General features: G+C 38.5%; 1 protein-coding gene across 3 annotated transcripts; it reads right to left on the reverse strand.

Annotated features, from left to right (window-relative positions):
• Nucleotides 1–816: 816 nt before the first annotated feature.
• Nucleotides 817–91,818, reverse strand: TRPC6 (transient receptor potential cation channel subfamily C member 6). Of its 3 annotated transcripts, XM_036427091.2 has the most exons (13): nucleotides 91,164–91,817; nucleotides 41,265–42,039; nucleotides 30,968–31,153; nucleotides 29,124–29,288; nucleotides 23,541–23,757; nucleotides 19,572–19,805; nucleotides 16,867–17,131; nucleotides 15,041–15,236; nucleotides 13,881–14,084; nucleotides 11,998–12,072; nucleotides 4,725–4,808; nucleotides 3,050–3,125; nucleotides 817–2,301 (listed from the first exon to the last, which is right to left on the reverse strand). In XM_036427091.2, the coding sequence occupies exons 1-13, from the start codon at nucleotides 91,328–91,330 to the stop codon at nucleotides 2,150–2,152; spliced, it is 2,796 nt and encodes a 931-aa protein (XP_036282984.1). In that variant the 5' UTR covers nucleotides 91,331–91,817; the 3' UTR covers nucleotides 817–2,149. The 3 variants fall into 3 exon arrangements, with proteins under 3 accessions (XP_036282984.1, XP_045433618.1, XP_045433617.1); XM_045577662.1 differs by lacking the exon at nucleotides 19,572–19,805 and having other exon boundaries at nucleotides 91,164–91,818; XM_045577661.1 differs by lacking the exon at nucleotides 11,998–12,072 and having other exon boundaries at nucleotides 91,164–91,818.
• Between the last annotated feature and the right edge of the window lie 52,361 nt (nucleotides 91,819–144,179).

Here is a 144,179-nt window from a genome sequence, read left to right on the forward strand (position 1 = left end):
GCCTTGGGTGGCCCTGGGTGGCTAGGCAGCCACCATCCAAGATTTGCCTGTGCCTCAGGCTGGCCCTAGGTGGCTGGGGGGCTGAGAGGACTGGGGGACTCTGGAGGCGGATGTGCAGAGCAGCCAGACCTGCCTGGGTGCAGGCCCAGCTATGGCACGCGCCTGCTGCCCCAGTGGGGCTTAGGGGACTGGGCGCCGCCATATTTGTGAGGATGTGATGGTCAATTAGCATATTCCATCTTTATTAGATAGAAATACTTTTTGAGTAGATATAATACCCCTTACCATTGAATAATGTGGCAACTCAATGCATCATTTTCATGAAGTTTGAAAACCATGAATCAGTATCACTATAATTCACTTACATTGCATAAATTGATTATCCATCAAAAGATACTCATATGAGAACAAAACCATCCCACAGCTGGTCAGTTTCTCTAGCTATTTACTCGGTTGTATAAACATTCCTGCAATGAAAGCTTTTTGTGACTTGTGAATAGGTGTTATCATCAAATTCCTCTGGGAAAATGTTTTACATCTCCACTTTCTACTCACTTTATTTCTAAAGGTTAATCTGACTGCCATGTGAAAACAGGACTTAAAACCAGGGGTCTTGACACGTATGAGGGTCAGTCATGTTCATGAAGATCCATTGACACTGTGCCTTCAGTTAATCTCTCTAGAACATTTTTGAGAAGATGGTGGGGTGCTCTACTCATCTTCCAATGAAAAAGACTTAAGAAGAGGTGCCAATCCAGCTGCCCTCTGAAGAAAATCTGCTGACTCTGGGCACACGCATGCATAACACAAGCTTTGTGGATGTTGGATTATTTTAATTAGCCGATAATGCATTTGGTATGAGGTTGATTTTTTGCAACTTCTGATTCCAATATTGTCACGAAACATTTGAAAACAGACCTTTTCTGTGTCAGGAAATAACTTAATAAATAATCCCCACAAATACAAAACCACTGAATACAAAATGGAAGCTGTATTTTCTGCTGGTTACATAAAAGTCCTTTGATTAAAGTCCCGTCAAATTTGGGGCGGAATAGATTTTCTGTGACATTTTCGTTTGAAAATTAAGTTGCATTTTTGCATTTGAAGCCCTTCCACATTGAGTTTGAGTGCCCAGCATCCTCTAAATATTGGCAGCCTCTTCCAAATTGAATGGATGACCCTTCAGTTCTCTTCTCCTTGTTTTAGCTGCTGCCTCACATCCTCCGTCAGTAAGAACCTTCTGGTGAATACTCAGAATGCAACCTTCTGTGTGATATATTTTGAGAGGAGAGTAGCACATAACGACAATAAGAGATACGTATTTGCAAGTTCCTTCAGCACTTTTTTGTTTCTTTCTATTTGATGCCCAATCTGGGAATTCACCTGCAAAGGCCCTCAGAAATGGCCCAAAATGGTGCTATCACTGGACTGAATGACCACGATTGTTTAGTCACAACCAAAAATTATAATGTAAAGAGCTTTAGAGGGTATCTATCAATTGCGAAAGAAAATAGGGTGAGCATTTCCTACACACACACACACACACACACACACACACACACACACTCACACCTGAGGCATGTTTCCAGGGTTCAGTGGAGGAAGTACTTTTTCACCGGTAAATATAATGTTTTCAAAGAGATGAGTCAAAAAGTACAGGAAAGATTTAACCCCCTTTCGCACAGACATTATCAATCGTATTCGGTAGGGGCTAAGCAGGATCGGTGATTAAACAGCATTCCCTAATGGTCACAGATGGCTTTTCCTTTAGATTACAGGGGATCTGCAGAGCAAGCCAGGAGATGCCTGAAATCACCGTCAGGGGACATGGCCCTGCCAGCTGATCTCCGGGCAGACGCTATGCAGCAATCACACCATCGCAAGTTACACCTAAGAAAGCAGTTTATAAAACAAGCACCAAACGACTGGCAGAAATTCCACTGTAATCTGCACTCTTCAGCCCGAATGGTGACATTTACCCATGAAAAATATCAAATGTTAGGGAACTAGATGACAGCATGACCCAAGTTATCTTTGAACATTTTCTCATTTAAAAGGTGGTCACATTGGCTTTTAAAAAACTACATCAGAGAATAATATGGTTTCAAGTGGACAAATAAATATGGATTTTTTTAGGGAAGTCTTTGCATTATCTCTTGCTGTCCTCTTGCTTTGGTCCCAATGATAATTTCTCCCCGAGTTTTCTAATCAGTTCTGCTAGATCTTCTGAATTCTGAGTTTTTTCTTCCAGGAGTTCATAGCGGAGACTTGAGATGTCCTGTTTAATTTCCTTCAGTTCCCCTTTGAAAAAACAAAAACAAAAAAACACAAGAGTGACAAGTGTCCCGTCACTACGTAATGCAGAGTAATAGCCATTCTGGGGTGGAGTGAAATCAGTCTCAACTCCATGCATATCTGTATGTTGAATCCTTCCGAAGGAAGTAACCAGCAGGTTTCTATTTGTCAGCTACATATTTCAGGTAATGAAAAAATTATAGAAAAAAATTATAGCCGAAAACGGTTTGGCTCAGTGAATAGAACGTCAGCCTGAGGACTGAAGGGTCCTGGGTTCGATTCTGGTCAAGGGCATGTTGTGGGCACATCCCCAATAGGGGGTGTGCAAGAGGCAGCTGATGGATGACTCTCTCTCATCGATGTTTCTAACTCTCTATCCTCTCTCTTCCTCTCTGTAAGAAAATAAATAAAATATATATTTTTTAAATTATAGCCAATTTATAATTTACTGTACTCTGAGAATAAATTAAAGGAAAATACTGGTTGCAAGTGTATTGGGGTTTGGGAGGAACAGCCCCTTACCTTTCCTAACCACTTCCTCCTCCCTCCAAGCCCCCATAAAAACAATCCTTATTTACCTAACTAGCGGCATCTGCCCTGAACTGTGCAGAAACATCCTGCTGCCTGAGACCTTACTGGTATGGATAAGTGGTGAGAACCCATAGTCTGTTATTGAAGCTCACTCTTCCCAAGCCCTTCCCTCCTACCCCTCCCCCACCCCCCGGCTCTGCATCCAGCCCATACCCTGGCTCACCTTCATTTACTTCGTCACTTTCCTTATCGATCTGGGCTTTCAGAACATATCTTTTAATGAGCCTCTTCATTATTTTCTAGAAAGAGAAAAGAAATCCATCTAAGCTTTATGTTGATGACAAATCTCTCATTTGGAATAAACTTGAGTCATTGTCTCTTTACCAAGCACATTAAAGGTGATCACTATCAAAGATGAAGATGATTTACCTGCCAGAGAATGCATATATCACCTGAATTAATGAGTCAAAAATTAATTCTGCAAAAAAGAGCAAGTTCTGAACAAACATCTAATTCTTGATTCATTGCTTGTATTTTATTTGAGAAGTATTAGGGCAAGACACCGCCTTTCAATGGATAGATTAAAAGTATGCAGCATTGCAGGTGGAAATGGAAAATTAAGCAAATGAGGGAAAACTCATGTTTTCCCCCCTTCCCTTACTAAAAGATTTAACCAGCTTTGATTTTGTGCTTTCTAATTCATGAATGGCCAGTTTCAATGTAATCATTCCTTCAGTACCAGGGCTTCTTCCATAAGAATGTGTGTTTACTACATACTTTTCATGAAAAGTAGGAGGCTCAGCACATGTGTAGGAAGTCCTGAGTGAAGATATTACTAAATTACCTGACTCCAAAAGGAAATGGTAGACAGGAAAATTCCACTTTCAAGAACTTATTCCAATGGTGTAATTGGGTCCATGGATAAATATATTCATGTTAATGTTACATAATAGTAGAAAAATAAACCCTTACATGTATATCAGTAAGGGATTATTCTAAATTTCTTTATTTAAAAAATATAATATATTTATTGATATTTTAGAGAGAAAGAAAGAGGGAGAGAGAGAAACATTGATGTGAGAGTGAAACATCACAGGATACTGGAGCTCAGAACTCGGGCATGTGCCCTGACCAGGTACTAAAGCAGCAACCTTTTGCTATATGGGACAGTGCCCAACCCACTGACCCATACCAGCCAGGGTTTTGTTTTTTTAAATTGATTTGAGAGAAGGGGGGCGGGAAATGATGTGAAAAAGAAACAACAATGGGTTATCTTCCACATGCACCCCAACCAGGGATTGAACTCATCACCTTTTGGTGTTTGGGACAATTTTCCAACCAAGCGAATCACACAGGCCAGGGTAGGGATTATTTTAATAAATTATCATATATTTGTATAAGTGAATATTATATATCCATTAAAATAATTATGAATATGTTTTATGAAATTAAAAACTATTGCTCAACATATAAGTATTATTAATTCATTTATATATTATACATACATTTATATAATAATATTAATCAATGTAAAATTATGCTCATGTATATAATCATCTGGCAAAATATTCAGTAAAAGTAAGTAATCTTTATTCCTCAATGATAGGGTTGGAGGTGGATTTTACTCTCCTCTTCATGATTTTAATAAAGATAGACTTTTTACAATGAGCATGAAGACTCTAAGCTCCATGATGCTATGGCTTCATCTATTTTGTTTACCCTTGTATTTCCAGTACTTAGTAAGTACCTGGCACAGGGTAGTTACTCAGTAAATACTTGTTGAATGAATGCATTATTTTGATATTGAGAAAAATATAATTTTCACTTAAAGAATTGCATAGTTTGAGATTCTATATTTCATCAATTAATAATCTCATTCCTTAAAAATTCATGTTTACCTGATACTGCCTTGGAGGATTACTGAAATTATTTAACTGGAAATCTTCTGAACTTCTTAAACTTGATTCTTTACTATGCTCAAGCTGCAATTTGAAAAAAAAAAAAAAAAGAAATTGATTCTTATCTACGTTTTTAAAAATGTGATTAGATTTATTAGTCATATAAATGAACTAAAGTTTTATATGTTACACACATATCGTACCATTGTAACTTCACTTGCTTATTGTTCTATCTGCCAAGACAAACACAGACACATAAGGTGTGTTCAGTCTCTCAGTGGCTATTAGAGGTCACCCGAGGAGTTGTTTAGCCTTTGTGCATCAATCATGTTGCCATGAGAACCACGTTTTAACCTTCCCACAGATACATCTGTGACAGCGGAAGAGGCAAACGAGTTGGAGAAATAATGGTGATGACCCTCAGAAATCCTGACTGAGTAAAACACCCACGCTGCAGTGGGATGTGCTGGGCTCCTGAGAAATGCCAGGATGAGACTGCTGTGGGATAGAATTTACTAATTAATCTACTTAAATTTTAGGATCTGGATAGTATCCAACTTGGGAAGCACTTTTCAAGTAATATACTTGCTTGAATGGGCAAATAACAAAGAAAGCAATCTCCAATAAAGATTTTAACAAACCATGTTAACATGCTAAGAGGAAGATTAAAAAACTTTTCAACTCACTTTCTAAAGAGAAAAAAAAAATGATTTTACAAAATGCAAGGAAACCCAAGTTGAACAGAGTAGCTCCAAATTTGTATGTTTACAGGGGATGAGAAACTTTAAGATTGTCTTCAAAGATATTTCTCAATGACATCTAAGTTGCTATATATACAGCTCAATATGACTCGATTAAAATCCTTGACTTCAATACTTTAATCGTTATTTTTATTTTTAAACATCCATCCTTATTGCTGAAAGTATTACAGCTTTGATCTTTAAATGCCTGCACACTGAATTAAAACAGCTATGTACACATTCATCCATAGAACAAGCATGTATTAAATGTCTTCTATATGTAAGGCCCTGTGCTACATGATGGGTTCTAACGAAGAATGTAACCAATTATGGTCTAGCTGAATTACAGTAATAAGAAAATATCACAAGGCTGACAAAATCCATGAAAAACAATTTGTAATTTTGATAGTAGAGATAGCATTCCCCCCCCCCACAAAGCTATTTTCTTTTTTCTTCACCCCCTCTAAAAATATCAGCAAAGTGTATCCTTATGTTATATTTACTTTGAAGAACATTAGGATAAAATTATACAATCGACCAAATTGGCCAAAGAGAGGCAGCTTAAATTCTTAAGAGCACTTGATAGAGACCTCGAGATGCAAATCTGGTTCTGCTAAGAGTTAGCTGTGGGACTTAGGCAAGGTGCTGAAACTCTTCTCACAATGAAGGGGTGATCTGGTAACCTCTGTAGTCCTTCAAGGTCTTCTAATGAATGAACGTGTAAAATGTATGCAAGCTTAAGCCAATTTTAATAATATAATTTTAATATATAGTTTATTTTTCAGTAATATAATTATTCATTTTTCATAATGCCATAATTATTTCTGGCTTTCAAAGTGTAATTTATACCTTACAAACATCATTAAATGCGGTGGCTAGGTTCAAGCTCACTTTTCTGTTTTTATGATGAAACATTGAGAGTAAGGACAGGTGTCATAACTGGAGGGAAAAGACCCATACAAATGGAATCTTTGCACATCCTTTCCCACCTATTCATGAATTCACAACCTCTGAAAATCATTAATTTAATGCTCATTAAAAAAACACACACCACTTTTCTAATCAGAATAAGCAGGCATTTTTTAAAATATATTTTATTGATTTTTTAGAGAGAGGAAGGGAGAAGGAGAGTTAGAAACATCAATCAGCTGCTTCCTGCACTGGGGATGTGCCCCAAACCAAGATACATGCCCTTGACCAGAATCAAACCTGGGACCCTTTAGTTAGCAGGTCGACACTGTCCACTGAGCCAAACCCGTTAAGGCTGATGCTCATTTTTTAATTAGAGACTACCAGTACATCCATAGGTGTTAATGGAAATTAAAAAAAAAATTGCTTCCTATAGATTTTTTTAAGGTAAATGTGTGGTCCTTGATACTTGATATGCCAAATCATCCCCAATTAAGGCAGCCCCATGATACACCATGCCCTTGAAGATAATCCTTTTTTAAAAAAAAAAAAAAAAAAAAAAAAAGCAAAAAAAAACCCTTATTATAATAATGTCAGACAAGACTTCTTTCATTTGCTGTTTTATAATTTACAGCTTTTGTGTTTGCTGTCTCCAAATCCTAAAACCCTCTTCCTGGATCTTTACCTTGATGACTAGCTCTCTCTCACCTTTGAATTTTTTAAAAATATTTTTACTGATATTTAGAGAAAGAGGAAGGGAAGGGAGAGAGAAAGAAAATCATCAATGTGAGAGCAAAACATTTACCAGCTGCCTCTTGCATGCCCCTTACTGGGATGGAGCCTGCAACCTGAGCATATGCCATGGTCAGTAACTGAACCAGAAACCCAATGGTACACAGGACAATACCCAACCACCTGAGCCACACTAGCCATGGCTCACCTATTGGATTTTTGCTTAAAACATAGGCTTATCAGAAAGCTTCTCTTGCCCACCCCATGAAAAATAGTTCTCGGTTGTTTCCTTCAAAACACACTTCACGACTTACAATTATTATTTCTCTGGCTTAGTTCCATGTGTATTGTCTGCATTCTCTAGGCTGTATAGAAGGATGGACTTTTTAGTTCATCCCAACGTCCCTCGTGCCAGCACTGTCCAGCAGATGGCAAGTGCTCAACATTGCTGGTTGGTGAAATAAGTGAAAGAAGATGTGTTACAGGGTCCCTACTGGACCCCACATGGTTTTCTGGACACCTTGCTACACACAGCACATACAAAACTATCTGGGTTTGTGAACCATTAGGCTGCAGTTCAACTCCATGATAAAGATACGTCTAAAACACAGTGAATTAATTTTAAGCCATAGACAGATGCTTTGCTAAGTAACACACTGGGTGATACAGAGGAAGGAGCAATACCAGGAGAACAGAAAACAGTACACTCTGTTCACTTAAGAATGGGTATGATTGTGGATTCCCCAGAGGGAAGATCTTGAAGAGCCAATGACTGGAGCTACAGTGTGTTCATACAGTTTCGGCCTAACAGCTCTCCCAGGTGTGAGGGCAGTGGACTGAGTTCCAGGTTTCTCAATGGAGATGTTTTTGATGCTTTGGCTAGAAGGTTCTTTATTGTGGGGGCTTTCTGTGTACTGCAGAATGTTTAGCAGCATCCATACCCTCTAACCCACTCTAGGCCAGGAACAGTCACCCTCTCTGGTTGTGACAGCCAAAAATGTCTCTATTACAAATGCACCCTGGGGATACCAGAGGGGGTTGGGGCGGGCAAAACCACCCCTGATTGGGAACCACGGATATGGTGAAGTGGTATATGACTAAACATTTATAAAGTTATTTAGAACATTTTTATGTGACTCGTTCTGCTCTAAATCTGAGACATGAATTTGGATACAAATAAACGGTTTTAAGAAAAAAATTCTAATCCATTTCTAAATACATAGCAGATATGCAATCAACACATGTTAAAATGGAATGATACAAAAAATAATATGTAAGGAGGAACTTACCCAATGTGCAAAGAAGCATTATTACCACTTGGTGGCAGAAAATTCTAACTTATAATTGTTTCTATGTACACTAATGAAATAAACTGGAAAGTCAAGAGAGTTCAATTTTTAATATGAATAACATTCAAGCCTTAGGGATCTGGATGAGTATAGATCATATTAATAAATACGATGTGATGGGAGTGGGAGGGGAAGCTGGTGGACACTGCACACTCCAATTCTTTTTTTAAATTATATTTTTTGTCGATTACAGAGAGGAAAAGAGAAGGAGCGGTAGAAACATCAGTTATGAAAGAGAAAGAATCATTGATCTGCTGCCTCCCTCACATGCCACTCTGAGTCTGCAACCTGGGCATGTGCCCTGACAGGGCATGGAACTGTGTGTGATCGCCTGGTTCGATGCTCAACCACTAAGCCACACTTTAATTCTGAATGACTCATTGCCTCTCTTTTTAAAAACACCTTCTACCACATTTCCTATATTCTTTATGTTTTCTCTCTGTTTGATTTTCTAAGAATTCATTTATTAACATTTCTCAACTCTTTGTGCTATCAGAGTGAGGAACACTCAATACCTTGTTTATAATTTATTAAGAGGAACAAGTAAGCTTCATCCAGTCATTGGAAATTATGATGTAGTCGGACATAGCAACAGTTCTGAGGGTCTTCCGTCCCCCACAGCTGAAATGCCCGAGGCCAGGAGCAAAACCATGAACTTAAAGGTACAGGCAGTATATGAGTTAGCAGCAGGAAATGCAGATGTGAAATGAAGCCACGGGTACAGAGCCTGGAAGCCTCCTGCTTTGGAATCAAGTAGATGTGAGTTTGCATTCTGGCTTTGCCACTTGTCTGAAATGGGACTTTGGGCAAGTCAGTTCACCTCCACTAACCCTCACATTCTTCATGTATAAACTAGGGGAAATAGTATCACCAACCTCCTATAATCAACCTAACGTGATGATTATAGAGATAAGGCACATAGACTAAGTAGCTTGGCATACAGTAGGTGTTCTACAAGTGTCAGTAGCTGTTATTATTATACAAAAGTCATAACTATCTGCCCCATGGCTTTAAGCCTATTTCACGGTTAGCTTTAATCCAGTTAATTTATTTTGGAGATACTTTACAAATACCACTTTTTACTGACATGTCCAAGCTCACGACTAAGTTATTCAAGGGAATGAAAGACTCAGTGATTCCCACACCCTGAGGAGCATCCCAAGCTCCTGGGGTCTTACTAAAATACCAGTTTCCAGGCCTCAGGCCCAGAGACTGTAACTCCCAGGCCTGCAGCGAGCTGGGAACCTGTACACACTCACCCAGAGAGGTGGCCCTGGGGAAAGTGACAAATCGAAACCACTCCTTTCAGTGATTGTTTTGCCACAGGATTAGAAAGACAGCCTCTGCCCTGGCCGGTGGCTTTTCGGTAGTTGGTGTCGGCCCCTCACACCCAAGGGTCATGAGTTCAATTCCTGGTCGAGGCCACATACCTGGCTTGCAGGTTGGACCACCAGTCCCAGTGCAGCAATCAATTAATGTGTCTCTCTAGCATTGATCTCTCTCTTTCTCTCTTCCTCCCTTCCACTCTCTCTAAAAGTCAATGGGGGGGAATTCCTCAGCTGAAGATTAAAAGAAAAAAAAATGACAGCCTCTGACTTGATTAAAAGTTCAAGGATTAGAGTTCCTGGATATGCAACTGATTTTTTTAAAATATATTTTATTGATTTTTTACAGAGAGGAAGTGAGAGGGATAGAAAGCTAGAAACATCAGTGAGAGAGAAACATCGACCAGCTGCCTCCTGCACACCCCCTACTGGGGATGTGCCCGCAACCAAGGTACATGCCCTTGACCGGAATCGAACCTGGGACCCTTCAGTCCACAGACCGACGCTCTATCCACTGAGCCAAACCAGTTTCGGCATGTAACTGATTTTTTTTTTTTTAATTGCCACGTCTGACTCCAAATAGCATGAACAGATCTATGATGCTAAAATAACATGTCTGTACTGCATGTAGACTGATGCACACGGTATACACACCTGCAGGTCTGCTCCATGTTGCTGACCTGGTTTTGCAAAATTTTTATTGAATTACCTATACCCAAATAACCAAAAGAGCCACTTCTCCATGACAAGTACTTTACACTTGCATAGTGTTTGTAATTTATGAAGTACCATTGTAATCCTCCTAACAGTCTTGTGTGATGGGTTTGTGTAACTTGATCATCCCTATTTTATTGATGAGGAAACGGAAGTGCATAGAAGTTAAGGAATTGCTAAAAAGGCAGAGATGTGATGAGATCCCAATCTGTTATATACTTAGTTCCATGTTCTTACTATATCAATACCAATGAATATTCTTACTGTGTTGGTGGAGGAAACCTAGTATAAAAACAAAACAAAAGAAGCCTCCTCTTTGACATTTGTATCCCCTGGAGACACACTGTAACATAGTTTTGGCAAGTGAGATATAACAGGAGTCACTGGGAGCACCTCTGAGAGTGGTGGCAGTCAGCTGGCATGCTCCCCTTTTCCTTTGCCTTTATTCCTTCTTCCTATCTAAAAGTGGGTGTGGTGGCTGAAAGTGAAACTGTCATCTTGCATCTCACTACCACAAAAAAAATCCAAGAAAATCAATGAGACCCTCCAGGGCAACAGCCCTGTAATGCTCACCTCTGGAGGGTTAAGTAGTAGGAGGAAAACAACTATCTTGTAAAAATACCGTGATTTGGTTTTTTACGTCCAACTGCATGCAAATCCTTCTGATACATTGGCCTTCCCCCAATTAACCCATGTATAATTTCCCAGTATCAATAAGCATTTCTTTTTTATTTTCTTTTTTTTAAACTATATTTTATTGCTTTTTTACAGAGAGGAAGGGAGAGGGATAAAGAGCTAGACACATTGACCAGCTGCCTCCTGCACACCCCCTACCGGGAATGTGTCTGCAACCAATGGACATGCCCTTGACCGGAATGGAACCTGGGACCTTTCAGTCCACAGACCGATGCTCTATCCACTTAGCCAAACTGGTTTTGGCTCAATAAGCATTTCTTGCACCTCTATGTGCACGAGACAAGAAGGTAGCAAATGTCCCTATCATTGGGGGTTCTGCCACTCCAAATGAGAGAGCACGTATCTGAAGCACATTGCTCATTGTGAACTGGGCCAAGAACAACAGCCACCATTGAATTCCCTTGGTACCTTTTCCGACAGCTTCTTGATTACTGACAAATGAGGAGGCTATTCTGGCTGGGCATCCTCTCCACCTCAGCTGCCTGCCGCTAGTTTAATCCTGTCTCCAACAGTCCCTGTTGGCTTCCTTTTAAGTTTCTCCTTTCTCCTTTACATCATCCTTATATCCCATCCTCCATAAGAAATATGTGTCTAATATATCTTAAGTAAGCACATAATTCTTTTTGTTGATTATGTGAACATAGTTTTATTTCGAGCTCTCGGTGACAGATTCTCTGGGCATTGTTAAAAATAGTTAAATTCTTTAATGTGTCTAATTTCTGTTTCTTAAAATTGCTTCTGAACATGTATGTTTTTCCCTGAAAAGATAAGCCTATGCATGACTTCATATTTTTAAAGATGATCTTACCTGTTTTCTGTCAAGTGATAATTTTGGAAGGTCTTCATGACTTCCCAAAATCTCAAATTTCTTTTCTTCGTTTCTCTTTTAAAGATAAGATAATAAAGTGAGCATAATTGCTAATTTCAGATTTGGGATTACAAAGCCAGTTTTACTTTTTCTTTATTCCATATTTTAAAGGCCATTTGGTCTAACCCTCTAGCAAATTTCAGTAGGAGAAAAATACTCTTATTGGAGTCTTCCTTTTGGTAAGTGCTTAGACATTTCCTTTGCACATTGTATTCTCTCAGATTGCAATTCTAATCATAATGTTATAAAGTAAAGAAAATTTTTGCTGCTCAATCCACTATGCTCTATGTTATACATCTGGAAAAATGGCATAAATGGTGTATTTTTTCCAAAATTCTAACACAAAATAATTTGGCATTCTCAAAGCACTTTTGCATATTGATTTGTTTTGATCTTCGTAATGTAGATATAACCTTTATTATATCAGTTGAGAAAATTAGCACTCAGAGAGTTTATTATTCACTTGAGAACCTCAAGTAGCAAATGGAGCAGGGATTAGAATTTCTTTTTATTCAATGATAAAATATAATTGCCAGGAACTTTTACACACTTGGCTTAACTGACCACCCAGTGTCAGTTAAGCCAAGAAGATCTCCTATATGTACTATAATGTTGGTTGTCCGGCATATGAATTACTTTCAGTGATAGGAGGCTTATTACTTCATAAGACAGGCCACAACCCTGCTGGGCAGATTTTGTTACAAGTTTGTTTTTACATAGGCCTAAAATTGAAGTATTTGCAACTTTCATCTATTGCCTCTCTTCCCATTTTTGAAGGGACAGAAACAAAACAATTGTACTTCCTAGTCAAAAGTGAGAATTTAAAAGATATTCATGCTCCCCTCCAGACCTCCTTCTTCCAGTGAAATAGACAGTTCCTGAATTCGCCATCATCTGACACCCTATTCAAACCTGACCCCATGTAGGTACTCCTCCTCTGGATGCCTCTAGTCCTCCCAGTGGTAGAGGTTTTTGTGTAGAGTAAGAACTCCTACCCCCGACACACACAATTATATACAACATTCCACATGTTCTCTAAAGATTTCTGAGCACACTGTGATCTTCCTAGCCCTTCATCTAAGTAATATACCTCTTTTATGGTCTCCTGAGATTGCATTGCCTCACAGGATCATTGTTTCCAATGAGTACCCTCACATCTTTCTTTCCTGAACTGCTTACTGCAAGCCTAGCCTCCCACAGTGCAGGTGAGCAGCTGCTTTCTCAACTTTCCAATGAAGTTACTTAAGAGTCAAATTCCCCCAAGTCATAACCAGCTCCTGTTGCTTTGCCTAGCTATATAAATTGAAGGTGAGTAAGAGAAATATGGCCACAAGTGCAAAAATGGGCCCCAGAAAAGCTCTCCCTTTCAGTATCTGCTCCAAATAATGTATTACATTATTTTAGTTACATTTCATGAACTTGTTTTATATTCCTTTTAAGCAGGACATGTCCAATGTGCTCCTGTGAAACAGACATTAGCCAAAGGAACATGATTGGCTAACTGACTACATAAGGAATAAATGGACATGTTATAATGGACTGTTTCTTTTTTCAGTAGTTATAACAGCCATAGTATTTGTCCGGGCCATTGTGGCTCAGTTGGTTGATCATCAACCCATGCACCAGGCAGTCACTGGTTTGATTCCCAGTCAGGAAACATGCCCATGTTGTGGGCTTGATCCCCTGTAGGAGGCGTGAAGGAAGCAGCCATCAATGTTTCTCTCTGTCTCCCTTCCTCTCTTTCTAAAAAAATAAAACATATTTCAAAAAAAAAATAGCAACAGCATTTTAAAATATAATAAACAATTATCAAGTCCAATTACCTTGTTCATCTCAGTATCCTCCTGGAAACCCTTTTTATGACATCGGAACAGCTTGGAAATCCATTTCTTAAGCTTCAGTAAGAGATAAAACAGGGACTTCGGACTTGGCACCAGGTTGAAGGGAACAGGAAGAGTCCTTCCCTCCTCAAAGTAGGAAAACCAAAGCTTGGCCCTTGCAAATTTCCATTCCACATCGGCATCATCCTATACAAGCACACATGACAGTTCAGCAAGAAGATACATAAACAAATTTACTGGGATATTTCCAACACTGTGTGCCTTGCTAAGGCAATAACGCCTGCACACCTCCCAGACCCCAAAGACTGCTCCAAGACTTTTTCAAAGGTTGGTTCTACTCACACACTCTCCTAACTATCTCTAACATTTTATCAGGCTAAAAGAACTACAGGTTTCAAAACTTGCATGTGTTTACAAATACATTGAAATGTATAAATGTATTTTCTAAAAAGTATTATAAAAATTAGTTACTCTTTTATTCTATAACAAAAGACTTATTTGATTAACTCACAGGCTGTGGTTTCTGAAATAAAAAATTATAATCACTCTAAATTTGAGAAAAGGTCAATTATGAACCTCACTCAAAAAGATTTGGAGACCCTTGTTTGTGCATACCTGTGGTTAGAGCACCAATCCATACACTGAAGGGTCCCGGGTTTGATTCTCAGTCAAGATCACTTACTGGTCAGGGCAGGAGGCAACCAATTTGTGTCGCTCTCTCACACACATTGATGTTTCTCTCTCTCTTCCCTCCTTTTCACTCTCTCTAAAATCAATGGAAAAGTGTACTTGAGTGAGGATTTAAAAAAACATACAAGAAGATTTGGATAGCAGTGGTATTCAGAGCAATATATTTTTGAATAAAATATAACTTAAAACTGATATAGCAGTTCTAAATTTTTTAACAATGAAGAATCAGACAGTGTTTCTCCTCCTCATGTCTTACTGCCCCAACACACCCACTGATGTTACACTTGGAAGAAAGAGTTAAAAGTCTCTAGCTTACCGGCCAAACAATTATATAAAATAGGGAAAGAACAAAGGAGGGAAAGAAGTCTGGATTTTCATCACCAATGCTGAGTGGATCCCCAGAATAGTTAAAACATGTAGGCACAGAATACACAAAGGTGTACAGATTATACCTCAATCTCCTGGAATGAACTGTTGATCATTGCAATTAACATGTTTAGCAAAACAATGACCATTGTAACGTTATAGACGCCATAAAGAACATAACCGATGTTTTCAATGAATTTGTGATTATAGTTGATGACTACTGATTTCACTTCAGAAAGTCCAAATATAGCCCAGAACAGTGTCTTAAAACTCTCCTCGACTCTGGTAGGGGGAAAAATAGGGAAAGGAAATAATAAAGTATATAAATAACTGACAGTGGTACCATAATAAAAGTGAGTTAACTTAATGTTTTTGCAAATTATCAATATTAGGTATTCATGAAAAAATATTTCCCTAAACCTGTTTTTTTTTTCTCCATAAAATGGGAACAATAACTTTTATTTCCAGGATTGTTACAAGAATAAGATAATATTGTGCATACAAAGCATATAGCACAATATCTGGCACATAATAAATACTCAATAAATGGTATTAACACAACTTCATAACATTAACAAATGTTAACATTTAAATAGTCCATAGCTTTGGCAATGGAAGTATCAAATGTATTACTTAATAATAACCGTTCAATTTGTTAGAGCCCCTTTAAGTTTCCTGTTCATCTATACTTCCACTTATGTGCAATAAATAGTATATAACAATATGTGTCTTAAGGAAAATATGACAATATAAACATACACTATTATATTGATATATATACTAGAGGCCTGGTGCATGAAATTCATGTACTCAGGAATGTCCTTCAGCCCGGCCTGTGCCCTCTCACAGTCCTAAGTCAGCAGACAACCTTAGCACTGCTGTGAAGGCAAGGAGTGGCTCTTACCACCATCACTGCCCTCACCACCTGTGAGCCCAGATTCTGGCTGAGCAACACCCCCCTTGTTGGGAGCACACTGACCACCAGGGGGCAGTTCCTGCATTGAGTGTCTGCTCTCTGGTGGTCAGTGCGCATCAAAGCAACTGGTCATTCTGCAGTTTGGTCAATTGGCATAGCAGCCTTTTATTACCAAAATCACTAACATGTCTTGGCAGGTATTTCATTGCTTTCGGTCTAATTATTGAGCAAAGCTAAGCCCATTTGTTTAACCAAGGTGGTTTCATTTCTCTGATAAACTGCACTTCACAAAAATATGGGTAACAATAGGTGATGTTGCAGGTGATGCTTCCAATTGTGACACCGAGAACCTAATATTTGTGTAATCAATTCCAAACCTTCTTTATTAAAAAACTTAACAAAAACATGCGTCTATGGTGAACATAAGCCAAAAACACTCTTGTCCCTGTTGGTAACTCAGATCTCAATATGATCTGAGAAATTAAATTAGGAAAGCAGCAGTGCTCACGGTCAGCACCCCAGCAGTTAAGAGCACAGATGCTGAAGTCAGTGGACAAAGGGTTACGTCCCAGCTTTTCCAAATGCTGGCAGCGGTGCAACAACATACAGCAAGGTATTTAGCTTTTCTGAACCTCAGTTTCCTCTTTTTGTGAAATGGAGATAACAAAATCCTATTACAGCACCTAGCTCTAAACATGTTAGCTATTATTCCTTTATATTAGGAAGGTGCTTATATTTTTTAGTTCTTTCAACTCATTTACAAATCTCTTTTCACTGAAGAGGAAGATCAAAGTACTATTTATGCCATAAACATGTACAAACTCTGTTAAGCCAACATTAATTTACTCTGCAATCTTCACCATCAAAACATTTGAGAACATATACATTGTGAGGGTCTCGTTTTGTTTTACACACCATTTATTTAATCTGTAATCATTTAAGCTCATACTTATCTAATCTATAATCACCATCATCAAAACATCTGGGATCACATACGTGGTAAAGGCTTCATTTTGTTTTGCACCAATGTAGTAGGAGTAGAGGTTGAACATTCCAATCATGAAGGCCACAAACACCATGATGAAGATGACCATGAACTTGAAGATGTCTTTTACTGTCCTTCCAAGTGATATCTGCAGAGGCCCAAAGCTTTCATTTGCTGGTAAGATATAAGCTATTCTGGAGAAACTTAAAACCACAGCAATTGCATAAAGACCTTCAGATATAATTTGAGGATCAGAGGGGTCCCACTTTATCCTGGCTAGGAAAAAAAGAAGATATGAGTTATGGTGAGTTTCTTTAAGTTGTTTACTTAAGTTCCCAATGGAATTATCTTAGAGGGCTTCTTTAAGCATCAGGTATATTTGAGCTTGTGAATTTATTGAGAAAATGACCCTCCTAGTTGGTTTATTGGCAATTTTCCATAAGAGAATATCATAATGGTTAAGAGCTCAAACTACAGTCACAGTATGTATAATATAAAAATTCCAATAGATAGACTAGAAAGGCTAGGACAAATTATTTAACTTCTCTTAGTCTTTATTTTCCCATCCTTGAAAATGAGATAATACCACTTCTATCACTTTCATCTGTTGTGAGAATTCAATACATCAACCTACATTCCCTTTTTAGAAAGTAGTTGATATTAAATAAATGGTAGCATTTATTATTTAATATTAAACTATAATAACATGAACTATAATAACGATGCATGAAAATTCGTGCACTACGGGGGGGGGGGGGAGGGAGGGTGTCCCCTCAGCCCAGCTTGACACTTCTCAGAGGGAGCCCTCCAGATATGTCCTACTGATGGCTTAGGCTCTGCTGCAGTCATGCCTCCCTCTGTGGAAGGCGACCAGGCTGATCAGGGGAAGGTGCTGCCCCCATCACCCCACTGCTGCTGCCACTTCTGGCTGCGGTGGCTGCCTGAGCCCATGGCTGCCTGAGACCTGGGCCTCACAGCTGCTGGGGCTTTGTCCTGATGAACATCCATCCTAATTAGCATATTATCCTTTTATTATATAGACTATTATGTGATTTGGAGCTAGTGAAATACTTGTAGTTATTTAAACTTACTGAAGTAATTTTATGGGTCACTCAAGTCTATTTTTATCATAAAAAAGAGCAATTATTCATTTATTAAATTTTGATGACCTGATATAATTACTATATATTACTATGTTAGGTTATCAAAAACCCAATTAAGAAAGCATCATAAGAAAAATGCAAAAAAACAATGTGTAATAAAAAGGAAAAATGTTATTATAAATGTGTCTTTGTTTACTTGCTGCGAACATATACATAGTGCTTTGAATATAAGTACTACATATAAACAGACAGATCACTTTAACTTTATAAAATTCTATATATTAAAAACTATAATTAAATGGTAAAAGAGATACACAAGTTAATTAAAAAAAAATCCTTATGTGATATAGCCACTAACTGGTAGAGATGACAATGAACGTGTTAACTGATTACTTATCAGAGGGTTTAAAGTAAGTATACAGAGAAAGTCTATTTTTCCAACTTCATGTTTCTACAAGAAGGGATTTCCCCTAGGCAAATCACTGGACCTATTTCCATCCTTAGTCGCTTTCTTCCTGGGGCAATGGAATGACTTATCAGATTGTTGACTTGGGATGGATTACTGAGCATACCTAGCTCAGCTCTGTCCTCCTTTCCTTGTGAATTCTCCTCTGAATTCACATGGAGAAATATCACATGGTCAGGCACATGCTGCCATACCCCTCTTAGGGGAGGACTGTCCTGACCATTATTGTTTGGAAATTTGAAGATATGTCTGCCTAATTCTAGGAGTTCAATATTGCTGAGCCCATTGGTTAATGACTTAAAATCATGTCATCAACCCTGAACCCTATCAGTCTTAGAGGTGATGACCCGACCTCCATATTAACTTTTTGTTTTTATATCTCTCCCAGTTCAAAGCCTGGGTGGGAAACAATAGTGTTATTTATTGAGGGTCCTTTCAGAGATTCCAACAATTCCCTTGCTTTCAAATAATCTATATGTCTTAAATGGAAATGGTACTCAAATGTATACTGGGGTTTATTTGTGTGTGTTTTTATGCATTCCCATTGTTTATTATAGCATTGTTCACAACAACCAAGATATGAAGACAATCTAAGTGCCACCAATGGATGAATGGATAAAAGAAGATGTGATATACACACAATGAAATATTATCAATCATGAGAAAGAAGGAAATCCTGTCATATGTAAGACAAGGATGGACTTTGAGGACATTATGCTGAGGTGAGACAGAGAAAGACAAAAACACTGTATGATATCCCTTGTATGTGGAATCTGAAAACAAAACAAAAACAAACCAAAAACAAACAAACCAGAGCTGAAAAACAAGGAGTAGTGTTTTTAGTAGAGATGAGAAAAGAAATAAATCCAAGACACAAGCAAGCCTTCTCAATGGAGTCTGATAGTTAGCCACCTGATCCAAAAGATCAGTGAGATAATTCCTGTGACTAAGATATTTCCAAGCAGAAGAAAAATAGAAGAAAGAAGCAAAAAAACATGCTTCTTCAGATACAGATACTCTGGATAAGCTGGAAACTAACCAATAATTCAATGAGAATGGGTGATAACCAAACTACTATTGTCATATACTTTTATAGGAAAATTCTACATTTTTATTAACTTATATTGACTGTATACTGTAAACTCACCCAAATTGTAGTATTTCACATTGTCTCCCAATGTGACTTTTGTTAAGTCTTTCAAAGTATCATTTGCATCAATGATGCTCTGAGCTTTGGAAGCGTGCCAAAATGCCATGAATCTTGCAATGAATGATGCTGCAAAAATCGCTAACATACCAAAATCAAGCATATTCCACAACTCAAACAAATATTCCTTGGGGCCTTGAGTCCAAATTTCTTTACATTCAGCCCATATCATGCCTGCATTGGAAAGGGGTTAAATTATCAATTCAATTTCATTCCAGCCTAAGCTCTTCAATAAAACAAAAATTTGAAAGACCTCAACCTGATATTCAAAACCCATCAGCATTTGGCCTCAAACCAACCATTCATCCATAATTCCCATGTCTCCCCAAATCGCACAGTCCAGCAATATCAGAGCCTTATCTGAAAGCAATTTGACAAAGTTCATCAAGATGCTTTAAAAAAAAAAAAAAAAAAAAAAAAAAAAAAAAAAAAGATTCTTTGACCCATACATAAAAATATATTAAAAGTTCTTCACTGTAGGATTCTTTATAACCAAAACACAGGCATGGCCATTTGATATGATGTTTTCATGGCCATGGAGTAGTGACCATGAGAATGTACCTCATAGACCTCACAGACCAATACTTTAATTAGCCCTGGGCCTCAGCGACTGCATTCTGAAGTTTACTGCTATTTTTGTCCCACAACAATGCTTCCCATGGGCTGCTCCCAGCCGAAGAGTGAGAGCATCCATTCTTGGGAGACATGCATGGGAATACTCTGATGGCTGATTTTGGCTTAAGTATTTCCTGAAAGCCTTACTGAACTTCCCTTAGACTGCATGGAGATCTAGGATGCTTCTTTCCAACTTCTTCCCTTTCTCTCTCTCTCCCTTCCTCAGAATCAGGCTCACATCCCTGTCTGACACCCCAATCTTTCCTCAGCTCCCTCCCCATTTTCTCCCACATGAAATTTCCCTTAATAGAATTTCAATCTCCCTTAATATAACTGTAATCCTATCTTTGCACATCCTTCTTGGAAGACCTGGACTAACATGGTGGAAAATGTTTATCATAAGCATTTAAACATGTTAAGTAAAATATGCGATATATTCCATGACTTTATGTTTAAAGCAAGCACAACAAAAGACTAGAAGGAATTCAGGGTCTTATTCATAGCAGTGGTCTCTTGCTGGTGGAATTATTAATAATATTGCACTTTCTCTCTAAAATTTAATGTAGTACTTAAGAACATAGTTTTTGGGATCAAATCTCCAGGGGTTTGACCTTGTCCCTCCACTTATTAGCCCTGTACTCTTTGGCAACTTACTTAAACTTTATAAAACTCAATCTGTAAAATGGGTATGATAGTAGTTTGCACCTAATTCATAGAATTGCTGTGAGACAAACAACTCATATAAACTGCATGTCACTGTATCTAGCACTTGGGGAAAATAAGTAAAATTTATTGAGCACTTACTATTTTTAAATTTCTATGATTGGCACATATTTTCTTCCTTAACTTGAAGAATCTTGCTTTATTAAAAAGGAGGGACTTTCCCCCTCTTACCTTTAAGATACCCTGCTCTATGACATCCTGCTTCCTCCTAGAGCCCTGTGGAGGAATGTAATCTTTGGATTCCAACAATCAGTCAAACCTGCCTCCATCAAGAAGTCTTTCAGCCCAAACCGGCTTGGCTCAGTGGTAGAGCGTCGGTCTGCGGACTAAAAGGTCCCAGGTTCAATTCTGGTCAAGGGCATGTACATTGGTTGTGGGCACATCCCCAGTGGGGGGTGTGCAAGAGGCAGCTGGTCGATGTTTCTCTCTCATCGACGTTTCTGGCTCTCTATCTCTCTCCCTTCCTCTCTGTAAAAAATCAATAAAATATATTTTTTTAAAAAAAGAAGTCTTTTAGAGTCCCCTAGTTGAAATTAATATCCTCTTCCTCCCAGCAACCACTTGCTCCATATTCTCCCATTTGTAATGAGTCTCTAACCAAGAACCTGCCGTGTGTGTGGTCTCTGCCTGCAAACAATTACTATGCGCTTTTCTCAAAACTAGAATTCAGTGCATCACAGAGTATGTGCTTTGATGAGAAGATAACTTCATTACTTTATTTTGAATGTTTCCACAGTAAGGGGTGACTAGGATCAAGTTCATACATATTTTAGTGGATCAAATTTAAAATAGGATATACTGCGTGTATACACTTAACCACACACACACCTCCCCCTCCCCCCCCTCCTATGAGCAGGGATGAGAGAAATCCGAAGGCAGCTTTCCTTTTGTGGTCCCTGGGTTCTTGCCAACCTCCTTAATGGGAGATGCGGGAGAACTGAAATATAGGGATTAATGGCACATTTAAACCCATGTGGTCTAGTTTTTTTCAAAGCTTCCTCTCCTTCCTCCCATTTTTCCATCTTATTTTTCTTCCTCTCCCCTCCACCCCCAATCTCAGAAGTATAATAATTGGTAAAAAATATCTTACCAAAGCTTAAAAAACAAAACAAACACAGTGAACTAATCCACCTGAAGAAAGATTTCCTGTCTTATTTGCCCTGAGAGGCTGCAGAGCTGCCAAGCATAATTTGAAACCCACTGCTCCGCGGGGACCAAGCCTTGCTCGAACTTGTCTGGAGCTGAGGTGCTTACTATTCTGAAAGCTGCTCATCGCCCTGTTGAATGTGCAGGAAGTATCCCCTCCATGCAGACTGGCTGGTGCTCATTCTGCCTTCAGGGCAGTGAGAAAAAGCCTGCTCCCTCGCTTTACATTTCTTAGAATAAAATAAAACAGAAGCACCCATGTGCTCATTCAATCTTCTCCGCAGAGGCAGGTTTACTTATTGACCTGCCCCCAGACTTTAGTGGAAGGACCGTGTCTCATTCGCCTCAGTATCCTCACTGCCTAACAAAGGCACTTAATAGCTACTGAATTTATTCATTCATAAATAGCCAATTGAAATATCTTTCCTATTTGCATTATATTAGGGACAAGTTATGTGTATGATTGATTGGCAAATGGTGTGGCAGTGAACACTGCATACCCTCTGTTCCCTTAGCACCCGGGAGCTCCACAGGTCACAGAATGCTGTAAGGTAGATGTTTTATGATGCAACAGACTAGAAAACGGAGGCAGAAAGGTTGTATAACTTGATATATGTAAAGGGCTTTGAAACATGTCTGGGTGGCTCAGTTAATTAGAGCAGTGGTCAGAAAACTGCGGCTCGAGAGCCACATGTGGCTCTTTGGCCCCTTGAGTGGGGCTCTTCCACAAAATACCACGTGTGGGCGTGCACATACAGTGCGATTGAAACTGCGGCCCAGGCGCAGAAGTTGGTTTTCAGCTCTCAAAAGAAATTTCAATCGTTGTACTGTTGATATTTGACTCTGTTGACTAATGAGTTTGCCGACCACTGGGTTTGAGCATCATCACCAATGTTGGGGGTTTGATACCCAGTCAGGGCACAGACAAGAAGCAACCAATGAATGCAACCATAAGTGGAACGACACATCGATCTCTCTCAAAAAAACAAAAAATAAAAAATAAAAAAATAAAGTATCTGAATAGTCTCTGATATGTAATGTTCCAAAAATGCAAAAATAAGTGGATATTAGCTCCAGTTCCTATTAAATCTCAATGTAAAATCATGTGATTGTTTTTCAGCTTTATATCACAGCTCTCCCAAAATATGAAATAACATCAGAGAAGTGATTTTTTTCATCTCAGATGGGGTTTGATTGATATAAACCTATTTATTTTCTTCCTGGGAGTCTGTGAGAAAACTATGACACTGATAATGAACCCAAACTAACTTTGCTTTAAAAACACAAAGAAAATCATGGTGTGGGGTGCATTATGTCATGTTGTGTACATGTACTAGTACATAACAGATGTGTGAAGGAATCAGTGGCATTCAGTCCAGCTGCTAAGGCTGCAAAAATAAATGATGACGGAAACTTGGTCCTTACCTATTACCCAGGATATGATGAGCATCTCCATCCATGAGAAGCAGGATGTTTTCATCCTGAACAGCTGCTTTGCATTATCTGTGCTGGTTTCATTAGGGCGCAGTTTGGTGCCTTCAAATCTGTCAGCTGCATTCATGACTAGCAGTCCCAGAAAAATGGTGAATGAGGCTGCGTGTGCTACAAACTTCATGAATGGTCCACGCATGATCTTCCCCATCTGCCACGACACACACCAAAAGAAAATCTTAGCTTCGTTTTGTACGCTTTGCAAAACACACATGCATATACACAGGAATAACCAACTACCTGTGTAATCCCATGTTCCCCTAAAGTGATGATGTATACTTATAAAACAAATGATGGAGTAATTCTTTATGCTGCTATAAAATTCTGGTCACATTCCTCATCTACATCTGTTGATGATCTGGGTGGATAATTAAATAAGTGAACTTTTCTATTACATGATATGCAAATTCTTAAAACATTATATAGCATTGATAAAATAATATTGTTAATATAATAATGACAGAAACAGAGCATAGTATCATTATTATTCATAAAAAGCAAATCAATTTAGTGGGCATGAAGTATTAAGGAGGCAGCAATAAAAATATCAAACTGAGTCTACTGTGCAATGTTGTCCTCATACATATTTCACTGATGTGGGTGCTTGCGTACAGTCAGGCCTCACGTGACGTCGCTATTTTGGTGATGTTGTAAATGGAGTAGGAGTCACGAGAACCAGGAAAAGAACTTCCAACGGAGGAGAGGACAGGAGGGCAGTTCCCATAATGTGCCAGGACACTGTGTTTAAAGCCCCATATTTTAGGTTCAAGTTCCAGTTTCATTCCCTCATTAGCTAAGTGGCAATAAGTGGATTTCCTAAATTATGTGAAAATCAAATTCTTCCTAGGAGCTATGGAGACAAGAAAAGCTCTCGTGCCTCTACAGCACAGGATGCATTTCCATCTGAGAGGCACAAACTCTAGCTGGGGTGGAGGGTGGAACGTGGCTAGGATGAGTCTCAGGGGCTCTCTGCATCCCCTGACGTGGTCAGCAAAGCTCAGTGTGTGTGTGCAGTTGTTTTCTTAGAGAGAGCACATAGCTTCCAGCAGCCTTTTAGTAAGTTTATTACTACAGAAAATTCCCAAGATAATAATACCAACAACACAGCCAGTATCTGTTATGTGCCAAGTACTGTTTTAAGCACTTTACTCTGTTAACTCATATAATCAGTACAATCCAAAGAGGTAGGTGATACCAAAATGCCTATTTTACAGATAAAAAACGACTGAGGAAGTGAGGTCCAGAAATGTGCTTAAATGCTTAAAGGTCACACAACTCCTAAATGGCAGAGCTGGAATTTGAACATAGGCATTCTTGTGTCCAAGTTAATTTTGTTTGCAAAGTAATTTCTTATTTTATCATTAAATATATATATATAGCTAGATATATTTGTAGAGCCAATACAAAGTCACTTTGTGAAAATCTGCTATGAAAATCATCTCTGAAAACCATACTTCCATAAAAATGCTCATTATTTGACTCAGAGTATTTTTTAATTTTTTTAAAAATAGAACTCTCAAATAATCAAATGAAGGCAGGTTAAACCACATGGGAAACAAAGTGGACTTCATTTTCTGTTGCATGTTGTCCTTAGCTGTGTTTTTTAAAAATATAGATTGTTAACAAATGACCATAAATGTGTCTTTAATTTCTTTTTCCATGGTGTACCATGTGCTTCATGTTAATTCTACAATGTTTTACATGTGATTTATTTTAATCATGTATTATAGCAAATAAAAATGTAGCACACAATTTAATAAATTCCTCATGAAAAAAACTACTATAAATCTTAAACCAATTTAAAATTTTTTTCAGTTTATTTCTCTGCTGTGGAAAACTGGGATGAGACAATGACTGTTAGTAGTGAAATCTATGGAATATGTATTTATATTCTGCCTTGTTCCAGGAAGAATCAGAGGCAGCCTTCAAAATATAAAGTTACCCCAACACAAGAGAGCGCACATTAAAATAGGGGGAAGAGGAGGAGGAGGAGGAGGAGGAGGAGGAGGAGGAGGAGGAGGAGGAGGAGGAGGAGGAGAGGAGAGCCTGCAGTACAGAACAGGGCTGAGAATAAAGCTGTCTATGTTAAAGTGGGCCACCGTCTGAAAACCTGGAACCTGGGTTTTGCTGTCCTGGGCACACCCAGAGTCAGTGTTTGCTTATTCAGGACAGGGTGTCTGGTCTGTGCCTCACCCTGACCTGGCTGGCCTACCTTCTTCATGGAGTTCTTAGCCTTTATGTAACATTACACCTTTATTTTATTCGGAAGGGAGAGAGGAGAATCAAACCAGGTGTTTTTGCTGCTTATTCAGCGTTCTAGTTCAAAGAAAACAAATTAAAAAAAAAAACTAAAAATTGATTGGCAGGAAATGAAAATGGTGTGTTTGGATATTCATATCCTCCATTTCCTATTACAAACTGTAGCAGGCAGTTAGGTAGCATGAGCGGGCAGGAAGGATGGGCCAGGTGCAGAAGGTCACCGGGCCAGAGCGCTCCAGGTGCCTAGTAACAGGGCCTGCAGGCCCACTTCCCTGCACACTGACCCCTGGAGAGGACATCTAGGCCTCAGTTATCTTTCAGCTCCAGGGCAGAAACGCAGCAAAAGCAGGGGGAGTGGCCCTGAGGCAGAGATCAGGACCAGCTGCAGGGACTAATGCATCAGCATGGCCCTGAGGAGATGCACCAGGAAAGCTGATGTGTGTTCCATTGAGCTCTTCCCCTGAGACCTCAGACAAATTCTCTCAGGACGGAGGACCAGGGAGGCTCTCTCTATGGAGCATGCTTGTGCTTTCCCCACCCTCTTCTTTCGCCAGGGTGTCTCTCTCTCTCTCTCTCTCTCTCTCTCTCTCTCTCTCTCTCTCTCTCTCTCTCTCTCTCTCTCTCATCCTATTTAGTTTTCTGAGCCCATTTCTTTCTAAATAAACCTTTTTGTTATAATCTGTCTTGGTTCTGAATTCTTTCTCAGCCAGAACTCAAGAACTAAGGTTGCCGATTAACATCTGGTGCTGTTTTCCCACAGCCAACAAAATCACTGAGAGTTGTGTTTTTCTTTAAACTTAGGCAGATTTTGGTACCATTTCATGGACTTTAGGAGTTTAAGTGATTTTCCATTTTAGTAAAATTTGTCATTTGTATCTCCTGAGATGTAAACAAATTTCTGGGGGAAAAACCAAAACTGTAAAGTGAGGGACTCATCAATGAATGAGGTAAATACTTGAGGTACCTGGAAAATTATTAAGTGGAAGCACTGAGAGAAATACTAGCTTTTAAATATTATGGATCATACGCTTTTCAAGTATTTATTGATGACCAAATACCTAACTCCGAAATACCAATAGCAATAGAAAAGGTTGACACCAACTTAAACTGAAATAGGTTGAAATCACAGCATGACCTATTTTTATGGTAATGAACATAAAGCCACTGATATTTAGATTATAGTGGAAAAACAGAATATGTAAGGACCAAGAAGTTTCTGGAAGGAGAAGAGAGCCAATCTGAAAAAAAATAAAATAAAAACAACTTCAAACAGAAATGGGACTCTGTCAAGGTGCACCGGCCTACAGTACAATCTGGCTTAACTTGTGTGGACGTATTGGGAAATATTATAGTACTTTCAATAAAAGCATCAGTGTAGCTTAAGCAATCTTCCCACATAAAAAATCAACTCTGTAACCTGCAAATAGTGTTTATGTCCATTGCTAAATGGAAAAATTGTAAAATGGACTTCACCATCATGCTTCAAAGGCTAAATAACAGTCAGTAAAAGAGGTTTTAATATGAGAAGAAAATACCTTGACAGTGTCCTTTTAATTTGATTATTTGCCTCAGTGTTCATAAACGAGGATGGAAAACAGATGCCAGACAGAAACATGGTCAGGGAAGAAGAAATAGTGAAGGAAATAAGGTTAATTAGGATTCAATCAAAATTTAGGTAATGTGTAACTCTAAGGACTGCCAAAAATATTCACTGTCAAAACACCAAACTCTCTGGAACACATTATGCTTTTGAACTCACTGGGTAGGGGGAAGGGCAATTATTCAGCTTAGGAAAGTTATTATATTTTAACTGATCACAGGATATATAATTCAAAAACTCCTCCCCTTTAAATTCATCTTAACTCTCTGAAGACTCAGGAAATGTGAGTAGAAGCAGAACAGAGACTATATACATTGATATGACCTTTGTTCTACTAAGAACAATTCCAATTTTTTTTTTCGAAGTGCAATCTGTATTTCTACGAAAGAGGGAAGACAAAGAAAAAATACTTCCTAGAAGAAAATTTGCTATAAATTTCTAATTCTTGTCAGTCTCATTCTTTTCAACCTTTATAGTTTAGAGATAAATTTGGGGCTGTAAGTATTGTAAGGGTGATAGGTTTTGTACATAAGAAAGTGCCTCATTTCCAGCAGATGCTATTATCATCCCCAAAAGTAATTATGAAGTTCACATCATATTTGAAAAGGAAAAGACTTTGCATCAGGTTTCTACCAAAAGCTGCTGAGAAAAGTCCCTATTAGGCCAGAACACCACACATGCGACTAAGGAATAAAACAATACGTTGGTAGTGGTGGTATTGGGGCACACCCCCGCATTTACAAATGTTTGAAAATGAGTCATGCCGCTGTTTAAGACCAGCCAGTGATTCAGCTGGCATTTCTGCAGAGCACATAAATAGATGCCCTGCAGACATGTTGCCATGTAGCAGTAGAATTATTTCAGTCTGTCAGAGTTGTAACTTAAACAGTTCCAGAAATGCGGCTTCCAAAGCATGAAAAATAAGATAGCTGGCAACGCAGGACAGACAAATGTCTGTGCCTGTTAACAGAATTCAAACATCTGAATATTTTTTAGGCTTGTTCTGTCACCAATGAAAGGCTAGGTCCATCTGAATATATTTTCAGCAAAGCCTGGGCAGATAGATTTGGCTTTAAAAAAACAAACGCAATAGGTTATCCATGCTATTCTTAAAATAAATATTCTTCACTAAATCTACATTATATTAGTATATGTGGGGTTTTTCTGGTTTTTTTTTTTTAAATATGATTACCCTTTATTTAAATGAAGATTTATCGGGCCATATCAGCTAAAATAAATTTTTAAAAATTTCACGTCAAATTTGCCAGAGGAAAAATAAAGAGAGGACACACATTTATCTCTTACAATGTTATTTGAGATACCTTGTCAAGGCATGCTATGCAACCTTATTTAAAACTATAAAAAGATATGCATAGACATGACTATAGATTGCCATAGTAACTGAGGCTCTTCTTTGGCATATTAGCAGTGATGACATCATTGCAGGTGAATGTTTCCTTCATTGCATTTCTTTTTCTATTTCCCAGCTAATCTATGTTATTTTTGCAACGTTAAAAATAATAAGATTATTTAAGCCCAACTATGACCTTCCTAAAATGTTCATTTGGGAGGTGAATTTTCTATGCATACCCGCCTCTGATCTATTCAATGAGACATGCTTCTAGGAGGCGAGAGGGGTCCAGGTCCCACAGACATACCTTGCTGCACGGAGCAAACCAGTAGATGAGAGCCAGGAAGGGCAGTCCCACGGCGACAGCAAGGACCACGAGGAACTTGACCGCCATCGTCTGCTGCCGCAGGCCCGAGAGGTTCTCATACCATATGGAGAGGAGCTGCTGCTGGCAGTTTGGATGGGCTACAAACTAGCAGGAAATCGACAAAACGTGGAACAGCCCGATTAAAGAAAAGTTCAGCATAGACTATCTTCTTTTGTACTAATACCTTGTTCTGTTCTTTCCCACAGAAAAACATTGTGAGAATGAAGGGATAAACCTAAAGCATCTAGTTGACGGCACGCAAGATGGCAGGATGTTCTAGTATGTATTAGACAAGTTAGGAGATTCTAATTTATCAAACATTCCCTTCATAACAAATGGGCTTTCTTTCAAAGCATACATTTAAAAAAAAAATTTAATATTGTGAAAAGATCAATCAGTGTTTTACACAAGGATGTTTATAATTATACTAGAGGCCCAGTGCACAGATTTGTGTACAGGTGGGGTGCCTCAGCCTGGCCTGTAGGGATCAGGCTGAAACTGGCTCCCCGACATCCCCCAAAGGGTCTCAGATTGTGAGAGGGTGGTTCTCGGGTGATGCACCCCAAAATAGGGCTCCCTACTCTTTGATTCTGGGTGCATCATCCAAGAACCACAGCTGCCAAGTCACTGCAGCTCAGCAGTTCCTACATTGAGTGTCTGCCCCCTCATGGTCAGTGCATGTCACAGCTACTGGTCAGAGTGTCTTCCCCCTTAGTGGTCATTGCGCATCATAGCTACTGGTTGGCTGGGGGGGGAGGGGAGGGTTGCTTAGGTTTTTATATATATAGATGGTTTTTTCAACTAGAAGGGACAACGGAAAAACCCTGCTAGTCCAGATATTTAAATACTTTTTTTTTTTTAAGTATACCATCTTTCCTATATTGGCCTAAAACACTAAACTTATTTTATACTAAATTCTCATTTACATATAAGGGTCAATTTACAGACTGCCTATTCTATTTCTGTGTCATAAACTCTTTCAATTAAAAAAGCTGATTTTTCAGAATTTTTTATTCTCACATTAAATTTAGTAAATCAAATTTATTGAGGTAGCATTAGTTAATAACACTATATAAGTTTCAGTTGTAAATTCTCTAATACATAATCTGTATACTGCATTTGACCTCCTCTATCCTCTTCATCCTCTCCCCTCCCCTTCCCTCCTGCAAGGACAGAAACAGAATGTCAACTCACTCCTTTCTATACAAATTGGGAAGATAGAAAGGGGATACATCTGTGCTTTTTGAAAACTTACCATAAGCATGTATTATACAACATTTGTTATACAACTTAGCTTTAAAAAAATTTTTTAAAAGATATCACACATAACCTAAGAAAGCAGCCAAGAATTCAGGGGAGGGGCTGGAGAGAGGGTAAACCACATAAAAACAGAGAGTCAACATATTCCACAGATAAAGGCACAGTTGGAGGAGATTCAAATGCACTCAAGAAGGAAATGGAACAAAACAACAAACGGGACCTGGAGTTGGGTCAAACAATGAGGCCTTGTGATTTCGGCACACAAAAGTCATGGCTCTGTCATTAGTGAAGTACAGGAAAGCAGAATCACCCACAAGGAAGCCTAGATTGTTAAAGAATGTCGTTCAGGGTACGTTAGATGCCTCATAAGCAGGCTCTCGGCATTCATGAGAGAATCTGCCTAAAGCAATTGTTCCTTAGGAAACCCCAGCTCAACTGAACAATGCCAACCAACCATCCCTTCATCCTGGTTCAGCACCCATACAAATGGAAGTAACGGAAACAGGCTTCATGCCTGACCTTACTTTTTTTACTTCGTATTTAATGGCAAGCTTTAAACGGCTGAGATTTGGACGACTGTGGTCTCTGCCACTGTGGTGTATTTCAACATCCCCGTTCAGAATGGCCTCCACTTCTTCAGTGTTTCTGCACAGATCAAGGAGCCCAACAACAAAATCTTTGCACTGCATCGACAGTTTTTTATAGTCATTCTAAGAGAGACAAAACAGACAACAGCAGAAAATAATAATGTAGATGTAACACCTTTCACTATGATATTCAGTGGAATCCAATCAGTCACTTGGTTTGTGGAGAAAACCATTTTCAGTTTGCTGTTCTGCTGAGTGGTCTCTGAAACATCTTAGCACCATAAAGACTTTCTTCAGGTCATAAGAAAGGAAATGTGGCTAAAGCATAATCCAAGTTATCAAGCTCACCGGATGATTCAGGAGAAATACAATATAAGCAACTTTTCCCACTACTCCGCATACATCATATCTCTTATGTTCACAATTTCATCAGCCAGGCACATAACAGGCACTTGACGGGTCTTTGGAAGACTTTGTAAACTAAGTTGTTTCACTTGAGGAACAGGACTTTGAAGAGATTCCGGAGAAAAGCAAACACATGTCACTTACATATTTAATAAATGGTTACTGAGGAAGTTTAGGTGCCAAACACAGGGTCAAAGGCAAGTCTAATATAATATAAAGTCTGCAAACTGTGGTTCTATTCTGTGGAGAAAAGGAAGTTTAATGAAAAAGCTTTCATTGTCATTTTTCACTGATGACCTCGTATTATGCTGGCAAGGTTTAGAGAATGCAGATCTTATTTAAACGCCAAAACTCCTGTCCAACCTTCACAGCATGAATTCGTATGTTCATTCGGGTCTTTTCTAATATTTCCTTCCTCTCTGTTGTGTTACATTGAAATAAGACCATTCATAACCCAATGTTAATCAAGAAATCTACTAGCTAGAGCTTGTTGCATTGTGAGAGAATTATATTATCTCAATCTTCAGTCTCCTGCTCTGTTAAGTTAAATAATGTGTCCAACTACCCTGCAGCCAATAAGTGTCAAACTGAATGCTATTTGGCCTCCAGTTCTTTGCCTTTAAGAATTAGGTTACTTTGCCAAAGCCGGTTTGGCTCAGTGGTAGAGCGTCGGTCTGTGGACTGAAGGGTCCCGGGTTGGATTCCGGTCAAGGGCATGTACATTGGTTGCCGGCACATCCCCAGTAGGGGGTGCGCAAGAGGCAGCTGGTCGATGTTTCTCTCATCAACGTTTCTAGCTCTCTATCCCTCTCCTTTTCTCTCTGTAAAAAAATCAATAAAATATATTAAAAAAAAAAAAGAATTAGGTTACTTTATCCCTTCTTTGCATGTTGCTTTCTATTTTCATCCTTAAGAACTGGGAGACGGCCAGGACAAATACTACTCCCATTTTGCACATGAAAAACTAAGGTCCCTTGAGGTGACACAGCTTCAGTGGCAGAGTGACCCCCTTAACGCCAGCTTTGCAGATTCAAAGGTAACTGACTCCCCCATCCTGAAGCCACCAATATGCTTTGGAATGAAAAGATTCAGAGAAAAATATGTTGGAAAATATGATTGCCTCTGGGTGTCAGGCAGTAAGTAATATTTGGGGGAAGTCTGTAGAAAAAGAGCCAATACTGGGAATATGGGAAACACCTACTAAGGCACCTCTCTGCAAAGCATGCCAAGTGACCTTTCAGTTTAGTAACTCATAAACAGACTGCACATCGCTAACTGCATGTGACAAGCTGGCAATGGCCATGGCATACTCAACCCCACATTGGGCGCCTTATGTGCCACACCAGCTCAGCCAGGTTCGGTGACTCTGAGAGGGAGTGAAGAACTGAGAAAAGACAGACAAGAGAATGAAAGCTGGGTCTCGGTGGGACGCTGTCCTCTCTGATGGAGAGCTAGCGACAGCACCATGGACTACAAGCCATGTCTTTATTTTATAGCCAGATTCCAAGAGGCAAAGCAAGAGAATGTTTAAAACATTCTCGTGGGTTTCAATCCTATTCAATGACACGCACCTGAACTCTATCAAGCCCACATCACTCAGGCACGTGGGGCCACGTGTTTGGACCACAGGTTCAACCTTGCAGCTATAGCTGGGACTGGCACATGGCAATTAGAGGACTGTGCTCTCTCATCAGTCCAAGGCTTGAACCTGTCCAAACACTATAGCTGCTTTCCACAATTGCAGGTGCAGGCAGTTTATATAAAAGCAAATTGATGAAACAAATTATATCTTAGCTGAGAATGGTTTAAACCAGTTCTAAAAAGGAATCTCGTCAAATAGTATAAAACAGAGGTACAAGGAAACAGCTTTACCCTTTCCATGAAGTAGTCAGTGAGGGTGGTGGGGCCAGACACTTAGGGGTGGACATGCAAATGTTGTACATTCCCGTTCACTGTACTCTAATTAGAAACTTGGACTTTCAGGGATAAATATTCCTTTAATCACATCCCAGGTCTTCTGTGTTTTAACCACACGATCTTAAAACCACCCAATGAGGCAGGTGCTATGATTGCTCTCATTTTACAATTGAGAATACTGAGGTTTAATGAAATTAAGTAAATGTTAAAGAGATCACACGTGCAAAGTTCATCACAGGGTGATGAGCGTGTAGCAAGCATCCCATAAAACAAAATTATCTTACTTCATGTCATCAGAGGCAAGATCTGAAAGCAGGCCGTTTCCTGACATTTGTTAGGAGCCCATGGAGCTCTGACAAAATCTAATGCACCTAATCTCTCCTCCCTGCAGCACTCAGTGTGGGTGTAGCCATAGTTATTTCAAAGGCAAACGTCTAGTCGTCAAAATCAGTACTCTTTAAAACACTAAGAAGGCTCATGGTGAAATTAGACATTTAAAAAGAGAGTATGAGCCCTGGCCAGTTTGGCTCAGTGGATAGAGCGTTAGTCTGTGGACTGAATGGTCCCGGGTTCTATTCTGGACAAGGGCATGTACCTTGGTTGCAGGCTCGATCCCCAGTAGGGGGGATGCAGGAAGCAGTTGATGGGTGTTTCTCATCAAAGTTTCTAACTCTCTATCCCTCTCTGTCCTCTCTGTAAAATCAATAAAATAAGTAAAGTAAAGTAAAGTAAAGTAAAGTAAAGTAAAGTAAAGTAAAGTAAAAAAGAGTATGACCCATCAACTGTGATTTACGCTTTTGAGGAGAATCCATATGGACAAAAAGTAAAGCACAGGAGCTTTGTGCTGTTTCGCACCTTGTTTCCAACTTGCTGAAGATTCTCAACACATATTCTCAAGGTGAGGGGGGCGGGGGACAAAATCCCATTTAAAAAAATAAAATAAAAAATAAGACTCTGCTTTTAGAAATCTATGCTCTTTCTTTCACCTTGGGGATTCATTTACAAATGTTTTCATATTTCAAGGTCTCACAAATTGACATGAAAACTCAGAAGGAAATGCTGACAGCAGCTCATTAGCAAATGCAGCAGGGAATTTGGTTCCTTGAAAAGAAAAAGAAAGCTGGCGGGTTGATTTAATTCTGGGTCAGGTCTTTGGGTCACACCCGCACCACACACTATGAATCAGAAGTGGGTGCTTGCCTATTAACCTTTGAGTTGAAAAGAGATGACTGATAATGGGTTCACAGAACAGAGCCTAAGAGATTATAAGACATAAAAATGTCCCTGTTGCAGAAACCGGTTTGGCTCAGTGGGTAGAGCGTCAGCCTGCGGACTGAAGGGTCCTGGGTTCGATTCCGGTCTGGGGCATGTACCTTGGTTGTGGGCACATCCCCAATGGGGGGTGTGCAAGAGGCAACTGATCAATGATTCTCTCTCATCGATGTTTCTAACTCTCTATCCCTCTCTCTTCCTCTCTGTAAAAAATCAATAAAATATATATTTTTTTAAATGTCTCTGTTAAAATTATCATTTTCAAAGGGTCATCTTAGTTGCATATGACACAGTAGAAGAGATGTTAAGGTCTGTAATTTTAATGTCTGGCTTTCCTTTCTGTATAAAGATTGAAGTTTGCTTGACAGACATTAACCGGGAAAGGGCATACCTCAATTCTCACCAGACTTTGGAGAAGGGCAGACCTGGATTTGAAACTAGCTGCATGGCTTTGGGCAAATGAATTAATCCTTTAAAGCCTCAAAATTCTCGAGTGTAAAATGAGGATAACACAGTACCCACTTGCAGGGTTGCTAGGAAGATTATATCAAATATGAATCCAACTTCCTGGTAATTATTAGGATTACTAGAGGCCCGGTGCATGAATTCCTGCACCGGTTGGGTCCCTCAGGAAAACCGGTCCCAGTCCTGCAGGATTGGGCTGGGACCGGTTTTCCCATATCCCCTGAGGGGTCCCGAATTGCAAGAGGCCACAGGCCAGGTCCAGGGACCCCACCTGTGCACGATCAGAGCCGGGAAAAGATGGAGGAGATTGGCCAGCCAGGGAAAGACCCCAGAAGGGCTCCAGGGTATATCCTGCCTGTCTTGCTAAGTCCCGATTGGCTGGACCCCAGCAGCAAGACAGGTGTTTTGTAAAATGACACTATGTACTTGAACATGAAGATAAGTACAGAATATTATTATCTATTAGCCAGCCATGCTTCTTGGGGCCACATGCAATGTCAGATCTTCCCTGTTCTTCAGAATGACTGTCACTGAATGTCACATTGATCATTGAGCTCTGTAAAGCAGGTGTAGGATTAGCAAGCATGTATTATGGGATCTACTGGGTGGTATTGTGAGGGGTATGGAAGTTACACTACTCTAAAGAAAATAGAAAGCCCTAGCCAGTTTGGCTCAGTGGTTGGACCATGGGCCTGCAGACTGAGATTTGTGGATTTGATTCTGAGTCAAGGGCATGTGATTCACTTGCCGGCTCCAACACTGGCCAGATAGGAGCCCAGGCAGAAGGCAACCAATCATGTGTCTTTCATATCTCTCTCTCTCTCTCTCTCTCTCTCTCTCTCTCTCTCTCTCTCTCTCTCTCTCTCTCTCTCTCTCTCTCCTCTACACTCTCTCTAAAACAATCGATAAAAAATATCCTCGGGGGAGGATTAAAAAAAGAAAGAAAAGGGAAAGAGATGAGATACAATTTTAAAAGTGAATTAAGGATTTTTGTCAGATATAGCAGATGTTACAGATTTTCACGTTGATGGTTGCCATCATGAGCGGCTCCATATTTAACTTAACTTGGTGTCTGATAACCAGTCTTTCTTGTTCCCTTCATGTAGAAATCCTCAGGTCCCTTGCAGCTGGGGAGCCGGAGGGAAGCGAATCTATGGCTGTGGGCGCTGCAGCCTCTTCCCATGCAAACTGCACTCACTTCCCTCCTCATGGCTGACTTGCCTTAGATCTAAAATTCTGCCCAAATAAACTTCTCTCTCCACCTACTTCAGATTAGGGCAGGAAAGGCAAAGGCAATAACATACACACTCGTGCATTAGTGCGTCTATGTGGTTTATGTATCTGCCTCTCTCAAGTAGGTTCAAGCATCCTTCAGCACAATGACTATTATAGATCTTACTCATGTTTGAGTCCTCACATCTGAGTGCCGCATATAGCACACAGGAGGTAATCAAAGTGATGTAAAGAAAGGAACATGGCTGGGTACAAAACATACCTGGGTTTTTATTCTTGCTCTACTACTTAATAGCTATATAATCTTAGGTTACTTTATTTTCTGGCCCTCTGTGGATTTCCCCTAATTACGGAGAATGCAATTGCTGCTATATCATAAAGTTATAGTATAAATCACTTAGAATAACTCATAAAGCTCAAATAAAGGTACTTTGCCTCCTTCCTTTTTGGCCAGGATCCCAGTCCCATGCTTCTGATGCTGTGATTCTGCATTGTAAGCTACTGAGTACTTTAGCTATACTCTTTGTCACTCTGCTAAGGTCTGATAACAGTTACACTGCCTTTCTGCTAACAAAAACTACTTTTCATCCCTGTCAAATAATGTGAGACATTTGGAACATCTGCACACCAGAACATAGCAATGGTTTAAAAACAGACGAAGCAGGAGTTTATCTATCTTCCCAGTTCTCAAAGTCAACAGCAAGGGCAGCTGGAGGGCCGTGTGCATGTGTGGGCACAGAGCCCTAGGGAGACATGAAGGAGCTGCAAAAGCTGCAGAAAGCTACTTATCCAGAATGACAGGGATGGTAACAATCCCTGGAGCATGAAGAGGTGATAATAGGTAACACTGTCTGTTACCACCAATGACCTAACATATCAATTAGTTCAAAAAGGGTGTAAACCAGATCTGAAATATCAAGGCTGACATGTACGCATAAGGAACTGTTTGACATTGAAATTGGGACTCAAAAGAACTGTTGGTCCAGAAAAGAACTCACTACAGACTGATCCATTTGCCTCTCAGCATGACTGTTATGGCTTGTCTCAGTTTTGGTTTTTACAAGGCTATTTCTTGGATCACATGATCTCACGCACCTAGAGGAAATAATGAACAACATATACTGATGAACAAAAACAGACCCAGAGAAATAGAAGCAGCGATCAGACTCTCAAACCTCAGAGGAAAAGTAGGGGAGGGTGGGGGTAAGGGAGAGAGATTAACCAAAGGACTTGTGTGCATGCATATGGGCCTAGCCAGTGGCCATGGACAACAAGGGGGTGGGGGCATATGTGGGGAGGGGATTGGGATGGGAATGGGGGGTGAGGACAATTATGTTATACCATAATCAATAAAATTAAAAAAAGGTGTAAAGACATAAGTCATAGGTACATATTGAAATGCTAAAAGAAAATTAGAAATTTAGGAGAATGAATTTGCTGACAAAACCATCCTTGGTATTGGTTTCCTTGTCTGTAAGATGATTCTACCTTATCTGAGCTTAGTCTTGAGTCAAGAAGAAAAGCCAGGAGTCATGCTCTCTTTGATATCAAAAAGGTAAGTTGTGAGTATTCCTTTTTATTATTATTACTAGAGGCCTGGTGCATGAAAATTCATGCACTAGATGGGGGTCCGTCAGCCTGGCCTGCCCCCTCTCACAGTCCAAGAGCCCTCAAGGGAGGGAGGCAACCTGGCGATCAGGGGAAGGTGATGACCTCATCACACCTTTACTGCTACCACTCCAGCAGCACAAGATTCGTGTGGCCCTGGGTGGCTGGGGGGCTGAGGGGACTTGAGGACTCTGGAGGCAGGCACATGGAGCAGCTGGACCCTCCTAGGGGCCAGCCCGGCCGCACTGCGTGCCTGCCACCCCAGGGGACGGGGTTGCCATTTTGTGGCCATAAGTGCCGCCATCTTTGAGAGCATGGAAGTGAATTAGCATATTCCCTCCTTAATGACTGTGGGTGTTGCCATCTTTGTGAGGGTGTGATGGTCAATTTGCATATCCCCTATCTTTTGTAGATAGGATTGATTTGGTATTTGCTACAAAATTTAGACTTAGCCCAAATTTAAGGTGGCTCAGGTCTCATGTGTCCAAAGCAAAAATGTATTCTTAAAAATTTAATATAAAAGTTGAATTTGAATGGGTAAAAATCTTTTGAATTTCATTTCTCTCCATTCTCTTTAAAGACATGAAATTCCTCAGGCCTATTAGTTTTCTTCTTATTCCCGTGGCTTCATCTAGTTGTTAGATTTCTGTATTGTGGCATGGTTGTACCTCTGCGTGGAGCCAGCTACAGACGTGATGATATGGGTAATTAATGCAATTTGTTCAGTTTAGGAGATTCAAGGTGCAAGACTAAAATTTTCCGTGAAACTCAATAGCAACTCCTCTGGCCTCTTTTGTTAATGGACTATAGCAAGCATGTCAAATTCTTGGCCTGTGGGCCACATGCAGCCAAAAATGAATATTTTTGTGGCCCAGTCAATATAACAGTATGTAAAAAATGTTTTAATAAAAATTTCATAACTTTTTACAATGTCCTGTTTTGCATAATTATTAATAATAAATGACAACATTCGTTAATGACTGATTACTATAATCATGTTGCATTCATTTCCTTTAGGCGGCCTTATAAGCAGACACACCATTTCTTGCCACTAATACTAGCAGCAAATATTTTAGCAACCCATTGCCACGTCATTAGTCTTAGACTGACTTGTTTGGTGTGAGCAACAGGAAATATGTTGCTTTCAGAGAACAAGAAAAATAGGTTTATTTGTGTTACACTTACTAATTTGTGGTTATTCAGTGTGTGGTAAGTTAATGTTCAGGAAAGAATATTAATTTTTATTGAAATGGTCTAGTATTTTAGGTTAACAATTACTCATTTCTTTCAGCTCTTTGTACTCAGCATCTCTATAGAAATAAACCTATGTTTCTATGAAAACTGAAGCATTTGTTTTTTTGTAACCCACGTAAACTTAAACCTTGTTTATTCGGCCCATGTTAATCTTTGAGTTTGACATGCTTGGACTGCAAGCTATTATGGAGGGGAGAGTCCAGGAGAAGCTTAGGAAGTTGTATATTCGAGTTTACAAAAATCTTTGTGAAAGATCATATACTCTGACTCACAAAATAGATTAGTTGCCTTCAAACTTGGAAGACTTTCTAGGACCATAAAACAGTGGTCGGCAAACTGCAGCTCGAGAACCACATGCGGCTCTTTGGCCCCTTGAGTGTGCCTCTTCCACAAAATACCACATGCAGGCACACACGTACAGAAACTTCATGGTCCATGCGCAGAAGTTGGTTTTCAGCTCACAAAAGAAATTTCAATCTTTGTACTGTTGACATTTGGCTCTGTTGACTAATGAGTTTGCCGACCACTGCCCTAGAACATTGATAGCTTTAAGAGAATCAATTTCCAGGTCCTCAACTTTCCTCAAACAAATTTCCTTAAAAATATATACTTTGCCCTTTTACAAGAGAATTCTCCACTCTTACCCACCCATGTAGCCAGTAATGAGGAGTCTCCCTTAAATGATTTATCCAGATCCCATAGACCCTGAAGGGTCCCTGAATTTCCCTGTCTTAATACACATCTCTGTTGAACTTCATGCTTAGTGATAAAAACACAATGTGCTGGTTCATGTTAGGATGTTCTGAATTTAGAAGCATGATACTGTGCGATTTCAGGGACAATGATAACTTTTAATATATTTGTCCCTTCATTCTCCAACAATTGTCCAAAAAACACATCCCTCTTGAATGAAAGTCTAGGGAGAAAATGACAGAGAAGGCTTCAGCAGGGAATACTGAATATAAAAATAAATGTTTCATGTACTTAAAAATAAGTGTGATTCTTTTAAACGAGTATGAATACTCATCTTCAGGATTGTATCATCAGCTAGTATGACGGCATCTCAAATGGCCAAGGTAGAAAAACATTAGTGATGCTGACTCTTTTTAACATGACTCGGAATGGTTTCCAGAACTCAGAATTTTCCTAGGACATGGGCTAACACATATGGATAAAACTGTTATGTGATTTCTTCCTGATCCATTGTGTGTAATTTAGAAAGGTAGTTACTGAGCCGTATCGAGAAATATTTATTCTACCTACAGTCAATGTTTTAAAAAAAATTATTTCAAAAAACCTTTAATAATTTATATAGCTTATTAACAAAAACTAAAGTAACATGCTAGCTGCCTCACCAAGATACTCTTAGCAGGATACACCGTTTAATCTCATTAAATATATAACAAAAGTGTGAACACAATTAATCCCACTAAAAATTCATTTCTGATGAGTTGTGCCATATATTCAAAATTACTTTTCAAATTTTGTATATATTTGTTATATTAAACAATGATGTTTAATGTATATAGTTTTGTTCAAACACACAAATAACAGATGTAAAGTTAATTCTTTCTGGGATATTTTTAATACCCAGAGCCTTATGTCTCTCAAGTTAAACTGTGTCTTCCTGCAGCTAGTTCATCTTCCCAACCTCCGCAGCACTGATCACCATGCTCTGAACACAGAAACAGAGTTTTATAGAGAAGGAACCTAGGTTTTAGAGAACAGCACAGCTGGATTCCGATCCAGCTGTCATTTGCCAGTTGGGGATCTTGGGCCTTACTTAACCTTTCCATACCTCCATTTATCCACCTAAAAAGGAAGTAATGATTCTCAAGGTTGTGGTAAAGATTAGACATCATAACTGGAAAATCTCTAGTGTATAGCAGAATATCTCTAAATGCTTGCCATCACCACTTTGACTACATATAATTATAACAAAGAGCTTGTCGGAAAAAATATATAAAATTGCCTACTGTCCACAGTAACTAGCACAATGCTGAGCCCACAGTGGAAGCTCGTAAATATATCCTGACTTTGACCTGTGGAGAGTGAAGTCCTCATTGTTATAAAGACCCACCTTGAACTCTTTCTCAATGTTGGCCAGCACTGCCAGCTCATTGCTAAGCTCTAAAGCCGTCATGACCGGGTCTTCACTGGACAAAGACAGGTAAGCTGGACTCGCCAGGCCTTTGTAGGCATTAATCCTAGACCTGGAGTGGCTAAAGGAGTCATGTTTCTGTTTCTGGTTGCATTCGCCGCACTTGCAGAAATAGTCATGAGGCCGTTCAATCCGGGCACCCTTCCGCAGGAGGGTATGCACAATTTCATATTCCTGGCAGTGGGCGGCCAGGATGATTGGAGTCACGTCATGGGAGAAGCGGGTCCCGTCCTCATCGTAGGCATAAAAGTCATCTTGCTGGAGTTCAGACTGGCTGGGGCTGGTTGCTAACCTCTTTCCTTCAGCAAAAGCGGGATGACTGAGGATGGCTTCCACGATCCGAACATAACCTTTGCTGATAGCCAGAAGCAAGGCGTCCCCCACTCGAGAGAGATTTTCTTTCTTGAGTAGAAGTTCTGTGATTTCCAGATGCTCGTTGGCCACGGCCAACTGCAGGGCATTCTGGCCCATGTAATCCACACAGTTGACATTGAGGGAGAGGCATTCTTCTAGCATCTTTCTCACCACTGGGATGTTGCCATATTCAGCTGCATCCAGAAAGCGCTCCTCCTCCACAGACAGGCTTGTGGAGCGATCATTAAACATGTACGCTGGTCCTCGGTTAGCTAACCTTCTCCCCTTCTCCCGGAGAATTGTCTGCCGCCGGTGGGCCAGTCTGTTGTCGGTGCCTCGGCTGTAATAAAATAGAAAAATTGTGAACAAATCATATTAAGAGCAATTTAGTGTGCCAGATGACTTGCCATCTAATGCAGTCCTCAAGTATATTAGATGTTGTCTCATTGTCTCTGGACCGACTAGCATATAAAATGAAGATGCATTTGCTGGGGCCGACCCACAGACCCTGAACGAAGGATGAACGATCACTCTGACACAGGTTTCTGTGCATCCCCACAGGCATTTCTTTGTTAATAGATTCCAAGAACTTCTCCTTTAAGAAAGCCAAGCACTTTGCATGTTTTAACATTCCAATTTAGGGTGAAGACTGATGATTCCCATAATCTCTCTGTGCCATTCACATACATGTTTTTTAATTGCAGACAGTATAGGCATTAAAGACCCATAAGCAGTCACCATTATGATATAGAGTATGAAAATATTTTTTTTTAAAGTAGAAAAATATTCCTAGAAGTGGGGGTCACTGGGTCAAATGGGAGTTCCATTTTTAGTTTTTTTAGGAAACTCCATACTGTTCTCCACAGTGGCTGTACTACTCTGCATTCCCACCAGCAGTGCATGAGGGTTCCTTTTTCTCCACATCCTCACCACCACTTGTCATTTGTTGATTTGTTGATGATTGCCATTCTGACAGGTGTGAGATGGCACCTCATTGTCATTTTGATTTGCATCTCTCTGATGATCAGTGGCTTTGAGCATGTTTTCATATGTCTCTTGGCCTTCCTATGTCCTCTTCCAAAAAGTATCTATTGGTCCATTGCCCATTTTTTTATTTGGTTGTTTATTTTCCTTTTGTTAAGTTGTATGAGTTCCCTGTAAATGTTGGCGATTAAACCCTTATTGGAGATAACATTGACAAATATGTTCTCCCATGCAGTGGGCTCTCTTGTTGTTTTGTTGATGGTTTCTTTTGCTGAGCAGAAGTTTTTTTATTTTGATGTAGTCCCATTGTGATCCCATTTATAGGAATATATCCCAAGAAACTAGAAACACCAATCAGAAAGGATATATGCACTCCTATGTTCATAGAAGCACAATTTACAATAGCTAAGATCTGAAAACAGCCTAAGTGCACAGCAGCTGATGAGTGGATTAGAAAACTGTGGTACATCTACACAGTGGAATATTACACTGCTGTAAAAAGGAAGGAACTCCTACCTTTTGCAACAGCATGGATGGAACTGGAGAGCATTATGCTAAGTGAAATAAGTCAGTCAGAGAAAGAAAAATATCACATGATCTCACTCATTTGTGGAATATAATGAGCAACATAAACTGATGAACAAAAAACAGATTCAGAGACAGAGAAGCATCAATCAGGTGCTCAAACCTCAGAGGGAAGGTAGGAGAGAGTGGGGGTAAAAGGGAGAGATCAACCAAAATACTTGTATGCATGCATATAAGCCTAACCAATGGACAGGGACAGCAGGAGGATGAGGGCATATATGGGAGTAGGGTGTGTGTGGGGGGCAATGAGGGATATAGACACATATGTAATACCTTAATCAATAAAATAATTGGGGGAAAATAATGAAGATACAAGCTACAGAATGGGAGAAAATAGTTGTAAATCACATATCTTATAAATACTTGAATCCACACTATTACAAAGTATTCTCAAAACTCAATAATAAGAAAATAAACAATCTGAATTATTTAAAAAGTAGAAAAAAGAGCAAATCCATTCAAATCAACATATCCTATTGAGTCCCTCCTATGCCAGAGCCCAACATTGTATAAGGCCCAGACAAACCAATGTGGAAAAAGAAAAAGGGAAACATTTCTGCCCTTATAACTCTTGTATTCTAATGGGAAAATGGGCACTTAGCACAATACCTTGTTATCAGTTGTTTAATTTTCATGATAAACCTAATTAGCAGGGTTATCTAACCAGGCTTATAGGAGAAAGTAAGTTGCAAAAATTAGGGGAATGAGTAGGAGTCAGGTGACAGTGCGTTTGGGACAGTGAGACGGGGGTCAGGTTCTGGTGAAGAGTTTTCTCCAGGAGAGGGACCACTCTTATGTTGATTTAGCACAAGGTGATCCTTGGAGGTGAGTTTCTAGGACAGCAGCATTATTTCCGGGTTAACAGATGGATGTGGTCACCAAAGAATTGTTGTATGAGCAACCATCCATCATCTGTCTTCTGCAGTTCTGAGCTCTCTTCCTTTCTCTCTGACATTTTCCTAGCTTCTAATAACCTCTTTAGCCTTCCATTTCCCCTCTTGTCTTTTTTATGTACTACATTCTATAATTTCTGTTGTATATATATAAGAGTAAGTTCAATAATTAGGGGGAGGAGAGGTGTCTGCTGAACATAGATAATGCTTTAGTGAAAAAAAACTATTTAAAAAATAAGGGGAAAAAGAGAAAGGATTGTGAGATTTATAAAAGTGAAAGTATTGAAATTAGAGAAGAAAAGGTCTCATGTAACTAAATAAAAAAAAAAAGACATAACATTGACACAAAATAGTACCAAGTACCAAAATATCAAGAACCAAGCCTCTTTGCTCTCTTCCTAAAAATGGGAGAAATAATTATTCTAACCTATATTACAGGATTATTTCCAGGGTCAACTGAAAATATAATTGGGAAAGTAAGCTTAAATTGGGATTTCATTGTTTTTCATGGCTATGGAAATGTGCATTTATATGAACAAGAAGAGTCTGACATTGTCATTTTTCAGCTGTTATTCAATTAAAATATCCACCAAAAGGCAAGAACTGCAAGGGTAATTGATGTGAGTAATTTTTGTCTTTTTATAGTAAGAACAAATATAATCAGTAGCCTTACTCATATCTCAATTTTTAATATGGTTTCCAAAGTTTTATTTGTTCCTATAACACCTAAATTTACATTAAGGTGGAATATGCCTGAGTTGTCTTTAACTCTAAAATCTTAAAATAATTATTTATGATTTAAATGCCTATTTACTTGAATAATAGCAAGTTCTATTTTAAGAAACCACTAATCTTAAACCTACTTCTTATTTTTTTCTAAACTGTCATGGCTTTAACACCTATATAACTTCCATCTTTCCAAAAGAACAGCAAAAACATTTCCACACAAAGCGTTATCTTCGATTTTAAAGCATCTCCTATATCTTTCATTGGGACCACAAATATTAAGCATATGAAGTGACATCATGGTTTTTTGTTTTTTTTTAAAAAAAGACCCAGATTATTGTTATCCCTTTAAGATTCTGTCAACAGAAAAGCCAGCTGTAGCATGTTTGTGGAGGCATGTACAATTGTGTTAGGAGGATGACTACTTGCACAAGGTAGACAGTACTCCTTGCCTGGGTTGTGAGAGAACGGGAGAGCTGCTTGCACGTTGACTGAACAAAATGTATGCTCTGCTGCCTCCATATCCTCCCTAAGAAGAGCAAAAGGCTCTGTGTATATTGTTTTGCCACAAATTATGTTGCTTAATCCCTGACTTTCTAATACAAAAGCAAAAGTAAAATCAAACCTAGAGGAGCTAGGTTATAGCACCTGTCTGAGAATGGATGTTTAAAAGCTATACAGTATAGAATTCTACATTAATTGCGTATGTAACCTAGAAAAAAAATCTGCTAGGAAAAGAAACAGCCTTTTCTATGCCAAAGCACTATGTCAACAAAAGAGATCGTTTCATTCCAGGTAAAGGGCACACTTTGCAAAGTTGGCTCTTCTGTTTAAGGAAAACATTTATTAAGAATGTTTCTTCCTCCCTTTAGCATAGATGAATTTTTAGTTTTCTACATTTTCATTCTGTATTTTTAAAATCTGTTTGATCCCACACAATATACATGTAAATGTCAGTTCTAGAACACAGCGTAGCTAGATACTGCCCCATGGTACTCAAATATTGATGCAATCATGAAAATCAACAATTTTTGCATACCTCATTGTCCTGAATCTCTCTGCTGGTGAAATAGTGTCCGTTGCCCTGGACAGTGAGAGATGGAATAATCCATCTCTATTGAAAATGCCAGCAACACAAATTAGCCTCTGAGTCGAATGGACTGTGTGCTTGAGTCCAGAGCATGTGCAGTAATTTCCTGTTCAAATCTGATGCACTTGAACCAGATGGAACGCCTACAGACCAAGCACTATAGGAAGTATCTAGCTTAACATTTATTCTTTGCTTCAAGGATACTTTAAAATATTTGAATTAAAGTACAATTCCACTAAAGCAGAAATGTTAGAGATGTAAATGATACCTAACTATTCCAGGCAGCATGGAAGAGCCAGAAGAGTGGATTTTATTATTATTTTTTCTTTCTTTCTTTCTTTCTTTTTAAACATATTTTATTGACTTTTTGCAGAGAGGAAGAGAGAGGAATAGAGAGTCAGAAACATGGATCAGCTGCCTCTTGCACACCCCCTACCGGGGATGTGCCCCCAACCAAGGTACATGTCCTTGAATGGAATCGAACCTGGGACCCTTCAGTCTGCAGGCTGACGCTCTAACTGAGCGAAACCAGTTTCGGCCAGAAGAATGGATTTTAAATTCAGCCCAGGAAAGTGAACATAATTCTGGGACTTCCTTTAGGAAGTCCCAGAATATGCATTTTATTACCTACACACTTACTCCTGGGGAGGGGGGGGGATTGGACTGGGATATTTAGAAATGAACAATCAACACAACTAGTAATTTTGTAGACTACTTTTAGGGGGGTGAATGATAAAAAAGAGTTTCATTCTAGTTTTATAAAAATGAGACCAGTATTACCGCCTACTGAATCTCTGGTCACATACCCATCTCCTTTCCTCAGGGCTGAAGGAGTACTAACCAATTAAAGTGGTTTTCCTTCGCCTCGTGAGAGCCAAGACTGCTCTGCCTCATTCATCACTGAGTCCCCAGTGCTCAGCAGGAAGGCACAGTGCAGACATTTTCAACATAACTGACAAATGCACGAATCCCTCTTGTCAAAGGAATAAAGTTCAAAGCCTGTTTGTTCCCTAGGAAGCCGACATCAAATCACTACAATGTACAACCCTACAAACAAAAAAGAAACAACACGTAAAGGCTAAAGCACAGCGTTCTCCCATGTATACATAGCATTTTATATTCAATTCAAATAAGCAGCACGTTCTTCAGAGAATGAAGGAAGTCGGAAGGCATCTTTTTTATGACATCCTTGCGACTTGTTTTTAATCCAGAAATAGAGATTTTCTTCTCCTTAAAGGCAGGACTAATGTTCTCTCATCACTTCTGCTCTCTCTGCCTACCCTTGACATTGCATATAGAGCATAACCACCCATATTCACAACGTGTAACTAAACCCCTTGAACCTCCAGGTAGTTTTCGTGATAGGAATTATTTTAATTCAAGCAGCTCTGGTTTTCCCCATGGGCTCCTCTCATTTCATCAAATACTAACTTCCCATTTGATCAGTCACATGTCACACCACTGCCTTTCTGCTTCTTAAGCAAAGTAGCCAGAACTGTTGGTCACTTTCAGCAAGAGTATGACTGAAAAACGCCGAGACCGGTTTGGCTCAGTGGATAGAGCATCGGCCTGCAGACTGAAAGATCCCAGGTTCCATTCTGGTCAAGGACATGTACCTTGGTTGTTGGCACATCCCCATGAGGGCATGTGCAGGAGGCAGCTGATCGATGTTTCTCTCTCATCGATGTTTCTGACTCTCTATCCCTCTCTCTTCCTCTCTGTAAAAAAAAAAAAAAAGATAAAAAATAAAATAAAATCAAAATCAATAAAATATACGGTATATTTAAAAAAGTATGACTGAAAAATATCTTGTGCATATGCATGTTTTTACTTGTTAATTTTATCACCAATTTGCTTATAAATTAGAAACCTAACTATGCCAGAGAATAAAAGCACGAGTAAATAATGGAACAGTTACAGAAACCTGACATTTTATAAAACAACTAAGTCTGAAACAATCACTGTTTCTTTTCAGCCTGCTGTTGTGGTTTATTTCATGTGTCACATCTTCTTTCTTTGAGATGCTCTTTAGTAGATTTCTGGGTGCATGCTTTTATTTTGATCTATTTTAACAGAGTACTCTTGGGAATATTAAAAAGTTTATGTGTAATAAAAGCAAAAATATATCCCAATTATCTTATCAAATAAAAAGGGTTTAGACCCTTTGCTTCTATTATCAACAGCTGTCATAACGCTTATTTTCCCATTCCACAAATAACTTCTGTGTAAGACAGAGTCCAGGCAGGAAAAGGAGAGTATACTTAACCTGAATAATCTGAGGGGTTTACTGAAGAGATTCTGGGAATATGTGGGAAGGAGTTAGGGAAATTCAACATGGCGGCCTGCAATACCCAGATCTAGGCCAGTGTAAGCTTACACCTAAAGGGGCAGAAGGAGGGAGCCATTACTAGAAGTTAAAAAGGGTGACCATAGGCAAGGGCTGCTTGAGAGAGTGTCTGACATTTAATAGAGGGTAACAGCCAACCCTCAAGGAGAGAGCCAGGGGAACTGGTACCCTGGCCACACTCCCCTGATCTCTGCTCTTCCACAGTAGCCTCCCATGCTCTGTACTGAACCACATGCCTGGGCCACAGAGGACCACTATGCCCGGAGGCAGAGGGCACTCTGCAGATAGTGGAGAGTGGACCAGGAAGCCAAGAAAACAACCCTCAGCACACACTCTGTAAGGGAACTTGACTGCCATGATTAACTCCTTCAGAAATCACTGACGAAAACATTTGCACAAAGAAAATGATAAGTGTGTGATTGTTTTATGATGAGTCACTGATGCATCATTGGTTCTCACCTTTCTGAGCTTATTTTCCCCTTCTATAAGCTGTCAGGAAAGACACCCACCTTCAATTTCAGGCAGTCCCTTATCTTTAAAAAACGAGCCTTTTGGATTCATCCATCTGCATTGTAGGTCGATGCTCAGATGAGAATGAACAACTCTGATTCTGAGGGTGTGAAGGAGGGTGTGATGGCATAGAAACACTTAGAATTACTAAAATTGTGCATACAGCACAAGCCAAAGCTGCTGACCATCGGAGACAATGGTGCTGAGGAAATGAACTTAATAGCTCTGCAACATACTCTCAACCTCTACCACAGGGCTAGCTCGTTCCACTGTTCACAGGGCAGATTCATATGAGCCCACATGTTTAAGAGAGTTCAAATGTGGAGAGAGAGAGGTTGGGCAATGGAGTGCACTGTTCATTTAGGAATATAATGTGTGAAATGCCTTCCTTTGCTAATGAAGTATGATTTTAAATACTCTATCAAATCTCAGGTCCACACCAGAATCTTAACAGTTCATTCATTCACTAATTCATTCATGTATTGATTCTTTCATTTATTAATTTAGCTATTTACAGTTCCAGGCATTGTGCTAGGCACATGAAGGATACACCAGGAAAAGACAGATGACAGAAAAGAGAGATGTAAACAAAAGATTACAGGGCAATAAATGTTATCAAAGGTATGATGTCCTATATAAATGAATAACAAATACTTTTCATCTCAGTCTATGGGTCAGGGAAAGCCTTCTGAAGAGATCTCTTATTCTAAGAATGAAGAAGAAGTTAGCAGAGGGGAAAGAACAGAAGCAGCCCTCCAGGCAGAGAGAGCCAACATGTATAAGTCAATAGTCCAGAGAAAGCGGAAAGATGTCCATGATAGCTGGAATTCCCTCCTCCAGGAGATTTCTGATTCTGGGCTCAGTTGAATTGGAGGTTGAGGGCTTAGGGTTAGAGCTGGAGTCTGGCTTTCATTGCTATCCTCAGTTCAGCACTTAGGACTTACACCTTTGGGCTGAAAAGGGAACATTTAGGTAACTCTCAAATAGCTAAAGACTCCAATTTAAGAGAGTCAAGCTTCAGAACTCAAGTATTGGGTCTTTGGCTCTGGGAGTTTTGTCCTGAAGCTTTTGGAGCTATATAATTCAAGTCCCAAGTTCAGAAAAATTAAGACTAAATCTAGGGCTGCTGAGAACTGAGTCCTGAGGTATCTGGACTTGAGGCAACTCCGGGGAGCCATGGGAAATATTGGGGAGAACATAGCTCAGAAGAAAGATGGGCTTTATTGGGGATCCTGGCTCTGCCGCTTACTAATCTAATGGTGTGATCTCTCTGAGCCTCAGATTTCTTGGCGATACAATGGATGTGTGAGGCAGGGAAGGGGAAGCAGTTTCTTTATATGGTTACGATGAAATTGGTGATTTGTGAAATTCAACTTAAAGTACTTCCATCTCTCATCTATTATGGATTTCAAATCCTTCTTAATCATAATTGTTCAATGCCTTCCAGTTTTAAGATGTTCTGCTTAGTAAGCAAAATGAAAGCTAAGTAACTATTAAATAGCTTCTCTTTCCCCAAAGCCATCACTTGTTTTGGTACCATGTGCCCAAACAACCGATTGACCCTCCCTTTTTTATTGTTATTTTTTGTTGTTTTTATTGTTTTTCCCCTTGCTCTGTACATCAATATGATTAAAAAAGCATTTTCATTGCCTTAGTGCAAGCATGTCAAACTCGCATGTGGCCCAGCCTGCTACGAGTTTGACATGTTTGTGTGTGTGTGTGTGTGTGTGTGTGGCAGGGGTGGGTGGGGGGAAGGAGGGTCTTTGGCTCTCTCACATTTGTGGGGTTCCCATACAGATGTATGGATTAAATTTGGTTATTTTCTCCTGCTAATCTGTCTCGTGTCTACTTAATTATATGACCGGACATAAGAACCTTGAGGGCAGAGGAGAGTTTGTTTGGCCCCCACAGAAGTAAACATAACTCTTCCTAATGGCCCTCCATCATTCAGGCAGCTGAGGGGAATGGAGACGGACCACTCTGTAGATGCAACCCTATGTGCTTCACTTTCCACAAACTACCGGTAACAGCCTATGGCACATGTGTCAAACACAAGGCCCGCGGGCCAAATCCGTCCCGCCAGGCCTTGCAATGTGGCCCGCACCACGCTGTCATCACTGCACTCCGCTGCATTTCCATCACAATGACAGTTTATGACTGTTCAGTAAACCATTCGGCCCGCGATTTAGGCTGGATTTTAGATTTTGGCCCCTTCTCTGATTGAGTTCGACACCCCTATGCATTTAGAATTTCTCCTATCAGAGGGATGCAATCTCATTAGCAACACACCTGTTTTTAGATCATGGGGATAAAAGAATTTTATATTTCAATATGAAAACGGTCACAAGACTGAACCACCCAATTTTTACATACTAACTAAAATATTTCAATAATTCACAAAGCCTGTTTTTAAATGGGCTAATGAATCAAAGGGCAATATATCATAAGTAGTAAAAGTTGCCCAATGACTTACAAAACTCATCTGTATTCTATGAAGTTGACATTTAAGCCATTCCTAGCATCATGTTAGACATTTTTAAACTATAGAACATTTTTTCCTCATCCAGTGCCCTAATTAATAAATTTCTACCAAATACCCCAGATTCACAGTGGTTAAAAACACAGATGCTGGAGTAACAATGCGTGATTCCAGTTCTGGCCATTTGTTGACTCTCTGGCTTAATCCAAATAAGGAATATAATGCTTCTACTTCACAGGATTGGTAGGAGGGTTACAATATTGTGTGTATTTTTTAAAGTATTATTTATAACCCTGGTGTAATACTTAATGCTTAATTAAATTATTTTCTTAACAACCTTACACAGTATGTACCTCTTATCATTCTTATTGTGATAAAGATAATGTAAGCATTTAGCACTTGACAATAGTTAAGTATTTAATAAACAGTCATAATTGTTATTATGATATTATTTAATTTTCACTGTAGTTGGTAAAGTTGGTTTTAGTACTTCCACTTCACATATGAAAAAAAATGTTTGGGGACTGACTTGAAACAGGGATGGAATATATAAACAAAGGTGTTGTCATTTTTCTAATACAGCTGGAAAAAAAGCTAATATTGGATACTTTAAAAAATGAACTCTCTACAATGCCTAGGACTAGTTATGGTATATAGACAATTCTTAAGTTCATACTTGTTCAAATAGTAAAACAAGATTGTAAACTTAGAACTGCAGTTGTCATGTTTCATTATTAAATCTTGTGTTTATTGTTGTGAAACACATATGCTGAAGAGAGCTACAAATCTAAGTTCAGTAACAAAATTAACACCATCTGCTTCCCCCATCCCCCAGTCCTCCCTCCCACCCCACAACCCACCTCAGACCACCTCAGACCACCTGCTACCTGGAGGCCCCTGTGTCCCATTTTGAATTACTATCTCCCCCTGCAGGTCAACAAGAGACCACTACACCACTATCTGCTTTTCGTGTTAAACCGTCTCTTAACTTTATTTTTAGAGTGTCTCCATTTCTGTACACCCTGAACAATATAGGTTCATTTGGGAAATGTAAGTAATTAGCACAAACCTGGCATAATAAGGAAAGGGAAACCTTGCCACTGCTGCGCTATGGAAGGGAAGCTCCGACGACAAGACACAGAGTGTGCGTGGTTCCCTGTCCGGCTCCAGCTTCCCGGGAGTTCACAAGGGCCCCTGTGGCTTAGGCAGGGGCACCTCCTCTGTCAGAACTGAGAAGTGGAGATACTTTAGTGGACTGCTGGCTGTTCTGCTGGTGGGAGAAGGGGTTGGCCCTGCAATTTGGGGGTTATCCACTGTCTTCCAGGACAAAGACTTTCTCCCTTTGGCTTCTTTTCTCTTTCACTACCTAACACTTTTCACACCACTTTAGCCTTTCCCTCCAGAAGATAGACGGTTCCAAGGTTGCTCTTTCACGCTGCTGTGCACTTTTTGAAGTCCTTCCCCTGTGGTTCATGGTCTCATCTACCAGAACTCCTTCGTGAACTGTTTTCCAGACTTAGGGGAGGCGCAGTGTCTCCCCAGCAGTTTCAGGTCAACCTGAGGCTCTCAACTAGCTTTCTCCGCTCTTCCCCGCGGTGCTCCTTGGTACAGCTTTGGCTTCAAAGCAGGCTAGGCTTGAGGAGCCAGGCAGGAGGCCAAGATCCCGCAGTAGGATTGTTAAAGAGAAAACCGCAGGCCCAAAATAATTTCTTTTTGCTCATTTCCTTCAACATATTTATTTCCCCCCTGAAATTTGCACTTCCCCTGAAAGTGCCAAATGGGGTTTCTGGGTTTTACAAGGCTCTGTTGAATTACTACCTCTAGGTCTTGGTTAAACATGCTTTCACCAATTACTCTAAAGTCTGAAAAACAACTTAAAACTGCTACATTCAATTAAGCAGAAGCCTCTAGGAAACTCAGAAAAATTTAAAAAGCAAAATCTTTTTTTTATCATTTCATGTTCACAATAATTGGATTAAGAAAGCAAGTGTTCTAAAAAACACTGAGGGAAAATATGGATTTCACATTTTTTAAAATCTTTATTGTTCATATTATTACAGATGTTCCTCTTCCACCCACCCTCCATTGCTCCCCTCCACCAGGTTCCCACCCCACCCTCTGCCCTTTCCCCACCCATCATTGTCCTCATCCATAAGTGCACAGTTTATGTTCAATCTCTTCCCACATCCCCCTCTCCCCTTTTCCCCGAGAATCGTCAGTTCATACCCCTTCCATACCTCTGATTCTATTATATTCAACAGTTAATATTGTTCATCAGATTTTTAAAAAAATTGTTTTTGGTTTTTAGATTCACTTGTTGATAGCTACGTATTTGTTGTTCATAGTTTTTATCTTTATTTACTTTCTCTTCCAAAAGAACCCCCTTCAGCAATTCATATAATTCTGATTTGATGGTGATGAACTCCTTTAGCTTTTTTTTAATTGGTGAAGCTCTTTATATGGCCTTTGATTCTGAGTGATAGCTTTGCTGGGTAGATTATTTTTGGCTGTTGGTTCTTACTATTCATCATCTTGAATATTTCTTGCCATTCCCGTCTGGCCTGCATGGTTTCTGTTGAGAAATCAGCTGACAATCGTATAGGTGCCCCTTTAAAGGTAACTACCTGCTTTGCTCTTGCTGCTTTTAATATTCTCTCTTTGTCTTTTGCTCTTGGAATTTTAATTATGATTTGTCTTGGTGTGGTCTTCTTTGGATTCCTTTTGTTTGGAGTTCTGTGCGCTTCCTGGACTTCTAAGTCTAATTCTTTCACCAGGTAAGGGAAGTTTTCTGTCACTATTTCTTTCAGTATGTTTTCGATATCTTGCTCTTTCTCATTCTGGGACCCCCCATAATTCTGATGTTGGTTCGCTTGAAGTTGTCCCAGAGTTTTCTTACATTATCTTCTGGATTCTCTTGCCTTCTTGCTTCTGCGGAGGAGTGTCTTCTGGCTCTTTATGTTCCAAATCTTTGACTTGATTCTTGCGATCTTCCATTCTGTTTTTAGGACTCTGTATAATACTTTTTTATTTCTGACAATGTATTCTTTATTTCTTGTTGATCCCTTATTATTTCTTGTTGATCCCTTATTATTTCTAGTTGATCCCTTTTCATATCCTCATAGGTCTTATCGACCTTTTCTAGGAAGTTCTTGAAAAACCTTATAAGCGTGGTTTTGAACTCTATATCCAGTCGCTTTTTGTCTTCAGTTTCTTTCGTTTGTGATCTACAATATTTCCTTGTCTGGGCATTTTCGCAGCTTCCCTGATGGGGCAGAGTTTCAGGGTGGAGCCTACAGCCTTGGCTTCTGTCAGCCACGCCCTATGCGGCTCCTGAGTCTCAGTATTCCTTAGGGTCCTTCAGTACTCACTGCAAGCACCTCTGAGAGTGGGGTGCCCTCGAGTTTTGCCTGCTACCAAACAGTCTAGTCTTTCCCTCAATGAGCCCAGAATTTGGGTTCAGTTCAGTTGGAAATGGGGTTGGAAGTGTGGTTCAGAGCCGTCTGGAGCTTTTGTCTCCTTCCCGCCAGGGCAATCCCGCGGCACCGCCAACCGTCCCTTCTCTGCACACGATATGTGCACCTCTGAGGGCTCTGCCTTTTGCCGCTTCCCCGGAGTTCCACCTTACAGCCCCTGTTCCCTCTGGATGAGCCTGGGTCCCTGGAGTCTGGCCTAGAACTGGGGTTCAGAGCAGTGGGAACTGGGGCTCAGCACAGTCTGGAGCCTTTGTCTCCTTCCTGCTAGGGCAATCTAGCATCAGAGTCAACAGTTCGTCCTCTGCGCACAGTGTGCGTGCCTCCGGGGGCTCTGCCTTTCGCCGCTCCCTTGCTATTCCGCCTCACAGCCCAGGCTCCCTCTGTTTGAGCCTGGGTCCCCAGGGTCTGGCCTGGAACTGAGGTTCAGCGCTGTCGGGTCTGGGGTTCAGCACAGTCCAGAACTTTTATCTCCTTCCCGATAGGGAATGCCAGCCAGGCACTCAGCCGCCCCTCCTCTCTGGCTCCATCCTCTCAGCGCTCACCGCGTGTCTCCGTGCTTTAGGCTTTTACAGCTCCTCCGCTGTTCCTTCTGGTTTTCTCCTTGCTTCTCGTTGTAAATTTCCAGTCAGCCGACTTTCCTGTAGTTCTGGGTAATGTCCATTTTATATTTTAGTTGTATTTTATTGAAATAGTTGTGTGCGGCTGCGGTTAGGTGTTTACCTGTGCAGCCATCTTGGATCCTCTCTACTTTTTTTTTTTTTTTTTTTCCCATGACAGAGTCCTAGTGCTGCATACTAGGTTAAGAGGAGAACATAAGTATTTTGTGAAGTCAGGTGTGTATACATATGAGTATGCATATAATACCTAATTTAATTAGTTTTGTGGACCCTTTGCAGCTTTTGTAAGAATAATGGTGTACAATTTCAAGTTTACTAATTAACCAACCTGATAAAATTATTGATTTGCAATAGGATATATTTTACAATGCAGTAACTAAATAGTTATTCCTTTCAAGTTGCTTTTCGTTCTTTGTTCAAGTTACTGGCACCCCAAACCTTTTCTTAAATGCAAAAAAATATAAAATACTTTTATCTAAGTCTGTCTATATATCTATAGCCAGGTTTATATCTATTAGAATAACTAAATTTGTGTTACATTTGTGTATTCTTTTTTTATTTTAAGCATGTTTGATAGAAAAGGGAAAAGTCAGATGAATGAAGTAGTACCCACATGTTAAGTCCTGAGAGATTGACATGCAAAGATATCTACCATTTATGACCTGCAAACACAATGCAGGCCATAGAGCAGCATAGGCAATATGACCTTACCAATGTGAACTGACTATGAAATACTTTGGTTGAAAAGTATCTTTAAAATTCACTATTGCCTTTGAGCAGTGTTTCCCAAACTTTTGACATATGTGTACCCCTTCTATAATTTTCATAACCCTGAGTATCCCTCGTACTCATGAGAACGTAGAATTAGGTGCAGCTAAGCACAGTGCAGTGCATATCCCCACCAAACTCCGGTGCAATGCGTACCCCCACCAAACTCTTCCCGTACCCCTGGGGGTACGCGTACCACACTTTGGGAAACAATGACTTAGAGTGTTGTTGTCCTCTATATTCAAATAACACATCATAAAGAGCTGCTTAACTTGGTACTTGGAACACATTAACTACTCAACACCATTACTATTATTTGACAATTGTTATTAACTCATATATGTAGCCTGCTTTCTCTTATCATGGAAATCTATGGGCTGTAGGCCCACTGCCTTTGCCTCATGGTGCTTTCTTAGCCTGTGCATATTAGAAAAGAAAAATCATGTTTTGGAGTGTGAGGTTACAAGTAAACTAGAGGCCCGTTGCACAAAGATTTGTGCAATTGGCCTTCCTTTCCCTTGCTGCTGGTACCAATTTTCCCCTGGCACCCGAGACCTAGGCCATATCAGAGCCAAGCCTTCAGCCTTTAGGCTTGGCCCTGCCAAAGAGGAGCCTTCAGTTGTCAGTCTTCAGTCTTTGATCGGGTAGAGCCTTCAGTCTTTGCTCCATGCCTGTGTATGCAAATTAACCCATTATCTTTGTTGGGTTAATTTGCATGCTCATTCCTGATTGGCTGGCAGGGGTTGCAGAGGTATGGTTAATTTGCATCTTTCTCTTTTAGTAGTGTACACGTGTCAATAAAAATTATGTGAGTCAAACAGAATTTTGACAGACAAAAAAGTTTCTTAGATGGTTTCAGAAAGGCTAAATTGACCTAAGAGTGTGTATAAAACAATGATTTATAAAATAATACCACAGACCAATTGGTTTCTAGAATTATTAAAATATTAAATATTCCTTCCAAGCCACACATCCTGGAATTTCCAACAATTGAGTGAACAGCCCTTTTAGCCAGCAGGAGGCATGAACCATGGATGGCACTGTTTAACTCTGATTAACCATGAATGAACTGAATTTCAGTTGAAAGTAAGGAAAAATAAGTACATTTTCTAAGGAATTCACTTATATTTTAAACACCAGACTTATAGGTGCACAAAACTTCATTTTGTGTCTTTTCATGGCTCACCCACTTTTATTATGTTCTAGGCCATCCATTGTATGAATTCAGGGAGTTTGTAAAGTGAGGCCACCTGTATGATACACACTAGATGCATCAATGCTGGGAAATTAGCAGGTGGTGAAGCAACAGCCCTTCGGAATCAATCATGGATCAATTTCAGTGAGATTTTTTTTTTTCTGTGATTATAGAAAATGTAGAAAACTGGACTGATTCTGAAATGTGAATGAGTAGTTCTGCTTACATTTTAGTAAAATCCATGATAACATACTTTTTCTCCAATGTGCTTTGGCTAGTCTGTTCAAAAGCAGAGCGTAAAAATATTATTAATTGGGGATACAAGTTAATCACTTTTATTATACTTGTAAATTAAGATAAATATTTTGCAGATAAATTCAATGACCTGGAAAAGTTTTAATTAAATAAGGTGGTGAAGCAACAGCCCTTATAAATTAATCATGGATCAATTTCAGTAAGATCTTTTTTTTCCCTGTGATTAATTATAGATTTGAAATACAAAATCACATTTTATCACACTCTTGGTTATATCAAAATATAGCAAGGAATTGAGTAATATAAGAAGATGAAAAAGTTATTCAAAACTCTTTCAGTTCCCTTTAGCACTGAGCAGTACATGCCTGTAAAATTATTTCCTAGGAATGCTAAAACCGCTCAGCAGTGGAAGTGAGGTGACACCACCAGGGTAGGCAAATCAAAGACTGTCAACGGCTTCTGCTAAACAGCCACAGTGGGAAGGGTATCAAGTGGATCAAGAGCAGATGAGGAAACAGAAAACAAGGTAGGGCCTAAGGAATAATTTGAGAATTAAGAAGACCTAGGCATTCCAAGCAGTTATCTTTTTAGTGTTTTTTTTAAAGATATACTTTAATGATTTTCTTTTTTTACAGAGAGGAAATGAGAGGAACAGGAACAGAGAGCTAGAAACATCGATGAGAGAGAAACATCGATCAGCTGCCTCCTGCACACCCACACTGGGGATGTGCTTGCAACCAAGGCACATGCCCTTGACAAGAATCGAACCTGGAACCCCTTAGTCCACAGGCTGATGCTCTATCCACTTAGCCATACCAGTTACAGTAATCTTTTTAATTTTTATTATTTTTAAAGACATGATAAAGGAAAGGGTGATATTTTTCACGGTATATATATATATATATAAAATTTTTATCATATACATTTTCCCCAGACTCATGTAATATTAAATGTCTGCATTTATCATACATGCTTGGAGTATATTGAAATTCATTCTTGTTTAGCTGAGTTGCCATATATAAAAAATGACTGTATTTCTCACAATTTCTATGAGACAGAAGGCTTAGGCCAGGGACAGGCTGAATGGATGGCATATGAGGGTATTCTTCATGCACAATTTCTGACTAGGGCTTCCATTAATGCCTACTATGACAAGGACTGGAAACCACCTTGAAGGATCTTAGACTAAAGGATAGCTCTTCCCAGTGCTGAAGAAAATCAGCACTGCCCTATTAGTATTCTCAGTAATTCAAAAACTAAATCTCAGAATAGTGTCTACTAAAAAGTAAAAATATTTTGCTGTTGAAGTAAAGTATATAAATTTTTTGAACAAGTCTTTATAGATAAATTTGTATAAGCAACCATTATGTTTAGCAAATGTGATATAGGTATAATACTAAATGATAAAAAATAAATAAAAATGAAAGGTGAATCTAAATAGATGAACATGCTATGGATATTAGACTCAAGTGTAAAGGATAAAACTTTATAAACAAACTTATGAGAAAAATCTTTATGACATTAGATTAGACAAACTTTCTTAAATAGCTTAAAACCATTAAAAATTGACAAGCTACACTTCAAAATCAAAAAACTTTTGCTCCTGATACACACTCAGAAAGTAAAGAGATGCTCAACATCACTAATCATCAGAGAAATGCAAATTAAAACCATAATTAGGTATCTCCTCACACCTGTCAGAAAGACTATCATAAATAAATCTACAAATGACAAGTGCTGGAGAGGATGTGGAGAAAAGGGAACCCTCATGCACTGTTGGTGGGAATGCAGCCTGGTGCAGCCACTGTGGAAAACTGTATAGAGTTACTTCAGAATTTAAAAATGGAACTTCCTTATGACCCAACAATTCCTCTTTTCGGAATATATCCAAAGAAACCCAAAATACTAATTCAAAAGAATATATGCACCCTTATGTTCATTGCAGCATTACTTACAATAGCCAAAATTTGGAAGCAGCCCAAATGTCCATCAGTAGATGAGCTGATTAAAAAAGTTGAGTTTCCCAGCCAGTGTGGCTCAATGGTTGAGTGTTGACCCAGGAACTAAGAGGACACCTGTTCAATTCCCAGACAGGGCACATATCCAGGTTGTGGACTGGATACACAATAAGGGGCATGCAGAAGATAGCTGATTTTTTATGTTTCTCTCTCATGGACATTTCTATCTCTCTATATGTCTCCCTTTCTCTGTCTCTAAAAAATCAATAAAAACATATTTAAGAAAATAAAAGTAAAATTAAAAAGCTGTAGTATATTTACACAACGCAATACTGATTGCTAAGGTGAAGAAGAAGAAAAAAAGAAGGAAATCTTACCTTGTGTAACAGTATGGGTGGACCTGGAGAATGTTATGCTAATTGAAATAAGTCAATTAGAGAAAGAAAAGTACCATGTGATCTCACATATATGTGGAATCTAATGAACAAAATAAACTAACAAACAAGTAGGAAAAATTCATATATACAGAGTACAGACTGACAGCTCTCAGAGGGGAAGGGGTTGGAGACTAGGTAAGAAGGGTAAAGGAATTAAGGAAAGAAAGGAAAGGAAGAAAGACTCATGGACACCGAAAACAGTATGATGATTGCCAGAGGGAAGGGAGAATAAATAGCAGTGGAAGAAGACTTGAATTGGAGTGGCAAACACACAATACAATATGCAGATGATGTTTTGTAGAATTGTGCACCTGAAACCTGTGTAATTCTATTAACCAATGTCATACCAATAAATTCAGTTTAAAAAATGGAAAGACAAACTGCAGAAGGGGAGAAATATTTACAAAACACATATACAATAAAGGCTTTGTATCCAGAATATACATATATACTCATTCAGCCCCAAAGCATTTCTTAAAATTTAGCTAACACATTAGATGTTTTGCGCCATTGCTTAAAATAATGTTCAAGCATATGATGGAGGCCTTTATCATTTTTCTTCCCTTAACTACCACATCTATCCATTTGCCTTATTCTACTGAGATAAGCTTTATTTTTCACATCAGCTATTAAACATAGGCATCAATTTTACCTAACCCATTTGTCATTGTAGCAACTCAGTAAGACGATCCAAAAAAAAAAAAAAAAAAAAAGGGGCAAAAGATTTAAAAGACATCGCATCAAAAAAATACATACAAATGGCCAATACGCACATAAAAAGAAGCTGAACTTAATCATCAAATCAATACTTAAAAAGACTGATGATATCAAGCTTGTCAAGGGTGTGGAGTACGTGGAACTCATACACTGTTCTTGGGAATAAAAAAACTGAACAGCCCCTTTGAAAGGCACATTGGCAGTTTCTTATAAAGTTAACCTACATGTACTCTGTGATTCCAAGACAAATGAAAACATATCTATATGCAATGTTTATAGCAACTTTACTCACAATAAAAAAAAAAAAAAAAAAAAAAAAACCTGGGAAAAATCCAAATGTCCATTAACTTGTAAGTGAATAAACAAATTATGGTACATCCATCCAGTGAAATACTACTCATCAATAAAAATGAATGAGCTATGAGACATGCAATAACATGCATATATCTCAAAAACATTCCGTTGAACTAAAGAATCCGGAAAGAAAAAGCATGTGTAAAATTCCATTTGTATGACATTCTAGAAAAGGCAAAATGATAGGGACCAAAAAAAAAATTAAAAAAAAAAAAAAAAAATATATATATATATATATATATATATATATATATATATATATATATATGTTGGTGAATGCAAGGCTAGGGATCAAGAGAGGAAAATTTGAGGGTGATAAAACTTTGTATATTTTTATTTTAGTTTTGGTTTCATGACTGCATATATTTGCCAAAACTCATTCAATTGTATGCTTAAGAAGGGTGAATTTTATTGTATGTAATTTAGAGCTCAGCAAAAGTTTTTCAAAAATGTTTCATGCCAACTGGTTCATTGAGATTCTTTTAAATGCTGTGGGAATTTACTTTGTTCAAATCTTGCTGTAAATTAACACATATCCAATGATCCATACACAGTTATTTTCAATAAATGACATGTTTAGACTTAAGAAGAGCAATGTTTGAAGTAAACTCAAATTATTAGCTTGTCTGGATCTCACACATCAGTGCCTAGTGCCATAAAATACTATGAAGGCAAATATTTGCCTAGTGGTCTTTAAGTTACTGGATACTTTGTGAACTTTTCAAGGAATGGAGTGGAAGCACCAGGAGTATTCTGTGTGAGAAACTCTGCCCTATCGGTATTTTAGGAATTTATCGGGTTAGATTCATGAAGATCACATTTAAACCCTTTATGTATGTGCCTCCTATAAGACTTGTGCTTCTAAATGAGAAACAGGTCTGTACTAGTCTTTATACACATCCATAACATGTATATGTACCCATAACATTGCTACCATATTTGACAGAAAACAAAATTAATATGTTTACAAAGCACACTGGCCTCTGACTATAACCATAAAATATTTTGCTTGAGTTTTTAGATTAATGATCCAACACTGTTAACTATCACAGTTTCCTGATGAAAAGCAAATAGTTGGATAAAGGGTTCATCTAGCTTTCTGTATTCAGCACTCATTCAGTCCCAAAGCATTTCTTATAATTTGGCTAACCCAGTGGTCGGCAAACTGTGGCTCGCGAGCCACATGCGGCTCTTTGGCCCCTTGAGTGTGGCTCTTCCACAAAATACCACAGCCTGGGCAAGTCTATTTTGAAGAAGTGGTATTTGAAGAAGTTTAAGTTTAAAATATTTGGCTCTCAAAGAAAAATTTAATCGTTGTACTGTTGATATTTTGCTCTGTTGACTAATGAGCTTGCCAACCCCTGGGCTAACACATTAGAAGTTTTGCAACATTGCTAAAAATAATGTTTAAGCTTATGATGAAGGCCTTTGTCATTTTTCTTCCTTTAGTTACTACATCTATCTATTTGCCTTATTCTACTGAGATAAACTTTATTTTTCACATCAGCTATTAAACATGGGCATCAATTTTACCTGACCCATTTGTCATTGTAGCATCTGCAGTGCCATCTAGTTTCCACATGGAAGGGACCCCATTTATCTCTTTTACCTGGGTCTATTAGCTTGTTCCATTCTATCAATAGAGCAATAAAGAAGAGGAGAAAGTGAAGATAAATTGAGGTCACAGAGAATAGAAAAGTGATGAATTTAGGATCACATTTAAAACTGATAAAGAGAGAAAGATTTCAAGAGAACATAAGGGTCTCTCCATAATACTTTATTGAATAAATACATGCAAAAATTAATGGATGAATGAATGAAGTGGCCAGAATTTGAATCCTAGCTCTTCTAAGTATCTAAAAATTTTGGCAAGCTACTTAGCCTTTCTGAGCTTTGCTTTTTTCATTTACAAGATGGAAATAATAACACTTACTTTGCAAAACTGATTTGAAGATTAGACATGATGTATATAAAGCATCTAGCTCATCATTTGGGAAATAGGGGATTTTCAAAAAAGTACAGTGCAGCTGCAGGAAAAATGTTTGATAAATTTCAACTTCTCTTTATGATTTATAAAAAGAAATATCTTAGCAAACCCAGAATAGAAGGGAACTTAGGCTGACAAAACATAGCTATAAAAAACTAGGAAATGCATAGAGCCAATTGTAGCTTAGAAACTCTTGAAGAACAAGAATAAGTAAGAAAGACTTGCCCTATAAGACTTCTTGCTGGGAAAACTGTATACTTGCCCTATAAGACTTCTTGCTGGGAAAACTGGGAAAAAAGTATAATACCAGCACAGTGGTAGGTAAACAGAACAAAATTTAAAGATAAGGAGCAAAGACCCTAACCAGTTTGGCTCAGTAGGGGGTATGCAAGAGGCAGCTGATTGATGTTTCTAACTCTCTATCCCTCTCTCTTCCTCTCTGTAAAAAAAATAATAAAATATATATTTTTAAATCAGTTAGGTATTTTAACTAATAGAGTATAAATGTATGAGATTTGTCAAATCTATGAAGAATAATTTGCATTCTTTGGGAAGGCTTGATAACGGAGAGTCTATTCAGGGGAGAGGGAGGGAAACACCCTATAATTAGATTGAGCAAAGCAACGATAAAGTTAGAATCTTAAAAATACTATACTACAGGAGGGAGGGGACATTGCAATACTTTCAACAATGAAGAATTGAAAATAAAAAACTATACTACAATGGTTTGGAGGAGTTTTTACCTTCTTATGCTACATTAAGAAAGTGATATCATAAATCAAAATTTATGCATTTTATTATGGTTGACAGAAGACAGACATGAAGCACCAATCAGTGGTCCTGAGACTTGAATAAGCTCAATGAAAAACCTTGGCACTACATTAAAATATTGCTGACTGTACAATCCTAATGTAAGTTTGACCTTAAAGTATTGAGCTATGGATAAAGCATTATTCATAATTCTCTGCTTCAATTCACTCTCTAATTAAACTATTAACTACTGGTCCCAATAGGGTCAGATAAGAGGGAATTTGTATTGTATTTTCAACAGGTTTGTGTATGAAAAAGGGGCAGGAAGAGGGCACTAATGTTTGGCTTAAAAAAACTCAGAAAAAGCAAGTTTTCAAAACTTTTGTCAGACATAGTGTCTCCATCTTCTTAACCCCTATATTCTCCTCAACTTATTCCCCTCATGATTTTATATCCAGAGTTCTCCATATCCCCAAAGTATCTTTATACCTGGGAGCTACATGGGCCCTAAGACCCCCAGGTGCTTACAAACGTTCATAAAGTGATTTTTTTAAGGGAAATAACAAAGCAGCTCAAGTTCTCTAAAGTGTATAGGATGAGTGGCATAGAACAAAAATGTCTGCTGCAAGAACATTTTCCAGGATTCTAGTACGTGACTAAGTGATCCCCAAAGCCTCCTTGGTTCAAACTAAGAACTTACGACCCCTGTGGGTTGTGCCAAACATACCCCCAGGGAAACATCAGTCTCTGACTGTCTCTGCCATCTGGAATTTAGAAAGCAGTGAGTTTGTACTGAAAGTTTGCACAGAAAACAGACTATCCTAACGGGAATCAAGATGGTAATTTTTCTGTGAGTGTTTCAGACTTGGGTCCTAAGAGACTGTCCAAAGACCAGACATACACTAGCAAAGGGACATGGAGTATGGTCATATTTCCTTTGGTCTCCATAGGCATTGTATGATGCTAGGGTCTCCTGTCCTCTCCTACTCATTAATTTCCAAAAATCTGGATTACAAGCAAACTAAGGGACACTAAAATGAGGCTACTAGTCTATTCCAACACCAAAATGTAACTGTTATGTCAATAAATAGGATACATTCAGATGTGTATATACATATATATCTCACAAATAAACTGTCTTTAGAATATACCAATTATGACTTTAAGATTCCTTAAAGCTGTTAGGACCATGAAAGTCTTGCCATATATATTGGAGCTATTATTTCAATAATGGGACTAAAATAGTTTTTCTATAAAACCATAATCCAAGTAAATTTCAGCAAATAGGCTTTCTGTAATATATACAATAGCTCTCTCCTTTCTTGTACTATATTCCAGGCATTTAAAATTTACCACCTCATTTAATCTTCCCAATAACCTGAAAAAATATGTGTTATGTTTATATCACAAGTGAGAAAAGTGAAATTTAAATAGTTTAAATAAATTGTCTCAGGAAGGGACAAGCCATTTAATCGAAGTTAGACAGCAAAAGCAATACCCTTTCTATTGCAGGAGTTGCTGCATCCATAACTATTATGCTTATTTATATAAATAAGCTGAGATGAAATAACTATTCAAACATCTTAGAAATGATTTTTATACAATGGAATATAATGCATCTACTAGAAAGAATGGAATAAATCTATAGTTGCTAAAATACAAGGTTCTACAAAACACACATACAATTAAGGAAAAGGAAATATGGTATGGAAAAGTATGAAGTTTGTGATTTTGCTTTGTAAAAAAACAAGGCAGTCAATACTTATAAGATCTTGTATTAGTAATCATAAACTTTGATGAGATAGAAGAGACCATAATGAAAAGAAAGTCTGAAAAGTTTATAATAAAATAATTTCAAAAAGAGAAAGTAGCAGAGAGAAAACACAATTTCTGAATAAGAAAGCAAAGTATTAATTACTATATTATGAAAAAAGCTTATATAAAATTTTGAGAAAAATATTATAGCATTAATAGGTAGTCAAAGTTCATGGAAATATAATTCACACAATATAAAATATAATTAGCAAAGTTAACACTTGAAAAAATAGTCAATCAAATAATAAAGAAATGCAAATTAAAACTAATATGAGATATCACTTTTCATATACTCAATTAGCAATATAAAGACTATCATCACAATTATACAAGACTGAAGTGAAATTTATATCTTTTTTTATTGATGACACAGAAATTGCAATAGCCTTTTAAGAAAGTAACTTAATAATATGATCTAAGAATTATGAAAATATATTAAGTTTTTGTATTTCAGAAATTCTTTTTTTTTGGAATTTAGAAAAAAAAATCTAAAGGAAAACAATATATATGTAACATGTTTTTGGCAACATTATGTATAAGAACAGAAGTTTAGAATCAGCTTACACATGTTCAACAATAAAGAAATTATTACTCACAAAATAATTAATTCCTTTATTAAAAGTTCCTCAATAGGATTTTATGTGGATTTTAACATTGTTATTATAAAAATACATATTACATATGAAAAACAGGTATAATATTTTATAACATTTTAAAAGTACAGAGATATATGTTATAATGTAGAGTCATGTATATATTTGGATGGTTAACAGAGAAAATCAATTTCATTTGTTGAGTTCAAGTGTATTGATACTTATTAATTTTAATTGAATTTCTGTTAATGCTCTTATGAAAATATTTCTGCAAGTAATAACAATTTTTATAACTTCAAAACACACTGTAGTGTGTTTGAGCAACAAACGGAAAGAGAAAATTTCATTTCCACTGAAATTTTTATATTTATCATAAGCATTAATATATAGGGACAGAAGGCAGTTGAATAACTACATTATTGTTTATATGCAAATGTCTTTTAGAGGCTTTCTAAGGTAATATATCATAAAGCACCAACAGATTAAGTAAAAATATTGTGATATTGCAGACCAGGTGATGTAACTGCTGTACATTTGAAAAAAATGTAGTATTTTTTAACATTGTACATAGCTGTATTTCATTTTTGTTTAGAAAATAATATGCATGCTTACTTATGTTTATTAGGTTCACTTAATATTGTGGGATGAGAGATGATTCCTATATTTTATTCAATTGTAATATTTAAAAGAAATTGAACTATGCGATTTAAAAATAAAACGTTTTATTTGGGTACTGCACTAACCATACTTAAATCAATTATTCCCATTAAGAGCAGCTATATGACTACACGTGCATAAGTGTTTCAGACAAAGTCAGCACCTATAGTTTAGTTTGGGTAAAAATGCTTCTGGACTTTAGTGATCAGAGGTTGGGGGTAATGGGGGGATAAGACACATATGTAATACCTTAATCAATAAAGACATTTTTAAAAATATATCAGGACTGAAAAATTACTCTTTTCTCCAAGAATATGGCAAATAAACTAAGTGATATTCAGTTGATGTGAAAAGAGAAGTCTGGGTTTGCAGAAATTCAGGAAGTGGGATATTAATGGGAAGTAAGATAAGGGTTATAGGGTTCAGCATAATCACAAAGAGGCAGCCGGTCCCTTCTTCCCGTGCCTGACTCAGCCACTGGTGCTCAAGACCAAGAACATGAGCTAATCTCGACCAATGCAAACATACCAGCCTGGGAAGTTTTGAACTGAAACAGGTCTAGCTCAGAAACCAAATCCACTCTTCCCTATAACCTATCTCACAACTGCCAAACCTGATACAAACCTTTTTTTTTTTTTGCTTTTGTTTCTCTTTGACTAGGCTTTGTAATCCCCTCTCTGAATCTTTATTATAACTGGTATCCTCTTTAAAACTCAATTAATAAAAAATAATTCAGACAACACCATAGGATGAATCCCAGAATCAGTTGGTTCCTGTTGTCTTGCCACCCATTAGGGCTGACCTTTTGCATGGCAATAGTAAGCCAAGTAATATTAGTCTCATGCCTTTGGACATTATCATCTGGACTGCTGATCAATACTTTAGAATCCACCCCAGATCAAGTTCGTAATAGTTTCCACCTGCCATCCCTTCTCAACCAGCTCAACAGCTAAGATCTCACCTTACAGTGTATCTGCTACACTAAGAATTATCAAAGTGTCCACCACATATGTATGAAAAGGCTCCTTTATTCGATCATATCTCCTTTGGTTCCCGTAGTGAGTTCTAGAAGAGTAAATGCATCTATACATCATTCTCTCCATAAAAATTTACTTAACATCCAGATGCCAATCCCGTAACAAGAGGATGTATTCAAAGAAAAATTAGACCTTTGCAAGAAGAAGCATTTTGTAAACCCCTGCCCTGTACTAGATGCTGTTATAAGTATTCATAGTTTGGCAAGAGAAACTTTGAACATTCTGCACACTTGATTTAAATTCTATAATAGAGATATGTATAATGCACTTGAAAATATAAAAACAGCCTTGGACGATTTGGCTCAGTGGATAGAGCATTGGCCAGTGGGTTCAAGGGTCCTGGGTTCAATTCCAGTCAAGGGCATGGCATGTACCTTAGTTGCAGGCACATCCCCAGAAGGGGGTGTGCAGGAGGCAGCTGATTGATGTTTCTCTCTCATCGATGTTTCTAATTCTCTCTCCCTCTCCCTTCCTCTCTGAAAAAAAATCAATAAGATATATATATGTATTTAAATAAAATATAGAAACAGACACACTGAACTGAGTCTAAGTTGGATCTGACTCCACAGGGAGGTGACTTTTTAAAGCTTTGATAGGAGGCACAGAGGTCCTGTAATTGAAGAGGAAGGAAGATGCTGCATTCCAGGCAAATTGGCCAGTGTGTGCAATGAAAGGATGCATGAGACTATAAACTGTGTCATTTCAACATGAAGAACTGAAAGTGGAAACTGTTCCTTTTTATTTCTGTTTTTCTATTTATTTACTAGAGGCTGAGGCACGAAATCCGTGCAAGAGCAGGCCTCCGCAGCCACAGCGGCTGCCTGGACCCCTCGTTTAGAAGGATGTCAGGTCTAATTAGCCTATTAAGCTTTTATTATTATAAATTAAGGGGCCAGTTTCAGAGATGCGATACAGAAAAGTTTTTATTTTCATATATTCATGTGTTGTTATGCTTGTTGTATTGATTAGGCACTTAATCATATTCAAAAGTTGAGCAATGAAACAATAAAAAAAAATTAACCTATTAAGAGAATGAGCAATAGCCAGAGTATGCTGGCATCCTTCATGTTCCCCACGCCTGCATGGCTCTGAACAAAACATATAAGGACTGAGATATGGTGGACTTCCTGGCTCCCAGCAGAGACCTTGATCTCTACAGTATCCTTCCGAGTCCTGGCCAGTTTCAGCTTGTGGCAGCCCAGGGCCAGGCAATAAGGAGAGGCAAGTTAGCCATCTCAATGAATCCTTTTTTCTGCTTCACCCAGACTGGGATGGGAGGGTGGGGGGGAGGAGAGATTAAAAACAGAAATGAAATACAACCAATCAACAAAAGTCTTGATTAACTAAAAATGAGAGTTATTCTATTTTCCAAGCTCAGACAGACAGCAGCAGGTCCAGCTCCCATAGCTGGATGCTCCCTCCATAAATCACAGGCCCATTTCCTCACTCCAGGAGTGGGTGCTAGCGCCCCTGCTCCCTCCCCTCACTGTCTTTTCTGAGATTGCCGTGTCCTCTGTACTTCAGTCTTAAAACAGACCACAGAGATTCCAGTCTACAGGTTGAGATTGCTCAGGCTGTATTCAGTGTTTACCTCCTCTGGTTTCCGGCTGTTTATGATTTTTATTGGCAGGACAGCGAGGCCTGAGAGCAGTGTTCACGGAGCCCTCCCTTTGAGCTCACCGCTGGGCTAGCCATGGAGACAGTGCCGAGTTCAGGCTTTGGAACTCCCTCTCTGTGCCTTGTTATGGCTGTGAAGTGTGCATTCACTGGGTGATACAACTCTCTTTTTTGCGAAATCAGCTTTCTTCACCTGTTTATTCAAAGGCTTGGTGTCAAGCGGTCATGGAACAGGTGTGTGTGTGGAGGGGGGGGAGGGTGTAGGAAGACTCTAACTTATTTCTTCCGTTTCAAACACCTCCGTTTTCAACATCACCTCATGGCATCCTACTCTTTCACCACTGAAAGGAACCTTCCTTTGGTCCATTGTTTAAACGTATCTTCCCCTGGCCTCCCCTAACTACCTTTTCCTGTGTAGGAAGGACCCATATGCTCTGTGTATTTGCTTGTGATCAGAGTGTGAGGAGCGGTTGAGTTGATATTTCCTGCTCATAGTCATGGATGGGAGTCACTGGCTTTCCCCCTTCCTGTTATGAGTGCCCCTAAGAATGTGGTGAGACCTGATGGCATACGAAGTTACGAATAAACATATTACGTATCTTTGGAAAAAACGGGTGGTGGGAAACTATTTTCCTTTTAAATAAACATGGGAACATTATGGAATACGATGCAAACCTTTAATGTAAAATATGTCACAGAATATTTGTATCTACATTCGGCTGTAGCAGATTTCTGTGAGAACCAGTCATATTGTTTCCTGTGGTCAGAATATGAAACGCTGAAAATTTTATATAAATAAAACCTTATTTATAAAACTTTGACAAGCACTATCCCAGCTTCTTATTCTCTAGAAAGTCATCTCTATAGATTTTTAACAGAGAACATAGTTTAAACCTTAATAATCATGACATGACATATTATAGACATATCCATAAATAAAGGTGAACTGTTTTCTAAGAGACAATTAACCGAGTTTTATGATCATTTGAAAGGATTTTAATGCAATGATTTTTTTCAAGATTTATTTCTTTATAAACATTAAAATATATGGTATCAATTCAATGTCTTTTACTGTTCTTTTGCAAAGCAATGGCTGAGCATCTTGTGAAAATGTAATATATGCCAGCCCAAGTTGAGAATCAAAAGTAATACCTTTATGACAAAAATTATAACATTCTCTTTCTCTCTCTCTCTCTTTTTTTTTTGGATTAATAGAGTGGTAAGTGAGCAAATCTGTTCCACTTGAAATTAGGGTTTCAGAGAAACTGATCATTTTGTGTATTGTAAATCTTTAAAAACTAGTGGCCCAGTGCACGAAATTCGTGCACATTAAAAGGGAGTTGATTAGAGAAAGTATTTTAATATTGCCATTTTCCCTTTCTCTATAATAGAAGTTGTCAGACATGAAAGAAAATTAGTAAAATGTATATGAAAATTTCCCTCCTGTCAGAGTCTGGGGTGCGCCGTGAGACCTAGAGTCAAGTCCCTACCCACCACCCACATGCACTTCAGAAATGTAGGAGACCCAGACCCAGCTGGCCCCACCCCCATTGGGTGGGAGACCCAGACCTCGCCAGCCCCACCCGAATCAAGCCCCTCCGGGCAAGGAACTCAGCCTGGGGACACAGTCTGAGGTCCCCTGTCAAGCCCTGCCAGGTGGGGAATGTGGCCTGAATCCCCTGTCAAGTCCCACCAGGCAGGAGTGCAGCCTGAGGTCCCCCAGCCCAGCTCTGGGGTGGGAGTTATGATTTGAGGTCCCCAGTCAAGCCCTGCCAGGTGAGGGGCATGACCTGAGGTTCCCCATCAAGGCCCACTGGGCGGGGGCACAACCTGAGATCCCTCACCCAGCCAGGCGCCATGCAGCCTCAGATCCCTGCTGTTCAGTCATGACATTACAGTGTCCCAGCTAATTTGCATATTCCTCTATTATATAGATAGATCATCAGCCTGAGACTTAGCTCTGACTTATAGTCCCTTTAGACCATTTTGTGTTTTAAAAGTTAGAACATTCCACATGTAAAATATTTCTTCTGGCTTATTTTTAAAAACTAAAGGACTTAGGAGCACAGCCCTCTCATTTCTCCTGACAATAGTGGACCAGGGCTGAGTGGAGACTGTCATTTTTTGGTAGGACAATCTCTCAAGGTCACTACATCCCCAACTCACCCTGCCTTTATGTCAGACTTGCTTTACCTGCTTTTATTACTAGCTCAGGCATTTGAGTTGGCAAGATTGATTCATTCAGCCATCCTTCCACACAGCAATATTTTTAGATAGTGTGTATGGCACACTGTTCTGCAACTAACGAGTATAATAGCAAGCCCTAGCCTTGCCCTGGAATACCTGAAAGCCCCACATACACAGACACAGAAATAAATCACTGGATAATGGTGTCATTAAAAGCAATGAGAGAAATCTGCTCAGAACAAAGTGAGAACTCTAAGCTACTCCAGCCCGCAATGGTGGGGAGGGTCCACAGAAGGCTCCTCTGAATGGGTGTGCCCAATAAAAAAGAAGCAAGGTAATCTAGGCCAAGTGAATACTCTATAGCACATGTGTCAAACACAAGGCCCTCGGGCCAAATCCGTCCCGCCAGGCCTTGCAATGTGGCCCGCACCGCGCTGTCATCACTGCACTCCGCTGCGTTTCCATCACAATGACAGTTTATGACTGTTCAGTAAACCATTAGGCCCGCGATTTAGGCTGGATTTTAGATTTTGGCCCCTTCTCTGATTGAGTTCGACACCCCTACTCTATAGAAAGGCACAGCAATCAAAAGCATTAGTATGTTTATTGTGAGAACACAAAGATCAAGACAAAGGTGAGGAGAGTTGGTGTTGGAGAAAGAAGGACGTCAGGCAGTCGGTAGAAGCAATTTTATTGAGTTGTCCCACAATAAGATCTCAGGTTATATTTACTAGAGGCTGGTGCACAGAATTCATGCACTCAGGGGGAGAGATGGGTTCTTCAGCCAGGCCTGCACCCTCTCATAGTCTGGGAGCCCACGAGGGATGTCTGACTGATGGGTTAGGTTTGCTCTCGGCACCCAATTTCAGCAGGCCTAAGTCATCAGTCGGAGATCCTTAGTGCTGCCACAGAAGTGGGAGAAGCTCCTGCCACCACACTGCACTCGCCAACCATGATTCTGGCTCAGGGCTTCTGGCTGAGTGGTGCTCCCTCTATGGGAGTGCACTGACCACCAGGGGGCAGCTCCTGCATTGGGCATCTGCTCCCTGGTGGTCAGTGCGTGTCATAGCGACCAGTCGTTCTGTCATTCAATCAATTTGCATATTAGCCTTTTATTATATAGGATTATTGTCAATGAGCTAATCCACATAAAGAAACATTCCAGTTTACTATCATGCCTTATAGTGTGAACATTTTTGTTAACTACACTGGATTTAAAATATTTCTAAAATGCAATGTTTAAATCTCTTTTGATGACTCAAGGGCACCATAATGTCAATTCTCATACCATGTTGCCAATAAAATACCAATACTATACATAGGTTTGGAGGTTATGGAACTTTTCCTCTTATAGTAATAATATTGTACTTGAACAACTCCTTTTTTGATATAATGCTACTAGGTAAATTGACAGAAAAGTAAAACACCTCAAGTATTGTCTGCCACTTCTCATTTGTTGTTTCTGTTACACTTAAAAGTAAAGGCTCAAGTTCATTCAAAATATGCACAGCAGTCCTGACTGGTATAGCTCAGTTAGTTGAGTGTAGTCCCATGCACCAAAAGGTTGCTGGTTTGATGCCCAGGTTGTGGGCTCAATTCAAGAGGCAACAATTGATGTTCAATGTTCTTCTCTTTCTCCCTTCCTCTCTCTCTACAAAAATGAAAAAAATAAATAAACATATTTAAGAAATATACACAGTAATTCTTTTATTTAGATTGGGGTGAGCACTCATAAGTTCATAAGTATTCATGAGCTTCACGCCAACTCAGAAGCCCCACCCCCCACATTTTTTGTTTAACTCATATGAAGATTCTTGAGTGTGAGAACAGTGAGTGGCTCTCATTCTTTTTATTCTTCTACTCTGCAACTGATCTGGTGGACGACAAAAGGGAGAGAAGTTCCCTTAGGCTTTATATAGATGGGCTGCATATAAGCCCCACTCCTCTCTCTCTACTCAGGGAAACATAGAAAAGGGTATGTCAATAACACGGTTCTAGGGATTATATTAAAAATTCTCTAAAATTTAATTTTTAAAACAAAGCTAATTCCTTTGAAAATGTGGTCCTTGAAATCTAAGTTATTAATGAATTACTTGGGGCCCACCTCACAATATCTAAGATACAACACAGCATCACCAAAAGATGGACTCAGTTGAGTGAGTGAAGTGAGTCTGTGGTAAAATAAATATTTGATATACTAAAAATCCAAACCTGCTTTGACTATGGGTAGTTCCTAATTCTGATTTCAATGCCTCTTCTAGCCCTCCTGAAAATGGGTTGGCCAGGTCATAAAAGGGAAGAGAAAGAAACATAAAGGATTTAAAATAAAGATTATAACTGACGAAAGAAGGAGGTGTACAGAGGAAAGAAAATAGGGGAAATCACCCAATTTCAATGGGACTTGCAAGGATTTGAATGAGCAGTTAGATATTTAGTGCCTATCCATTTGGGGCAGTCCCTAAATTCAAGAAGTTTCTGATTTCATCCCGAGTCCCCAAGTACTGCAGGGTGAATCCATTTGCAAATCACATATGAAAATTCCTTTTCTATTCTCTTTCCTTTTTCTTCTTTTCATTATATAAGACTCTTCTTTCTGTATAATCTGAAATTTTAGAATAAGTGATTTAAATTTAGTCCTAGATAATCCTACCAAATATCTTAGTTTGCATGATAAAATAAGATTGATACTCATATGTAGTAGTCACCTTCTGTTGTGAGTTGAAATATAACAGGAAAGGTTCCTTTGTCTTTGTTTCTATCCCTTTGGAATTTGATACTGGAGGTGGGTATTAATAATGCTTTACCTAAGAGGGTCTAGAGTCCAGGTTTAGAACATAGACTCTGGAGTCCAGCTACCTGGGTTTGAATCCCAGCCTGCCAATTACCTATGTGACTTTAGGACAAAGTTACTTTAGATGCCAGGCTTACATGTTCTACTGTGTAAAATGAAGATAATGTCCCTGTGGGTGTAGTGCAGGGTTTCCCAGGAAGTCACAGTGGAGCCTGCCGGGTACGCTACGTGACAGGGTGAGGTGGAGGAGTAGGTGGGTGTCCTCCTGGAAGAGCAGAGAAAGGCGGGGCTGGAATGGTGCTGAGCACAGAAAGAAAATAGTAAAAATAAAAATAGGCTGTCCCTGCTGGGAATTTTGTTTCAATATTAGAAACAATGATATTTTGAACATTCTTACATGTATATCTGGGGCATATGGTATGAATTTCTCTTAGGCAGTGACTCTCAAATTTTAGCATGTATTAGAATCACCTGGAGAGCTTTTTAAAACACAGGTGGCTGCAATTGTAAGTGAAATAAAAAAATTGCATAATAAATACATTGAGCTTATATTGATAGATAAGGAGAACAGATTTGGTAGTTTCCAGAGGCAGGGAAGATAGTCAAAAGGTACACATAGTTATAAAATAAATAAGCCATGGGGATGTAATGTACAACATGATGACCACAGTTAGTAATACTGTATTGTATATTTGAAAGTTGCTAAGAGAGTAAATTTTAAAAGTTCTCAGTACAAGAAAAAAATAACTATGTGTGATGATGAATGTTAACCAAACTTATTGTGGTGATCTTTTTTCAACTTATACAAATCAAGTCATTATGTTATACACATGAAACTAATATATGTAAATTATAACTCAATAAAAATAAAGAAATAATAAAAAAATAAAATCTTGATAAATCCTAGGATTCAAATTTTGCAACTTAATGTAAGTGGGTAAGATTAAAACATCAATTATTGTAAATAATTTTTCACACACAAAAACCCTTCTAGGCTTCAGTAAACCTCAGTTGATACATTTATGCAATTGTTTATTCACAACATATTGATTAATTGCTGTGAGACAGGTGCTAGCTACTTGAAATAGAGTGAAAAACGACTCCCAGTCCCTTCCTTCATTAAGATTATACACCAATCAGAATACAAGGGGGAAAAGTCACATAAACAAACAATATGATTTCAGATAATAAAGAGATAAATACCAAAGAGTATTCCATATCTCCTGACTCTAATCCCAACTTTCTCACAGTCAAGGACACTCTGTCCCCTCTCTCCTTGTCCAAAAATAGAAGCAGTAACTATTTCCTTTCTTCCATAGCCAAAAACACTGCCAAATTCTCTAATTCCTACCTGATTTTACTTCCTAACACCAGCCTCCAACTCCATAAATAATTGGTCAATGAATCCACAATTGTTTATTGAGCATCAAATATTTCCTCAGGATAAGGCTTTGTCGGGGCAAAGAAAAAAATGAAGATAAAATGAAAAACCCAGAGAACACACAATATACAAAGCAGCCCAATGGTGATGTGCACTCAGCAAATACTTACTCAATACCTTGCCCCGCTAGCGCTGAAAGGTGAGAGGAAAGGTAAGTGGCAATGAAGCCTGTACCCTTGACAATCTTATAGACAAGGCAAGACTATATTCATTCAATGAAAAACAACCATTTTTTAATATTTAAAACTGGACTTTATCTTACAATGGTGATGCCTTTGACTGAATAAATTATAATCACCGTAGCGCAGAGTAGCATCATGCTCTGAGGGCTGTAAAGAACCAAATGTCCAAGTCAAGCTGCGCATTAAAAAAGAAAAAAGAAAACAGGCCGCTGGACTCCACCCTCAGAGTTTCTGATTCAGTAAGTCTGGAGTGGGGTCCAATGAGTTGAATTCCTAACGAGTTCTCAGATGGTGCTGGGGCACATGCCTACTCTAGGGCAGCTGTCTTTAAGCTGGGGGATCCATGCCCTTGAGGCACACAACATCTTTGCAAGAAGTACATGGACAGAAATAGTTTTGCTGAAATCTGTGTTCAAGTCCTCCATATCCCTATGTATTTTTTCCTTAAAACTTCCCTTAGGTTTGCCTTAGAACACTCAGGGAGTCAATTAGTCACAGTGATTCTCCTTTCCCACTTTCCATTTCACAACCTCCTTTCCTCACTTTACAAAAGAAAAGTATGACCCTCACCCATTCCTGGCATTGATCTAATGTGTGAAGGCCTCTTGAACGTTAAACAAGTGTCACAGAACAGACTAAGGAATATCAGAGGGTAGGGGGATTGGAGGTAGGAAGAGATTAACCAAAGAACTTATTTGCATATTAGAGGCCCAGTGCATAAAATTCATGCACAGGGGGAGAAGGAGCATGGGCGTCCCTCAACCCAGCCTGCACCCTCTCCAATCTGGGACCCCTCAGGGGATGTCTGACTGCCGGTTTAGGCCTGATAATGCAGGGATCAGGCCTAAACCGGCAGTGGGACATCCCTCTTACAATCCGGGAATGCTGGCTCCTAACCACTCACCTGCCTGCCTTACTAATCGCCCCTAACTGCTTCTGCCTGCAAGCCTGATCACCCCATAACCACACCCTTGCCAGCCTGATTGATGCCCAACTGCTCCCCTGCTGGCCTGATCACCCCCAACTGCCCTCCCCTGCCAGCCTGATCACCCCCAACTGCCTTCCCCTGTTGGCCTGATCGCCCCCAACTGCTTTCCCTTGCCACAACCCACCTTCTCCACTGGGACCCACCTCCTTCATGCTGCACAGAGCCATGAACCCCCAGGCCTCACTGCACAGAGTGGCCATGGGGCCCGACTCCGCTGTGTGTGTGGTTGATGTCCCTCGAGGGCATCACACAAGGGTGTAATGCCACCTAGGCTTTTATTATTTAAGATATGCATAACCCATGGACAAGATAATAGTATGGTGAAGGCCTAGGGGGGAGGGAGGATGGGAGCAGAATAGAGGCGGTCAATAGGGGAAAAATGGGGAATATCTGTAATACTTTCAACAATAAATATAAATTTTAGAAAAATAAAAAATCACAAAGTTCAAACTAAGCCTCCTTTAACCAAGACACCAAGTCTCCACATCCATTTTTTTAAGAAATGCATTTCTAATAAATATTAAACAAAAATGAACTATAACTGATTAACATGTATGAGATTTTGACTCAAAAAGTCTAAAACCTAGAGCCAATATGTCTAGGATCCCATTTTGAAACCACTATTTACTATCTGACATTTTAAGAAAGTTAATCTCCCTGTACCTCAAATTCTTCATCTGTAAAATTCACATAATAATATTAAGTTCCTTTAGATTCTTCCTAGCATTAAATGAGCTAATATATTTAAAGTGCTTAGAATTGTGCCTGGCATATAGCAAATGTGCTGTGTGTTAGGTATTATTATTATTTTTGTATTGTTGCAACTGCATTGATTATATTAATTTAATAATAATCAAAATACTTTTTAAATTTTTATATAGGCTTTCTTTTGTTTCAGGAAATTTTATAAGGTCATTAATAAAAATATTTCAAGAAAAAATATTGTGTAACTTGATATTTATGTAATGTGAAAATAATTTCAAGTAATTATTAAAGAAGAATTTGCATATTTTTAAATTAATGTAAAATTATGCAATAATTAATAAATAATAATATAAGAATAAAGTCCGTGTTTCATGTACTTACAGCTGTAAATGTCCTTTTGCCCCTCCCTGTATAGGCAGATTTGCAAACCACTGATTAAAACCTTCTGTAATCCACCAGTGTACAGGTTTGGACAAAAGGCTGCTAATATTTTCCCTGTGCTTACACCACTTAATGGGTAAAGCTTTTACTTTAGTAATATCGCTTACTATAATGCATGTGAGAAGAAGGATAAGCAACATTTCTAAACCTTTCTGGGTATAAGGGAAATTGTAATCCAATTTGAAAATAATTAATTTCTAGAAGCTAGATTATAATGAAAGTCAACTTTGTAAGTTTTTCCCAGGCACAACATGGCCCAAATCACATTTACATAAGCAACATAACTTAATAGACCATTTTCACTTGACATTCTTTCCTCGCTTTCTTGACTTTAAGCTGAATTATTTCATTTAAGCATTTAAAACTTATTTAAGTATTAATTATTTCATTAAAGTATTTAAGCAATGAGTTTTGGTCTCAGAAAATTCCGTTTGTACAAAATCTTTCAACTTATTAAATAAAAATTCAAGTCCCTTTCTTCTTGTTATTTAAGTAAAAACAAACAAACAAAAGATAAATCCCCAAGACTGTGTTTTGTCAACACAACATAAAGAAAGAAAGAATTTATATTCACATATTCTTATTTGTAGGATTATTTAAGAATACTTAACAAATACCGTTTTAGGGATCAAGCATATACAAAACTCTTAGAATTCACTAAATGATCTAAGTTGCAAGAATAAAAAACTCCAATATTGTAGTGTTTTAGAGAAGGCTATGATAAACACACACACACACACACACACACACACACAACATTGTAAAGGTAAAGTTTAGTAATGCCAAATGAAACCCAGAGATGAAAGCATTTTAGAGATAAGGCCAACCTACTGAAATCACTTCATTGATTCATTCATCCAATACACATTTACTGAATCCCACCACATGCTAGTCACTATTTACACACTAGACTCCTGCCCTTCTGAAACCACCTTTCCACTGAAGGGGAACAAGTACAGACAGTGAGGTCCAAATCCAAACAAGTGTGTTCAAGTACTGGCTCAGATGCTTGAGTACCATAAATTCTTTGGTAAGTTACTTTGCTTTTCTCAACTTCTGCTTCCTCATTTATAAGAGAAAATATTACTGAGCACACAGGTTTGCTGTAAGGATCAAAGCAGCTAATATAAATAAAGCAAGAGACTGTCAGAGTCTTATTTGTGTTTTAATGTCAGCTAGAGAATGAAGTTTAAACCTCTTAAATTCTGGACAGGTCACAAAGGCTATTGTGTGCCTTGTAATCTTTCATGTCACTTCTTCTCTCTCATTCACCGTAACTAGCACACCAAACACCACATTTCTTTGATTTTAAGACACATATTTCTCCCATTTGAACTTGTCTGGGAAAGGACATGTCTTATCATCTAAGGCTTCTTGCAATCGCTGCCTTCAGGTGTCAGTCACAACCATGACATAGTTTTCATTGCAAGTTCATGTACAAGTATTAAAAGCAATGGCATCCAGAGTTTCAGAATGGATCACAGTGGCTGGAAAATAAGTCCTGGAGATAGGAGCTAAGCATTCCTTTCAAGCCTAAGAAACAAATATGTGTGTTTAAGTCCATCCGTGTACTGGGGAGAGTGAGACATACATGAGGAACAGCGGAGAGCTGTTCAGCAACTTTTGGGAACTGTTAATCAAATAGTCTAGCTCTGTATAATTGCAACTTCAGCTTAATTGCCCAGCACTAAAAGCTTTGGGTCTATCATGGGTCCTTCGGGTTCTTTAAAGAAATGTTGCATGACCATCGTCCTTTTTGGCAGAGGACAATGTGTTGGAAAACCAAGGGCATTGAAGATTCTGAGTTGAAAAGTGATCGGGAAAGTCCATCTCTAAATGTGAAGGAGATTTAGAAATACCTTACCCAAATTTATTTTGTCTAGATTTTATTTCTTCTATATGTGCATAAGAGTTGTATATGACCCAAATCTATATCTAAGTAACTAAAAGAGCTGCTTCAATTGTTGTAAAATAAAAATCTAAGGTATAGATTGAATTGACAGCACTTTTTTTTCTTGTTTTTGAAGGTATATCTAATATTAATTAATGTTGTACTAGTAATTGATAGGAACTTAAACTTCATAAAGAATAGTGCTCATGGTTTTCCAAATATGGTGCACGGCTTATCAAAGAAGCTTAAATAAATATTGTTGAGAACAACTACTGCATCCTTCAGGATGGCTCTGAGTGCCCTCAAAGAAAAGAGGTCCTGAAGAAAACATTTTTCTGGGTAGGAGTAGAAATTCTCCTGCTCGGGGTCAGCTTTCCATAGTCACCACTGCCACCCTTCAGCCTATTCAATCTAAAATTGTTTCAAGGAGGTTACGACCGTCATAATAAAAACAAGTTTTATCTGTAAGATTTTATCTGCCAAAAAGAATTTACCAAAGAGCTTTGAAATCAAGTTTCCCAATTTTTATCATAACTGTCAAGATGATCTTGTTGATGATTCCCATGAAGAGAACTCTTTGCAGCCACGTGTGAGGGTTTTGTGCTGACCCACGATATGTCAGGCCCAAATGCACTTGGAGCTGCTGTACCTGAAACAAAGCCTGCCTTGAATAGGCAATTAAATCTTAACAGGACTACCCATACTGTGATTGGTGTCTGGCAATACATATTTTTGGATAAATACCAAGAAAAATGCTTTAAAAATGATTTAAGTCCTCCAGTTTCACACTACCATTCGAGTCTGGCGCATTTTTCTGATACAGCTGCATTATAGCAATATAGCCATTTCAGCCACATGATAGAGAGAAATCACTGTTAAGAGAAAGCTTCATCATTTGTAATCTTTAAAGAGTCATAAAAGTTTGTGGACAATTTGGTAAAATCATCTACAGATTACCTAGGTTGGGCTCATTTCATAACCTTCCTTTGGTGACAAAGATTGGCAGTTTTTGAAAAACCTGTCACTGTCACTGTTTACCTAGATAAGTGATAAAACAGAATCTTCTTCTTCCTTTCTTTCTTCCCATTTCTGTTAATTACTAGTCATAAAATCTTTGGCAAGTACTTAACCTCTTGTTGCTGTGATATTTTTTTCTTTCTTTTCAGTAAAGTACATCATAGGTCTGTCATAAATACTAAATGAGTTAATACCTGTAAAACATTTAGAGGAAAGTCTGGTACATAGAAACACCTAATAAATTGATTATTTTTTCATTATTACTAGAATAATCATATAGAAGATAAATGAACATATAGATTAACAAATTAGTGAAGCTGTGAAATATAAAGCTTGAACTTCAAAGACAGTTATGATTCAATAAAAGAGAAGATAGAAGCTAAACATACTATTTACTGCTTTTCATAACATTTCATCCCATCTTCTCCCCTCACCTAGAATATAAGTTAGATGCAATGAGCACAAAACAAAAATCCTTGGTTCAGTAGGTCACAGCCCCCCTGTGGCTTCCCAAGTAGCTATGGAAAGAGAGAAGCAGGAATGATGAATATGCTCTCCAGGAGCGCAGCTCACTAAGCATCCAGCTGTGCTAGGGACAAGCACGAGAGCATGGATACCGAAACAGGGCTCTCTGCAACCTGCCAGCCCTTCTGTCCACAGGCTCCAGTCTGCGCTAAGATGCATTGGGTTTTTTACATGTCATTCTCTGAACATGACTTACCGTCTCTAAATTTCAGTATTGTCACTTGCAATATGGACGTTTAACATAGCCAAGTGGCTGCTCTGAAGACAAAATTACATTTGTATGACAGCTACAAAAGGACCTGCTATAGAGTTGGTCCTCAAAAGGTGTCAGTCCCCCCAAATATACGTGAAGATTTTAGATTAGTCCTCCATAGAAACAGCAACTTGCATTGGACTGTAGGTGACTCTCACTAATAGCATTTCTACTCTTGGTCTTGGCTGAGTCATCTGAATTAGTGGGACAACAGTTATACCACATTCATACATGTGTGAGTGTCTGTACCATTCATTTCTATAGGCTGTTTCAAATGTGAGTCGGTCAATTTCAATGGCTTAAGAGTCTTGAGCAGCATGCCAAATTTTAGATGCTAAAGTTCATATGGATGAGCGTTTTTCCGTATACTAAGAGCAAGCAGAAGATGCCTAGACAAAGAGCAATCACAAATGGTAATTTTATCCAACTGGATCTACTTATATTTAGCATTTTTTTTTTTTTTATGGAAGAGAGAAGAAAACAAGAATGGACTTATAGAAAATGTTTTCCTTTTGTGATTTACTTTTCAAAAAACAGAGATGAATTGCCTTATGAAGTTAATTCTTATAACTCAAGGAACAAAAACTGCCTAGAGAAAAAAATTATGCAAGGTCTTTCAAGAGGTAAACAAAATTTCTGTAACAAAATATATGTAGGCATTTCAGCACATCTGACCATGACTCCACAACCTACAGTGTCTGCCCCCTGGAAAAAAAAATGTTCCCTGATAATAATTTGTTATCAGTGGCTAAGCTATTGATTATTTCAAGGCAGGGGAGGTATGAAAACAAAATAGGTGGCTTCTGTCATAAAGAACACAGACCCCAAAAGAGGTCAATTAAAGGAGACTCACCATTAACCCAAGTGGCAGGGGGCAGCAGGGAGTTGTTGACTTCTAAATGAAGACAGAGGGGGAAGCAGATCCAAAGGTAATTTGTGACACTTACTTTTCCCCTGGGAGGAGCTTTGGAAATGCCAATGCTTAACCAAGGTCCACGCCTTTTCTTTATGGCGAGAGATGTTGTTTCAGAGGACATGATATTAAGATTCTCTCTGAATTCTAAACCACTACATATGTATAAGAAATCATGATCTCACACATGCTCCCTTTGACCAATGTTACTTAACTTCTGATGAGTATGTTGTTGTAAGGAAATGAGCTGTTTGATTTTATCCTTATACTGCTGCTGGGTGGGCATGTTTTGATCAGTGAACGATACCTCTGTGGGTAGGTGGTGGGATCTTCGCTTAAACATACTTACTGTCAATGATTCAGGAAAAGGGGAACTCCTAGAAAAAGAAATGGAGTTTGAAAAGTGTATCTTGCACTGAGTACAAAGAGGGGGGTGGCTCTTCGTCTGTCCGGGCTAGGACTCATTAGGGGCTAGACTGCGTCAGGACGGTCTCAGGAGAGGCGGGAAGAGTGCTCTCGCCAGCTGGATGAAGCTTAGTGGTAGGCAGGGGTCAGTCCTCAGAGACTCCACATGTGAGCTAGAACAGCGGCTACAGCCAGCAAGGAGGTCTTCTCTGCTCACTAGTTCTCTTGTTATCCCTGAGCACTTGACAGGTCCTGACAAATTTACAGCTTCCTCTCAGGTGAGGGGAAGGAACTTGAAGGGAAGAGCCTGAGGCTAGAGAGCTAAAAGGAGAGAAGCATGGCAGTGGCAGTAACCAGATCCCCAGAAGAAGGTGAATTTCAGTGGATATGCAACTGCAATATAAGGTATGGGTATCACCCTCTATGTGGACATTCATACTTCTGCCTAACCTAGAGGATTCTCAAACTATTCAAAAAAAAAAAAAATCAAAAGGAGGAAATCTCCCAAGCTCTTCTTATGAGGCCAATATTTATCCTAATTCCAAAACCAATAAAGAAACAACAAAGAAAGAAATTTATACACCAATATCCCTGATGAATATAGGTGCTAAAATCCTCAACAAACTATTAGCAAAAACAGATCCAGCAATCTATAATAAAAGTGTAATATGCTAATTAGACCAGACGTCCTTCCTTCCAGAAAAAGCTGCGGCAGTGGGCGCCAAGGCCCTTGCACGAATTTTGTGCATCGGGCCTCTAGTACATTATAAAGATCATACACTATGATCAAGTAGGATTTATTCCTGGGATGCGAGGTTAGCAAATATCTGCAAATTTATTAACATGATATACCACTTAAGCAAAATGAAGTATCAAAAGCATATGATCATATTAATAGATGCAAAAAAAGCTTTTGACAAAATCCAGTGCCCATTTATGATAAAAACTCTCAGCAAAGTGGAAATGAAATCTATCTCAACAAAATAAATGGCATATGTGAAAAAACATCATACTCACTGGAGGAAAACTAAAAGCATTTCCCTTAAAATCAGGAGCAAGACAGTGATGTCCACTTTCACCACTCTTATTCTATACAGTACTGGAAGTCGTAGCCACAGCAATCAGACAAGAACAAGAAATAAAAGGCATCCAAATTGGAAAGGAAGAAGTAAAACTGTAATTATTTGCAGATGACATAATACTGTATACAGATAACCCTAGAGATTTCATTGTAAAAAAAAAAAAATCACTGGAACTGATAAATTAATTCAGTAGAGTAGCAAAATACAAAATAAATACTCAGAAAGCAGTTGCATTTTTATAAAGCAATAATGAACTACAAGAAAGGGAAACAGAAAATAATCCCATTTACAACTGCATCAGAAAATGAAATGAAATACCTGGGAATAAACTTAATCAAGGACTAAAAACCTGTTCTCAAAGAATAATAAGGCACCGAGGGAAGAACCTGAAGAAGAAACAAATAAGTAGAAGCATATACTGTGCTTATGGATAGGAAAAGTAAAGTGTCTATACAATCAAAAGCAATCTATAGATATTTTTTAAAAAGTATATTTTATTGATTTTTTTATAGAGAGAAAAGGAGAGGGAAAGAGAGTTAGAAACATCGATGAGAGAGAAACATCAATCAGCTGCTTCCTATACACTCCCTACTGGGGATGTGCCCGCAACCAAGATACATGCCCTTGACCAGAATTGAACCTGGGACCCTTCAGTCCACAGGCTGATGCTCTATCCACTGAGCCAAATTGGTTAGGGCTCCAATGCAATTCTTATCAAAATATCAATGGTGTGTTTCACAGACTAGAACAAATAACCTCAAAGTGTATATGGAACCACTAAAGACCCAGAATAGCCATAGCAAAAAAAAAAAAAAAAAGTTGGAGGTATCACATTACCTGATATCAAACTGTACTACAAAGCTATTGCAATCTAAAGAGTATGATAGTGGCATAAAAACAGACATATAGATAAACAGAAAAGAACAGAGAGCCCATAAATAAACTCACACCTATTTGCTCAATTAATATTTGACAAAGAAGACAAAAACATACAATGGGATAAAGATAGTCTATTCAATAACCAGTGTTGGGAAAATTGGACAAGTACATGCAAAAATATAAAACTACTTTCTTACACCATATAAAAGAATAAACTCAAAATAGATTAAAGACTTAAATATAAGACTTGATAAAATAAAAATCCTTGAAGAAAACTTAGTAAAATCCCAGACATTTCTATTGGTAATATTTTTTTCTGATATATCTCCTTGGGCAAGAAAATAAAAGAAAAATAAATAAATGGGACTATATCAAACTAAAAAGTTTTGTACAGCAAAGGAAACCATCAACAAAAAGAAAAGACAAAAGACTGAATTGGAGAATATATTTGCCAATAATACATTTGATAAGGGGTTAATACCCAAAATTTAAAAAGAACTCACACAACTCAACTCAACATCAAAAAAACAAACAATCTGATTAAAAATTGGACAAAGGACCTAAATAGACACTTCTCCAAAGAGGACGTGCAAACAGTCAATAGACTTATGAAAAGATGCTCAATGTCACTGTCACTAATCATCAAAGAAATGCAAACTAAAACCACCATGAGATATCACCTCACACCTGTCATAATGGCTATAGTCTATAAATCAACAAACGATAAGTATTAGCGAGGGTGTTGGGGAAAAGTAATCCTCATGGATTGTTGTTGGGAATGCAGAAGAGTTCAGCCACTGGTGGAAAACAGTGTGGAAGTTCCTCAAAAAGTTAAAAATGGAACTGCCTTTATGACCCACTGATTTCACTACTAGGTATATATTCTAGGAAATCCAAATATTAATTTGAAATAATATATACACCCCTATGTTCAGTGCAGCAATCTTTACAATGGCCAAGCTATGGAGGCAACCCAAGTGCCATCAAAGTTGAGTGGATAAAAAAAGCAGTGGAACATATATGCAATATGACTTGGCCATAAAAAATAATGAGCTCTTAGCATTTGTGACAGCATGAATAGACCTAAAGGATATTATGCTAAATGAAATAAGTCATTCAAAAGCAAATGCCACATGATGTCACTTATATGTAGATTCTGGAGAATAATATAAACAAACAAAGCAGATTCATAGTTACAGGAAACGGACTGATAGTTGCCAGAGGAGAGGAGGCTAAAGGGATGGGGTGAAAAAGGTGAAGGGATTGAGAAGCACAGATTGATAGCTACAAAATAGTAATGGGGATAGAAAGTATAGCATAGGAAATACAGTCAATAATACTGTAATTACTATGATGGTGCCAGTTAGGTACTGGATATATCAGGGGGAACACTTTCTAAAGCTTATGATTGTCTAACTACTCTGTGATCCACTAAAAACTAATGCAAAATAACATTGACTATAAACTGTAACTGAAATTTTTTTAATTAAAAGTAACTTATTCAAATCCCTTCTATCTTGGTTCATTTTAATACTTCCTCTTGTCTTTAGTGTTCTGCAATCTCAGCATGATATGTTTAAATGGGTTTATTTTTATGTATTGCACTAATTTTGCTGTACTTCATACCCATGAGAATTTATCATTTCTGGGAAATTATCGACCATTATCTATTCAAATGTTGCCTCTCCCCTATTCTCTGCATTTTCTCCTTCTGGAACTCCTACCTTCTTATTCCATGACTCACTAATGTTTATATTTATTGTTTATGTCTCTGCATACTGGGTATTATCGTCAATTATGCTATGGCTAATCTGCATTTTAACTCTTCCACAGAGTTTTGTTAATTTCAAATTTGTACTTTCATTTATAGAGTTTCTATTTCTTAAGTAGCTCTTATTCTCTCCTTAGAGTTCAATTTCTCCTTATATACTATCAACAATTTTATTTTTATATTCTGTATTTTATATTCTCTTTCATGTTGCTGCATTATCTTGAGTTCCATTATAAGGACCCAGTAAGGCTGTTGTATCTCATGCTGACTCTCCCTCGTGGATTGTATCATCTGCTCTCATTCTTGGTTGACTATTTCCTTGCATGTTTTGTCATATATTCTAGTGAACATATGTTTAACTGTGCTCTTCTATCTTTTGCTATGTTCTTGAAAATCCTTGGCAGTTGAGATGGTTGGCACTATTCTTTAAAAAATGGTTTTCTGTTTTACTCTTCCAAGAGTTGCAAGGGTATTTTCAGCTTGAAGATTTCCAGGTGAGCTCAGCAGTGTAAAAATAAATAAATAAATAAATAAATAAATAAATAAATAAATAAATAAATAAAAAACTCATATGACATGCAGGCCTAAAGAATGAAATTTTTAGGGGAAGATTTCTTTTCCTTTTACGAATGAAGTTTCTTGTTTTCACTTTGTGCTGGTGGTATATTTTTCTAGCCTAGCCTCTCATAAAAACAAGGATCCTGGATTTATGCAGGGACAGAGATGTCTCAGTCCCAATTCTCTGCCTCATCTAGAACTGAGGTCTTAGCTTCTCTCCATTTCACATGAACACTGGACTCCAAGCTCCTGGTCCTTCAGATCCATAATCCCTCAGGCAGCCAGCACTAGCTCACAGGCTATACTCTGTCTTTTAGTGTCTTTGCTTGTGACACGTGGTAATCTCTTTTACTTTTTGCAAAACTGAATATTGTCTTAAAATTATTTTAAATATTTTATCCAATATTGCCAAGTATTAACAACCATAATTTTAAATAATTATCTCAGTCCACTGCATTGCCAGAGCTTTAGTTTACAAACAGCTTACTATGTCATTATGCTTAATTCTTTAATCAGTCTTTTCTAAATAGAATGCTTAGTTGGACTGTGTTTCAGATCTTGAGAATTTAGAAACCTTTAACATTACTTTTTATGTCCAGAATTCTTCCTCATATTCAGAAGTGATGAACAAGACACAAACTTTTAAGTTCTAAATAATACCTCCTAGGATTCTGGCAGAACATGGACTATTCCTTGCTCATCACCATTACAAATTGACAAAAACAGAGCACATTAATTGACTACCAATTAAAAATTGAAAAAATAAAGAATTTGAATCTTTTTCTTCTAAACACCATGTCAAAATGTTATTACTTACACTATTAAAGCCTGAGAAGTGCTCCCAAACAAAATAATTTGCCACCATTTTTAGTGGTAAAGCCTCATCAATCTATGTAAAAATCTTTCTACGTAAGTGCATTATGAAACAGATTTCTTTTAGCAAGCGTCTTTGAATTTATCTCACAGAAAAGACAACTTGCAAAAAAAATTGTGATTTTTATTAGAGAAAAATCTCAATGATTTCACAAAATGGCATGCCCATGTCTAAAGAGCACTAGTGACTGCCCTTTCACAAATAGCATGCCTCCCATCTGGGGAAATGTATGAAACTGTTTGAATAACATGTCAATAGCATATGGGAGGGTTTATTTGTACTCTCTACTAAAGGGAAGTGGTTTCATTTAGCTCTTTCTCTTACATCATAGGTGTGCAGTACTGCTGTTTATTGGTTAAAAGATTTCAGTTCCTTGACTTTTTTAACTGCGAAAAATAAAAACCTTACCAGAGTAAACAGTAAGGAAAAGTAACTATAAAATTTTAAAACTATAAAACTTTTTGGAAATAATAGATTTAGACATGGCCAAACTCTAATTCTGGAACAGGCTCACTCTTAAATTATCATAATAGTTCTGACATGACAAGAGGGGGGGTGATCCTTGTGGTCTGAAGCAAATTCAAATATTTATTTCTACTTATCTCTCTGCTGCCCAGGTCTAGCCATTAAGATTGATCTGGAATTCCTGAACTAAGGGAGAAAAATGCTCTCTACATAGAAGGTAATGTAAGAACTGGATAGTAGTAAATCAGTAAGGCAATAAACCACATTTGAAGAAAACATTGAGGAAAGCTTTCAGGACATGATATTATTACTTTACTTAGTCTCACTATCAATATATTACCACTAGTTTTTAAATCGAATTATTTTTTCCCACAGACAGTAACAAGTGATTATAGACTAATCAGGTGATAAAAAGAAAAAAAAAGATTTTGTTTATGAGACAGTCTAATTTTTAAAAAACGGTGTAGTTATTTTAAGTTGCTTAACTTAGCAACAGATATACCCTCTTAGTAGATCTCAAATCTAAGCCAATAAAAAGAAATGTTCATCTATGTTTTAAACATAAACTCTCAAATCAAATTCGAAAATAGTTGTATTTACCATATCCATGATTCATTTATTTTTCTTTCTATTTTTTTTTTCTTGGTATATATCTCCTTGCTACTCAGAGGGTGGTCTGTGGACCAGAAGCCTCCACATTTCTCAGCAATCATTAGAAATGCAGTATCTTGGCCTGCACCTCGAGCCTGCTGAATCAGAACCTGCATTTCAACAAGATCTGTCGGTAATTCATAGGCCCACTAAAGTTTGAGAAGCGCTGTACTGTAAGAAATAAAAATGTTCTGTCATTTAAAGTCAAACACAACATTTCTTCTGGGGATAAGGACGATGTCCTGGAATTAGATAGTGATGATGATTTCACAACTTTGTGTATATACTAAACACCACTGAGCTGTACAACTTAAAATGAATTGTATGGTATGTAAAATATGTCTTAATTTAAAAAAAAAAGACTTGTACACATACAGAAAAAAACTAGGCATTTCCTACAAGCCAATACCTAAAAAAAAGTTTCACATCTTAAAACAAAAAGAGAAGTAACAGTAAATGATTTCAAATCGTACAGCACACGGATGCATGCAACCAGTTCTAACTCCCCCCCCCCCCCCCCCCCTTTTATCTTGGGAAGAAGATAGATGCTCCGTTTCCTAGGCTTCACCTCTTACTGAGAAAGGGAACAGCAGCGGCCTTGTCTGTGGGCAGCCCTGGCCAAAGATTGGGGCTCCCTGTGCTCTCCTGAGGGTCTGCCTGGGGCCAAGGGGACATACACCTCTAAGCTGCTCACTAAACTGCTACTGAGCCCTACTTTCTGCGGGAGGAAAACCGCATGTGGATGGATGTGGCAAGTCAGGAAGCCAGTCCACCGGGTCCAGTGGAGGAGCAAAGAGGCAGGGACGCTATCTCCCAGCTGCACCCGTGGGCCCAAGGGTGGGGGAGGGGAGACTTCGCCTTCATTTCACCCTCTGCCCGCCTCTGCCAATGTCCTCTTCACCTCCTCCTCCACCCCCCCCCCCAAAAAAAAAAACACAACAACACCAAATTCTTAAATTAAAGTCTTTCAATTACAGAGAATGCACTAGAACCACCGCCCACCCACCCGGCCCCCTGCCGCCAGCTTCTACAGTTTTCTCCTTGCCGCCGGCTCACCAACCCGGGCGCCTTTGGTAAAAGCTTCGGGCGGGGAAGCCCAGAAGTTCCATTCCCCAGACTTGCCCTGGCGACCGGGTGTGGGGCAGAGGATGCCCCAGGTTCAGCCCACCCCGTCCCCCGCACCCCGCACACCGCACCCCTGGGCGCTCCCTGCCGTCCCGGGTCCCCAGGACCTGCGCGCGCCCCCGAAGGGCCGGGCAGGTGGGGCGCGAGGACCCCCGTGTCCCACCCCTCTCCCCACCGAGGCTGCCAGAGGGGCGCCCCTTGGAATGAGTGCCTGCCCAGGCCATGCCACAGGTGCAGGGCACGGGTTGCCAGCTGACACCCGCACTGGAGAAACGGACGAGACCCCCGATCGCTCGCGGTGGCCTCGGTGGCCTGCGGGCTCAGGCTCACCGGCAGACCCACCTCCCCGCGCTGGCTCCCCGGGAGCCATCCAGAGCCGCACGCGCCCCTCGGCTCGCTCCCGGGATCCCAGCCCAGGCTCGCGGGTCAGCTCGCACCCCCGGAGGGTGCACAGCCCCGCCCGGCCCCGTACTCACACGCTGGGGTAGACGCAGGGCGGCAGCGAGGGCTGCGCGCAGCCGTCCTCCCCGGGCTCGGCGTCCAGCAGCAGGTAGTCCTGGCTCTCGTTGCGCCGAGCGCCCGCCCGGGCTACCACCCGGGGGGATCCGGCAGTCCGGGCCCCGAACGGCGGGCTGGGGTCCATGGCGGGAAGCCGCCCCGGCGGGGCCCCGCGCCGCTCCGCTCCGGGGGGGACGCCTGGCGGTGCCCAGGGCGCGGGGTGCGCTCCGCGTCGCTCTCTCCGGACTGGCCCGGGCGCCCCTGTGCCCGGGGGACGCGGTGGAGGCGGGGGCGTGCGGGCGCCTGGTGGAGGTCCGAGCTCCGAAGAGCCGCTTTGCTGCTAGCAAGGGGGAGAACTCAGCCAGTGAGGGGGTCCCAAAGGGGACCCCGCGAGGAGGCGGCCGGGCGCCCGGGAGAGGGAGCGCAAGGCGGGAGGCAGCGGAGCCTGGGAGCCGGGCGCAGGGGAGCGGCAGCCGGAGAGCTACTATGTCAAGGAGACTCTCCGGCCCCGGCTCCCGCCTTCCTCCCCCGTGTCCTCCGTCAGGATCCCACCTTTAAAGGGATCAGAATGACGTTCGAGAAAGAGCAGCCAAAGCCTGTCCTGTGGCCACAACTTTCTGGGCCAGGAGGAACCTCGAGGAGGCGGGGCTACACACGCATTTTTTTTTTTTTTTTCATGGTCCTAAGAGTCTGCTTATTTAGAACCCACACAAATTAAGAACTTTCTAGGAAGCTTCTCTTAAGTAAGACTCCTGAAAAACCAAGGAAACCTGTAATTTTTTTTTTTAGAAGAGATATGATGTAATAACTGCATGGACTGGTGCCAGGTGAGTTCTTGGAATATCGGAGGGCCACTTCGTAAAGTATGATTGTCTAACACTAATGCTGTGCATCTGAAACTAAGCTGTAATTGGGGGGAAAAAATGTTCAAAGTATTTTTAAATAAAAGAAACACGAGCTTCTCCTTTCTCTAGACTGCTTTCATTTTCTTAAGGGGTTTTCTCTCCCATTCCCAACCCCCAACGTTCTTGCAACTCTTCACTTTAAAAATGGACAACCTCTGTGATCCCAGTGCCAGATGTTCCCAGCTCCTGAGCAAACCAACAGAAATAGGCAAGCATTTTCCGATGATAACGATAGGGGCCAGCAGCCTGCTTGCTTAAAGAGGAAATCTTTCCTTCTATCGCCGCAAATGCCAGAATCATTTCTCTGACAGATGTTCCCCACATTTCCAAACTGGGTTTCATTTTAAGACTTCGTTTTAAATTCTGATTTAATCTTCCTAGACGTGAGAATTAAAAACTTCTCAGCAAGGATGAAAAAAGGATCTGTAGTACCAGCAGTCGACAATTAGGAGCCCATTCAGTCATTCAATGGACTCAGAGGCAAACTACCCAGGTAAGGCTCCTTCCTGTCTGCCTCCACAGAGTCTTCATGGAAGAGAGGGAGATGGATTAAACAAGCAACTGAGAAAATCGCAGAGACAAAGGATGCCATGAAAATAAGAGATTTGCCGAAACCGGTTTGGTTCAGTGGATAGAACATTGGTATGTGGACTGAAAGGCCCCAGGTTCGATTCTTGTACATTGGTTGCGGTCACATTCCCCCATAGGGGGTGTGCAGGAGGCAACTGGTCAATGTTTCTATCTTATCGGCATTTCTAGCTCTCTATCCCTCTCCCTTCCTCTCTGTGGAAAATAAAAATTAAAAAAGAAAAAAAAAAGAGACTTATGTGATATAACTGGGGACTGGATAGGTATTTACTAGAGACCTGTCCAAGGAGGTGCTAGTTAAAGAACGGTTGGCAAAGAACCAGTTGTACAGTGATCAGAAGCCCTTTGCAGATGGGTTGAAGAAAGCCAGCCTGCCTGAGTCCCTAAAGGTACCTTTGCTTGGGTGGACAATACAATGGATGTTGGAAATGGGAGCATCAGCAATGGACTAGATGGAGGAACGAATTTAGAGCTGTGACCTAGCCAGTGTGCTAAGAGCTAAAGTTCAAAGAAGACAGGAACCATTGTGTTCTGAGAACCTAGGCCCATATTTGGCACAGGTATGTGGAAGGAATGAGTGGGTGGAAGGATGGATGAAGTATTTAAAAGAGAGAGGACATTCTTGGCCACCAAAAGAACATCCCTAAAAAACTAACGTTGATCATTCTGAAGCACGTTATTCCTGATTTAAGAATATACTTTTTTGATCTCTTAACACGTGGAGCCATAATTTAAAAAAAAAAAAAAAATCTTTTTCTTAGTACATATGCATAACAATAAGATACTCTGCTTAAAATTTGTTTGTAGCAACTTCTACCTGTCAGAACTCAACAGCTTTGATGCTTAAAATAGTTAGTTAATAAATATTTAATTTAAATAATGTCAAGATAATCATTTTTGGTAAAATCAAGGGTGGGAAACAATTTAGCGGGGAAAGTAACAATTCAGATGTTTTTTATCTGACTCAAATTCTATGAGTGAAAGCAGTTAGAAGGGTCCTGTAGTGTTAGTTGAAGTGTTAGTCTTTAACTTAGAAAAGAAAAATAGAGACAATTTATTTTGTTGTTGTTACAGTTAATTGAACTGTTTGTGCCCTTTCTCATAGCACTTTTTTTTTCATTCCTAGGTAGCAACATTTACACCAAAAAGTTATTACAGCAAACTTATAGTGTGATATCAGTTTTTCATTTTGCAAGATAGGGCATGTTTTTCTCTATTATTTGAAATGTAGTTAATACTGGACCAATAAATCCCAGGAATATTTCCCCCCAGGAGAGAGAAGGCGTTATACAAATAATTAGAAGACTCTGAAAGCTTATGATATGATGAAGTGAAAAGAGCTTGAGGTCAGAAGTCTGAAAACCTGAATTCTTGTTCTAACCAGTAAGAGAGGGCATTCCATCTCCCTCTGTTTCACTTGTTCACCATTAAGTGGATATATAATTACCAGAACCCCTCAATTTTTAACTTTCTGCATTTTATGATTATGCACTTTTATATTTTCAATTATGTTTATTAAACACAGAGAAACAATAAGATGAGACAGCTTTTCAGCTGGTTAACTTATTGTTAAGCCATGAACAGCAGTGTTGAGTAGATCTGGAGTAATGGAGAAACTGAGGTGAATGAAGAAATGATAGCTCTCACCAAAACCGGTTTGGTTCATTGGATAGAGCATCTGCCTGTGGACTGAAAGGTCCCGGGTTCGATTCCAGTCAAAGGTATATACATTGGTTGTGGGCACATCCCCGGTAGGGGGTGTGCAGGAGGCAGCTGGTCGATGTTTCTAGCTCTCTATCCCTCTCCCTTCCTCTCTGCAAAAAATCAATAAAATATATATATTTTTAAATTAAAAAGAAATGATAGTTCTCAAAGTAAAACACAGTGGCTGAGTGAAGAAATTACAATTTTCATAGAGTAAAAATTTTTTCTGTGTTTTTTTATGTTATCTGTGTTTATGTAATATGTTTATAGTGCTGAAATATAAAATATAAAAGTGCGCTCCGTTGTGACTCTGAGATTTGGGGATGAAGGTGGAGGGAATCTTTTTGGAAGGAGAAAGGGATTCCCATAAGAGAAGACTTGTCTCATATACTCACCTGATGTTTGGTTGGTTTTAAAAAACTGGTTTATGCCGAAACTCATTTGGCTCAGTGGATAGAGCATCGGCCTGCAGACTGAAAGCTCCCAGGTTGGATTCCGGGCAAGGGCATGTACCTGGTTGCGGGCACATCCCCAGTAGGGGGTGTGCAAGAGGCAGCTGATTAATGTTTCTCTCTCATCGATGTTTCTAACTCTCTATCCCTCTCTCTTCCTCTCTGTGAATAAGTCAATAAAACATATTAAAAAAAAAACTGGTTTATTATTATAACAGTATCTGGTAAAGTCCGTTGGGCAAAATGAGCAACGCGAAAGGGGTTGACCTCCAGAAGATCTCATGCTAGGAGCCCAGGGGGACAAAAGGTTGAGAAAACATTACTAAGATGCCTGGTGACTCAGAAAGAAGCTAAGAAGGCGGTGCATGGAAGACTCAGGGCAGCTGCAGTCTGTGAGATGCTGCTGCTGATGGGAAACGACTGACACAGGGCTTTGCTGGGAAACGCAGTTTGGGGTTAGCTGGCCGAGAGCTACAAATAGTAGTTCAGTCAGGAATTCATCTGGATTATTTAAAGCATGGAGACCCAAGCCCTGACCCTACAGCATGTAGAATCCACGGCCGGGAGGAGGGAAGAAAGAGAGAGAGAGAGAATAAAACACCCTAGGACTCCCAGAAGGCCTGATCTTCTATGAATGAAGGTGCTAAGTAAATTCTGGTTTGAGTGAAATCGTTGCCAATAGATTTTTGAACCTCAACGTCTTAATTTTTAAAGTAAAGGCATTGTAATAATTACATTTGATATCTCTATTGCGGCTGAAGGTTCATTAAATATTAGAAATATAAAATTTACTTAGAAACTATTTTAGTTTTCACTTTAATTTGAACTTAATATAGATGTCCAAAATTCTAACATTGTCATATGGGTATTTTGTAAGCACTCGTGATTACCATGGCTTCATTTAGAATAAGTCATATTGGAATAAATTAATCTCTTGTGATAGAATTATTATATTGCTTTCAGTACACTATTGACCACGAGCATCGTGTAATATGTTTGTCGGCAAGACTGAAAACTATGGACTGGTAACAGAGGAGTGATTCTAAAATAGTCAGAACACTGTTGAGAAGACTGATTTATGGATCAGTGTCACCCAGGTTCAGTAAATGGAGACATATTCAGAATGGGTGGAGCTACTTTGTAGGGAGTTAGTTTCCTATCATTAGACATATTCAAAGGCAGCCTGAACCTCAATTTTCTGCATATGCCATAAAGTGAATGGATGTGTCCGTGTTAAATTAAATAAACACTGAAATCCTTTAAGAAAAAGTCAGAATTTCATCATCACGTCCATGGACCCTAAATGCATTCACAATATCTGTGATTTTTTTTTTTTTTTTAACTTAGTAAACCCAGACTAACAGGCACGTTTTTAACATAGCAAAGAAGACCTATTTCAGATAAAACCAACATGGGATAATACCACAAATACTTCCATCGGTGTTAGGAATAAAATAAAGATGTTACTATCATTACTATTATTCATTAGCTAAGAACTTCTACAATAAGCTAAATAGGCCATGAAAAATAGAAGAAAGAGTTAGTAGTTTACAGATGTTAGAATTGTGTGTTATTAAAAAATTAAGATTTTAAACTAAAATTTATTATAATGAGAAGAAACCTGTTTAGAATAATGTTAGCTTATAAAGGTAAAACGGAAAATTCAGTCTTTTTTCTATATACTAGCAATAGCCAGTCACAATACAATAAGAGCTACAAAATATGAAATAAATAGAAACAAACTGAACCAAGAATTATAAGATCTATGTAAGTAAAATTATAAAGCTTCAATAAGACCTAATTTAGAGTCAAAGGCTTACAGTAGACTATTCAATACATTTTATTGATAGTTTGATGAGAGTGGTATTAAATTTATAAACTAATTGGATAAAATATAGTAATTTCTCATATTGTCTTCCCCTCTAGGGACAGGTTTTCTCTAGTATTTATTTTTCACAAGAATAAATTGACAAACTCAAAAAAAAACATCAGGGCTTAAAATTTTTTATAGTATGATAAATAATACATCTTTAGTCAGTAAGGGAAATGAAAGAATATTAAATAAATGAAATTGGGTAAGAGTCTGTTTTCACTTTTGCCAAAATAAATAGGATGTATCAAGAATTTAAATATAATTTTTAAAACCATAATATCTAAAAGGGGAAAATTATAAATAAAATTGAAAAAAAATACTGTATGTAATCTTTGAGATGGGATAACACCATTCCAAGCATTCATCAAAAACTGAAACAATAAATGAAAAGATTTATAGAATTGACTAACGAAAGCAAAAACTTATATATGTCGCAGAAACCGGTTTGGCTCAGTGGATAGAGCGTCAGCCTGTGGACTGAAAGGTCCCGGGTTCGATTCAGGTCAAGGGCATGTACCTTGGTTGCCGACACATCCTCAGTAGGGGGTGTGCAAGAGGCAGCTGATTGATGATTTTCTCTCATCGATGTTTCTAACTCTCTATCCCTCTCTCTTCCTCTCTGTAAAAAATCAATAAAATATATATTTTTTAAAAACACAAAAAAACTTATATATGTCAATGTTTATAGCTCAGAGAGTTGCATCAGTGCCACCCACACAAACCACTTTATCCGAAGGTAGGAATAGTCAATGAAGAAGCAGCTGAAAGTTCAAGCTTTACTGTAGGTTCATGTTCCTTTTGGCAGGAAGACGGCCTCCAGTAATCTTCATGAGCCCATGATTACACGCATTTTTCTAGTCACATTTCTTAGATTTGCCACATTTCATTAAAACCTCATGCCATGACTCTTTTTTTTTTTTAAATATATATGTTTTTATTGATTTTAGAGAATGAAGAAGGTAAAGAGATAGAAACATCCATCGGCTGCCTCCTGCATGTTCCTACGGAGGATTGAGCCCTCAACCCGGGAATCAAACTAGTGACCTCATTCACAGGTCAAAGTTCAACCACTGAGTCACTTTTTTCTGACTCCCTCACTAACTTTTACAAGTGCAGACACCCTGCCTATATCAGACTGCAGTGGGAGCTCCCCACCCTGAGCCATTTCCTTCACTCTTAAAGGGATGTTTTTTGTGCACCTAAATTTATCAGGATTTTAACAGTGAGCATAATGGCCACATCTTTGGTTTCACCCTCAATGTGATACTGATATTTTGAAGTCTTTGTGATTTAAATAATTTCACAATTTTATTTTTACCATTTGGGAATGAAAAGCAGCATCTTCTTCAACCATTTAAAGGTCTCTGAATTTGAAAATCCTCTTCTCTTTCAATTTACTTGCAAACTTCGAACCACTATTCAGAGTTCATCTCTTTCTTGTATCAAATTGCTGAATATAGCCTACAGCAACCAACATTTGCTATGAACATTCTTTTTTTTTTTTCAGTCCTTCCTTACAATTAAAATCTTATTACATACATTGTCTTACCCAAGTCCTTCAAGGTGACACTTTTTGCTGTATTTTTTTCTATCACATAACACCAGGTAATGTGAACTACCCTCTTTCCAGTATCTGCTAACAGATTCTTTGTTAATCGCCACCTGACTTCTAAGAAAAGGCCATATATTTTAGTTTTATTATGTAGTTTGTCAGTTGGTTTTACTTACAGAACCACCACACTTCTAGTTACTAGTTTTTGTGACAGAAATAAAAAGCATCATTTCTTTTGGAGGTCATCAGAGTTATAGTAGTTACATATGGCAGGTTTGAATCTTATAAGAATATAATTTGTGAGATAGAAGTTGCTACATCATAATTTAACTACTAAAAAAACACAGATGAGACAATCTTGAAAGAAGCCAGTGGGAAAAGATACATATACACAAGGAAACAACAGTTCAATTAACCAATGATTTCTCCCTAGAGGACCATAAGATGGTATAGTAGAACTTCTTTAAAACTTATCAAATCTTAATTTTGAATCAGAGTTATATAGTTATCCTTCCTAAGACTTGCATAATTTCGTTTTTATATGCATATATTTGGTCCATTCTAAAGTTTGTTCTTGTGTATGGTATGAGATATGGATACACTTTTATCTTCCTTCACATGGCTATTCACTCCTACCAGCATCATTTATTAAAAACTTCACTTCAGCCCTAACCAGTTTGGTTCAGTGGATAGAGTGTCAGCCTGTGGACTGAAGGGTCCCAGGTTTGATTCAGGTCAAGGGCATGTATCTTGGTTGTGGGCACATCCCCAGTAGGAGGTGTGCAGAAAGCACCTGATTGATGTTTCTCTCTCATCGATGTTTCTAACTCTCTATTCCTCTCCCTTCCTCTCTGTAAAACAAATCAATAAAATATATATATTTTTTTAAAAACTTCATTTCATCCCAGTGTTTTTAGATATCATCTTTATCATATATTAAATTTCTATATGTATTCAAGTCTATTTCCAGAATTGCTATTCTTTCCCATTAATAAGTTTGTTTATTCATATGAGTCTCAAACTTTCAATTATAGAAGATCTTATCTAATAAAAGAGTAATATGCAAATTAACCATCACTCTGCTATACCCATACGTCACATCCACCAGCCAATCAGGAGTAAGTATGAAAATTAACCCAACCAACATGGCTGCGGCCAAGGAAAGAGCAGGAAGCTTGCTTTCTCCAGCAAGGGAGGAAGTCAAGTTTCCACACACTTTGGCAGACCAAGGCCTCCACTTAAGGCTATAAAGTTTCAATTATAGAAGATAAATAAATCCCAAGAAAAATGGCTGCAGCCACAGAGCTAGCAGGAGGCTTGGCATTGCTCAAGGTTACAAAGTTTAAATTATAGAAGATAAATAAATCCCAACAAAAATGGGGCAGCCATGGAGCTGTAGAGAGAAGGAGGCTTGAGTTGCCCCTAACGATGGAGGAAGCCAAGCTTTCCCAGTCCTGGCCTGCCTTGGCCTCCACTGAAGGCTACAAAGTTTCAATTATAGAAGATGAATAAATCCCAACAAAAATGGCTATGGCCACAGAGCAAGCAGGAGGCTTGGCTCCACTCAAGGCTACAAAGTTTAAATTATAGAAGATAAATAAGACCCAGATCCCAGGGTCTCTGCTTGGGTCACCGGGGGGCATGGCTGGCTTGCAAACCACCACAGGCCCCTCGCTTAGGCTGTCCCATGCCCCAATGGGAACCCCCACCCTTATCCAGGACACCCTTCAGGGAAAACCAGCTGACTCCCACCCGTGTACCAGGCCTCTATCCTATCTAATAAAAGATATGCAGAATTGACGATCACTCCAACACACAAGATTGCTGCTTCCATGTGGTCAAAGATGGATGCCCCCATGTGGACACAAGGTGGCCACCACAAGATGGCCAGCAAGGGAGGGCAGTTGGGAGGGACCAGCCCTGCAAGGGAGGGCAGTTGGAGGCAATCAACCCTAAAGGGGAGGGCAGTTAGGGGTGACCAGGCCAGCAGAGGAGGGAAGTTGCAGGGAGACCCAGGCCTGCAAGGGAGGGGATTTAGGGGTGACCAGGCCTGCAGGGGAGGGCAGTTAAAGGTGACCACGCCTGCAGGGGAGGGCAGTTAGGGGCAATCAGGCTGGCATTGAAGCAGTTAGGCATCAATCAGGCTGGCAGGGGAGTGATTAGGGGGTGATCAGGCTGGTAGGCAGAAGTGGTTATGGGCAATCATGAAGGCAGGCAGGAGATCAGTTGGGAGCCAGCAGCCCTAGACTATGAGACAGATGTCCATCTGCCTATTTAGACCCGATCATACCTGGATGGGACCTAAATGGGCAGTCGGACATCCCTCAAGGGGTCCCATATTGGAGAGGGTGCAGGTTGGGATGAGGGACACACTCCTGTGCACAAATTTTGTGCACCAGGCCTCTAGTTTATAATATATTTTAAGACTAATCCCTTCTTTTAGCTTTCCTTTTCTGTATTTTCCTGGTTATTTTTATATGTTTATTTTTTCATATGAACTTTGATATCAACTTTTCCAACTCCAAAATAAATGCTTGTTGGTATTTTTATTGGTATCACATTAACTTTATAAATTAATTTAAACAAAACAAGCATCTTTGTGACTAAATTATCATATCCTATATAACATATGTTATATTTGGATATGATAATTTCTAGGAGGGCAACGGGGAGGACAAGGGGACATCTATAATACTTTCATCAATAAAGATTTTTAAAAACAAATATAAGAGATGCCTTTTTTATTTGCTTATATCTATTTTTGTATCTTGCAGAATTGTTTTAAAGTTTTTTTATGTAGTTTTTACACATCTTGCTAAGCATATGCCTAAGTTTTAAATGTTTCATCCTATATTTTCCATTATATTATCTAAATAGTTATTTTTGTTTTCATGAAGTCCATTAATTTCTACGTTAATTTTATAGCCTGATACCTCAGTGAATTATTTTATTGTTTCAGTTTATCATTGACTCTTTATAGAGTTTTCTAGGAATACCATCATATTTTTTGAACTAAAGAGTTTCTATTTTTTTCAAATCCCTATGACTAGTTTTGTTTTTTTCTGTTGTCTAATTGCATTGATTAGTGACCTAAATACGCTGTGAAAATGCAGTGTTGATTAAAGATATGTATATATATATATATATATATATATATATATATGTATATAAGATATAAATACATACAAATGTGTGTGTGTGTGCTCACATGTATTCACGAGGAAAATATTCATCAATTCCTATTTTCTTGAAGTTTTTAAATTCTTTTTGAAAAGGAGTTTTCCAAAAAACTATGAAGCTAATCATGATTTTTCTTCTTAGGTTTATTAATATGGTCCATTATATTAATGCATATCTTAATGGTGAACCATTCTTATATTCCAGAATAAATCCTACTTGATCATTACATATTATTTCCTAAATACAGTGCAGGATTTTGCTTGCTAATATTTCATTTAGGCTTTTTTGCACAAGAAATGATAATTGTAATATTCTTTTTAATATTATAAAACTGGTGTCTTCTTGAAAAACATTCAGAGTATCAAGAAAGGGGATGGTGATTTGAGATATTGTTGGTGCTAAAAGAAGCTTCATATAATGCATATAAAGCAGATATTAGTTCACAAATAAATTAGTTATTTGGTGATTAGGAAGTGATGTTTTGAACATTTTATATCCTAACATGTTAGTTTATAACCATATAGACAATAAGTTCTTTACTCTGTTTAAGTAACATTTTAGGAAGTTGGTTATTTGGCATGGATATGAATGCATTATAGCTTTTTCCATTTAATAATAAGTCCAGTCAGCATAAAGCAAAAACTAATAGATCTACAAGTAGAAATATATCCACAATCTCAGATCTTAAATTGCCTCTTTATGTTTGCTGTGGGAAATCCTCTGTATTGAGAGATATAAAAGATTTGAACACAATTGGCAAACTTGACCTCAGTCATTCATAGAACAATTCAGTGAAGCAGGGGCCAGCAAACTGTGCCAGATTCTGCCTGTGGCCTGTTTTGAAGGAAATGTAAGTTAAGAATGATTTTTACATATTTTAAATGTTTGGTTTTTACATTTTACATTTTACATTTTATGAAAAAATAAAGATAAATATGTTACAAGGACAACGTGGGGCCCACAAAGCCTAAAATATTTATATTTGGTTCATCATAGAGAAAGTTTGCTGATCCCTGCACTAGACAAACTACACTCTTTATAAGCACACCTGCAATATTAAAATATCAGTCAAAGAACTCATAATGAAAATTATACCAGTAATAGGCTTTAAAATAAATGACAAAAATGCTCCTGCTTCTACTTGTAATGTGTTCACCAAACTCTCACTCACTTTCCTCTTTCTGAATGTGTAAGAAAACATTTGTTGGTGTTGGGAAAATTGGACATTTACATGCAAAAAAATGAAACTAGACCATCTTCTTACACCATATACAGGAATAAAGTCAAAATGAATTAAAGACTTAAATGTAAGATTCAATACCTTAAAAATCCTAGAGGAAAAAACAAAACAAAACAGAGGCAGTAAAATCTTGAACATTTCTCTTAGTGATATTTTTTTTCCTGATATATCTCTCAAGCATGGGAAAAGAAAAAGAAAAATAAACAATGGAACTATATCAAATTTTTAAACTTTAGCAAAACAAAGGAAACTATCAACAAAAAAAGACAGCCCACTGAATGGCAAAACATATCAATATTTGCCAATGATATATACAATAAAAGATTAATATCCAAACTTTGAAAAGAACTCACACAACATAATACCAAAAGAAAACAAATTCCAATTAAAAATAGACAAAGGATCTGAAAAGATAGTTCTCCAAAGAGGACATACACATGTACAATAGACAGGATAAGATGCTCAATTTCACTAATCATCAGAGAAATGCAAATTAAAACCACCATAAGATATCACCTCACATCTGTCAGAATGGCTATCAATAAATTCACAAATGGCAAGTGCTCATGAGGATGTGAAGGAAAGGGAACCCTTGTTCACAGCTGGTGAGAATGCAGACTGGTGCAGCCACTGTTGAAAACAGTATGGAGGTTCCTCAAAAAATTAAAAATTGAACTGCCTTTATGACTCAGTGATTTCATTTCTGGTTATATATCTAAAGAAACCCAAAACACTAATTTGAAAGAATATATACACCCCTATGTTCATTGCTGCATTATTTACAATAACCAACCTATGGAAGCAACCCCAAGTGCCCATCAATAAAAGAGTTGGTAAAAAAAAAAAAAAAAATGGTTGTATATATAAACAATAAAATATTACTTGGCCATAAAAAATAAGTCTTACCATTTGTGACAGCACAGATGGACCTAGATGGCATTCTGCTAAGTGAAATAAGTCAGACAGAGAAAGATAAATACCATATGGTGTCACTTATATGTGTAATCTAAAGAATAATATAAACATACAAATAAAGCAGACTTATAGAATCAAAAAACAGGTTGACAATTGCTAGAGGACTGGGTGAAAAAAATAAAGCAATTGAAAAATACAAATTGGTATTACAAAATAGTCATGGGGATGTAAAGTATAGCATAGGAAATATACTCATTTAATATTATAATAACTACCTATAGTGTCAGGTGGGTACTGGGAATATCAAGGGAACACTTAGTAAAATACGTATATAATTGTCTAATCACTATTCTGTACAACTAAAACTAATGCAAAATAATATTAAATGTAAACTGCAATTTTCAAATTGTTTTAAAATTCAAAATTAAAAAAATTAAAATACCTGCAATGACATTGTCACATCTAAAAAAAAAATAATAATAATATAAGTAACATTTGCCAGAGTCTTCTGTGGTTAAATTGGGGCCATAGAGCTGGCTATGAGCAATTGTAAACATTTCTACACAATAATTAACACTCTTTCAATTGACATTTGGGGGTCTATGCTCCCTCCCTTTGAATTGGGATCAACTTTACTGACTCACTTATACCTATTAAACTGTAGCCAAAACAATGTGCAACTCCTAAGTCAAGAAAAAGTCCTACTGCTTCCACTTGGATCTCTTGAGCCAGTTGTCTTTGGAGGCACCTTGCAACAGTGGTCGGCAAACTCATTAGTCAACAGAGCCAAATTATCAACAGCATAACGATAGAAATTTCTTTTGAGAGCCAAAATTTTTAAACTTAAACTTCTAATGCCACTTCTTCAAAATAGACTCGCCCAGGCCATGGTATTTTGTGGAAGAGCCACACTCAAGGGGCCAAAAAGCCACATATGGCTCGCAAGTTGCGGTTTGCCAACCACTGCCCTAGAAGTCCAAATACCTTGCATCCTTCAACTGTGAAGAGCACAGACCACATGAAAAAGGCTACAGGTAGTTGTTTTGGCTGAAAATCCCTATTGAAATTCCATCTGACAACCAGCACCAACAGCCAAGACATATGTGCGAAGACACTCATGAAATAAGCCTTTAGTCTTAAATTGACTCCCAGCCATCAAGTCTTACTAACCGAGGCCCCAGACATTGTGAGACAGAGATGAGCTCTCCCTGAGGCACCCTGTCTGAATATATGACCCACAGAATCTGTAAATTTAATAAAGTGATGATTTCAAGACACTAAGTTTTGGGGTGGTTTGTTATGCAGCAATACTAACTAGAACATTAACCATTGGAATAGAGGTGGGTATTACATAGGCCACTTCTAGACATAGACATATATCCCTTTTACTCTAAATTCTCTTCCATAGTGACTCTCTTAGAACAAGAAGTTTAGTTGACATCATTATAAGAAGTCTGGATTTTTGGAAACCAACTGGAGGAGTCAAGACAAAAAGAACTACTTGACCCATATTAGACCCACACATAGCAAAAAAATAAATAAATCTTTACTATGCTGAATCACTGGTATCTATCTATCTATCTATCTATCTATCTATCTATCTATCTATCTATCTATGTAAAACCCTAAGCAACCAGTCCACCAATTAACAGGTCGACCATTTGACAAGTCACTATGATGCACACTGACCACCAGAGGGCAGGCGCTCAGTGCAGGAGCTGCCCCAAGAAGGTCAGTGCACTCTCACAGTGGGAGTGCTACTCAGCTGACCAGCAGGCCCCAGACGCCAGGCTCATGGCTGGCAAATGCACCTCCCTCCAGTCTCCATGGCAGTGCTACCAAGAGCAGCAGCAGAGGCAGACACTGTGGGGTGAGCAGGAGCGGTGTAGCAATTCCCTGCCCTCCTCTCACTCTCTACCTACCCCACCACTTGGGCTCAGGCTCCTCCTCAGCTGCCTGAAGCTTTGAACACTACTATACCCTTGGGGGTCCCAGATTGTGAGAGGGTGCAGGCCAGGCTGACGGACCCCATGCACCCAACCTCTAGTTCAGGTATAATTGCCCATTCTATCTTACTAACACAAATATATTTTGAAATTTGAGGGATGAATCTAAAGCAGAATTTAGAGGAAAATTACCTACAAATTTTTCATTTTTTAAATTAATGAAATTGATAAACGTAATGCAAGACTTGTCAAGGAGAGCAAAGGTGAAAGAAAGCAATTCTAGGATTGCAAAAAGGAATCTCACTGTACATCTTATAGACATTGAGAAATAATAGCAAAATATTACAAAGTTACTAGTATACCAATATAAAAGTTGGAAAAATCCTAGAAAACACATCTTATCAAAACACACACAAAAAAAATAGGACATCTTACTAATTCTATATTTTAGAAGTATTAGGTCAGCATTTAAAACTCTCCCTTAAAGAAAATAGTATCAAATGACTTTGCTGGAAAATTCCACCAAATATTTTAAGGAGCAAAGTCCAATCCTACACCAACTTACCACAGAATAGTAAAAGATATTTTTTCCAATTATTTTTTTAAGAGCAACATAACCTTTTTTAAAAATATATATTTTTACTGATTTGAGAGAAGAAGGGAGAGGAAAGATAGAAACATCAATGATGAGAGAGAATCACCAATTGGCTACCTCCTGGACGCCCCCTAGTAAAGATCATGCCTGCAACCAGGGCATGTGCCCTTGGCCAGAATCGAACCTGGGACCCTTCAGTCCATACGTCATTGCTCTATCCACTGAGCCAAATAAGCTAGGGCCTATCATGGTCTTAGTATCAAAACAAACTAGACCATCTAGGAAAAGATTACAGGCTAATCTCATTCACTGCTGTGCACTCATGGATCTCCAACAGACCATCCATCCAGAAGCCCAGACACATGTGAACAAGCCAAATACACAAATAACTAAAAATCATGAATGGCATAAACAAATTGACTTTATCTTAGAAATATGAAAGGGATTTGATGTGTTGTTGTTGTTGTTTTAAATCCAACAAGTTATTTGCCACATTAATAGTTCAAAGAAGAAAACTCAAAGAATCGTTTGTCTATTAATTCCTGTTTTTGGTTTTGTTCTAAGTGAATCATTAGGGATGTGGGTAAACATTTTCTAAGATAGTCCCCATTTTTCACCCATTTCTCTGTTTATACACTTTGCCACGCGACTTTGCAGTTCCTCACCCTCTGCTTCTGAGGCTGGCTGTGTGACTTGCTTTGGCCAGGAGATATTGGCAGATGAGATCCCTTCAGAGACTTACAAATGTGATTCTGGATTTCCACTTCTTCTCTTGCTGTTCCTTAGACATACCAAGAGTGCTCTGCCTTCAGGCCTTTGTCCTTCCTGCTCCCTCCATCTGGAATAATCTTCCCTGCACATTATACACACACCCATCTCCTTGCCTTTATTCATGTTTCTGCTTGTTACCGCATCAGAGCAAGCTTCCCTGAATGTCTATGTTAAAGTGGTATATCCATGAAAAAAGAAATTCATAGCACCTAATGCTAATTTGTTCATTGGCTGTCTCTTCTGATTGGATTAGGATATCCATGAATGCAGGGACTTTTCCTATTTTACCAGTGCCTATCATAGTGCCTGGCATATAGTTAGTATTCAAGGAATATTTGCAACATCAAAAATATGCCTCAGATCTTACTGATGCAACCACTTTAACCTTTATTAATTTAGCAAAATGTAACATCCCAAAACCTGGCACTTATTGGGGGTGGGGGTGATGGAGTGAGATGGGAGTTAAAAGTTGCCAAAAGATGGAATAGTTACTTAAAAATGTGGTTAAGAAAGTAGCTAACCATGCAAAGTACATACTTGTTACTAGTCTTTCCAGCTATCCCACGCACTGAGAATCACAAACTAAATCTTCATAAAAAATCATATTGATGCCATTGTAATTAACCCAGTTATTAATAACTAGATGCCCAGTGCATAAATTCGTGCACCAGTGGGGACCCTTCTCCTGGCCTGCAGGATCGGGCCAAACCCGGCTCTCCAATATCTACCTAAGGATCCTGGATTGTGAGAAGGCACAGGCTAGGCCCAGGGTCCCCACTGGTGCATGATCAGGGCCGAGGAGAGACACGGGAAGTTGGTCAGCAGGAGAGAGACCTCGGGAGAGCTCCAGGGCATGCCCTTCCCATCTGGCTCAGTCCCAATCAGTCAGATCCAGCAGCAAGCTAACCTACAGGTCAGAGCATCTATCTTCTGGTGGTCAGTGCACATCATAGCGAGCAGTTGAGGAGCCTTAGCATATTATTAGCATATTGCACTTTAATTGGTTGAATTCGCATATTAGGCTTTTATTATATAAGATAAGAAAGGAGCAAAGGGAAGGCCAAATATTACCAGCATGCCCAGTAAAGTCAGTTAAAAGTCTGTCAATCATTCCTGGGAATAGGTCATTGGCCAGAGTAGATATAGCCACTGCAAACACAGGAAGATTTGAGATACTTGAGTTCCTAAACAAAGGAGTTTGCTCACTTGCTCTCTTGGGACTCTTGTTTCAGGGGGTCTGCTTTCTTGGCTCCCCTGCTTCAGCCTAATGGACCCCACACACAATGGACTAATGGACTACAACTAGTATGGTACTACTCAGGTATCAGCTCCATGGAGCAGAAACTCTAGTTTTGCTTTTAGCTCTGTTGAATCACCAACTGCATCTTTCCTAGGACTGGATTCAAGGAAATAGGACTTTGCAAATGCAGAGATGTAATTCAACAAAAGTAAAGCTCTCTATCACATCTCATCCTCCTTTGGGAGTCTCTGGAAATGCTTATTCCAACAATACCCCAAGACCCCAACTCCCACTAGCAAATGAGAAAGACCATCATGGATTTCTCTGATAACAATATGAAGGATAGAGAAGACAGACATATTTTGGAGAACCTAAAGGAAATTCGAAGGAAAAACTTGAAAGAAATAATGAGTAAGAAATCCAAGCATAGATGAAGCACTAATAAGTGATGATCACAGTATACAAGGAAGAAAATGAAGGAACTATCTTCACTCAAATAAAATGCTTGTATGTGAAAAACACAGAAATATCTAGATTCAAATAAAATACTCAATATAATGTGACCAATGAAACCCAGAAATTAAAGAACAGAAAATGTATAAAATGATCCATTTTTTTTTTAGTTACAATCATAATCCTTGCATAATGGAATGTGTTGTTAAATAATTATGCAGGTGATAAAGGATTTATGGTAATAATATGGTAACAGTATGCCATAAAATGTGATTAGAGAGATAAACAATAGGTACTAAATAAAGCTAAATTCTGGGAATTATTTTTAAGGAAGTGACTCAGCATGTACATTGTTCATACCACATAGATGCTTTCATTGTATTAATGAAATGACTAGATGTTTAAAAATGAAAAAACAAAACACACACACACACACAAAACAACTATGCACAACAGAGTAAATAGTTTGCCTCACTGAGCCTAGAGGAGTCTGAGCTATTTTTAGTCTATGAGTCCGTCCTAAAAGGCTCCCGGGAATTGAAGGGAAATATGAAAAGAGAAAATTTGTTTTCTTCCCAGCTGAATGATACCAAGATATTCCTGAAATACATTTTAAAAGGCTTTTCTGTCCAAAGATAACTCAGTTTCTGCCAGTCATAGAGAAAATAAAAAGATGGAAAGTTTATTTTTATAATACAACATTTCCTCCAGCAGGCCCTCTCCAGGGTGACTACTGTCAACTCCATGGGTAAATGAAACATCTGTAAATCAGACAAAGAATCTGGTAATGCTCAGTTTGGGGAAAATTCTTTTTAATTATATGTGTCGATCTAATTCGGATGACCCTTCTCAAATCCAGGTTCAGATGGGTTTTGGTCCAACATTACTTATCCAATATATGTTTTCTCATGTACTGAGACTTCTAGTTTCTGGCCCAACATGTAAGGAGCTTGGAAGTTACCACTTCTTCCTAACAAGTAAAAGTGTGAGCAAACTGGAAGATCAATAGCTCTTCTTTGGTCCATAAAAGAAGTGAGGTCACAGGGCAAACCACAAGAGAATCACACAACTCGCTGGAGCAGGAACCTTCATGGGAACCAGTGCTGAGTTAGGAAAATATGAACTGCAATGAACAAATCGCCGGAGGCACAGTGCCTGCAACTCAAAGAGATAAAAACTCCAGGGACTCAGGCACAAAGTGACGGTGGAGGGGGGTGAGGGCGAGGGGCGAGGGGGTGAAGGGATGGGAGGGGGCATACTTTGCAAATTTTACGTCCTGAAGCTCTACCAGGTTCTCACAGTGAGTATCAGAGGAAAATGGCCCAGTGCTACCCGCAGAGAGAGGGGCAAGGGAACCATCTGAGATATGCCAGAGCCTTCTGTTTTTCTTAATAAGACCTGCCCTTATTAAGGGGGGAACTAGTTAACCAGAGCTTAAAACCTGCTGGTCTTTTATCCAAGTCTAGCTGATCTGGGGGTAAAGAAGTACTCAACTCCAGCCACCTCTAGCCTTCCATGTGGAGGTAAGGAAATATTCAACTCTAGCCTCCTCTAACCGTCCTGTCTTAGGCAACCATCATCACCATCCATCTCCAAAACTTTTCATCTTGCAAAACTGAAACTCCGTGACCATTAAAATTAATCCCCATCCTTCAACCCTCTGGGCAGGGCAACCATTCTAATTTCTTTCTCTATGAGTTGGACAACTCTAGGTACCACATATAAGTAGAATCATTTAATTTTTGTCCTTTTGTGTCTGACTTACTTCACTCGGCACAATGTCTTTAAAGTTCATTCATTTTGCAGTGCGTGTCAGAATTTCTTTTTGACACATGCTGAATAATATTGCATTGTATGTATGCTAGTAATTTGTTGAAAATGTTTGCATCTATATCCATTGGCGATATCGGCCTGTAGTTTTCTTTAAAAAAAAAAAAATTTTAATGTATTTTATTGATTTTTTACAGAGAGGAAGGGAGAGGAGTAAAGAGCTAAAAACATCGATGAGAGAGAAACATCTATAAGCTGCCTCCTGCACACTCCCCACTGGGGATGTGCCCGCAACCAAGGCACATGCCCTTGATTGGAATGGAACTCAGGACCTTCAGTCCACAGGCTGTGCTCTATCCACTGAGCAAAACTGGTTTCAGCAGTTTTCTTTTTTTTTTTTAATATATTTTTATTGATTTCAGAGAGGAAGGGAAAGGGAATCATTGATTAGCTGCCTCCTGCACGCCCCCCAATGGGTACCAAGCCTGCAACCCTAGCATGTGCCCTTGACCAGAATCTAACCTGTGCTCATTCCGCAGGCCGATGCTCTATCCATTGAGCAAACTGGCGAGGGATAGTTTTCTTTTCTTGTGTCTTCATCAAGCTTTAGTATCAGGGTATTTGGTAATAGTTTCAGGGTAATAATTGTCTCGTAAAATGAATTTAGGAATGTTCCCTCCTCTTCAATTTTTTAGAAGAGTTTGAGAAAGATTGGCATTAATCCTTCTTGAAATATCTCATAGAATTTTCCAGTGAAGCCATCTAGTTTTCATCTTGTCTTGCTTGGGAAGTTTTAAAAATTACTATTACTGTTACTGATTCAATCTTCTTACTCATTATTGATCTGTTCAGATTTTCTATTTTTTCATGATTCAGAGTTGGTAGGTTGTATATTTCTATGAATTTAGTGATTTCTTCTAGATTGTCCATTTTACTGGTATAAAATTATTCATAACAGTCTCTTAGAATCATTTATGTTTCTGTGGTGTCAATTGTAATGTCTCCTCTTTCATTCACAACTTTATTTATATGAGTCTTTCCTTTTTTTCTTGATTAGTCTAGCTAAAGGTTTGTGGATTTTATCTTTTTCTATTTCCTTCTTTCTTTTATATTTTGCCTTAGTTTGTTATTTTCCTAGTTCTTTGAGGTATAAAGTTAGGTTGTTTATTTTAGATCTTTTTTTCTTAACATAGACATATTTAGCTATATATTTTGCTATTATAATTGCTTTTGCTGCATCCTATAAGTTTTGGTATGTTGTGTTTCCATTTTCATTTGTCCTAAGATTTTTTATATTCCTTTTGATTTCTTCTTTGACTTATTGATTGTTCAGAAGTATGTTTTCTAATTTCCACATTTTTATACATTTGCCAGGTTTTGATTTCTATTTCATACCGTTGTGATCAGAAAAGATGCTTAATAAGATTTAGTTAAGACTTTGTTTATAGTCTAACATAAGATCTATCCTGGAAATGTTCTGTCTGCCCTGGAAGAGAATATGTATTCTGGTGCTGTCAGATGGAACATGTTCTGCATATGTTTGTTAGGCCCATCTTGTCTATATTTATTCAAGTCTCCTGTTTCCATACTGGTTTTCTATCTGGGTGATATATCCCACGTTGAAAATGCAGTATTGAGATCCCTTACTATTATTGCCCTGTCATTTTTTTCTTCCCTTTAACTTGTTAATGTTTGCTTTAAATATTTAAGTCCTCCAATGTTGAGTGAATATATTTACAATTATTATATCTTTTTGATGAATTGGCACTTTCAACATTATATAATGTCCTTTGTGTCTTGTGACAATTTTTTACTTAAAGTGTGTTTTATATGATATGGGACAGCCTTTCTTGCTCTTGATTGGTTGCCATTTGCTTGGAATATCTTTTTCCATCCCTTCATTTTCAACCTATGTTTGTCCTTAAAGCTAAAGTGAGTCTCAAAGCTTGTTTTTAACACTTGGTAGCTTTCCTGCTGATAGGAAATTAGCCACCAACATCTCTTACATCCAGTCTTCACCAGCAGGCACTTCAATAATGTGCAGGACACACACACACACACACACACACACACACACACACACTTAAGGAAATATACTATTATATAAATATCTCAAACTACATATTAGACAAATTAGTGATTGCTCAATTATATTAGATCAAGCTTCTTCACTCTAAAATATTTAAAATAGAAATGTAATGCTGCTGAAACCGGTTTGGCTCAGTGGATAGAGCGTCAGCTTGCGGACTGAAAGATCCTAGGTTTAATTCCGGTCAAGGGCATGTACGTTGGTTGCGGGCACATCCCCAGTAGGGGGTGTGCAAGAGGCAGCTGATCGATGTCTCTCTCATTAATTTTTCTAACTCTCTATCTCTCTCTTCCTCTCTGTAAAAAATCAATAAAATATATTTTTTAAAAAAAAGAAATGTAATGCTATGTTTCAATGTGTCAAAATTCACTTTCTTAGATTTTTGTATTAGAAGTCCACATATTCACAGATTTGTTTCAGGAAGAGAATTAAACCAAATTTACAAGGTGCCAGACTCAGATGTACCTTGTTTTATGACATTTACAGGTGATATTTACATATGCCAGTTCATAAGACCGCATATCAGCTCTCTTAAATTTCATTTGCGTTCCACAGAATCTGTGTGGTTCTGTGTCCTCTTGTCTGTTTTCTCAAATGGGTTTTAAACACCTAGCACAGATGGACTTTGTTTAGAATCCAGTAGAACTGAGAAGCTTTGGTGGTCAGATAACTCAAATTGTCTCAGCTTCATTCTGTTTTAAGCCCTTAATATATTTACTAGTGAGTATGCCTCTCTCCTTTCCTCTAAGAAGAAAAAATAAGTAAGGGTGACCTTTACTGTTTCTCTTAAGTAGAATCTATTTCCTTTGAGCCTCCCTCTGAAGGTTTATTGGACATTTCCCCACTGGTCCTTTGATCCTTATTTCCTGGATTTACCTGCTTTCATCCTCCTTGATTTGCCTTTTAATATTCATGGAATTAATAGTTAAGAGAGGATTTTAGATTAATTTTTGTTTCTCTGAAATGATGTGCCATACGGGGTGGGACAAAAATAGATTTAGAGTTCTTTGGAAAATAATACAATAATCTATAATAATAAAAGCATAATATGCTACTTAGAACAGATGTCCTTTTTTCCGGACAAAGCTGCAGTGGGCAGGGGCCATGGCAGGGGCCTTGCCATGGCAGGGTCAGGCAGGGGGCTGGGGCCAAGGCCCTTGCATGAATTTCGTGCATTGGGCCTCTAGTTGATGGATAATAGCACAAAAATAAACTCTGCATTCACACAGACACAACTGTAATCCTACTTTAGCCCCACCCTGTATTTCATTAACAAGTCAAAGCTCTGATGACATAGATATTAGAAAAAAATCAAGAACTCATTCTCTACAGATTGATAAGAGGACATATGTTTCTTCTCTGTGCAATAGCAGACAAAGTGAGTAACAGCAAATGGTTCAAAAGAAAGAAATAAAGAAGGTGACTCATGCCAGGTAGGCATGGCTCAAGGTTGAGCATTGACCTATGAATCAAGAGGTCATGGTTTAATTCCCAGTCAGGGTACATATCCTGGTTGTGGGCTTGATCACTAGTAGGAGCATGCAAGAGGCAATTGATCAATGATTCTCTATCATTATGTTTTTATTTCTCTCACTCTTTCTTCCTCTATGAAGTCTATATATATATATATATATATTTTTTAAAGGTGACTCAGACTCCCTAATTCTATTTTGTTCATGACTAAGCACCTATGAGAAGCTTTGAAACAATACTTTTTCCTTCTACATTCCTGTTCTCGTGTCCTAAAATAAAATCATAATTTTAAGAGCTACCAATTATTGAGCAATTATTAAGAATTGTATGTACTAGACATTGTTACCCCGATATTTTAAGAAATTTCCTCAGATAATTAGGCAGCAGACCTGAGATTTCTAACACACAGCTACTTGAGTCCAAAGCTCGTGATCTGGGACACCTGGCTTTTCCATATCTGTGTACCCCGATCCAAGTAATGGATTAGGCAAGGTGTATGTGGTCAGGGACAGTGAGAAATGGAAATCTTCCCAGAAGCAGTGAGTGAGTGGCACAATGAGACATTTCATTAGAGAGATGGAGTGAGGATTACAAAAGTCAGTAAAATTTATAGGAAAGATTATTTCCTTTACTTAGCCTGCCTTTCCTCTCCTTTTCCTCAACAACTTACCAGGGCTTGGTTTTAGAGATTGCCCTTGCTTCCAAACATCTGTTTAAAAAGATTTATAATTTAGTGTGTCTGAACACAGATCTTTGGTAAGATTTTTAATCCCCATTAGTAGATAAAAAAAAATAAGGACCTTAATGAACTTTAAACTAATAGCATCAAATTTATGTGATATCCTATATTCTGAAATATGTCTATTTTTCTATTGTCAAAATAGAAAAAATCATAGCAAAATCTTAAATAAAAAAGTAAAAATACTCTAGCTTTTATTTGTTTGTTTGTTTGCTTGCTTTTGAGCCTAGTGGAAACACTCTTTGAAATCCTAGTTTCAAATAACCATGATTCTAACCAAAATAAGGTGGAGAGCAGAGGATTCAGTGAGAAAACTCTAGCAGGCTTATATGTAAATGGAAGGACAGACATACAGGTGCTGAAGAGATGGTGAAGGAATTATTGTAGTATCCAGCACAGAGCTACTAGTAGTTAAGAGCCTATAGTTATATGGTGTCAAAGGGAATAGAAAGAAGGGATGGGATGCAAGGCTTATTTCAGAGGATGAACCAGTAGGACCATGTGCCATGGAAATAAATGTGTGAAATACTTGTTAAAGTCATGTAGTGATGGTATAATTAGCAAACTACTATAGTAAAGCTGGCCAACTTCCTTGAAGTTAATTCTGTAGCTTCATATTCAGTGTGACTTCCATATCGCTGTGAGGAAAGCATCCAAAGTGTAGCCCCACTGAGAATAACCAGTGTTCTGGCAGATTACTGGCTGAGTGGCAAGTGTTGGGCTCATAGTAGGTATTAATAATTATTATTCACTTCCAACAACAAAATCTTACAATTCTCTGAGGGTCAGAGGAGATAATTTCACACAGCACAGCAGCAATTTGACACAGGTCAGAGAGCCTGAGAGGGCATAGGAGTCTGCCCTTTGTCAGAGCACTGCTTCAAGTCCCTTTGGATAATTCATAAAAAAAAAAAAAAAAAACCAGAAGAGACAGAAACAGAATCCTCTTGTGGCCTCACCGGTAAGGATATTCTGCAGTTAATTGAAAGGTAGCAAATCAGTAAACATGCACTTGACCCCTACTATGTGCCAGAAATTGTGTAGGTTCAGGCCATCAGAATATAAATTAGACACATTCTGCCCTGGAGGAGCTCCACACCTAGAGGACAAGCCACATAAATGCTAAGGAAAAAGCACTTGGAGTCACACAGACACAATTCAATATGAATCTCACCACCACCAGTTTACCGTGTGGTAAGAAACCTATTTTCTGCTTCATAATCTGCCATTTGAGACACCAGGTTACTATTACACAGAGACATCTAAGAAAATTCATTAAAAATAGAGCTGAACTTTATGATACTATAAATCTTCAAAGCAATTGTGCAAAAAGTTCTATGAATAATTTTTTCATTTAAATGATAATTAGTCTCATCCTATATTTTTAATAATGGCTAAATCATAAAAACTCTTGAGAGAGTCTCCTTTGCATTAATGTATTATTCCCATATAAAGTAAGGGTGTTTATTTGTTTTTTTAATCTAAAAGTGCTCTAAAACAATGTCTTTAAAAAGAAGTATGCAGCAAAATAGCCGACATATGTCTAGCAATATCTTTACAGACACAGCTCCTAGGGCAATGGAGACTAAGGAGAAAATAAACAAATGGAACTGTATTAAAATAAGCATCTGCACAGCAAAAGAAGCCATCAACAAAACAAGAAAGCCGACTGCATGAGAGAACATATTTTCCAATTATATTTCTGGTAAGGGTCTAATCTCCAAAATGTACTCATACAACTTAACAAAAGGAAGATAAATGATTCAATTTTAAAAAATGGGCAAAGGACCTAAATAGACACTTTTTAAAAGAGGACATACTGAAGGCCAAGAGACATATGAAAACATGCTCAAAGTCACTAAATATCTGAAAGATGTAAATCAAAACAACAATGCGGTTCCATCTCACAACTGTCAGAATGGCTGTCATCAACAAATCAACAAACAACAAGTGCTGGTGAAGATGCGGAAAAAAAGGAACCCTCTTGCACTGCTGGTAGGAATGCAGACTGGTGCAGCCACTGTGGAGAACTGTGTGGCATTTCCTCAAAACGTTAAAAATGGTACTCCGATTTGGCCCACTAATCCCACTTCTAGGACTATATCCCAAGAAACCAGAAACACCTATCAAAAAGGATATATGCACCCCTGTGTTCCTAACAGCACAATTTACAATAGCTAAGATTTGGAAACAGCCCAAGTGCCCATCAGCAGATGAATGGACTAAAAATGGTGATACATCTACACAATGGAATACTACGTTGCTGTAAAAAAGAAGAATTCTTACCATTTACAACAGCATGGATGTAACTGGAGAGCATTATGCTAAGCGAAATAAGGCAGTCGGAGAAAGATAAATATCACAGGATCTCACTCATATGTGGGATATAATGATCAACATAATTTGATGAATAAGAATAGATCCAGAGACTAATGGCATGGGGGTGGAGTTAGAGAGCAAGCAACCAAAGAACTTGTATGCATACATATTAGCATAACCAATGGACACAGACACTGGGGAGGTGGGGGCTTGTCTGGGATGGGAATGGCTGAGGAGGGGGTAGGGGGTCTAAGAGGGGGAAAAAAGACATGTAAAACTTTAGACAATAAATAAAAAAATAAGTAATGGATTTTAGTTTCTTACTGCCCAGAGAAGACCAGAGGTAGTATTAAGAATAACCATCATTTAGCCAAAACCGGTTTGGCTCAGTGGATAGAGCGTCGGCCTGTGGACTGAGGGGTCCCAGGTTCGATTCCGGTCAAGGGCACATACCTTGGTTGCGGGCACATCCACAGTGGGGGGTGTGCAGGAGGCAGCTGGTCGATGTTTCTCTCTCATTGACGTTTCTAACTCTCTATCCCTCTCAATTCCTCTTTGTGTAAAATCAATAAAATATATTTAAAAAAAAAGAATAACCATCATTTAAATTTTAAACACTAAATCTGTTTGGCTCTAAAATGCAATCACTGCTTGACAGTCCCTGGCATAGACACTGTGCTTATCCTGGCACAGTTCTTGCGCAGCAATCAACATCCCTTCAATCTGGTTTTCTTAAATATGATCTAGGTTTACTAGCCTAAACCTACTCTCCTTAGGTCTCCCACAGGACTTCTGCCCCCCGCCCCAGCCGCGCCATTCCTCTCTCCAGCACACACACTGCACATCCCTAGCCCTACCACCCACCCCACCCAAGACGCACATGCCCACGGTGAGTGCTTATGCCAATGCCAGGTCAGCTTGCCCTTAAATCTTTTTTCTTATCCTTGTGTTTATGTGCCTGGATTGCAGAGGGCATCTGGGGAATAGGGGTGACCCATTCCAGTTATACCTCCCAGTTCTCAGGAAACCGGCTTCCAGAGGACTGAGCTAATGGGAGCCTTTCCCTACAGACTGGGATGGAGAACTGAAAGCCCAAGGAAGGAGAAACCAAGCTATCCTTTCCCTTTCTCTGTGCCAAGGGCTCCTTCTCCAGTATGAAGAGCAGATTCTCTGTGGCTCCAGCTCCTGCCCCACGAGCCCTCTCTGGTTCTCTCTCTCACCGGGTCACCCCAATTCTCACACAAACACCTTCCTTCTCCCTCCAGCTAAGGATGGGAATGGCTCCCTGTGGGTGCTAATCTCTGGGCTGCCTTGCCCCTCCGCTCTGTGGTCTTTGCAGGTTTCCTAACCACCTGGGCAGCTCATTGTGAGCACTACATTTCCTGTTCCGAAATCTCAGTGTTTTCTGGGTACCTGCTTGGACCGACCCTTCCTGTGCTCTAACAGTGGGGGTTTTTCACGGTGTGTCTGTCCGGCACCGTACTTTTTATACGAACGTTCTTATTGAATCCTCACAGCAATCCAAAGGGGTGGGTTTTCTCCTTGTATGCTACAGGAAAGGAAAGTGCTCATGTCTCCAAGCCGCAAAGTCACACAGTTAGTAACAGAGTCCAGATTAGAACGCCTAGTAAGGTGTAATTACTTCTCACCCATTTTTACTTATTTATAACCTCTACTCATCAGATCATAAACTGTTTAAAATCTGGGGCTGGGAGCATCCTTCTTACGTCTCCTCTACGGTATTTGGCACAGCCAGGAACGGTGTGGCTAGAGACTCAACAATACTGATTAACTAACCGAGTGATTTCATGAGAAGCAGTCAGCTACAGGAAACCTGTATTCTAAGAACATGCTTTAACCGTTTCAGTGGCTTGCTCCCATCCATGTTCTCTCACCAAGAAGACGTACTGATGTGGGAGAGGAGAGAATTAGCAGGAGTGAGAAGGCACCACAAGGGGTAGAAACGTCTGATCCCAACAAAGAGTGGCCTCCAGGGCTCACATCAAGTTGCACAGCTTTAAGTTTGACAAACAAAGCAAAAGTTTGATTCTGGGAGGGCAGAACGCAGATGGACACGGCAACCAAACAGCAGAGACATACCCTGGATAATCTCTTCCTGAGATGAACCATGGAATACTCAAAATAGAGCGGAGACCGAAGAAACAAAGCCGGGCAGGAAATCAGAATGGAATGCTAGTCCCTGCCAATTGGCTTAGCTACAGCACAGGATGCTTGACGAAGTCCAAAGACCTAGCAGAGAGAGAAACATTCTGGAACCCAAAAGACTGGGCAGACTGACCTCATGGAAGTGGTCAATCATTGGTGTCACTAAAACCCACATTAAGAACTTAATTCCTTCCAGTATCCTAGCCCGCTGGTATGAGACTATATAAGAACTCTTAAAACCTAGGGGTGACGTCACGTCAACTCAGCTCCCATTGCATTTAGAGAAGGCTTGCATATGGTAGCTGGTGTGTAGCCCAGCCTGACAGTAGGAGTTGACAGCATCCTCTCTACTGGTAATTGTATGGTCTTTTATTAACTTTCCTTTCGTTTTTAAGAGAAATGTGACACTTCCCCCCAGGAATCTCACATTTACAAGCATCCATTTCTTTGGAACAAAACAGAAGGTTTTCACTTGTTGATAATTGGGGATGTTGGGGGTCTACCTTCCAACTCCTTTCCAAAAAAGTTTGTCCATTATTTTCTGCACCTGGCCTTGCCTTCCTCATATTGTCTCCTTTCCATCAAAATAATCATCTATCACTTTACTATTTAAGAAGAAAGAGGAAAACTTAAGAGGCCCAGGGTTTGATTCCAGTCAAGGGCATGTACCTCAGTTGTAGGCTCAATCCCTGGCCTTTGTCAGGGTGAATAAGGAGGCAACCAATCCATGTGACAGAATCCATGTCCCTCCCCCACCCTTTCATTCTCTCTGAAAACAAATGGAAAAACATCTTACTGTAAGGATTAACAACAACAACAAAAGTATTGATTTTGTCAAATGCTTTTTCTGTGCTTATTGAAAAGATAATAAGATTTTTATCCTTCTTCTATCAATGTAGTATATGATTAGCATATATTAAATCATCCTTGCATCCCAGAGATAAATGCCACTTGATCATGGTGTCTGACCCTTTTAAAGTCCTGTTGAATTCAATTTATTAGTATATTCTTGACAATTTTTGTATCTATATTTGTATCTATACTGAACAGAAATATTCTTTTTTTTTTTGTAGTGAGTCTATCTGACTTTCATATCATGATAATTTGACCTCATAATATTAGTTGGATATGTTCTCTTCTCTTCAACTTTTTGGAAAAAAATTGAGAAGGATTGGAATTGAATGTTTGGTAGAATTCACCAGTTAAACCACCTGATTCAATATCATTGCTTATTATTGGACTATTTAGATTTTCTATTTCTTCAAGATTTATACTTAGTATATTGTATATTTTTAGGAATTTATTCATTTCTTCTACGTAGTCCAATTTGTTCCATATAATTGGATATAGTAGCCTTTCATAATCCTTTGATAATTTTTTAAATATATAATTTTTTTTATTGATTTCAGGGAGGGAAGGAGAGAGAGAGAGAGAGAGAGAGAGAGAAACATCAATGATGAGAGAGAATGATTGATTGGCTGCCTCCTGCATGCCCCCTACAGGTCATCAAGCCCACAACTCAGGCACGTGCCCTTGACCAGAATCAAACTTGAGACCCTTTTGTCTGCAGGCTGACCCTCTATCCACTGAGCCAAACCAGCCAGGGAATAATCCTTTGATTTTTGTAGTGTTAATTATATTTCCTCTTTCTTTTATAATTTTATTTATTTGAGTCCTCTCTTTTTTCTTGGTTGGTTTAGATAAAAATTTTATCAATTTTGTTTATTATTTTTTAAGACCAACCCTTAGTTTAACTGATCTTTTTTATTCTTTTAGTATTCTCTATTTCACTGATTTCTGCTCTAGTTTTTATTATTTCCTTCCTTCTAGTAAATGTGGGCTTATTTAGTTTTCTTTTATTTTGTGGGCTTATTTAACTTCTTGAGGTATAAAGTTTAGTTGTTTATTTGAGATCTTCTTTTCTTAATGTAGGCATTTGTCATTATAAGTTTCCCTCTCAGAACTGCTTTTGTTATATCCCATAATTTTTTCTGTTTTGGGTTTCAAGGTATTTCTGATTTCCCTTTTGATTTCTTCTTTACCCATTAGGTTGTTTGGAGCATGTCGTTTAATTTCCATGTGTTTGTGAATATTCCAGTTTTCCTCCTTTTATTCGTTTCCTGTTTCATTCCATTGTGTTCAGAAAAAATGCTAAGTATGATTTCAATCTTTTTCATTTTGTTAAGACTTGCTTTATGGCCCAACATACCATCAATCCTGGAGAATGTTCTGAGAATAATGTTCTGTATACACTGAGAATAATGGTGCTGTAGAATGGAATGTTTGTTTATGTCTGTAAGATCCATTATGTTTATAGTATTGTTCAGGTCTACTGTTTCCTTATTGATTTTTTTGGCTAGATGATCTATCCAATGTGAAAAAATGAATACTGAAGTTCCCTATTATTGTTGTATTGCTGTTTATTTCTCCTTTCATTTTGTTAGTATTTGCTTCATATATTTAGGTACCCTGATGTTGGGTGCGTAAGTATTTACAGTCTTGGCTGAAAAAACGTGTATTTGTTGGTTAAAGGAGAATACATGGATTACTAGGTGGAATATAATTATGTCAGGATGACATCTGGGCACAGGTAGATTTCTAAAACTTAAATTAAGGAAGGTCAGCCTTTGTTTAAGTAAGGAAGAGAAAGCATAAGGATGAGTATGATAAGGAAGAGTATGGTAAGGATAATGTGAAGAGTTCATGAGTAGGCCCCCTTTAAATGTTTCCACTACATGTATGTGTTATTAGTCTCTCATTAGCTTAAATACAGATTCTTAAAATAGCATTTATACAGATAAATATTCCATTTTCTTTCAAATACATTTTCTACTCTTTCCTTCCTATATCTTGTATCACAGGGAGCTACATTTCCTAGGCTCTTTTCTTTCTGTCCTCATGGTTATTGTGATGAATTAGCATCACTGTTAGAAGAATGGAGAGCAGAAGGAAGGGATAGGCCAGAGTATTTCTTTCCCTTCCTCTTTCTCTCTGCTTCTTACGGTGTTTGGCTTAAACATGTTACAGCTTAAACATGTCTCAAGATCTCAGAAAGATGTGTTCTCAGCTCTCAACTAGCCACTCCCATCTTCTTCTGGCATCTCACAGATGTTGCCAATCTTTAGATTGCCTCACTGCTTCCTATTGGCTTTTTATTACTTCTACTCCTGTGTAACAAATTTCTTGTATTACATTTACTACATTTGAAAGAGCTAAAGTATTTCTCCTTTTCCAGTTAGACCCGAACTAATCAAGCATTCATCTCATCTAAATCATTTTATGACAACAAAGGCAAGATGCAATCCAATGCCAAAGTAGCATAAACTTAATCACATATCTTCTTTCTGAGAAACATACTCAACAACAGCTAAGTTTTTCCAAAATACAGACCACCAACTAACAATTTTTCCCTTTTTCAGAATCACTGATGATAAATGATTATGACACTGTATACTTGATTTTGAAATTATTTTTTAATTATTGATTATAATCAACTAGGGTGTAGAATACTATTTCTAGATAGATCTGTAATCTATAAATAGAGGAAACTTATAGTTTATATTTAAATTGTTCTAAATGTTTAAACAAAACTTCCTCTATATCATAATGTTATTGCAAACTCACATGACAATAAGAATATTCTCTATGTTGTTACATAATAAATAACAGTGATATTTGTTTCATGATTTAGTATAAAAAGTGTTCACACAGAAAGGTTAGTCTCTATTGGCAATCTGCTTTTAAGTTTCCTGAGATGTGAAAAAAATTCTCTAAAAAGGTTGGGATATTTCCAATTGCTGAGGGAAAATCTGGGAGGGAGGGAATAAACATCAATGAGGTGCCAGTGGTATTATATAAAAGAAAGGGTCCCTGACTAAAAAAAAAGAACTTTTAAAACATCTATTGTCTTTTCTTCTTAATTCTTGCCTGTTAGATGTGTGGGATAAATCTCTCTGTCTTCTCTATGAAGCTTTTAGAAAGTTGTATGAATTTTAGTCACATTTTATGTAACTGAATTAAAAAAATTCAAAATGAATTTTATGTAAAGTAAATTTAAAATGAATTTAAGCTGATAGAAAGAAGTTGGTAAATGAGGAGACAGGTTTTAAGAGAAAAAATGTGTCTAACTGATCTTCCATGAGTATATTGCTCTTCTGAGTTTGAAGCCATGGAGTGCTATGTAAGTAGAAGATTTCACTCATTCATCCAGATGGTCATCTGCTCTCCTGGGATGTGGTGTGGACACGTGCATTCAGCACATGCTCAGTCACTCCAGAGTTAGAAAATGAGTGAGTCAAACTAAAATATTCAGGTGAATTTTTAATTTTATTTTATGAAATTTTATTACAACACTGGGATTGTCTGATTCACACAGATCTGAGGAATCAAAAAGTAGGACCAAGGTCACAAAAAGAACAATGGAAGTACCACTATAGGTTGCTTTTTCTATGGCCTAAGGCAACAAAATGTGAAAAACACATTCTCTTGCAATTTTCTGGTAATTTACATGCTAAATTTAGTGTCCAAAATTCCTTTCATTGGCATTCAAACAGTTCTCCAAATACATTTATTTATTTTGTCCAAAATGTGCATGTGGTATGTATAAGGAAGTATTCAGATGTGTGTTTAAGGAAGTACTCAGTATGTGCGAAGGCAGTGCCTTCTGAGAAAATACCACTGGACATAACCTTCTGCTTTGAAGGCTCAGAGACAGGATTGGGTCAGTGTCTCAAGTTCATCACACCCTAGGAATTTGACACATGCTGTGCTCTTCTGAATTTGAAGATTTGGAATGCTATGTATATAGAAGACTTCACTCATTCATCCAGATTATCATCTCTCCTGAGATATGTAGCATTACCCAGTGGAAAACAACTGCCTTGCTGACAGGAGATGTAGTCTCACACATTCCCCTCCTGTGGTAAGCAACATGGGAAACTGTTGAAAAAATTATAAAAAAATAGAAAATATCTGAAACTTTATTATCAACACACATTTTTTGCTGCAAGCTCACCTATGGGTGAATTGAAAGGTTCCTTGGTGAAACTCAGAACAAAAGGAGAGAACCTGATTTCAGTATTGCCTTAAGCTTCTTCTTAAAAGTCTCTCTCTCCTCCACTACAGTCTGTTGAGGTAGCAGTAAGGTCATACAAAACTGATTTGAGTTAATAAGTACTAATATATTGATGAAGCAAAAGAAAATGGTAAGTATATAGACACACACACACACACACACACATACACACACACACACACCTAGAAAGGAAACTTGTCATATAATGCCTCATCCCAACAGATTAGACACATCTCAAACACACCACACTTGTGAGGGCTATCTCTATTGGCAAATTATATTGTATAGTATCTTTCTGGACCAAGTAATTCTACCACTTGATAGCTATGTTACCTTAAGAAAATGATTTCTACTTCCTAAGCTTTAATATCTTCACCTGTTAATATTAAATAATAAAGGCCATTATATCAAGGGTTTTGTGATGTCTAAATGAGATAGTATAGTGAAAGTTCTTGACATAGCTATAGAAGTGCAAGTACTAGACATTAAAGTGGCGTAACAGATGTGTTCATCTTGGAGGAAGACACAGAAATATGACCATGACAAATATTTTTATATAAATCCTCTGATTGTATCTTTATAATAATTGTATTACCTCCATCTTACAGATGGAGAAACAGAAACTTGTAAAACTTAAATTACTTGCTCAAAACCAGGTTGATAAGTGCCAAAGATGAGACTCACATGCTGTCACATTCTAAATTCTCTCTACTCCACTACAACATGAGGCACCAGTTATTACTGGGCAATGTGTTCTGCACTGGTTGTGTGTGCTTGATGAGGTCAGCTGAAGTTGTAGATGAGCAGGGGCATGGGCTTTAGAGATGAGAGTTAGCTCCGCTATTAACTAGAATGATGTTAGACTCTAAATAATTTTATATAATAATATATACCATTGAGTACTGTGTTCCTAGCCCTATACTAGGTGCTTTACCTTTAATCCTCACAACCATGCTCTAAGGAAGGTATGTATTGTCATCATTTACATATTTTACAAACTGGGGATTAGAGAGGGTAAATAGTTTGCCTGAAGTGATATCTTGGTGAATGGTCAGGGCCAGTGTTTGGATCCAAAACCTGCACTCCTTTCAATAGATCCCACTTCTAGTTAATGTAGCTAGCTCCCAGCTTCCTTGTTTATTAATTTTAGAGAATAACTGTGTTGCAGTCCTATGGGAAGAGGAGATGAGATAACATGAAACAAAGTACTTAGAATAAGGCCTGGCAGATAATAGACAATAGAAGGCCAGTTCTCTTCCTCTTTATTTATCTGATGAAACAGTTGCCCAAGGAGAAGAGAGAAAAACAGGTACATAACTACTGGCCTTATCTCTGAGTGACATCTGCAGGCAGTTCAATGACATTAGAATTGGGTCATTGTGTCACAAGGGCCATCTCTCCATAAGCTCTGTATCTGTACATAGACTAGCTGTTAGGGAGGAAGGCAGTGATATATAGGTGGCTTCGTCATAAACTTCCAGATGTAAATGATGCCATCATCAACTTCTAAAAATTTTTAGACTAGGTTGATACTCCTGTTACTTTTGTCTTAGAAATGCTATACAACTTTTCAATGAATGAAAGTTTAACTTTTAAAGGCCAACTATTTATCACCATTTTAAAATAGACAGATGTTCTATTAATAACAAAAACAATATTTTTTTCTCCATTGAAGACTGATTTGAGCAACATTGAGATAAGAAGAAATGCAGAGAATAAACGCAGGTCCTCTCAGATCTCCTAGTTAATTTCTTGTTGGTTGTAAAACTTAGCACAAAGCTTTGGAATCTAAAGATAATTATCTTTTATTTTTTAAATTGATTTCAGAGAAAGAGAGAGAAATGTGAGGGGGAGGCATCAGTTGCCTCTTATACAATGCCAACCAGGGTTTGAACCCTCAACCTAGGTATGTGTCCTAACCTGGAATCAAACCTGCCACCTTTTGGTGTATGGACGACACTTCAACCCACCAAGCCATACCAGCCAAGGCAAGATAATTCTCTTTTAAAAAATATTTTCATTGAAGTAAAAATAATATCACCAATCCAGTGCTAATCTCATTCATGTTAATGTTGAGAAATTTTCTTTGGAATGACATGTGATCATCTCTAGGAAATTGTAAATAAGAGAATAAATACACTGTCATGACTCCTGAATGCTTGTGTAGTTACAAAAAAAAATAGTATATTTGTCTAGTATCATTAAATCCTTACACAATGAGTGTTGCCTATATTCAGAATTTTATTTTTGAGTTTAGAAAACATTGGGTAGAGGAACATTTGTACAGTGGCAAATAAATGTTAAAAAGAAATTGCTATCTTTCAAGTGTTTATATAAAGCATCTGCTCTATATAAGTTATAGTGCAAAGTTCTATGCCTGCAGACATTAAACAAAAACACAATGCCAATCTTCAAGATTTGTATGAGTTAGTTGTGTGGGAGAAAATAAACTAATAATTACTTTGCAGGGCGTGAAGAGTCATGCAGAGAACTATGGGAAAGAGCATAAAAATTGTTTTAAAGCTTAGGGATGAGAGGATAGTGTGGGCTTCCTAGAGAAACGCATGGTGCACTAACTGAAATATGGAATGACTTTTGTCATGCCAAAAAAATAGAGAGAGAGAAACATATACCAGACAAAGGGAGGAGTATGTACAAGTATAATATATAGGGAGGCAGCAGTTAGGACAGAAATGATGAATGATTAAAATAATTAAGCTTGGGATTAGGGTTGGACAGGATAGAATCTTTGCTTAGAGAAAGATGGAATCTTTAAATTACTAGAAGTCTGAATAAGGTGCCAAAAATATATAATATGTGAATTAGGTTCACAACAAGGTTTATGAAATGTCCATGGAATAAGTAGATAAAAATAGAATAGCAAGGAAGGTAACTGGAATAGAGAGGGTCAAGGAATTTTGATGATGGAGTATTCTAAGGGCCAGAATGTGGATGCTCATGTCCCTCAGAATGCTTGAAGTACTAAGAGGTGCAGAGAACAATTATAATTCCAGTGCCAATGCCAAGTGTTCACCTTTTCCACTCCTAGGAGCTAATCTCTTCTGAACAGATAAATTAATTAGAACTAGTGAAAATCCATGATCTTGAACCTCAGCTGGTTCCTCAGATAGCCTGCTGTGATTTCTAGTTAGATCTCATTTTTAGATCTTCCACATCCAACTCCAAATCTTTACTGTATAATTTTGAAATAGGAATTTTAGGGGACTTTAGGGAGGTTTAGGGAAATTTTAGAATTGGGGGTTCATGGAAAAAACACAGGCCTACAGACTGGGAGAAGTTACATATCCATAAAACAAGAGAGCTAGGAAAAGGTACATTTCCATAACACAAGGTAGCGGGAACTACAACAGTTACATTTACATAAGACAAGGGAACTGGGAGTAGCTAAAAGGTCTATATTTACAAAATAAAGAAGGAGGAAGAAAGCCCAGAAGGAATAGAAGGACAATGAGGGAGGAGGGCCTTGGGAGTTACTATAGTAACCAATCAGGGGATATCAAGGTACTTGCAGCCTTTATAAACTGTTGGGGGGGAAAAGTGGGGGCGACTCTTTCCCCCTCCCCACTTGGGAGTCTGTGCTGTGAGCTTCTTTTCCCTTCCCTACCAGGGAGTCTGTACTTGTTCTTCAATAAATCTTCACCTTTGCTATACCATCTTCAGTCCGTGATTAAAGAATCCGGGGAACCACTCTGCTCAGGGGAACACCCTGTGTCCAGTCCAAGAATCATATGTCAACTTCATCCCCTTCTCATTAAACATCCCCACCATGGGTCCAAATGGAGGTCCCCAAGTAGTAAACAACTTCCATTTCTCTCCTCACCTAAAACGTGTCCACATTTATACTACCATTTTTTTGGTCTCACTTTTCTCAGCTAAGAAATGAATTAATAATGATAAGCATCTCATAATGTTTTGGGGAAGAAGCATTATTAAATGGGTATAACCTATGCAATACTTTTGCAGGTATTGTATATATTAATAGTAATCAATAGATATCACTTAAGATCATTGAAATTGTTATGGTGCTGTCCAAACCTGACCCCGACGCCTGTGCTCAGTGCCTTCTCAGGCTGCCTCCTGAGGGAACTCACCTCACCCAGTATCCTGCCTGTGTTTCCTGCATTTCTCTTCCCAGCAGTTCTTTCATCTCAGTGCATAAGATCAACTTTCTCACCACCGGAAAAACACACACAGCTTCCTCCTCAACTTTGGTTCCCTGCCCCACCTGCACTTTTCCTCCGCTTTGCATCTAGCCACCTGGAAGCTGCTCAGAATCTGCGGAGTGCACTTTGTTTTTAAAAATGCAACCACCACATTGTGGTCTCTGCCTACCGTGCGGATACTGCTTTTAAAGGGGTTCTTATAATGTGCAAAATACTAAAGCTAATGGATGCCTTTGGTTCTTACAGCATTTGGACTCTCGGGAACATTGACACTGTTGAGAATTCCTTTATTTTAGATATACCCCTTTTTTTTCTCCTTCCCCACCTTCCTCTTCCTCCCTTTCTCCTTGGCTAATTTTACTCTTTCATAACCTCAAGTATTGCTACTTAGCATGGTATTTGGTCTGTGTTTAGTATTCAATAAATATCTGTGGTATTAATAAAAATGGCCTTAATGATTATAACAGATTAAGAAAAAAATGGATTTTCTTTGGGTATTAAGTTTTTAGTGTTGAGGGCCATTATGTCTGAACCATGGGCATACAGCCTATATCACTGTAGAAATTAGGCCATTCTCGGAACTATCTTTTCTTTTCCTTTTTTTTAAATTAATTTCTTTATTGATTAAGGTATCACATAATTATATCTTTACTTAATAGGATAAAAAGCTGGTTCGTCCAGCTAACAATACTTAAAATTACGTAGGTTGTTTTTGCTATCTTTAGTCAAAAGAGAACAGTACATACAAGCAAACTCACTTACTGTAAATTCTGTTTATTCGCTGGTTTTATTTTTACTAGCTCATAAAACAAAAGCGTTGATTTAAAAAAGAGTTCCTGGCTGCTTCACAGTTACAAATACTTGGGCCTAGTTAGGTGAAGCTTTAATGCACCGTTTTATAAAGCTGGTGCCTTAAATGGGAAACAAAGGGCCACTTCAGGTTTCCCAGCTGGCCGTGGATTGTAGTAAAATGCATCTACTTAGGGTATCTCAATTCCCCGGCTGGCATTCACAGGGCTTGTGATTGTAACACATTAAATTCTCATTGAAAATGCTCTGCACTGCTTTCCTCATCACAGTCTTTGTGTCAAGTACAGCAGAATCAGATGTGATGACAAAGACAGCCAGTCAGCTTCTCTGTGGCTTATTACCATGGCCCTACAATCAGTAGAACTGTGTTTCTGGACCCACTCTATTCATGAAACTATAAGCAGACTTACCACATCTGTTTCGCTTGTTAATTTATTCATTGATTTATGCACTCATTCATGCTTTCACACATGCTTTGAATGGACTAGGCTGTGGCACTTTTGTAATCACGTACCCTTGGTCCTAGTGAATCCTAATTGCAGAATGTCTACATGACAGCAAAACCATTCCATGGATGAGCTGGCTCCTTTATGTGTGACCTTTCTACTTTAAACAATGCTACTCTAACTTAGGCTCTTAATGCCTGTCACCTAGACTAGTGTAATTATGTTCTGGCTAATGTCATGGATTGGGTGCCCTGGGAAACGGATGCTGAGGCAGAGTTTAGGATGCAGGGTTTCTGTTAAGAGGTACCCATGGGATCAATAATACCTGGGGAAGGGGCAGAAGGAAGCAGAAGTGGACAGAGGGAGAAGACAAGCTATAGTCAGATCCAAGGACAACCTACCGTATTTTTCGGACCATAAGATGCACTTTTTTCCCCCCAGAAGTGGGGGGGAAAAGTCCCTGCATCTTATGGTCCAAATATAGCCTACACATATACTTTAAAAAAAAAGTTTTTTTACTTGCCCGGCTCTGTGTGGTCTCTGTGTGCTTGCCCGGCTCTAAAATGGTTCTAAATGCTGCTGTTTACTTTACAGGGTTGATTACATGTGTTTATGACTGTGATGTTGGGTTTTAATGCACATAAAATATTTTAGGACACTATTTGTTTCAGAATTTTTTTTTCTTCATTTCCCTTCTCTAAAAACTGGTGCGTCTTATGGTCCGGAGCGTCTTATGGTCCGAAAAATACGGTAAGCCCACCTCTCCCCCAACCCCCCATGGGAAGCTTAGGAACCAGGATGACCTTTTAGAGTTTTCCCATGTTGGGCCTGCAGAGAACAGCCACTGGATGGGAGTTGCTCCTGAAATGGGCCTGACCTTGACTGAAGTAACTCTCTGCAGGTGAGCCATTCCCTGGCCATTCTAACAACTGAAGTGTCTATGAACCCCCAGAAGCCCCTCACCTCTCTTTGGTAGCACATCTAGTTTCCTTCTCTTCAGTTTCTCCCCATTGTAAGCCCCCACACTCATTATTTTCACATGAATGTGTTCCAGCACCACAAACCACCTCTCTAAGTTTCATCCACAGTACTCACTCATCCTCAATTTAGCCAAACTACTATACCTAATTCATGTCAGGCCTCTGTTGTGGCCAGGTGAACAGTGTGTAAGTAAGAATAGTGTAAGCTGGCTGGTGTGGCTCAGTAGTTGGGCATCTACCTGTGAACCAGGAAATTGCAGTTCAGTTCCCGGTTAGGGCACATGCCTGGGTTGTGGGCTCAATCTCCAGTGAGGGATGTGCAGGAGGCAGCCGATCAATGATTCTCATCATTGATGTTTCTCCCTCTCCCTTTTTCCCCCTCTCTAAAATCAATAAAAATATATTTTAAAAAGATGAGTAGTGGACAAACTGGAAAGGCATTTTTATGAAAGATCTTTGTTCATGCCTCATCCTCTATTCTTGTCTTTCGAACTAAAAATCCTATTGTTCTTCAAAGCTCAGCTTTTATACTATTGGGTCGGCAGCTAAGTAATTGCGGATTTTTTAAAGAAAATCAAAGACAATTTTTTCATGGAACTAAATAACTTTATTCTGTAATGTATTGCCCATTTTGATCAATGACCTTTTGCCATCTTTCAGGCAGCATCATAATCTCACGTTCAAAAAACTTCTGGTTTTTATTAGCAAAAAACTGAATCGGGTACGATTTGACATCATCATCATTATTGAAATTTTTACCATTCAAGGAGTTTTGTAAAGATCGAAACAAAAAGTAATCAGATGGTGCAAGGTCAGGACTATATGGTGGATGTGGCAAAACATCCCAACCAAGCTCCATTAATTTTTGCCGAGTGACCAAAGATGTGTGTGGCCTTGCATTGTCATGATGGAATACAACACCTTTTCGATTTGTCAATTCGGGCCGCTTTTCTTCAACTGCATTGTTTAATTTCGTTAGTTGTTCAATGTAGACATCAGAATTGATCGTTCGGTTGGGTGGTAAGAGTTCAAAGTAGACAATTCCTTTGTAATCCCACCAAACTGATAACAAAACCTTCTTTTGATGAATATCAGCTTTTGGTGTTCTTTGAGTTGGTTCACCTGGCCTGCTCCACGATCTTTTCCGCTTGATATTGTTGTAAACAACCCATTTTTCATCGCCAGTTATCAGTCGTTTTAAAAATGGATCATTTTCATTATGTTTCTTTAGCAAATCGCAGCTGCTAATGCGTTGCGTTAACTGTGATTCTTTCAGTTCGTGAGGAACCCATGTATCGAGTTTTTGAACATAGCCAAGTTGCTTTAAGTGATTTTCAATGCATGTATGTTATACATGAAGCTTCTCTGCAATCTCACGTGTTGTACTGTGACAGTCCGAATTGATTATTGCTTTGATTAGGGCGTCATCAACTTCAACTGGACGACCAGAGCGTTTTTCATCTTTGAGTGAAAAATCACCAGAACGAAATTTGGCAAACCAATTTTGACACTGCCGTTCTTTTAAGGCTTCGTCACCATAAACAGCACATAACTTTTTATGAGCTTGCGATGCGTTTTTCCCTTTGCGGAAATAAAAAAGCAAAATATGACGAAAATGTTCCTTTTGATTTTCCATTTTTCAACGAACGCCAAACGAAAACTACAAAACAGATCAAAAAACTTTTTTTACTGATTAACAGCTGAATAGCAAACTATCAAAAAACAAAATGTGTTTTACATTTGTACTACGTCTGCAAACCTAAAAATTCAACTGAAGCCATATATTGTAAAACCCGCAATCACTTAGTTGCCGACCCAATATTTCTTCTACATAATTCTTCATGTAAGGAATTTCCCAGGAACTTTTATGAGCCAGGATGGTTAGTGTTAAATTTATGTGACTTGGAATGCTGAGGTGATTCTCTCCCTGGCCCTCAAAACTGCCGACTGCTTTGTGTGGGAGATGCTCCTGAGACACCACAGATGGGGGACTGTGCCCCATGTCGTGACCATCTCAGAGATGGAGGACAGAATGGTTGCAGGAGGGAAAGCTTGAATAAGACCACGGGTTCTTCAAAACTTGAAACTGAAGTGGAACAGGGCCATAAAAATGTAAATCCCTGACAAATTGCATATGTTGGGCAAGACACACTACGCTGTCAATACAATGAAAGAGGACCTTTCGTCCTTTCAGTTTTAACTATTAAGCTAAAGAGCCCCTGAATTCAGAAGACCTGGGAACCGCATGTGCCATTTACAGCTGGGTTTAATGTACAAAATTAGCAGGATGAATTTAGTTTTCCAGGGTTCTTCATGAATTTCCACCGAGGGCCTTAGTTGACACTTTACATTTTCATGACCACTTTCTTGGTACTCATGGTTGTGATCTCTTTGAGGGCACAGGCTTCCCATGTCTTTCTATCGCTGAGGGAACAATATCTTACCCATAACAGAGCCTCAGTGAACATTCAGTAAATGCTAATTGAAAGCTTTGCCTCATCACAAATCAGTCACCATGAAAAAGTTTATCTAGGTACACTGTTTCAGTGATAGATTTATTTAGAGAAATAAAATATTTCTACCCTAGCTGGTTTGGCTCAGTGGATAGAGCCTTGGCCTGCAGACTGAAAAGTCCCAGGTTCGATTCTGGCCAAGGGCACATGCCTGGGTTGAGGGCTTGATCCCAGAAGTGGATGTGCAGGAAGCAGCTCATCAATGAATCTCTCTCATCATTGATGTTTCTATCTCTTCCTCTCCCTTCCCGTCTAAAATCAATAAAATATATTTTAAAAATAAAATGTTTCCAATAAATAAGTTTTAGACACATCTTTACATGTGACCTTTTTGTTTTCTCATCCTCTTGACAGCAGTCAACTAAAAAGGGCCATTATAGCATAGAGTTAAATATTCAAATGAGATTAAAAATTCCCAGATTCTAGGGTGAACTCTCATTACTCTTTTTGGGGGAAACAAAGAAGTGAGTCATAATTAAACAACATAATGAATGTAAAACAGTTATCCGAACATACCATAAGCATTTGATAAACACCAGCTATTGTTTACTATTTCCATAATATTTGAGTCCCAGAGGTTTGACCTTAAATGACACCATTCAAATCTGACTATTTGTAAAAGTGGAATTGCTCATGCACAGGGGTTTCCAAGGAATGCTGGAGTCTTGTCTGTGCAGCTCCTCCATCATTTCCACAGCCCAGGGCCCTGCCTGTGAATATAGCTGAAAATCAGTATTATATTGGATGGTCACTGAAGCCTCTTCTAGTTCTGATTTCATCATTCTGTGATTCAAATCTCCTATGAATATAGAACCCAAAGCTGCAGGTGAGGTAAATCCCAGTTTAATAAAAGATAGGCAGAGTTCCACAAGGCATCCAGGCTGCTGCTGCACTCAACACACACATCTCTATAAGTGTCAATTAGTTTAAAATTGAGGAAAACAACCCATGACCTCTGAGATGGTCATATATTGAAGCCTCTTCTTAGTTTGCTTTATGTTAAACAGGTGTCTCAATCAGGGCCTTGGGCCCTAGCACACCAAAGATGAAAGCAAAGCGAATTTTATGAAGAGATAATTTAAGAAGCTATAGGCAAGTTACAGAAACCTACAAGGCATGGTGAAAGAGTCTTAGGACTAGAAACAGCAGGAAGCTTCTACCCTCTACCCCCTCCTCTACCGCCTTTGGCTTGAAAGGGTAAGGGGATATAGTTTTTAACAAAACTTAGAAACATACACAGTTGTGACAAAAACGATGGTCTTAGATAGAGAAATATAGCTACTGCAATATCATCCAAATAAATTCCCCACCTCTGTATATTCCCACCCACAAATATCTGGCCACTAAAAAATTACCTGCAAAATCTAACCAGACTAAAGTGAAAGAATACGGGTGGTAGAGTTCAAGTAGTCCCGTTCCCAAGGCACAGAGCCCAGCAACAAAGGTGGAAAGCGTGCTTTTAAAAACACACATATACCCAGAAGGCTAGTTGGCCCTGTAATTATACCATCTGTCAAGACAGTAGGAACATCTTAAGGACAGAATACTAGACACATCCAGGAAGGCTGAACAAAAAGGTTCCAGTAGAATATGCAACAGGAAGTCATTATCTTCCATTGAGGAGAGGATAATGAGGACAATGATAGAAAAAGGTTGGGACAACAATATTATGTGGACTTAAAAGAAGATACATATAAAGAAGTATAGAATAGGAAATAGGGTTAGTATCATGGATCATAATATATGCTTAGTTGGGTCAGTCCAAGGACTCCTACTCTGTGGATGCCATTATTGAAAATAGAATCAAGTGATGATATGGGGAAAGTGTCATTCTTCTTTTATTTAATATATATTTTTACTGATTTCAGAGAGAGGAAGGGAGAGAGAGATAGAAGCATCAATGATGACAAAGAACCACTGATCAACTGCCTCCTGCATGCCCCCTAGTGGGGATCGAGCCACAACCCAGGCATGGGCCCCCGACTGAAATCAAACCTGGGACCCTTGAGTCTGCAGGCTGATGCTCTATCTACTAAGCCAAACCAGCTAGAGCATGCTTTTTTATTATACCTTCTTCATTCTCCATGAGAATGTTCAAGGTCTTAAATTATGGTATGACTTCGGGAATTGAATAGTAGAGGATGAATATGAAAGTTGTACTAAGAAGAGCCGAAACCGGTTTGGCTCAGCGGTAGTCTGTGGACTGTAAGGTCCCAGGTTCGATTCCGGTTAAGGACATGTACATTGGTTGCCGGCACATCCCCAGTAGGGGGTGTGCAAGAGGCAGCTGGTCAATGTTTCTCTCTCATCAATATTTCTAGCTCTCTATCTCTCTCCCTTCCTCTCTGTAAAAAATTAATAAAATATATTTTTTTAAAAAGAAAGTTGTACTAAGAAGAGAAAAATTACAGAATTTGAAAAACATAAAGAGAAGAATGTGAAATATATAAAGAATGGTTTATAAAAATGTTCCATTTTTGCTGCTATCCAAGATAAGCATTTGTGTAGCTTATTTAGGATGCTAAGCTGTTTATCTCGTGGAACCAGAATGGAAATTTATCTTGCTTTTATTATAGGTTCGTAACTGCTGTCCACAGTACATATTATAGTCTTACATTATGGAAAGTTCTGTTTTTGGAGTGAAAATAGTGGCTTTCTTCTTTCTTCAGTGAAAAAGAGTTTAAACTTTTGGCTAAAAATTCTGAATAGAAATTGATGCCATTTTTTTTTTTGAACTTAGTTACTGTTTTAAAACAACATTGTAGTATTCATAAGTGTTTGAAATCAATTGAAACAAATGTAGTCTAAGTGTTGAACACTTATTCTTGTGTATTAAATAATTTTCTTATATTTTATTCAATACTTATTTTATTTTTATTTAGTCTAATTCTTAATGAGTTATAATTTACATGTAGTAAGATGTACAACTCTTGACTTCATATCTTAATGAATTTTTATGTATACATCCATGTAGTGACAACTCCAATTAAAAAATTATGTAGACTACTTTATCAATCCCTATCCACCTTCTCAATCAATGATTTTAACAGATTGAATTTTTTCTCTTCTTAATTTTCATATAAAAAGAATCACATACTATGTGCTCTTTGGCTTCTTTCACTCAATTTAATTTTTTTTTCCAGATTCTTCCATGTTGTTGTATATATTAGTTTGCAGTATATTCACACCATTAACCATTTTCCTATTGACAAACATTTAGGATTGTTTACATTTTGGGTTATTGTTTAAAAAAATACTTTCTATGTATTCCAAATTTTAGTCATTTGGGTTGGTGGGTACTTTGTATATTATTATGGCTTTAATTTTCAGTTACCTGATGATGAACGATGTTGAGTACGTATATTTATTAGGTTTTGAGATATTTTACATGAAAATACTAATAGTAGCCACAATCCTAAAGTAGCACACCAAAGTTGAAGGACTTAAATTCCCATATATCAAGATTCCCTAAAAAGCTACTATAATTAAGACTATATGGTGTTGGTGTTAAGTAAAGAAATAGCTCAATGAAGTGGATTACAGAGGCCAAAACCAAACCTAAATATAAATATAGTGACTTGATTTATGACATTAAGTGACATTGTAAAGCAATGGGAAAAGGATCTACTTCTCAACAAATGATGCAAAGTCAACTACATATCCGTATAAAACTAACATGAATCTTGACTTCAACTTGACACTAAGTCATTTCTAAATGGATTGTAAATCTAAATGTTAAGGGACAAATTATCAAGCTGTTGTAGAAAAACAAAAGAATGTCATCATGATTTGGGGGATAGGAAATTTTTCTTAGAGAGGACAAAAAAAGAATCAGTTTTGAATGAAAATTTGATATATTCTATTAAATTAAATTTAACAACTTGAGTTCTTCAGAAGAAAATATTAAATGGAAAGATAAGTCATAAAAGTGGTCTTATTTGTTCAAGGAAGGACCATCCATCATGACTGAAGACTAACCAGGAAAGCACAGATCCCTCACATTAACTGAGGGCAAGGAAGGACATCAATTGTTGGCATTGCAGGACTAGTTCTAATCACAAGACAAGTTCTAAAGACCCTAGAAAGCCTTCAGGAGTTCCTGCCTGCCATGTGTCATGGAGACTACAAAGGAAGTGGGTGATCAACCTGGGTTCCAGTGGTGGGGACACACAGAGTAAGGGACAGCTGATTCCACTCTTGTCATTTCTGGGTAGTCTAGATCAGAGGTTGACTTGGTCAGAACACAGATAACAAGAGCTTACGCATAAACTACAATATATCTCAAGCCTTAAACTTGTCCTGTATACAACATGAGTGGTAGTCACTTTAAAACCAGTGTGTCAGCTTGATTCTGGTGGTGCATTACAAATGCCAGTGGAACAGATCCACTCAGCAGACTGGAGTCGGGACCTGGCAATGGGGTCTGGGGTACGGCACAGGTGTGAGTTCCATAACCTACATGTGTTTGGGAGCTAAAGGGGTATAGAGAATCCCCAAGGAGAAAAACAGAGACTGGGGTGCCCAGTGAGGATGGCACTGCCACCCCAGGCTTATCCCAGGCACTTTGGGGAGAGTTAGAAAAATTCCCAAGAAAATACTTTTATTGGGGTCCCCTGATGCAAAATCCTGATTCCCCTCATTTGTCTAAATTTAGAGGTGGTACTAGAAGTAAAACTAACATCATTATTTATAGATTGTATATAAGAGATGAGGAAAAATTCACAGTTTTGTGGTTTGAATTAAATGAATAAATAATCATTCACTGAAATGGGAAGTCTGGGAGAGAAATAATTTCAGGGAAGGAGTAAAAATTTTATGGGGATGGAGGAAACAGGGAGAGGTTAGAAAGGCAGACAAACTCGAGCTATAAGGTATAGAAGGCCTGAGGATCTACTGTAAAAGGTGGTGATAGCACTGTGTTGTATAATTGAAATGTTAAGAGAGTAGAACTTGTGTTAACAATATAAATACGTGAGGTGATGAATGTGTTCATTAACTATTAATAGATGGAAGGATACAATTCACAATTTATACATAAATCAAAAAATTATAAAGTATACTTCAAATACCTTATTGTTTATACTTCAATTTACCAATAAAGCTGAAAATTAAAGATTGAGTTTTATGTTGATCATTTAAATTTGATACTCCTAATAGAAATCAAAGTAGAGATGTTAGTAGGATGTTATATACACAAATCTAAAATTTAGGAGAGTTATCTGGTATGGAGATTTAATTTGGAAGTCATTAAAATAATAGAATTTAATAAGATTGATTCTGGAGAGGACATAAAGAAGGAAAGAAGGCTCATGACCCCACACTGAAGCATTACAGTATTTAGTGTTCAAACCAAAGAGAAGGGGCAGGCAGGCAAGTAAGTCTGAGAAAGATTTCCTGTTGTAGGAAGCCAGAGCCAGACCTTGTCTATTCTCCCAGACTGGTTTTCTCCACTGAATGGCCCAAGTTGATATTTGATGCTGAAAGTCCAACACTCTGCGCATAGTACTTCTGACACCAACCTTGCCCTATTCATCAGCCCAGGCTTGGATATCTATGACCAACCTAGAAAAAAACACTGCATTTGTGACGACTTGTGTGGGCTTGATATCTGATTGTTGCTGTTGTCTCTACTTCCCTTTATTTAATACAAATTTTATCAGTTTATTGTTAACTAACAGCTTTTCTCATTGCTTGTATAATCTAACCCCTTGTAAAAGTATTCCCAGACATTATAACATGAAATTAATAGGTATGAGCATTTATATTAGTGGTTTTATTTGGTGCCTAACACGCTGACACTAAGATAATACTTATTAAGTTGATATTATCTTAAAGGTTGATATCTTTAAGAAAAAAAAAGTTAGAATTAGTATTCTCTTTACTAGCATTTAATATTCTGATAAGGTATGTGAACTATCTTTGTATTCAAAATATTCTACTTTAAGTTGTTTATATTCTGAGTATTTTTACAGCTGCTATTTATACACATAGGCATGGCTATTTTAAAAATAATCTCTGTATACATTCTAAAAGCTGTGAAGATCTATTTTTGGTATAAGAAATTAGATTGTATGAGTTAGGTTTGTGGCTCATATTTTATTATACCCATTATTTCAATATCTTTTCAGATTTATAATAATATTTGACCTATGGTGGTGTATATTATAGGATTCGTCTCAGGCATTTAATCAGCACCTTTAACTTACCAATATCGTCAATGACAACACAAATGTGTGTCCATTATGTATCTCATCATTATTCATCTCAGAGTCACCTGCCACCTAAAGATTACTACCCATTATTGAGTAAAATGATAAGTGTGGTGGGCAATCTCTAAAATGGTCTCCAATGATTTCCAGCTTCTAGTCTTTACACCCTTGTGTGATCTGTTCCCCTTGAGTTTGGTCAGCTTTAGTGACTTTTTTCTAAGAATACAATAAAAGTGATGCTCTATCAGAGTTTCCCTTATACTAAGCCTGTACCTTCCATCTTGAGAACTCTGTCACACACATTTTCTTGCTCTCTCTTGGACTGTTCGCTCTGCGGGAAGCTATCTGACATTTATGAGGACACTTGGGCAGCCTAAGGAGGGGCAAGGAACTGGCCAACAAGCCAATGAGGAACTGAGCCTGTCAACAACCCATTAAAGGATCTTGGCAGTGGATCCTTCAGCTCCAGTCACATCTTAAGTTGACTGTAACCGTGGCTAACAATTTGACTGTAACTTCGTGAGAGAACGTGGGCCAGAGACTACCCAATTAACTCATACTAAGTAAGATTCCTGACCTATAGAAACTCTGAGACAATAAATGTTCATTGTTTTAAGCCACTTAGGTTTGGGTATTTTGTTGCACATCTATCTATAGATAACTAATACAATGAGTAAACACAGGCACACTAATGTACTAATGACTTCCTGTCTAAAGTCTTCCAGAATACTTAATTTCTTAAGGATTTATAAGAGTACAGTACTTGCCGAAACCGGTTTGGCTAGATGGATAGGGCATCGGCCTGGGGACTGAAAGGTCCTAGGTTCGATTCTGGTCAAGGGCATGTACCTTGGTTATGGGCACATCCCCAGTGGGGGGGGTGCAAGAGGCAGCTGATTGATGTTTCTCTCTTATCGATGTTTCTAACTCTCTATCCCTCTCTCTTCCTCTCTGTAAAAAAATCAATTATATATATATATATATATATATATATATATATATATATATATATTTTTTTTAAGAAAAGAGTATAATACTTAACCCTAAGTAAAAATCTTTAATAGTTCTATTTAAGACTATTAAATATTGCTTGGGCAAAGTCACCTTCCTAAATGCCTACAATTACACCATTTCTGCTTTGAAGAAGTACTCTGAGATTGGTAAGGCATAGGTGATACAATTGTCAACTAACAAATTACTGTTTTAGACATCTAATGACATCAGTAAATCATATACAATATAAGTATGCACATTACCACTCACTGTCTCCAATCATAGTCGTTTAACCACTTATGAGGTGATGATTAGCTCTAATCTGGTCGTTTATTTTTGGTGGCATGAAAGTATTGATATTTTGTTGACATCATAATTTATACAGACTAGATCCCAGGACACAAGGCTATTAGTCAAGTTTTAGATATATTGTCCAATAGTCCTGAACACACTTTGTTTTTATATATATGACACTTATTATCAGTTACCTATTGAATGCCTTCCTCAGAGCTTTGTAAAGGCTTAACCTGGTCTGGCCTAGAATAATTATGGAACTCTAGCTCTTGCTTAAGTGATATAACATCAAGGTCCTCATGTTCTCTTTGAGTTGGGTCTTAAGATGATACTCTTTATATTTGTGTTCTTTAGAGATTGCTAAACTTCTTAACTTGTATGTTCCCAAGTTAGAAATTTTTCAGCCATTATTTTAAAAATACTTTTTCTGTTCCGTCTTCTTTCTCCTCTCTTTCTGAAACTATAATAATATATATGCTATACTTTTGTGACAGTATCCCACAGACCTTTAAAGCTCTGCTTTCAGTTCCTTAGAGAAATATATATATAGAAATTATTCAAACTTTAAGCTCAGACTTGTTTGTTCTTTTGTCATTCTCTATCTGCTATTCAGTCCATGCCATGAATTTTTATTTTAGATATTTAAATGCTATTGACATTTTAAAAGTATATTTATTTTATATTTTAAATAGTTTATTGTTAAGTTTAGAAACTTTACTGGGCCTTCCTGTTCATTGTTAACACATTTTTGACACTTTTATTTATTTGAATATATTTCGTAGTTTAGAGGTCAGTTGGGAGCTGGACAACACTCCAATAATTTGAATAAGAAAAAATGTGATATAAAGAATTTCTAACAAGTTCCAGGAGATAAAGAGAACTTAAAAGAAAATATAAATAGCAGTTATAGGATGCAGCCACTGCCTCCAAGGCTGTGGAAATAACAGACATGAAAAAAGTCACCACCCACAAGACCGGGATCAAACATTATTGGAGACAGTGTTGCTTTGACCCACCTGATGACAGGAAAGTTCATGATGTGTTTCAGGCTAGGGATGGCAAGCTGGAAATCACCTGCTTGGTTGCCCAGCTCAGAGGCAACACTAGTGGGAAGCTGCCTGCTGATGGGCTGCTAAAACTCACTTTTTAAAAAACCTGGAATGAATTCTACTGATTACCTCATGCTGTGGGAGGCAGAATATTAAATAAGAATAAGAATAAGAATAAGAATAAGAATAAGAATAAGAATAAGAATAAGAATAATAGCAGGGCCCACTGAGTACCTTCTATTAACAAAGCTTAACATTGCCAGTGGACAAAAGAAAAAAAATGTTTATAAACTCTAGCTCCAGTATCTCAGAACAGGAAATTGAAAAACAATAGAGATAATTGCCAATTTGAGCAGAGTTGCAACTGATGCTTTAAAGTTCTTGTTTGCATATGCATAACCCATGGACAGACAATAGTGTAGTGAAGGCCTGGAGAGGGGTCAAAGGTGGGAAGCGAGGAAGGGGAGCATCAATAATACTTTCAACAAAAACAATAAATTAAAAAATAAAATTCTTGTTTGCTGGTTCCTACAACTAAAGTTTATTTCTTTTGACTCATTTATCTTTTGATTATGAGTCACATTTTCCTGTTTTTTTGCATTTCTACTAATTTAAACATGTACTAGACCTTGTGGACAATATATTGTGGAAACTAAATTCTTTCATCATCTGAAATGTGTTGATTTTTGTTCTAACAATCAGTTAAATTATTGATTGTCACACTGAGCTTGTAAAGGTTTGGTTTTATACTTTTTGGATTGGGTCTCCTGGTTTATGCTTAGACCTGAAATATGGTAGCAATCATAATTGGGTAAAAACTGCTGTTTGAATTTTAACCTTGCTATCTGACTTCGACCTTCGATTACTTGCTTAAATAATAGGGTAGTTATAGGAGATTGACTCCCACTGACTCAGTAGCTTCAGGGGTAGAAACTAGATAACCTTTAGTTCTGCTTTTGTATTATGGGCAAGATAGGGCCACATTCCAATGTCCAGCAGGGTGTGACTGGGAACCAATCCTGCTGGCTGTCCCCAGTCTTCAGAATTTAGTCTTTAGGATTTAGGAACAGACAAAGACAGCCAGTTCTTTGTCCTAAGGGGCCAATCAGGGTTAGTCGAGGCAGTGACATCACCACCGACCTGAGTAAAACCCCTGGACTGGGCGAAATTCACTCTCTTCCGCCATGCTGCCGGCGTGAGTGGGACAGCCCATGCTAGCATGGAGAAGGCTCTTTTGTTTATTGCATCGGACTCGGCTCCCTGGTGGTCCTTGGGGATCATGACTGGAATCCCCAGCCAGAACCATGAGGAACCCCAATCCGGAGAGTCTGACTGGCCGCGGTAGGTGTGTGTTTGTCTGTGTTTTTGTGTGAGCGCTCTGGAGGGACTGCCCCTCCATCGGGGCTCTCACTTGGGTGTTTGCCGGCTGCTGCGTCAGCCAAGGTTTGAGCCTGAATTCGAATCTGTAATAAACTCTAGCATGCTTAATCAAATTGGCTCCAGTGGTTCATCTCTTGGGGACTCGCTTCGTAACAAGACCTAGCATGAATCCTTTAGATATGGGACATAGCCTTGTGGGAATACACAAGTAATCTTTTCTGACAAAGAAGGGAATTTAGACAATTGCCATTTTGGCTCATGTGACTTGCAGCTCTCCTGGGGGGCTGCCATTGTGAAACAGCAAAAGTCAACCCCTCCCCTTTTCCTTTAAATTAGCCAATCGTGCAAGACTGTGAGCCAAGCTCTTCCCATCTAAAGTGAGGGACAGATGGTGTTCATAGGGCATAAATCCCACGCAGATGCCCTCTCAGTGTGCAGGTGCTCCTAGACCCTCCTAAAGAGATTTGCCCTGCTGCCTGGCTCCCAAGGGTGCTTTGTGTTCTGCCAGGACCCCTTGTTTTGGAGCTCACCTTATGTCTAGCAGTCTTTACTTCTGCAACTTGAAACTTATAGAGTACCAGAACTAGCTTGAGTTTACCAACATGGCCAGATTTCAAGTTCCAAACTATCTTCCTTGTGGAGGGCAGCAATTGAAATCCCTCTCAACCTTTCAGCTGTTCATTCTGCTGGGCTCCTTGGAGTCGCCTCCTTGTGTATATATATCAGACATTAACCAAGGATTTGAGGGGAATTTTTACACAGATGTTAAGGCTCTTCCTTTGAGGCTTCCTCCTTGCCAGCATTTCTCCACTCAATTTCCAGCCCCTCTTGACAACTCTCACCTCTGTCCTCTGACATCTCAAGTCAATAACACAACAGCTTATTTCCAGCTACTTTGTACCTTTCAGAATAAGAGTTCCCTCAGAGAAAATATCCTATTAAAGTGTATCCCATCCAGTGAGGTTTTCCTCTTTAAGAGTCATTTACAATTTCTACACTGTTTTTTTTTTTTTTTATTCTCAAGTTCCTGAGATAAACTACTCTGCCACTACTGGAACCAGGGTTAGACAAGGTGATTTCTAAGGGATATTT

This window comes from Pipistrellus kuhlii, unplaced genomic scaffold (genome assembly GCF_014108245.1).
Source record: "Pipistrellus kuhlii isolate mPipKuh1 unplaced genomic scaffold, mPipKuh1.p scaffold_m20_p_9, whole genome shotgun sequence".
Taxonomy (NCBI): Eukaryota; Metazoa; Chordata; class Mammalia; order Chiroptera; family Vespertilionidae; genus Pipistrellus; species Pipistrellus kuhlii.

Bases quoted from the DNA above. Each gene is read 5' to 3' on its own strand.
- TRPC6 (XM_036427091.2), bottom strand. From the start codon at position 91,330: ATGGACCCCAGCCCGCCGTTCGGGGCCCGGACTGCCGGATCCCCCCGG. The intron at 31,154-41,264 runs GTGGGTCTTTAT...TGTCTCTCTTAG, and splicing joins ACATTGAGAAAGAGTTCAAG to AATGACTATAAAAAACTGTC. The intron at 12,073-13,880 runs GTAATTGGACTT...TATCTTTAAAAG, and splicing joins AGGATACTGAGATGAACAAG to AGAAACGAAGAAAAGAAATT.